At 40.8% G+C, this 127,802-nt stretch overlaps 2 protein-coding genes across 4 annotated transcripts; one reads left to right on the top strand and one right to left on the bottom strand.

Annotated features, from left to right (window-relative positions):
• The first annotated feature begins 10,210 nt into the window (after window positions 1-10,210).
• LOC109980963 (dystroglycan 1) lies at window positions 10,211-23,519 on the top strand. The gene is made up of 3 exons (XM_020629560.3): window positions 10,211-10,488; window positions 17,817-18,385; window positions 19,631-23,519. The coding sequence occupies exons 2-3, from the start codon at window positions 17,963-17,965 to the stop codon at window positions 21,938-21,940; spliced, it is 2,733 nt and encodes a 910-aa protein (XP_020485216.1). The 5' UTR covers window positions 10,211-10,488; window positions 17,817-17,962; the 3' UTR covers window positions 21,941-23,519.
• A 9,718-nt stretch (window positions 23,520-33,237) lies between these two features.
• Window positions 33,238-98,284, bottom strand: grm7 (glutamate metabotropic receptor 7). Of its 3 annotated transcripts, none has more exons than XM_029276569.2 (11): window positions 98,061-98,284; window positions 96,633-97,916; window positions 70,789-71,005; window positions 62,400-62,535; window positions 61,681-61,835; window positions 58,840-58,977; window positions 56,834-57,034; window positions 50,199-50,338; window positions 44,604-45,539; window positions 37,279-37,531; window positions 33,238-34,382 (listed from the first exon to the last, which is right to left on the bottom strand). In XM_029276569.2, the coding sequence occupies exons 2-11, from the start codon at window positions 97,134-97,136 to the stop codon at window positions 34,333-34,335; spliced, it is 2,730 nt and encodes a 909-aa protein (XP_029132402.1). In that variant the 5' UTR covers window positions 97,137-97,916; window positions 98,061-98,284; the 3' UTR covers window positions 33,238-34,332. The 3 variants fall into 3 exon arrangements, with proteins under 3 accessions (XP_029132402.1, XP_065817446.1, XP_065817447.1); XM_065961374.1 differs by having other exon boundaries at window positions 98,065-98,284; XM_065961375.1 differs by lacking the exon at window positions 96,633-97,916 and having other exon boundaries at window positions 98,061-98,279.
• Between the last annotated feature and the right edge of the window lie 29,518 nt (window positions 98,285-127,802).

Genomic DNA, 127,802 nt, shown 5'->3' with positions numbered 1-127,802 from the left:
TGATCCCCAGAGGGGAAATTCGGGCGTTACAGCAGCACAGACAAGAAAGCTCAAATACACAGTAAACAGAATAGATAAATAAAAATAAAAATAAAAATAAAAATAAAAATAAAAATACAAATACAAATACAAATACAAATACAAATACAAATACAAATACAAATAAAAACAGGGGGTATATACAGTACAAAATGAATGTTGAAGTTAACTGGGGGGAATTGAGAATTGAGACAGTATTTGCAGAGAATGACAAGATAAAGTGACAAGTGATTAAAGTGACTTGGTATGATCAATAGCAGCAAGTAATGTAAACAGCAGAGAAGAGAGGCAGTATTGTACCACAGTAATGCAGAGTGCAGTTATATAATATAATGTCAATATAATGTATATAATGTATAATTATAATGTAATATAATTATAATTATAATGTAATATAAAGTAATATATAGTATAATTGTCCTTAGATATATATCAGGAGGTGAACATTACACTATGACACCACTTCATTTCAAATGAGTCCTTAATTTGAACCTAGGAGAACTTCAAAATCAGCTTTTAAGATGTCTCACTGACTTCATAGCCTCCATAGATGTGATGGATCATTACTGCTTTACTCTTTAGATTAAAAATTCAAAAAGTCTCATTCACACTCACATAAATGAAGCTTTGTTAAACAGCATGAACATGCACGTTCCAGTTTTAATCAAATTCTATTTTCATGCAGGTCCTCTCCTCCATTCACAGTAAAACCATGTGTTAAATGTCTCACTAAACCACGGTCATAGCCTTGGGTTGAAAAGGCCTTGATTCAGTATCTGTTCAAAACAAAAGCAGGGGGTGAGATCATGGCAGATGTGAGAGAGGAAGTGCTCCTCCAGGCTATATATCCGACAGGCCAAAGGATACTGTGTCATTCACAGGTGCAAAAAAAAAAAAAAAATGCCATGCAGGCAATATTATGACGGCATGATGTCTTGTGTTGTGGTTGGAAACAGCCTGTAGGCAGGAACTCGATCTGATAAGTATGGTGCAGCGTGTGGGAAGTTCTGGTATTCAATTGAATGAGGTGCAAAATGGAAAGAGAGAGAGAGAGAGAGAGAGAGAGAGAGAGAGATAGAGAGAAACCCCATTTAAATCATCTAAATAAGGATGTGAGGAATAACTTTTTTTATCAGTTAATATATAAACTTTATTAAGTCTGGTTAAGATCGTCAATTGATCTGATTTAGAGTAGATTCAATTTTGTACTGCTTTGATCTTCACTTTGCATTTCAAACAGGACAGTGTAAAACTTTACTTCCTAATATCTTCATAACCCGGGACTTCTCAACTGTAACTTCAATGGTAGGGCTATCTGCATGGTCTCATGTTTCAGGTATGAAAATGACCCTCACAAAGCTTTTGATCTTGAATGTGCACTTAGGTGGGGGAGAGAGGGGGTAATGAGATCTCTGCTGGAGCACAGTTCCGTATACTTATACACAACACTGACTATTCTGACATTGTTTTGTAACTTTGGAAACCTTTGATGTTGGCAGTTGAACCATAAGAGAGCCTGGATAGTCTGGCGTTGTCAGAAGATACCAATATGAAATTATGAATACATTTGCCAAATCACTTAACAGAAGATCCACACTCCAGCTTCTGAATAATGAGCTCCTCATATTCTTGTTTGTGTCCCGTTTATTAAGAGTGAAGGACAAACGTTTTCCCACATCTGTGAGGATGATTGCAGTGAAAAACGTCTGACATAAAGGATAATGTTTGTTACTATGCCACTGACAAAAGGACAGACACAATTACAGAGAAACACTTTGTTAGAAAGCTGTTTAGCGAGCATGCTTGTGGTAGCATGTTGCTGTGCCCCTGCAGCTTTAATTATTGAAACCATTGTTTATTCATTGTTTTATTTACCCTTTACTGTCCTGTTCTGTGATTTGCATTCAAGCAGGAGCTGGCTAGCAGAGTCACAATAATCTGCTTTTGGCAACTGATCAGCTGAATGAGAGATTAGAATTTGGTAATTTACATCACTATAACGGCGGAGTCTTTGTTTTGAGTATCGCAAACTTGCAAGTGCTGTCAGGTTGTTAACCCTTTTTTCAGATAGTCCAGGGTTTTGAGAGAATTTTGCATTTGAGACTATTTTAGTAACATGACTTGTTAAACATTTGAGAACGTTTTTTTTGTAAATGTAAAAAAAAAAAAAAAAGAAGTATTTAAAAAATTCTACATTTCAAAGTTAGATGTTTAATAAGGTATCACTTATCAAAGGTAGGTATTGAATTGAAGTCCGAACCACACAGCATAAATTTGGGCTGCACTATGTTGGAAAAAAAGTACAGTGTGTCATCATATTCCAACAAGAAAATCTGAGCCGTTAGAAGTCTGTTATCTCTCGGGAGAATGCTCAGAAATAATAGTGAGAGTATCACACTATTTCCTGTGTGACATGGATTTACTCTATAATCTTGTCACTATAATTCTTTTGCTTGCTACTATGCTAGTTGAATAAAAAGGAAGCAAGGGCTGTAATTTACATAATAAAAACTATCCAGGCGGATAACTAGAAAAAATACATTGTGATTTACATTTTATGACACACATCTGAGCCTGGAGGAGACAAAAGACAAGATCCTCAATAAGGTTTTGTTTGTCTGCACATGCCTGTACACATTCCAGGAATGTAGAGAATGGCGAGCGAGCGACAAGAGGGGCCTTGTATTTGTGGCTCTGTATCTCCGGCCCACCCTGTAGATTAGCCTCTTATCTGTTAAATGAGACAGTGCAGACAGATTTGGATAACAGGACTTTGGCATGGGCACCACTCTCCCTGCTCTGAGAGATCTGTTGTATCACAGAGAGCCCCTGTGCCAGAGCTGAGAAGCAGAGACAGCCTTGGACCGAGCAGTGGGTGGATATGGGGGGCTACATAACAGACACCCCGAGATGCATGAACGCGGCTGAGTTTTTTCTCTCTCTCCTGGTCACCTCTTCTCATAAGTATGATTGTAACATAGGATTATGAGTGACACACATGAGTGTCTAGATTCAAGTCACACTTTCTCACCTGGATGGATGTGTGGCTGTGATTCCTGCAGCAGTTGACTCATTCCATCTCAGTCAGCGCTGTTGCCATGTGACCAGCCAGGCAATAAGGCGGGCTGAAATGCATCCCCCAGCTCTGACTCATTATATGATGTGGCTTGTGGTCTCCGTCACACTGGGCGGGAATTGATAGCCAGTGTAAAATGCACACCTGGGACATGAAAATTGGGGTTATATAACTTTTCTCCACCTTCCCTAAGCTCAGGGTATCAGACCGACATGAAGCAAGAGTTCTGTTCAATACACATGGCAGCCCAGCAGACTTACAGAGACAGAGCTGCCTGCCACGTTAGAGGTGAGTGCCAGTCACCGTTGGGTCCATTGTACAAAACTGGAGCACATTCCTGGGACCAAACATAAGGCATGCTGGTCAATAAATCTCTTTTCCCACCAAGAGCAGAAAAAAAACAAGAGGTGATGATTATCTTAAAGCAGAGAGGTAACAGGAGAGGACAGAGAGTCAAGTTACACTGAACAGGCCTATGCAGAGGTTTGACGCTCCCCCATACGTAGGCCACTTGTGTAGGTAAGTCTAACAAGCAAGGTTAACTACAAAAGTAGTAATACAGTATTTCAATTTTACTTCAGTGGGTAAGTTGAATCAGTGCCTATACTATTTGTTTTTTACTCTCTTAAAAAATTATCTGCTTTAATTAGGATTGTTTGTACTTTTGCTATCTTTTGTTAACTGGGAAGGCTGTAGGAAAAAATAAAATCAAAATCTACAGACATGCTAGCAGTTGTGTGGGACTGTATTGAGGCATTAGTGATGTTGGACACACAATCATAGGATTCTATTTGAATGGAAGAGTTAACTCCATCACCAATTACAAGTGAATCTGAAAAATACTTTATCTGCATTGATTGCATCGGAAGTTGTGAATACGAAAAGATTTACTTTCGACTTAAACAGTTCTACTGCAGGCTGAAAGAATGAGTGAAACACGCTGACAAGCAACAGACTGTTGTTCAGAGAGCTGCCCAGCATGAAACGTACACCTTCTGAGCTATAGAACAAGTTGTTCATGAGCAAACTGTCAACACACCGAGCAAAAGAGCCAAGGTCAAAAAACAGACTTTTGCACAACAAGCTTATCAGCACAAACCGATGGGGTCTGTGTTTTGGGGAAACCAAAATAAAGAAACAAAAGTGTTGTTCCTCAGAATGAAACAAACAAAGTTACCTAAAACAACCCTGGTTCACTGCAACAGCCACTCACCCACCACCTCTTATCCCAAATACTCTGACGATACACACAATTCTTGCTCTTCATGCAGATAACCAATCAGATCTGGACAATCACGACACAGAAAAACACTTAACCCACTGCTGTGAATGTAACCACTGTCATCTCAATGGCAGTAAGACATAGAAAAAGTATTTGTCACTCCAGCTTCCTGTCTTCCTCTACATGGTTGATGCATCAAATATCTTATCTTAAATGTCATACTAGACGCAAACTATGGCATTCTAAGTTTATTTAATAAAGGGGCAAGTCAAGCTAACACATAACGAACACTGCTGCCAAGATTAGGTATCCCAAACCTCTCAGAGCTCAATTGCATGGTCCTCACAGATACCATTTCACTGGAGCTAAATTGCCTCTTCGCTGTTTTGCCCTTTTTATGCAGGTTCAGGTCACTGAGGTGCAGATGGGCTTCCATTGTCTACAGCAGCTGACCGAACGCTGTCAGTCGCTTGAGTCTCTTGACATATCAAAGTCTCTTTCTCATGTTGTTTTGCCTGTTGTTGTTCTTTTAAGTGTTGCTGTGAAGAACTTCATGTATTTCTGTCTGCTGCTGTGTGATGGTGTGTGTAATTTAATGTGCAATGCTGTGACAAAGATTTCCCCCTGGGACAATTTAGTCTAACATACTAACTAATCACTATTAGGCACCATAGTGCTTTGAGCTAAAGTGCTAACATTGGCTTGCTAACATGCTCAAAATAGTATTATCAACCTTTAGCAAGCACTTAACACAAACTGCAGCTGCAGGCTGAATTACTTTGTTGTGTGTTCAATCAAATACTAAACTTCATGGTAGCCTGTTTTAAAGTTGGCGTGAGACATTTTACCGGATATCCTAACAATCTATAAATAGTGCTGGAAACATTCACCACAAGTCAAATGGTGCTACAGGAAAAGTCAGAAGATCACCAAAATCAGGGAGCTTCATCCTCTGGGGACCATGAATGCTTCACCAAATTCCATGGCAGTTATTTAGGTGGGTCGTTTGGCACCAAAGCAGTGAACAGACAGATAGTTTTTGGCTTCTTGCTCAGAATACAGATACATTTAATTCAGATGACATATTAGAAACACATCATTATAATTCTCAAATATTTCTGAGTCTTTAGTCATAAAAATAAAATGAACAGACATAACTTGATGGAAAAAGTATGTTTAAAAGGTCATTGCTTTTAGACAGACCCTTAGAATCTGGACTGGGTCAAATAATGTATTGATGAAAAAATGTTTGATGAATATGGTATCATAATTAAAATTGTCAGAGGGCTGAAACTAAGTACAGACTAGTCACATTACAGCACAGATGGATTGGGTTAAGAATATTCCAGATGACTGCTCAGAACAGAAGGAGTCACAGAACACAATAAGGGACTGTTGAGGGAGTTTTGATTTGATAACTGCTCCTCGTTGAGGTCATCCAGAGGTCATTCCATTTGCACATTTCTTTATTTGACGTCCTTTTTATGTGGTTCGGTCATTACGCCTGTTTGTCTCTGATAACAAAACTATTGCCCGGTCACAGGGCCTTTAGAGGCTTTTCCTCAGGAGCTGCATGTGTAAAAAGTAATGTAGTGTCTTGATATGTTACTGGTTTGACATAGAGACCGGCTAATGACCAATCCCCTGTAATTGCCTTTGGAGTCTCTTCGGGGTGGTGGATTAATTACGAAGTGCAATTTTCGAATCATCAGCGTACTTAGCTCAGCAAGCCTCGGATTGGATTAATTTAGGCTGAAATATATGTAAATATGACAAGATTAAACTACAAGTCCCAATTTTCATCTAAATAGGACATGTCATTTCGCAAATAATTTGTTTTTTTCCCAAGGAGGATGCTTTCATAGCGCTTTCACGGTGGCTCGCCCGTGAACAATTTGTGTAAACATGCAAAAGTGATGACGGCACCTCTTGCAGAACCTTATTTGTGCTGAGCAGCGACAACAGATAACTGGGGGCAGGCACTAACAGGAACACAGCTATGGGTCAGGCTCTGCGCTGAAAGGAAATCCTCCATCTTCCTGTTCTATTATCAGCTCAACATAACAAGTTACGGAGCAAGCCGACACCCATAGGCAGGCCACAAACCAAACGTTTAACAGGTAAACGTGTTCCAGACACATTCTTTAAAGGGTCCCAGTGTTGATCTAGATGAAATGTCCCCTCAAATTACTGAAGTGCTTTGCTTTTCTATTTAGGAAATGGAAAAAACACGACTAGAGTGGAGACATTTAAAAGGATGATTGTGACAAAAATTGGAGGGGAAAAATACGGATTTGAGAGCACAGCATATACAAAAGCAGAAAGGTTTTTTTGTTGTTGTTATTGAGTGGCAGCAAGAATGGTTGTCTGAAGTAATCTGCCACTGTGAGAGAAGGGGAGATTGGCTCCATTGAGGGTCTCACTACTCAGCCAATCCCCCCTCAGCAGTCCAACAGTCCTCTCAGAATAACCCTTCTAATAAGTCACTTGGAAGAAAATGTGGGGAGTCAGCTGATTCGTAATCCGCTCTCTTTCTCGCTCTGTGCTCACAAATCAAGAGCCAGATTGATATGTGCAATCACATGAAAGGCCCACCGCGGTGGGGCTATCATGGTCTAGTAGGCCTGCAGGTGTTTTTGTATGTGTGTTTAGGCAAAATGAGAGTCGTGTGATGCATGCGCGATGAAGATCCCACATCCATAATATGCCTCAAGTATAAACAACAGGATGAGGGAACAACGAGGAAATGCGTGTATTCTTCTCAGCTGACAGTGATACAATTTAGACATTCAGCCTGTGCTGATGGTGCGTTCAAGAGGTATAACACAATTATAATAACAATAGATTCTAATGGCTGTGAATGTGATGTGTGATTAGAAAGATTAATCCATGCAGCATCTTTGTCATAATTAATCCTCTGCTTGTATTAGGAAACACATTCTGGAGGAAAATCTCATCAGCTGTGCATGTTCCCTTTGAAAAGAAACTTAATTTAGACTCATTTTCCAGTCCGTTCACTCAAATCTACATGCGGAAAGTACATGCATGCTGTTTTTTCCGAGCTGTCGCCTAACAGGGGTGAACAAAGAGTCAGAGGGACCCAAATGACTGACAGGCTTGTGAACTATTACAGACAGGCTGCGATTCTCTTATCTTAAAATCCTAATCATGCTGGCCGAGGGATTTATTGGTACGTGAAGGCCGTTTCTCCGTTGCCATGAACACCGAGTTCATTTTAGCCCCAAGATATCCGCACGGTTTATAGTTTATGATAATGTGTGATGATGGCATTACATAAATGGCACGACATATTTCAACCCAAATATTTTCTCTCGAGTATAAGACATCAAATCATTTGTTTGCAAAACGAATCATAAGAATGCCCATTTCCACGGCTTGATGGCCTCCGTGAATGTTGTTTCATTTGGAGTTGTTTTCACTGGGCTGCTTTTCTCTTTTGCAACATTTCATGCCACGGCCTAGGAGATGGTTCCTCTCTTTTTGAGCTCTTCCTTCCTGTTTTAAGTATTGTTCCCAAAAGATCGCGCGACCTATTTAAAACCATAATGTTTAAGGCTAGAATAACCATCCATATCATTTTTCTGTTTGTGTCTGTTTAGGGGGAAGTGAGTCGTCCTCAAGTTGAAACAAAGTAGTCTTATTTTTAAAAGAAAATAGACTCAACATTGACTTAGTGTAATTTATGATTTCACCCAACATTATTTCATCCCTGAACCCCTAAAAAAAACAACACATGCTCGCATCTTGTGACTTATCTCAGAGTTCCCTTCACTAAGCAGTCAAGTGTTTCCGTGAGACTGAATGCATTGATGCAAATGCACAAATGCAAACTATGTGCAACACATTTCTGTGATAAGCCATCTGTACTAAGATACCTAAGACACCTTGTCAATAAAATCCCACAGTTTCCTAGATGTTCAGATGTTTGCTTCCTTTGAAGTTGGATTTTCCACTAGACACACAAAGCTGATACCAAAGTCAATATAGGACCTTTGTGTTAACAAGGACACTGAACATAGAAATGTCCAGAATTCAGGGGAGAAGTTAGCAATGTTTTGATGATAAGCTATATTTCTGAGAGAAAGGACTCTCCTTGTTAATCATTTCAGCACACTTCTTTGAACAAATATAGCCTTTAGAATGTGAAAAGTCCTCATCTAAGCCATGTGACTAAAGTTTTTGACTGAAAAAAACCTGAGCAACAGACTCCTGTTTAATTACAAACATTTCCTGAGATTCCCTACACATCTTGCTCAAAAACATCCGTTCATTGAGGATTATAGTGGGATTTTATTGACAAGGTTGGTAGGGCACAGAGGGCTTATCCTACAGGCATTTGCATCAGACACAGTCAGTCACAATAAACTGAATGGAAGACACAATGAAGCACAGCACAGTATCACAGGTCTCTTGAGGGGTATATTTTAACCCTGTTACTTTTAAGGAGACACATTTTTCTACAAACAGACCAGGCTCAGCAGACAGATATACTCCTCTTTAAGTCTGAAACTTTGTATTGCAAACAAAGCTACAAAGTAGGGCTTGGGGGTGAATATAGGCCGTTTGGGTCTTTTAATTTCTCTATTGCTTTGTGTAATTCCTTTTGTTGCACACTGCCCTGCACCATGTCATTCTGTGCTGATTTTATGTTAGATTAAAGTAAGCTCTTTCTTTGTAGTCATCTCTGATAAACTTGTGAAAAGGGGCTCAATGAAAGGAAAATACTTTTAAATCAGATACAATGTCTTGTATTAAAAATGTCCTTTGAGAGAGACTGCAGGTGCTTAAGAGATATCTAGCTTAACATCATCAAAAGTGATAAGCCATTATTTTTAGCTTTGTGAGTTTGAACTACATTACAAGCTACAAATAAGAAAACAACAATCCATGCAGTGTTTACTATATGCCTGGGTGGAGATGAGGCCATGAAGGTCCTGATACCTGTGCACAGGAGGAAGAAGCAAGAATAAGTTATTTTACATCCTCCTAATATGGTAAAAGGTCCAACAATATTCTATAAAGACATCAATGTATTGATCAAAACAGAGTTTTCTGTTAAGATTTTACAAATGAATAAAAAAAAAACAATTCTGTGATTTCATGTTGAAAAAAGTGTAAGCCCATAGCCCTCAAAAAGAGCTATTTATTTATTCTTTATTTATTCATAAGCACACATATAAGAATACGTCAAAATAGGATTAACAAAAACATAAAAGGTGTGTCAGGAGAGGTCAAGAAGCCAACAGGCTTATACAAGGGACCTCACCTCTTAAGAGACAAATAAATCAACTAAACAAATCGAATTACACAATTTCAAAACAAAATTAAATATAAACACATATACAGTAACCTATTCATGTATTCACACACACACACACACACACACTTGGACACATACATACAATAGAAAGACTGAGAATGTTAACCCTCTGTCAGCTAAATGAAACAGGCATTGATCTATTAACAATGGAGTGAATGAGTGAGTTGATGGAAAAAAAAAGAAAGAAGAAAAAATAAATATATTTTATAAATGCAAAAGTTTGACCTCACGGATTAAATGTGACGACAGCTAAGAAGCATGATTGAGATGGCACAGTGCTGAAAAGGAGGCTTATACTGATGCGTGATCATCATCATTATCAAGTGTACCTCTTTTATAAAACTGAGTTGAATCGACATAGCTATGAGTACAATGGCTTTAAAACACCAAATAATTATACTCAGCAGTTCAAAAGATTCTTTTTTTTTTTTTTTTTACCTGCATGTCTCCGAATAAAAGGGAGGCGGAGTCACAGTGGCACACACGATTGGCCTCAACCTGTAGACCTGTCTGCGAAGAGGACACAGAGGCAGCAAGGGAGGGGCTTTGCTACCCGACATAATTACAATATAGAGCGGTGAACTATCCGTAGACTTACCACAGCAGAGATTTATCTGTTCCCTTGACTGTGCTCAGATACCCCTACATATCTGTCCTCGGCGTGGAGGGAGAGAGAGAGAGAGAGAGAGAGAGAGAGGGGTGGGGGAAGAGGAAAGCGCATGTTTTTAATGGCATTTTATAAGTCTCCGCGGCGTTCTCCGGCTGCAAGAGGAGAGGAGACGAGGAGCTAAAAGCTAGCTCGCTAACAAGGTCAGTTTGAATGAATGGTTCTGTCGCTGTTTTTTTTTCATCAGCACTTTCCTCACAAAAGCCGCCATCGCCATCATCGGTAACTCGACTCATTTACATATCTAGCAACGGACTCTTGGGCATGTAACCGGTTATATTTGTCACCCAGCAGCATACTTTTCTTGTCGTTAGCTTGTAAGTTAGCTCGGTCGTGGAGGGGGGGGGGGGCTACCTATTTGCTCCAGCCTGTTTTTTTTTTTTTTTTCCTCCTCCTATTCGACTTTCGGTGCTCAGCGTTCAGAAAACGACGTAGCTGGCTCCTGTTAAACATGCTTTAAATAGCCAAGTCAAGAATGAAAGAAGATAGCTAATGTTATTATTATTTTTTTGCTGGTTAACACTGTGTTGGAGGATGCACCTCGCTTCTTGTGTCCGCCTCAGAATAAAGCAGGTGCATTTCTGCGCTAGCGACGCTTCAGTCCTGTGAGCGGATTTGAAGATTTGATTTATTTTTAGCAGGGGGTGGAGGTTTAAATTAACATTCCCGTAAACATAAAGAGTTCAATTGATTTGTGTCTTTAATAGGTTATCGATGCAGACATGCTGTAGATGGTGGTTAACACTTCACAAAAAAAAGGCCTCGTCAAACGACAGCAGTAGGAAAACGGGGCCGGGTAGCTTTTTTAGTTAGTTAGCTTTAGCTAGCTCAAACGTTAACTTGGTCACTGGGCCACTAATAATTAACAATCCTGTAACATTTTTTATTTATTTTTTTGCCATGACAGCACTGTTTCTGTTACATGCACCGCTTAAAACCATATCTGCTGCCGTCAACCAACCTCGGGGTCTTTTTTGGGGGTAAACGTAACTAGTTTTAATTTGTGTACGTAAAAGGCTGTTTTGGCCTTATTTAACATTTCTGTTGTAAACGTGAGTCTCCATTACAGTAGTGCCAGTCCCTGCACTGATGTTTTCATCCTATAACGAGGTGTTAAAAGTATCATCATTAACCTTAGCAACTTTGAAATAAGTTATTTAACATGAATTAGAAGTTGCCAAAGTGAATCACTGCAACATGACAACAGCTAATGGCTTCAGGGAGCAGAGATGGAGGTTTGCAGGGGTTCAGAGTTAAAACTGTGTTTATGCTTAAATGCTTCTGACATGTTTAAAATCATTTAAAAGTACACAAGAGTTGATTAGAAGACTTCCAACACTGGTTGTAGAGTACAGTTAAATAGTTTTCCTGTGTTTGATAAAGCTGCTGTCAGGGTCATCATGTCAGATTAGACTTTCACTCAGCTAAGGCTGTTTTCTATTTTTGTTTCCTTGCCGCATATTTCATTACTTTGTCGAACAGTGTAAGAGGGGGAAACACAAGGGAAACATCCAATTGCAAAGCAAGCTTGTCTTGTGGATATGTTTGTTATTCAGCTCATGAACTATCTGGAGGCTGCTGGATGTGGTACGTCAATTCAATTGGCCCTGAGTGCCACTGTGCATCAGAGCCCTAATTATTTTTTTGATGGTTTTCAAGTTTTAACTACTGTCGAACTGCAGACAGCATGGATACCAATGGTTGTAAATGCTTTAGTCCCCCCAAGTAGTGCAGGCCTCAGTGTGAAACAGGCAGCAATTCCCCACACTCAAGCCTGTGTCAATGCACTGTTTACCATAAAGGAGCTTCTCATAAAATCTGGGTGGTTTTTAATAAGTGTTTCGTGGAAAATAAACAAGTTGTGTTATACTCAACAAGTATTGAAAATAACACCTTTAGATAGCCTTTTTTTTTTTTTTTTTCAGCACTTCAGGATTTTTTTTTTTAACTGTGTCTCTATTTTAGCATGTCGGCCCCATAACTCAGTGCTTGTGCTGTTGTAAAGAAACAGTTGTGATGAAACAATAAGACTCAATTATCCCCCACATCTGCATTGTGAAATGATTGTTCTATCAAATGAATGTGAACGAGCGCCTTACTCTTGGACTACTTTATAGGCAGAAAGATATTGATGAAGTACACAATCTAAAATGTGTAACTGCAAGTTTAACCCAACGCTTTGAATGTCAATCCTCTCATCTACAGGCCCATGGCTGCAGGTCAATGCTTTTGTTAAGCCACATGTTGAAGGTTGGCCTTTTCCTGAAATAAACATCCTTGTTAATTCTGACATTAACAAATCTCAAACACAATTTTATTAAGTACATGTTTCATTTTAATGTTGAACAAGCACATTGATTTATTGTAACACTTTGGATCTTTCAATTGGATGCTGAATAACACACATGATCAAATCCAGGACACTTTGTGGAGAGCTTATTTTGATGCTAAGTTGAAGCTTTTTTTTACCCATGTGTGTGTGGCAACAGCTTGAGATGAGCCATACTGCTCACTCTGAATTGAATTAAGCTTATGGGGAAACCCTATTTTCATGTTAATGTTTGTGTTTTACATTTAGATACAAACTGACAGATCAATCGAGACGTATGTTTTGTCTTTATGCTCAGCTGGAACATTGTCAGTCAGTGAAGGATTAGCATTTGAGTAGTTTTGCATGACAATTTTTCTTAAAGAGACTACTTGATTTTTTTGTTCTAGTTTTCTTTGTTTGGAATCTCTTAAAGCAGAAGAGAGCTGTGCAGGGGGGAGAGGGGATTGGCAGTATCCCACTGAATCCCACTGAACTGAGTCAGTTGATGAAGATTCCAGATAATGTGCATGTCTCAACTTGGTTAAGGGGTTAGGTGAGACATGACTCAATACTGTCTTAAGGCTGGACATTAAAATGATGCCAGCAGGAGATTGTAAGGAAACTGCTTTGTTCATAGTTTTTTTACAACTAGAGAGCACAATGGAAGATGAACACTAATAATAATTTATTAACTGTAAAATACAACCCATATATTTTTTTAAAGCTTTCATTTTTAACTTGATCAGGGTACTCTTCAAAACAGGTAGCTTTTTTTTATGTATTTGTCACTAGGGTTAAGATATATTGAGAAAAAAGTAATGTCTTGATATATTTGGGGATTTTGACAATGTTTTGAATCCCTTAAGAATGAGTCAGTAGAAGTCTTGTATTGTACTAGCTCGCTTTTGTAAATTGTATATTAAATGTTGATGATATAAAAAAAAAAATTTAAGGAGATGTTCGGGAAATCCAACTATCTCATAAAGTAGGACGACAAACTTTCACTTGAAAATAAAAAATCCTGCACACGACTCTGCAAAGCATTACCAATTTATTAGAAAAACTTGTTTCGTCCCTCTGAACCTTTGTCAAGTGTCTACACACTAAATTAGTGATGCTTTGCAAGAATAGTGTGCAGGATTTTTTTCTTTTCAAGTAGATGATATTAATAAGAACAAACGTATAACAACAGGTCTTATTCATGAACTTAAAACTGAGTCATTCAGTAAATACATTTAAAAAAAAACACTGAAATCACCAGATTCAGTATCGAGAACAAACAGTGCAGGTATGAGTAAACATTACAAAGTGGACTTACAGGATTTATTTTGTCAAATATTGCTTAAGATTATTACGACAGCATGTTAAACTAGGCTAGGCAGGGTGTATCTCAGAATCAGCTTTGTTGGCCATGTGCGTACACGCACAGAAGGATTTGACTTTGGTGAACTGTACTCTCTTGTGTACAAAAGTATAATCATGTTACTTCAGCATCTTTTGCACTATTCACCACTGCACTGTTTCATATTTAGTCAATTTGTGTTTATTGTTGATATTTAATGTTGTACCTGTACATATGAGAGCACAGTTCACCGAAGTTAAATTCCTTGTGTGTGTAAGCATACCTGGCCAATAAATCTGATTCTGATTACATTAAATATCAACAATAACAAACAAAATAAACAAAGACTAATATGTACACGACTAGGATAGTTGTGCAAAGGATGCTGAAAAAAACACAATAAAAATGTAATTATGTGACAGATGGGTTAATATACATGAGTTTACAATATTTACATTAAGCAGTGTGCATAGATAGGGTCCAAAGTAGTAAAAAAGATAATTGGTGTCAGCATTGGCCATTTCTTTCTATCTGTTGCCCTTTTTCTCATGAGGCATTGTTGCTGAAAGACTGCGCCGTATCTGCTTGGTCATGGTCCTCTGCTCACGCCCAAAGTTTTTCATATTGTTCATATTCTGTGCTGTGGTAAATTTGTAGAGAATGAAACAAGTTAGTTGTCTCGCTGTCTGATCGTTGTCTTTAACAGCAACCCCTTTTCTACATAGTCTGCAGATTCATGTCTTTTAGGCAACATCTGACCACCTCCATGCAAGGGGTGGATGATCCACATCTAGCAGTTAACTCTAACCACGTTGATTCTGAGGCTGGTGGTGTTTGTGTATTGTCTCCTGGCTGGTTTGTTTACTCATTTTTAACTTCAGCCCTGCAGGCAGCTACCCTAGCTTAGCTTGTTGTGATGCTTGGAATCTGCATGTGTTCTCTTGGCGTATGCATCGTAGTTTGTCCTACTAGGCTTGATGATAGGCAGTGAATGTTTGTGGACTTTAGCAAAACGAGTGACATACTCAATATTGTAATTTTGCATATCTTTAAAAAAAAAGCAATATGGCACACTTCTAATTGTGACTGATATCAGTATAAAAAAATACCCCTTTGTAAGTGGCAAAATGTCAGATGAGCTAAACGGATGACTTTTTAAAATCCATCCAGTTATACTCTATATACTATATATGGATTAATTGTATGTATAGTTTTTATGTATAGCTGGCACTCGTCCTAATAGTCCACATCGCTGCAAGAAACCAAACCCTATATACCTGCATATAGATCTTCCTCATTTACTCTGAAAGTAAAATACATAGATTACACATTATGGCTTGAGTTGTTTTGTCTTGCATACATTAGCCTACAGTTTTTATTAGGCACTTAAGTGTAGATGATCTGACACAAGCATGTCTCTGCATCAAATAACTAACTGCCTCTAGTGTGCACATTTCTGTCTAGTGATGAATCGCATTATTTGCAAAAGAAGTGGGTTAGCTATCCTCCTTTGAGCTGCCTCAGCTGTACACCACTATAGAGAGACTTGTTCCTTGTAATAACATGATCAGATCAGAATAATATGGGTAGCTATTGGGGAAAGTGAGTGAAGGATGGGATTGCACTTGAGTCCACAGAAACTAACGTTGCAAATATAGCTGTCTGTGATAAACATGATTTATGTTAAACAGAAAGCTGTTTGACTCAACAGCTAATACTTATGTTATCTTTTGATTTAGTTAGCTTCCCCAAAGGGATGAGTTTTCCTTATTAAAATAAGAACAAAGAAACCAAACATAAAGTTGATCTGGGGCATTACTTGCATTGTTATGTCAACACAAAATTACTGATACAACATAATATGGGCTCTGACACTTTGGAAATTGCAGTTAATGACTTTTACCGTGGCTCAATCTGAGCTGCTTGATAGAGATCTAAATAGAAACGGCAGGATACCTGACCATTTCATCCGATTCCCACAGAGATTCTGATCACTCCCACCTTGAACAATGTTTTCCATTGAATATCTCTCTGCCCCATTCAGCAGGGAAAATACAGCCATCCAACTGTGTAATAAGCTACCTTTTGACTACATGAGTTGCAAATAAGCCTAATACAATTTGTTGTAAAAGTTAACAAAAAAAAAAAAAATCTTCTTATAGAGGGAACCTAAAGGATTTGGCCCTTGTTTTATTTTTGATCTGCCCATTCCTATAAGAACAGCACAAACCATATAGTATGATTGTGATACTAATGTTTTTTATGTTTATGATTGATAAAGTGAAGATCTAAGGAGAAAATATGAGAAAAGCATACTTAACCTGTGAAGTTTTGCACTGTCACCTTATGGAGTTCTTTTTTGTGTAACCCTAAATATAAGTATTGTTTTGTGATTGCAACATTTACGCTGGCTCTGGCAGATTTCTATCACATTGCTCTCAGAGGACACTGTCATTGGTAGTTTCTTGTTTGAGTTATCCAGATATAATGGTGTAGCTCAAACAGCATAAAACATTCTTTGAGGGATGGGTTTTGTGTGACATGGATGTGTACCAGTGAATGACAAGTGTTTTTCAAAGACCTGCTGTAAACGTTTTCCTCAATGACATGAAGCAGTTGAGAGCAGGGAGGAGTTTTTGTGAGTGTGTGGGTTGACGTCATAGCTCTCTGCCAGTCAGGCATTAGGATTCCAGGCAATCAGATGACCCTCCTCTGCCCATTTCTGAGTGCTACAGGATTGGGGTTGGCTGGGTCAGCACAATGGAGACTTTTATTCCAACCCCCAGGGCACATAATTAAAACTTACAACCAAGACAAACAACCTTTGACACTCGTGCAACGCGTGAGAATCGCTATTACTGAAAATGGCATGACAGGAAAGTGAGGATCAATAGATCAGTGCGTCCTGCTGACAAATTTTTTTATAAGTGTCAAAATAAACATGTATTATGTAAATGTCATGGAAATGAAGTCCACGATAGCTGCTCACCAACTCCTACAGTTTGTCTGAGGTAATATCAGAAGAATTTGATAATTATATTGGTCTTGTTTATGTTCTCGAAGATGTCAATCTGTTTAGGATCCCAGGGGGGTGGGGGGGGCTACAATTGCTACAGTCTTCAGTGCATCCTTCAAAGGGACTTGAAGAGCAGGCAAAGGAATGTCCTGCAAAACTATCCATTCCATTGATGCCAATAAGTCATAACTGAAGTCATGTTGACATTCATTCAACAGTTTTCTCATCTTTAGAAGATTAGGGAAATTCTTTTTCACTGTCCCTTTTTTGCGCCTTAGTTCTACTCTTTGTTTTCTTTGGCGAAAGTCATTTAATTACCTCCCTGGCATCTGAAACAATGCTTTGCAGTGGGAAGTGGATATGTACTCTGTCGTGTGCTAACCAGCTGTTGTTGCTACTAAAGAAAAAAAGACCCTGATTGTCAAGATAGTGGAGAGGGTGGCAGTCCATCTTATCATCAATCATCACAAGACTAACAAATAAAGGGCACAAGAATGGCAAATACAGGGATTTTCAACTGCATAAATGTGCTGTAGTAAGTTTTTAAAGAGAAGAAGAGCTATGCACCCAAGCTCTCTACTGTAGCACCATATTCATAACACTTATTATACTACTCCAGACTAGGTGGCAAATGAATGATATGCAGCCATTGCATGCATACATACAGTATGGTCATAGTATTGGGGATGGGAAGATTTGTTGAGGGGATCTCCTTACTATGTAAGCCAAAATACCAGTACCTTGTTTCTTTACACTGATGTTTTTTTTTTCTAATGTTGCACTTCTGTTTGTTTTCTCACAGAGCTGGCTATCATGGCAGTCTAACAGGTTGCCACAGACCTCTTCATGGATCACAGAAGAAAACAAAGAGAAATCACTGCATCTGTGAGCAAAGCCAATAACTAGGGGGTCTGAGCCACAAGCACATCATCAGACTGACTTCAGTGCATGCGGCCTCTTAAGTTGTTCACAGTCATCTGTTGGGCAGCCCAAAGGCCTCTTGCTATGCACTATAAAAGGAGAGACATGAGCTGCGGCAATGCTGGGAGGAGCAGGCTACTATCATGCAGGACTATCCCACTGGTAATATGGCTTCTGGTTACCATAGCCCAGGGGTCTGTTCCAGAACAGCAAGAGACAATGATGGAGATGATATCTGTGGAACTAGAGGCTTCTATGAAGTCCTCTGTGCTCTCTGAGCTTCAGGCTGCAGCATCTTCGGTTGGTGAAGGTCCGCCATCAGCTTCCCCTGATTCCTCTGTAAAGAACGGGGGAGTACACACTGGCATCCCTGACTCCTCTGCAATCGTGGGACAGGTTTTTCAGTTAAAGGTTCCTGCAGGGCCTGCAAATGCCACTTGTAATGTCCATGTAAGTGTAAATATAAATACTTTGAGATAATGCACTGTTTTATTATTAGATAAACATTTGGCATGTTGGTGAAGTTCTTCACAAGAGAGTTAGTGTTACTACAATTTCATGTAAATTATTTAACAATTCAATGAGAGCAGTATCAATCATCCATGAGAATAACATCTATGTTTAAAGGAAATGGGAGTAGGAAATATGGAGAGTATGAGAGGATTTATTTTTTGTACCAATGGACTCCAAGGTCCAAGGCTTTATCCATTCTTGGTATTTCAGAAGGTGCCTTATTTATTTGGTTCAATAGACCAAATCAAAAGGATCCATGCTGATGGTTGACATTGACTCTCTGTCTATGTATTCCTCTCTTATCTTAAATGATAGAAAAACCTGTAAGCCATGAGCTTTACTTCAGGGTTTCCTGGTACAAGGTTATGAACTACATTTTTGTATCCCTGAAAAGTAATTACAACTTCAAATTCATGCCTAATAACAAAGGTATAGGTCAACTCTATAGTAGTGGAAAAATGAATCACAGATGATGCATGCAGTATTCTAAATGTAACAAATGTGGAACTTTCTAGAATTGTAATTTGCCTCGTAGGGACGAGTACTTTTTTTGCCACAGTAGAAATACATAGTGCATAGTATTTATCCTTTCAGTTTTGATCACTGTATAACTGCTGATAGAAGCTGACTGGGGTGCAATTTGTTCCAGTTGGACTTATGAATGACATGAGATTATTATTGGCCCGAGTGGTGATGCGGAATGATATCCTGTCATACCTTAACAAGTCAAAATGAATAGTGATGACTCACATAGTGATCATGAATACATGCTTACTGTGCTTCCTGTTCATATTTGGAGAGATTTGAAAGACTGAATGTAATATGGAGGAGGTGGGGGTTGGATAGATCGTGCATGTTTGAAGGGTTTGCATTCCTCTTTATGTGTGTGTTTGTTTTTTGTAATTACTCTTTCACTGGCAAGTTGGTCAATATGAAATAGAGAATTATTAATCATGATACTTTCATGCAGTTTTTCAGGCTTTGTAAATACCAAACATTGTAAAAACAGTTGCCAATATTAAATAGCTTTCCTGTATTTATATGTATAACATAATTTAAAGTCCCAGTCTGAGCTATCTTAAAATATGTATTATGAATTTTCACTCTCCCTTCTCGGACTTATCAACATCTCAAGTATTCCTGTGGTATATTAAAGTTTTTCTCTTTTTATTTTTTTTGTAGCTCACCGAGATGGGAAAGGAGACTTTACCCTCCTGGCTATATTGGGACAAAGAAAGTTGCATTCTGAGAGGCATGGCCCTGGAGCAGGATAAAGGTGTATATCATATCATGGTGTCTGGAGAAAACCTAATTGAGGAGACTGCAGGCCAAGTGTTCCCCAGCACGGTCTTCTCCATTGAAGTATACCCAGAAGAACGTGCTGATACTGAGCCAGCCCTGCTCACTCTACAGTCTGATACAAGTGGCATCCAGCCTTTCACCTGTGGCTCTGAGGAGCCTGTCACTGTTCTCACTGTCATCTTGGATGCTGACCTGACAAAAATGGTTGCTGAGCAGAGGGTTAACTTACTTGGCATTATGAGAAAGTTTTCACATGTACCCCTGGAACACATGAGGGTGGTCCCTGTTGTCAACAACCGCTTATTTGACATGTCTGCTTTCATGGCTGGACCAGGCAATGCCAAGAAGGTAGTGGAGAATGGGGCCCTACTCTCATGGAAACTTGGCTGTGCTCTTGATCAGGGCAATATCCCTGACATTAGCAGTGTCCAATCCTCAGCAAAGGATGGGACCATGTCAGCAAGGCTGGGATATCCAGTGGTCGGCTGGCACATTGTCAACAAAAAACCACATGGAGTGAAACGTGTCAGACGGCAGTTGTACAACACCCCTACTCCAGTGCCCTCCCTGCTGCCGCCAACAACTCACCCAGAGCCCCCTGTACGTGTTGTGCCCACCCCAACTTCGCCCTCTATTGCCATAGCAACAGAGAGCTCTGTTCCCCCCGTACGAGGCCCTTTGCCTCTTCCAGTGAAGCCAACTATGAGGGTCAGAGATCAGATAGCACACACACCTGTGTTTGGACCTCCCCAACCAACAAGAGTTTTAGGAACCACGAGCACCATCCCAATTCAGCCTACCATGACCCGGCCTACAATCGTGGAGGCTACTGCTTTGCCGACACCACCAAGCACCACCAAAAGACCCAAACCCTCTGCCACAAGGAAACCCAAGAAGCCCAAATCCTCCACCCCTGCTCCCAGAGAACCGAAGTCCACTACAGCTAAACCGCCAAGGCGCACCACTACTCTGTCAATGACTCCTGACTTAAATCAAAACCCAGATATCCGCAACCCCATTGATCAGGTGAATGCATGGGTTGGCACTTACTTTGAGGTCAAAATTCCTCCCGATACGTTCTTTGACATGGAGGACGGTACCACTGATAAGCTGCGTTTGACTCTGAAGAAGACCCCCAAAGAAGCAGTGAGTGAAACATCCTGGATCCAATTCAACAGCACTATCCAGCTATTGTATGGCCTCCCTGAGGAGCAGCATGAGGGGAAACATGAGTACTTCATGTTAGCAACTGATAAGGGTGGGAAGAGCATCATGGATGCGTTTGAGGTTCAAGTAAACCGTTGGTCATCCAATGACAAACCCTCAGTTGTGTTTGCTGCTCGTTTCCATGGTGACCCAAGTACTTTAAGCAATGATGTACATAAGAAGATTCTTTTGACTAAAAGGTTGGCTTATGCCCTTGGTGATCGCAACACTAGCACAGTAACACTGAGGAGCATCAAGAGTGGCTCCATTGTGGTGGAATGGACCAACAACAGCCTCCAGCAGAGTCCTTGTCCAAAGGAGCAGATCACAGTTCTAAGTAATAGAATCTCTGATCACCAAGGGACACCTAAACTGGCTTTCATCAAAGCCATGGAGCCTGATTTCAAACCCATAAACATCTCTGTTCGTGGCACCAATAAATGTCAGAGTTACACATTCATCCCACCAGGAGAGGTACCAAGCCCCGTTCTTCCTACAGCTTCACCGTCACCTGGAACAGGTCGTAGGAGCACTGACGATGTTTACCTACACACTGTCATTCCTGCTGTAGTGGTAGCAGCCCTGCTCCTCATTGCCGGGATCATCGCTATGGTCTGCTACCGCAAGAAGCGCAAAGGGAAAATGACCATAGAGGAGCAAGCCACTTTCATCAAGAAAGGCGTTCCAATTATCTTTGCAGATGAGCTAGATGATTCCAAGTCGCCCCCGTCCTCCAGCATACCTCTTATTCTTCAGGAGGAGAAGCCCCCACTCCCCCCTCCAGAGTACCCTAACATGGCGGGCCCCCACAGCACCCTGCTGAACCAGGATCTGCTTGAGGAGTATTCTGTTTATCAGGATGATGATCCTAATGCCCCTCCTTACCAGCCCCCACCACCATTTACTGTCCCGATAGAGGGTAAAGGATCTCGCCCCAAGAACATGACCTCATACAGGTCACCACCTCCCTACGTGCCTCCCTAACGCACACTACAGCTTTCAGTTTGGAAAGCAGGTGCAATGTAGGGATGTTCTTGTTAAAAACTACAACATGAGTAATTTTACATGTGTTCAATGAAATGGCTTGGACTTTGTAGAGGAGCAGGCAACCATACCCATATATTTGACCATCAAGGATAAGACACTATAATGTACAATTCTACTACTGGCACAGGGCAAATGGATCGGGAACAGTTTATAATTCCTGCCCTTATGTTTTTTTTTTTCTCCTTCAGATCTGCTTTTGACTTCTTGCATATTCTTTTCTGTCTGTTTTTGCCAAGAAGAGTCAATTTTAACTTCAATGACGTACTATTTCTATTGTATAGAAAATAATAAAGAAGCAGGAAAGACTGAAGCCCACAGGGCCTTTGAACAGATGTCACCATGACAACAGACTTGAGGCTCTTCCTCACAATGTTAATCTTTATGAGTTCGATATCACTCTGATCTGTCCTTCGGCTAGGTTTACTAAGATTTTGCACCTGTTATTTCTAGAGGGAATGAAATACAAAATGCCAAACTTGAAAGCATGAAACACTTTTATTTACACAAAAATCTGTTTGTTTTAGTCAACTTTGATCTCTCCCTGCTCCCTTCTATGCTTTTCTCCCTCTTGACAATAACATGCAACCCTTGCACATATGCAAATTCTTGTTAAACCTTGCACTACGTGTCTTGCGCAGATTTGAACGCAGTAAGTGGTAGTCCAGTAAGGAGAAGAAAAATGTCTTTTTTTGTATCCTTCAGCTAACCACATGACTGAGATTCCTCTGGTACTTGATCATTAAGGACACTACACTGATCACGCCTGTTGTAGATGTAGCCTCATTCAAATCAAACAAGTAATGATTTTATTTTCTTAATGTGTGTGCCACTGAACCTGCCTGTGAGACGGATGGTTTTTACTGTTGCCAAGGTGATGTCTGTGGTCACAAGGCAAACCTTGTGCGGTTGCTACAACAATATTGTTGGAGCCAGTGGAATGCTGTGATTCACAGCGGGGTGAAAATTAGTGGATCCACTGTCTTATTTTAGGTTGGTTTTGGTAGTCTGAGGGGTGGGTGGGCTTAGAGTACTGTATTATCACTGCTCTGCCTCTAGGTGTTGCACTGTTATGTTTGGTGCACTTCCTGTTGTCAGTTCAGATGAGGCATGGGGACATGGGGATGTACATAATTGTGTGCCTGTGAAATTAAACAACTCCATAATGTTAGTGTTTTATCAGTAAACCTAGTCGGGGAAAGGGGGGGCAGAGTGGGAAATACTTTTATTTTTTAATTGTATGTCTAGATTTATGATCACAATCATGAGAAAAAATACTTTATAGTTTGTGGGGGAACAAAAGAACGTTAACCTGCACATCACAACAAAAATAATGCATTATCTGAATATGATGGGGAAACCACAACATGTGAATTATGTACATTTCATATCGGATATCACAATAAGAAAAAAAAAAGGTTAAAAATCTAATGTTTTTACTGAGTTTTTGATACAGTCTTAAACTTGTTTTATGAAAATATATTAATAAAATGTAATACTATTTGTAAAGCCTCAAAAATGGTGTATGGTCCCTTTTACTTTAGAGGAACAAGGTTCAACAGGGTTTTCAATGAATGTGTATAAAAAGGGCTGACTCGTCCAACCTGTAAGACACTTTCAGTAAATTCAACGTGTTACAACTAAACACCACATTGTCAGTTGTTGCATACAAAAGCTGGAGCAGAATTTGTTACAAGTGATTGAACACGGTACAAAGAAAGGTATATGCAGGGTAGGGTTGCAAATTTCAGTAATTTTTTTTGACTGACAGTTGAACACCTAAACAATCAATTATCAATTAATCATTATTGAGTTAAAAAATACGTCTTTTTCTCCATTTTGTTTTATTGAAACCATAGCAGCACAATAGTTACTTTAACATTAAATCATGAAATACAATTTAAACTAATAAAACATCAAGGCTCTCGCTTCAAAACTGTTCTCTTTTAAATGTATGACTGTTCTTATTTAACAGCGCTGCTAACAAAAAAAAGCCAAACGTGGCGCTACTGCCGTTTCTAGACTAACACGGCTGACCAAATGAAACTCCTTTTTTAAAATCAACAAAGTACTATATACAAGTGAAATAAAACCATTTGAGCCTCTTCACAGTGCAGTTAATTATTCTGCTTTGTAGGCTATTTGAGAAAATGAACACACCTACATGTTCAGGAGTGAGTTATGAGTGCATAAAATACTCTACTCACCATAATATATGGAAGGCCTTGTTGTTTTTATTTAGAAAGATGGACATATCTCTGTGACCAGGGGTGAGTGGTGTTCACCGTTTTTTCACACAAAGTCCAGCTGCAAGTCCCTCTACAGTTTCATTTTTGCCTCACTTTTCTCAGGACAGCTTCTTCCTTTAGTTGTAACAACAGTTTTTCTGACTTGCAAAGATGAAGGAACTCCTTTTCTGCTATAAAATGGTATTACACGTGACCGCTGGTAAAATTGTAAACAGATTGTCGGTTAATACATTTTTAATCGGTTTAATTCTTAACAGCGGTGAATGATTAATCATTAACATCCCTTATGCAGGGTTTGTCTTTTCTTTTAGTGAAAAGGTAAGTTTAAAATATCTTAACAGCTAAATTTAATTTCCAAAATTACTTTCCCATATGACCCTGCAGTAACGATGGGAAAAGAGCTGTGGCCTTGCTTTCTGGTATGTGAAATGTTTGGGCTATACACTCAGTTGTAGAATATTACACACCACAGCAGCAGGCCTGTGAGAGAAAATGTGATATTTTAAGAGAAGTACTCCCTTCCTATGGCGTTTAGGTGGGCAGTTTTTCTTTTTATGGCTCTGTGCTCCTACATCTCTGAGAGAAATATCAATAACAATGACTAAGTCTGCTCTCCGTTTCTTTTAGTATGGAGCTTGTGTAATGATGGCTTATTCAGGAGAGGCCAAAAACCGTTTCAAGGGTTAGTGACATGATGCCAACCTCCTGCTACCTAACAAAACTGACACGTCTGTGAAGGTACATTTTCACTCCAAACTGCAGCACAGTCCTTTTTTGATTTATTCTAGCATAGTCCTACAAAGAAATCATTCAAGTTCTTTGGATATAATGCGAAAAGCTTCTTTATGGAATATTGAAGACAATTCTCCGCATTGTGAACATTTTAAAGAGAACTCAATCTCTGACACAAATGTGTATTTCTTTTAAATGTTCCTCAAGCTCACAAAAAATGATTGTCTCCAAACTTTTCTAGACCCTTTATTCTACATTCTCAGTTGACGTATTCTATGTCATTATGAAACATGATACTATTGAGGTGGGTTTAATATTCAAGGTTTATAATGTTCAAATTAAATATTATGATCATGAATCAATTAGACAACATCCAAGGTACTGTAGGCGACTGACTCATAAGCGCTATGTTACACTGCAGTCAGACTGTTTTCTACAAACACATACTGAGTGTCTGAGCTTAGACTGTGATTAAATATTTGGTCTGAAACACTGGTATTTCAACCCTTGTTATGTAAATATTGAATCATTTTTTAAATTTACTGACAAGTTAGTTGGTGTGGAATACCTTAAAACATACAGTGCCTAACAATAATGCATCTAGCAGTAATGAATTGCATAATTGAGTTTTGAATTACCTTGCTTCAAAAAGAAAAACAACCAAACTAGATTTTATTGTTTTCCCGTGACTTACATAGTAGTTAAATATGTTTTTGGCTTGGCTTCAACTTGGCCTCATGGACATTTTTTTTTCTTCTGTTTTTGGATATCCATCGTCTGAACAATTAAATGGGACAATAGTTGCAGCCCTGATGCTTAGATTGAAATTTTAAATATTACTTTGGAAAGAACTTTTCTCTATGCCTACGTACTTACATTCAAAAATGCAGTGTCAGGCAGTTCCTCCCACAACTGACTGTGGGAATCATCGCCTCCGACTGTCTCTGTTTGACACCTGCAGCCTCTCACTATGCGGCTGTAGGACGCCATTTCATTCTGGAAGAACAGCGCTTAAGTTTCTGACCAATGACAGATGGGAGTCACATCCCCTGATGTTGCAATTCAGGCAACTGACAGCAACCTTATAGGGGTTGAGGTTTGTACAAGGCTGTGATAAAAAAACTTACTTTTTTCTTGCAGTGACCAACTATACGTTTACATAAGGGACTTCAAAGCACAATTCAGAGCAAAAATCACCAAATAAACTTTATTTTAATTGTAAGTTAGAATGTAATATAGGACTTGTTACAGTACACAATCAACTGTAGTTTTCTAAAGTATATGAAGGGCTATGCTTTCTATGAATACTCTGCATAAATCTGCCTGCTGCAGGAGAAGTTGAGTAGCTCAAATCTACAAATGGAGTTGAGCTAATCGATTGCAGCACAGTAGTAGGTAATGAGGCTGGATCAAAATGTGGAGTTGAGGCTATTTACTCTCAGTTCATCTACCTCCCCACAGCACTCCTTAATAATGCATTGGGAATGAAAGTTAATGTATGTGATGAAAAATGTATAACCTCATGAAAACCTATAGGAAGAACTGACCTTTCAGTTTTTGATGCATCTGACACACAGCACTTAATAACTGCTGTTGTGGATTCTTTTAAACTCTGCACACAAAAACCGCGACTCTCATCTATTTTTATGACTTGTAATGGCTGAAATAAGAGCTTGCCACATAAAAAATCAGATGAAAACAAATGTTTTGCTTTCTAATTTGCTTGAAACTACACCACATGCTCTCATCTAACAACATGCAGTGTTTATTAAACACCTGCTTTACCTATGCTAGTTCAGACACTGGCAGAACAGTAATCAAAACTAGTGTTTTGTGAGCGTGTTTATAATTCCGGGGGTCATAACTACTTCTAATTAGGCCTGAAGCAAAGCCAGGCCAGGCTCTCATTGCAAACAGGAGACTAATTATTTCCTCAGGGAACAAATCAAACGATGTTGAACCTTTTCATTTAACAATATTGGTAAAAAAAAAGTTTAAAAAAAAAAGGAAAAAAACATTTAAAATGCCTGCAGTCCTCAAAAATATATAAAAAGTAAATTTTTCAAATGCGGTCCAGATAGTTTTATTTTGTCACAAATAGCATCGCAGTAGGCTACTAGCCAACTGACTAATTCTAGTCAAGTGGTCTCAACTTTAAGGGAATACGAATTAAAACAACTGCAGAGTTTATTTTTGTTTTTACTACTACAACAACAACAACAACAACAACAACAACACAACTCTAACTCCAGCTGCGGTGTTAACGTGTGCCGAATTTAGGAAGCTAGTTTACTCATTTCTGTGGCTGCAAGTCAAGAAGTTAATGTTTGAGTGATGTGTTGGTCACCACAGTGTCACAGTGCTTTCATTACAGATGTGAACTGAAACGGTGAGTTTTAACACATCATTCTATTTATTAGTCATGATTTTATTTTGTTCACCACACTATTTGTGTTTTAGAAAGTGCACAAACAGGGCTCTGTAGTAGAGGTATTACTTTTTAACTACAGCTTACTTTATGTATTTATATCCATCACACTGTTCACTTAGAACAAAAAGCTGATACCTTTAAGAGTGATTAGGGCATTACGTCATTCAGAGTATTTTCCACTGAGGTAACAAAAAAAAAAAAACAATTGTCCGGATGATTAGTGTTTGTATTTTCTCTTACAGCATCGCGGATCATCACAATGATGTGAAGTACTCATGAAATCTCAAGAATGCAGCTTGTCCTCCCACCAACGATGACAGCAGCGCCACCTTGTGAATGAATGAGTGAGCCTAATTTGGATCCTTTGTGAGCGTGTTGTGAGCAGGATTGCCCCTGGAGCTGTACAGCAGGTCAGTTCACGAGTTTATCTTGTCGTCTGTCAGTACTGGTTGTTCAAGATCTTGTGTTTTTTACGACAGAGGGGTGATAATGCCTGGCTCTAAAAGCAGGGGGAAACAGAGATGCAGTGGAGATGTCTGCAGAATCAGTAGATGGCAGTAGCATCACACCATGGCAAAGGCACTGATTTAAAGCATTTTCCATGAAATTACAATCAATTTTGTAGACAAATAAGAGATAGCCTTAAGCTGCAGTAAACAAAATACAAAAGTGCAATTATCATTCATCAAGCACCACATGTATGGGTAACAAGAGCCTATTATAAGATAGTTAAATGTATTTAAATTCATTATCTTCCAGGAGAGTCACCATAACACTTCATGTGAATCACTGAGTGCATCACTGATATTCTCAGTTTATTTAACGTTGCATCAGCAAAGACCCCCATCCTCAGTTCATTCCGATTTGACATATAAAAAAATTAAAGAAAATATGTCTTCACCCTCCTAAGTCACACTCGTAATTAGAAAGTAAGATAAGTTATAACATCCGTGAGACTCCCATCATTCAGTCACAGATTTAGAAAGTGTAGTCTAATTGCATTTTGCTTCTTATCGCATGAATTGGACCCAATCCAGAGCTGGAATGGAAATCCCTGTGTTCAGTCACAGACGGAGCCGGTTGGTGGGGATGCTGTGGATTTTCAGCTGTATGGCAAACATAAGCAGTTGGGAAGGGTTTCATTACCAGCTAGGGAGAGAAAACATGACAGATTCTTTTTTGTACCGGCTGCTTCCGACTGGAGTTAATGGTGTGAGCAGCATTTTAAGCTAGGGCGTGCTGCAGGGGCCGAGGGAAAGGCAGGCACTTGACATATGAGAGGTTATTAGAATCATTTACGTGGCTGTGCATTTGAGTGTAGACGTGAAACAGCAGCACTGAGGTCAGGTTAAAAGCCTCTGCTCCGCCCGTGTCATGCTGAACCAACCGCGGTCTGAGTCGCAAAGATCACAGATGCATGCATTAACGTGTTGTGTTTGCTCTAAATTATAGACAACGGCAGCAGCAGGATCGCTGTCACTTTATGCACAATACAGCATGTTTTTCACTCAGTGGTTAGGGTTCAGTTGCAGACTCTTTGCACCCTTCTATCGTTATAAGCAGCCCAGGCAACACACAACATCTGAAAGTAAAACATGAGGGCTGCTCAGTATGTGGTGGCTGTACACAGTTCCTACCTTTTACAGGCTTGGTGTGATCTGCCAGTCTCATGTTAGCTCAGGATGTTTGTGCAAAGCTTTGGTCTCTGCATCCGGCCTGCTCCCTGCTGGCCTGATGACCAGATGGGTCAGTGAGTGTGCAGTTGGGGCTTGGCAGGCCCCTTCTGTTCTCGGCGAGGGTCCACTCATGGGATCCAAACCCCAGAGACGAGAATTACAGAAGCTGGATCACAAGGTAGACGGACTGCAAGCTGAGCTGAGAGATACGCACGTCACACATACAGTTTTTATTCAGTGCACTCACACACCTGCTTCGAGTGTACGCAGGATTATATATACACTTTGTCTTGCGTGGCAGAGTCCGTATCCTTACACGTGTGTGGCATTTTACACTCCCCCGCATAAGACAGATGTGTCGAGAGGCAACATGTTTTACAGGGTTATTAACTAAAGAAAATGTGATTTTAGTTAATAAGCTGGAATCTGATCTGGTGTTTTATCATTTTTCTGACAAGCTGTTCAGGAGGGCTACATTACTGAAGTGAGATTTTTCTTGCCATGTCATGTGGAAATTTAGTCAAGTCATCTTCAACTGTTATTGCAGTCCATTAACTCCATTGTGAAGATACATAATTGATGCAGCCTTTGGGTAGAGTTTAATCAAATGGAGAGTGCTCCACACTCCACCGCCAACTGAAAAATGAGACACGCAGTCTTCAGCGATGTAGTGTGTGCGCGCTAAGACCATAACTCACAATTTAAATTGATTTATAACCATTTGACTGAACCCTTTCTGCACTATGCCCAAAGCAAAAACGTGTAGCTTTTAAGCTCTTAAGGGTGGAGTCATGTGGAGGATTTATGTGCCTGAATTAGGATGAGTTTGAAGAAGAAAGATTCAATAAAGCAGAACACCACACAGCTCTTTTCTGCTAATCTACTCCCAAACAACCAAACAAGTGTGCAGGGTGATTCTTTTTTACTCTCTACCTTTTGGGGTTTTCGATTTCATTCCCTGTTTGTTTGATGTGGCTTTTTTTTTAATACTAACCCTTAACTATTCATTTCCATTTCAGTATTTTCTTGCTCTTAAAGGCGTATGCTTTCCTTTGAAATAACAGTGATCTGTGTGGGATGTGGAAATGCATTGTTTACGGCGTGCTCCTTGAAATCAAGGGCTTAGCTCTCTAGTTAAATTTCACAGCCAGCCAGCACTTATCTCTGTCAACTCCTGTTCTAGGCATAGATGATCTGCCTTGGTTAAAATGCTTGTGGCTTTTGTTTGAACCTGAGCTGTGAATCAATGTTAAAAATGTTCTGCCTTATTTGATGCAAGCCTATAAAAGTGAGCAGAATCTTTCAAGCAGCCAAAGCAGAACAAATATGCACCGTATTTACGAGATGTATGCCAGCAATGTGTACTCCTCTTTTCTTCATGAATGCATTTTTCTGACAGGGGAAATTTGGGGAACGCAGCAGATTAGTGCACCTACTCAGCTGCGAATTCTGAAGAGCATTCGTCTCACTCAGCCATCTTAATAACACAGCAGCAGTCAATTAAATCCATGAAGTCAGATATGTAATTTTCAAATAATCATTAACTGGGGGAAAGATGGAATTAGAAGTTTGGATTTCGAAGAGACGGCAGGGAGGGCGACAGTGAGGGAGGCGACATGTATCAAATCCCCCAGCCAGAGATAAGTGAGGATAAAGGAGGTGACTGAGCTAATTGTGTACTGTCAGAATCTATAGCTCGAACGACTGTCAAATGAGCAAATTTCAAATGTATCCCCCTCCCCCTCCCCTCCCTCCAGGAGTTTAACTGATGACAGAAGGAGGGAGGAAGAGAGAGAGGAGAATAAATACCAGGAGACACTAATGTGATGAGAATGATGCCTGGTCTCTTCTGCTGATTAAAAAAACAATAACACTGTGACAAACATACGTGTGCTCTCACACACACACACACACACACACACACACACACACACACACACACACACACACACACACACACACACACACACACACACACTGAGCAGCCCATGGAAATCAACAAGCAGGTCTAACACTCAGTGGCCCTTAACTAATTTATTCACTGTAAAAATGCACTGTATTTTTTTTCTTGGATCGCTAGTAGAAAAACAAACAGTAGCGTAGCCTGTTCATGAAAATTTACTTGTGATCTTCTTTTAGATGATAATTAGCGCCTTTGCCGAGATGCGGATGTTGTGATTCATGTCCAACCAATGGCTATCCTTCTGTACCACTAATTAAAAAGTCTCAGTGTTACTATGTGCTGGAAACAGTAGCTGTCCCTGGTTTGTACAGCTGAAAAAACACATGCTGGTAAACAAAGCACATCCTAAGGAGGTTTTGAGTACAAGAAGCAGCAGGGGGAAAAAATAAGAATGGTGAGGCTTGTCTTTATCCATCCCATGTAAGATCAGGCCTCAGCTGGTTACTGACGGGAAGCAGATAAGGTTTCACTCTGGCTGGAGTTGGATAATTGGACATTTATGGAGAGATAGAAGAGCCCAGAGCCCAGGAGCCATGAAACAGAGCTAATCTAGACCCAGCATCAGTAAATTGTCTGTGAAAGAGCGCATCAGGAGTTCTGACAAGATAAGGAAAGCTTTCTTCAAAGGCAGAGCCGGACAACTGTGACATGAAAACTCTGATAGAAGAGTTTGTTGTCCTTTTCGCGCTGGCACTTCCACGAGTCACATGAGCACTGAGATGTACTAGCAGTGTCACCTTGTCATCCAAATTTGGTCACACAGGCGCATGTAATTCTTTCACAGTTTTCAGGACAGTTTTGACAACTTTGTAACGAGGCAGGGCAAACTTGCACTAAGGACGGAGTGTGCGCACGTCTTAAAAAAAACCTATTGTTCTTCTTCAAGGGTTGCATCAAAATAACTTGTGATTGACAGTCCGAAGTGTTTTAAACATTTAAGTCTTCCTGAAGGACTCACAGTCCAGCTTGATCAGTTTCCCTCCCTTTGATGTATTCCCTGCTTGTGTCTTCCAGGAAACTGCTGCCTGCAGAACAGGTGCATGCCGAGCAGGTGGGCCCTTACGTAGGAGCCTTGGGAGTTTGGAGATGGAGTAAACCATTCTTTTACTCTATTTTAAGTAGGTGAAAAACATGCACAAACATGCAACTTTATGATTCATTTCTGTTTCTTGCAAATCAAATATCATGTATTTTAAGTTTTGGCGTCATATCAAGATCAAAAAGCTATTACTCAGGCTGTGTCTTTTCTTTTTGCTGAGCTGCACATCTAAACTCTGTACAGCCCCTACTGATTACTTGCACACAGACACTGACACAGGCAATTAATTTGGTGGGGAGAGGCTAGTCTTAATTGGACATAAGTGGGATTTTTCTTGGCTGTGTGCGACACAAAATGACAGACTGTGCGTATGAGAAGTAAAGACCATCTGGTCCCACAGGAGCCCAGAGAATTGCCAGACAAATGGATGGGGAAACAAGAGAAAACCTGTTTGGGTAAGAATTTCATTCCCTTTCTTTCCCCTCTGTTTCTCTCTGTGTCTGTCGCACACAAAAACACCAACACGCGCGCACACACACACACACACACACACACACACACACAGACAAAAAAAGAGGAATCAGCATCTCTCATTCATATATCATTTGCCCATGTAACAGCCTAGAGGGAGATGCTTACCGGGTTGAAGAAACAGAAGTCTCTCATGCGTGGCCTATTCATGTTTTATGTAATAATCAATATTGAAAATAGCAACATTATGCTTGCAGGCAGCCACAGGAATAAAGAGTGGTTAGCTTGTAAAGACTTGGTGACCAGCAGGACAAATTGATCTGACATGTAATAAGATTCATGCAGGGGAATGGTGGCGAGAACAGAAAAGAACAAGAGAAAGAAACAAGGGAAGAGACAGAAAGACCAAGGGGTGAGTGAAGGAGTCAGCTAGTGGACTTCCTCTCTGCTCTTCCACAGCGTTTCATCTCCTCTGCATGACAGCACTGCTCAACCAACTCGCTAATTTGCCTCGTCATAGGGGTGAGACCTTAGACAAGCACATGACATTTCCATCAGTGTACAGAAACCCAAAACAGCGGAGTGATTAATTGTACTTCACACGTCGATATAAACATGAAATACACACATGCCCAGTCACACATACAAACAGAAATAACTATGATATACCCTCTGGTTTAGTTGTATAAAAGATAACAAAATGATTTTATTACATGTTCATAATTTGACAGACATCACAACATACTTGCATGATTGCTCTGATATTTATGTTTCCCACACCATAATGAGGCATAATATACCCACGTACGAAACTCTATAAAACAAACATGCTTGCAGATACAGGAGGGGAGTGGGAGGTCAATTCAACAACAGATTAAAGCCATATTCTGTCTTTTAATGAAGTTCAGTTCTGCTTTAAAAAAAAAAAAAAAAACGTCAGAAAGATGCTGAAGCTCATATCCTTTTCAGAATTTATTTCTCTTTTTTTTTTTGTTTACATCAAATAGAACAGACATACATTGGCACATGCAAAGTGAACACTTTGTGGTGCTTTTCATTACCATTCAAAATCCAATTTTGAACAAAGACTTTATATCTAGTTTGTTGTACTCCAAACATGAAAATACTCTCAAATATTTACAAAAAAAATATACATACAATGCCCATCACTTCTTACATAATAATCATCTCGGACTGATTTCAGTAAAACAAAATACTGTATGTGGCAGAGCTCGTCATTCAAGGTTATGAAATCAACTGCAAGAAAAAGAGGCACAGAAGAAAAAAATCACTCAGAAACAATACAAACAGAAATCAGATAATGGGAACCCCAAGAGAATATGGCTTTAATGACATTTCAAAAGAAAATATCTTGAAAGCAGATCCACTTTCCTCTTTTTTTTTTTTTTCTTTCACGGATGTCCTCATTTGCAGTGACCCCTTTAAGCAGGCAAATTGTTCTCCATCAGAGAGAAAAGGGGCCACAACACATGTTTAAATTCTACTGTTTGGTTGGTGAGGCTCAACCAACCACGCTGGCCTACAGCTGTGCTAGTCTCTGCCAGGACTCATGGATCATGTCTTGGATGGAGGTTGGATGCCATCCACAGCCCTGGAGTGCATAGGTACTGCAGGTGGTGCTGGGATGCCTGCGCTCTCTCTTTTGTCCTCGTGTCTCTCTCTCTCTCTCTCTCTCTCTCTCTCGTTCTGTTTCTTTGGAGCCCGTCCTCTTCTCAATCATGGATTAAAACAGCATCCGTTTTCAAGCAGATCAGATCCTGAGGTTGTTGTAACTAACATATGTTTTCTTGGTTGCTTGACCTGAGAACAAAGTAAAAAACATCAAACAGAAAAGATTACAATTTAATTTGAGAATTTCGGAAAACAAAAAGGAATAAAAAAAAATCAAAAGAAAAAATCCTGCAGAAGGCAAATAAACATCCCCCTGTTTTCCGTGAACTTTCCCTTCCGTGCCGTGCATTCTCATCACCAGCTGTGTGCAATCTGTAGCAATATTTTCTGGTCTAGTGTATCATTTCAACTCACAATGCCCCTGTGTAAAGCCTTTCTTTCTATTTTCAGATGTTAACTAGTGATAAAAAAACCCAAACAGCATACAAGTGAGCACCGAACAAATGCTGGGGCATGCAATGTGATCCCAGTCTGGATTGCCATGGAAACATATCAGAATGTGGCTGAGTGCCTAGGTGACTCTTTGTGTGTGTGTGTGTGTCCTCCTATAAGTATAGTATTTCATTATAGGGACCAATATGAGCTTTGTGTTTAGAGTTGAGGCACATTCTTTTGTGAACAGAGGTTATTTTGGTTTGTTGTGATTTTATTTTTGTGATGAGGTTTTCTAAGGATTGGAATTGCATTCAGATGTAAGATTAGTCTTCAGGTTTATTTTTGCTGGTGAATCCAGATGTGGATGAGGGAATGTGAATGTACAGTAATGTATATCTGTGGGTGTGTTGTCCTTTCTGTTTGGTGGAGAAGGTTGATGTACAGTACATTTTCTTGATCAAAGACATTGCTATAAATTCTTATCCTACTGCTTGAATGTTGCTATGGCGACCAACTCCCATGGGCTATGCAATTAAAGAAGCACCATTTCTTTACAGCTGGATTTTGTAGTCTTGGCCAGAGAGTACGATGAATAAAACATTAGTACATGTACCACAGATTCTCGCTGCAAAACCATAAACAGTCTTAAGGAAAAGCCGTCTTTATTAAGCAAACAGTCTGTGTGCGTGTGTGTGTGTGTGTGTGTGTGTGCGCGCGCGTGTGTGTTATTTGCCTTGGATTTAAACCTCTACCTACGCTATCATTTGAATTTTAAATACCAATAGCTGATAATTCCTCTCCAGTGCACCACCATTGCTTTTCTTATCTTTTTTTTTTCTTTCCAGTTCTGTTTCCTTCCCACATAACTCGTGTTCATACAACACACACCTCTGGTTGATCTTTATCAGAGAAAAAACAAACAGTTCAGGCCAGTGAGGCATTTCAGCATCTCTCATTTGCAGTCTAAATACTCCTGTCTCTTAGAGTTGTAATCATGATCACATTACATTGTATCAATACCAATATAAATCTGCAGAGGTGCTAATGCTCTCGATCTTATAAATCACTCACAGTCGTCTCACACTGGGCTGATGGGGCCTGAAAGGAGGGATTTGGCGCTCTGATGGTTACAGGAATTGACGGACATCCTCTTGGGATGGCCAAGGCACAGTTCAGGTTTTTGGGGCGGTCATGCACATAAATTGTCCATTAATAAATGTCACTTTGCCTGCTGCTAAATAAGAGGGGTGGGAGGTGGAGAGAGTGTGCGGGAGGGGGAGACGAAGCGAGAAGATATTCGTGTAGGAGAGACAGAAGGTGAGATACACACAGAGCAGATGATATTGGGCACTTTTGGGAGGGCCTTCCAGGGACTGCATGCCCTGCTTGGGGACTTCAGATGAACTGCTGCGACAGATGTTGAGGTTTCACCCTCCATGCAGAGCATTTGCTCATTGAGCCACATATGTGACTGGCAAGGGTATGTTCCCCGTCCCTTGGCATACTTACATCAGCTCTCTATGTGTGTAACTCGCACATTCAGTCACACACACGGAAAAACTGCAGACTTATTCACCCTCATGGTTGTCTGCATACACACATACTCGAGCATATTTGGCTCATGACAGTAAAGTGTGACAACCGTTGGGTGTTTGGAGAAATTCCCAGGCAAAATCTGTCATCACATCGGCGTAATTCAAAAGGGGCGGTTGAGGGGCTGTTGCACCTGTGGGTGTCATGGTAGCTCTATGTGATTAGAAGCGTTGCGGGAGAGGAGGCCTTTGGAGCCAGTGATGTGTGATTTGCATGTGCTGTCAATCATCTATGTCTTCCTTCTGACAACTAGAGAAGAGCAAAATGCTTCCATGGCAACATTATTCTCAAATGAAGCTACTGCAGTTTCATTTAAAAAAAGAAGTGTTTTTTCTCTCTCATCAAAAACAAACACAATATCACCTACTGATGGAAGAAAGTAAGCTTCCCCAGCCACCAGCTAATACCCGGTATTATCTTTGCTAACAGGATCACGCTCACTGTTTCAGATGAAGGGTGGTATGAGTAACTCACAGCTACAGAGACAGATTATCTCCCTCCATTCCTGGCGACAAAGCCCTGCTCCTTCAAATCTCTTCAGAGAGCAAGTCTCCCATCTTCTTTCAAGCTTGCACTTGGACTAAAGGTCTAACCGTTTATCAAGGAAGGAGATAACTGGGTCCATTCTTTAGAATATTATACATATAGTCCAGAAATTAAACAGCTGTGATGGGACTTTTTCTAATGTAATACAGGGAATGTGAGAGAGATATCTCAATCACAGTTCATGAGAATATACCATTAAAACTCCTAGGTCTGATTGTTTGTGTTTTATATAAAATATAAAATATATGGATTCATGTATAATGAATATTTACTAAACCTACTATAAACTATATACTTGGTGATCATTGCACAACATAGTTAAAAATTTATGTCATACACATAACGCATTCATTTTGTGTTTAACAAACGAATGCATTCAGAGTTTTATTTAATTCTTTAAATATTCTTGTTACACATAAAATGAGGTCTAATGTAAAGTTAAACGTGGATGGTTCATGGTGCATGTCTTTGCTGCTCCGAGGCGTTATTTGTCTTTCTCCGGGTTACTTACTCATGGGGTCAGCAGCCGGGTTCTCACACAGCTCAGTCTTGGCCTCTCCGTTGGGCCTCTCGTTAGGCTTCTGGGACAAACGTGATGACATTGTGGCAGCTGTGACCACCGCCTTGAAGCTACGCTTCCTCTTCTGTACGTTGAGCTCAGGGTGGAAGATAATGATGTACACCTTGGGCATGTAGAGCATGCCCAGTGCGACTGAGGCACTGAGGTTCATGGAGATGGTCAAAGTGGTTGTCTGAATGTACAGCTGAAAAAAAAAAAGGAACAATAGAAAAGTTATTGCATGCAGACAGAAATAGCAGCAAACATAATGGAAATGGGCAGGTTCTGTCTATGTTGTATTAACTTTGATTTGGCAGCTTTATGAGGCAGAAAAATAAGTCAGGAGTGGCATCTAAACTCTTATCAAGAAAATGAGACACAAGACAGCTATAATGGCTAAACATCTGTGGCCAATTACTGAACAGTCACACTGTTGAGCACAGTGATGAGGCGAAGCCTAATAAAGACTCCAGCCCAATAACAACATACAAGCATAGTGGAAAAGGTTCATCGCTCATGTTCTCTTTTTCAAATCCTCATATTTCCTAACTCAGGGACCTGCATCATTGGACGATATATTTGTTTTCATAATAATTCTGTACAAAATCTCAGGATAATTCAGTACTGTGACAAAAGTGTAATTTAACATTATTAGATATGTGGGAAGTCTGGATATTTGTAATGTGTCGCTGTGGGGAAAGGAGCAGCCATGCGTGATGTAATATAATCCAGCAGCATTTATTAAAGCCTGACCTGCAGCTACTCATTCAAGTCAAAGACGATTCAAGCGAATTAATGACAATGGCAGAGGCATCACCACGGCTTTATCAAAATGTCCTCACATGGCCTCCTCTCCACCAGTCTGTCCAGCCGGACCCTCGACTGGATTGATAGACTAGACTGTCGTGCGAAGGATTTTGCCGTGACATGTTGCAGTCCCCTTTACTCTCCCTTCCTTCACATCACGTTTTATCTCATCCGTCAAGTAATCACCGGACCAAATTAAAACCCTCAGAGCTGCATCCTCTTAGACTTAACAATACATGTGGCCGTGCTCAGTTTAATGTAAATTCCTCCAAGAGAACAATTGGGCTGAGAACACTGGATCTGCAGTACAGAACAGATCTACATCTGTTTCCCTGCAGCTCGGCACACACTGGAGTGCAGCCTGTGAAAGGCTCTCACTGTGTTAAGTGGTATCATTCATAAGATTGTCATTCATGTGAGCCCTGCACAGGTACATTCCCTTTAATGCCTCCTTCCCTTTCAGAGCTTACATAACACTTTTCACACTGTCAAACTGTAATTTTGCCCTTACGCAACCCGGCTCATGCTACAATTTAGCTAAATACTATTTTCATATAGCGACTTCATATAAAGGTAGTGACTTCACTAAGAGGTAGGGAATCAGTAATTCTGCAGACATGGAAGAGGCTCTTGTTTCATTTAAGTCTCTTGGAGGGGGAAGAATCACCGCAAGCGGCTGTTTCGAGAGCACATCACTAGAGCCTCCCCACTAATCTACTACACTTGAAAGCATCAAATGTCACTTATATGCAGCCTTCCCGTCAGCCGTTGGTGATATGGACAGTGGAGAGATACAATTGTAAACACATTAGCCTGCACGGTGTATCTGCAGAGCAGTGAATTGCTTACAGATACAAGCAGAGAAAGAAATGTCACCATTTGCATAGTTTTTCTTGGTAAATAGCATGACTAATGGTAATTTATTTCATACACTATGGACTCATTTACATGCCAGTCATGCTTTCGTCTCCCAATCTATGCGAATTATCCAGATGCCTGATAACAGCAACATGCCAATGCACTCAACTGCTTCTTTTTCTCCATCCCCTCCTGTTTGTGCAACAGCATCAGAGTCAGTGATCTGGCTGATACACCATGCATTAATAACAATATGAATATCACAATGCTCTCTGTGCACTCTGTTCTGTGCCACTCCAAGCTGCGGAAGAGTGGAAACGCTGCATTTGTCTCTCGTTTCTCGAGCTGGGAATTTGCAGCGTTTACGATTAGATATTAGGGCAACCAATCAAAGCATTGCGAGAGGTTCACACAGCGTCGGAAGATAATCACCGGAGAATCTCAGCACTCTTCGGTGTTTCCATGTTTGGTGATTGGTAACCTGTCTGGTATCCATAGCAACACTACAGAGTTTGGTGCAAGCAACTAAACACGGCTGGAATAAGCTTTTAATGAGATTCTGATACCTTAGACTCTGCAATGCTGACCCTTTCAGAGCTGATTTATTGACCGTGCAGGAGAGTTGATTCAGGAGCAGGTGCCCAATAAGCGTTAGGTGCTTACTCACACCCATCACACTCAAATAAACACACACACGCACACAACATGTGTAGGTATGTAGTGTCTCACACCCTCTAACGCAGCTTCAAATGCGCACAACCACACACACATATATCCTTCTTTCTTTCTTTCTGTCTCTAATCACTGAGACAGAGATTTTTTGATTGTGCCTCTCTTATGAGCTTGACCCAAATTCTTAGTCCCTCTCACCTCCACTCGAATGTTTAGCTTGTCACAGAACATCCATAATTAATTCCAGTTGCTTTAACATAAATAAATACATGAAGTCATTTTCACAACTGCTTGGCAACTCTCTATTTTTAGCTACAGTAATGATTTATTAACGCGCTCATCAGGAATCAAACGGTTGCATCTAAATTTTACATCTCATTGACAAGCCAAACTCCAACATCAATCCCCAACAAACGACAAGTCTTCCATTTAGACAAATAAGCTGTTGAGGGTAATTCTCATAATTACACCCGCCAGGGATATACTTACTGCAAAGGCAATTTAGTTGGCAGTGGTTGAGTACTATAAATGCAGGCAGCGATAAAGACTTGATTCAGTAAGTGACAATTGGGATGCTCTCCGCCCCGTAAAAGAATGCCTTTAATGGATGAGGGGATTCACAGTCTCCTCTCAACTACCTGGATGTCTCTTGTTGTTCTAGGTGGCCTACTTTCTAGCCCAACTCATGTCAAGAATAACTCTCTCTGACTTTGTGCAGCAGAGTCCCTTTCCATTACCCAGACTCTGCTTTCTGTGTGGACGGTCCTCCCTTCATTTGGACTCAAAGTGGTCCCATGATAAGGACCTCAGATTGGGAGAAAAATAGGTTGTGACATATGTCCAAGCTCTGCTTTAAAAAAAAAAAAAAAAAAAGGTAATTCATAGCCAAAACTATGAGAGAAAGTCCTTTTGATGACTCTCCAACTGGATTTGCTGAACTATCTCCTCTCTAATGATGCTATGGTTGTTGCTCTCATCAGGGTCCTTATATACCAAGTGTCTTAAACCTTTAAAATCAATACTCACTGTCCAAAAGATCTTTGGAAAGAACATTTTTGATCATTTTTAGCATTGTGAAAAAAGTGTAATGTCCTTCGTAATGTTTAGTTAATGCTTATAGACAAAAGATTTTAAGCCATTGACAATTAATCTTTAACTTGTCTTACAGCAAGGATCAAATCCTGTGCCTGCAGAAACTCCAGTCTCCACAATTATTCACCTTTTTGCAATTACATGCAGCTTTGCAACAGGGATAATTCAGTCAAAAACACAATGTGAGCGCAATAAAGAAGACTCTGTTTGCTCAATCAAGCTTTGGCCGCTTTATCTTTATTGTTTTTTTTACTCGATTCCGTCTCCCTCCATTTCTTGATTGTCATTGTAGATATCTTAACTGAGCTGCTATATCTAATATTGGGACTTTGATGTTGTTTATTAGTCTTTTAGTTTTTTATTTTAAAACAGCGGCAATATTTGAAAGTGTGTTGATGTTGTTACGTTGTATTTAAAAATACGAGGTGACATTACAGAAATAAGTTTTCTTCCACCAATAGGGAACATTAAGTAGAAGATTTTAATTTCTCCATTGAGAGAAGTAATCAATGAAGGCAACATGATGCGATTTCTGAATCTATGAGGCCGGATAGGGCTTCTGTCATTTCAAGCAGCTTGTCCAGTTACCTTCTGCTTGAATATGTGTACTTTAACTTCAAGCCAGCAAAGTGGCTCTCCAGTGTTTACTTAAAGTCCACTGGTGTCTACAGGTAGTATTGGTCAGAATCATTATTTAATGCATACTTTGTTTTGGCTCACTTTATTTTGTATTTAACTGTTACCGTGGCAATCTATCCAGAGCCTGCCTTTTGGTTCTCCTCATCCTTTGTGGCTCTGAACGCTGTGAAACAATGATGTCACACTCTCAGAAAGCATGATAAATGCAGGCTGGGGTCATGTCACCTCTTCATCTTGGGGGATCTGTCAATGTAACAACGAAAACTTTTCCTTCTTGACAACCGGTTTCAAAACTTTTGCCTGCAGTCTGCCTCTGCTGCAGCCTAGACAAGGCTTCCCCCATGAAACAAATGATAGGCAGACAAATTTCATCTTCTATTTTTTAAAAAGGATCCACATGAAGTGTCAGGTCAGACTTGTGTCAAGTGAGGACAAGTGGATTAGAGGTTAAAATGTCTGTTTTGCCTGCTGAAAGCTGGAATGGGAACGTTTTGGCCGAGAATAGTTAGTCACTGCTAATGAAAGGTGGCAGCACGATCTCTCTCTCTCAAGTAGCTTGTGGGTTCAGGAGACAACTAACAATGGCCTAAGTGGTTACCAGACATGCAGTGAGAAATGTTTCGATGGCATCAAGTTATCCTAGCGTGACAGAGAAAGTTTCTGTATCTCTGGGAAATGTTTCATTTCACAATCCTCTAGTTCATCTGAACTGTGAAAAAGTTGTGTAATGCAGTCACAAAGGTCACTGAAAAAGAGAGTTCTCTTGTTCGGTGACAGCATCCCTTAAATCAACTGGCTTGTTCCCTTCCCTCAAAAGCAACATCTGCAGTCATAAAAAAATAGCTCTTGGGACTTTGTTATCACTATTTTGCACATTTCTCTGTTTTCTGTTAAAAATGTGTATGAAGGGAGCCCTGCAGGCCTGGAGTTTGTTTTAGACGTCTGTTGATCTCTAAGCCCGGTGACAGCTGGATGTGGATGCCAGTGACTCTCAGAGTAATTAACTTGAGAGTGCTGAGTTGTTGACTGAGCACATGCAGGTGCACAGGAGGGGCTCTGTGACCTTTGTTACGGTTTCTGTATGGCATCCTTCCACATGAGTGTGAATGGGGAAAGCAGAGGGAGCCACAGGTGTGGGAAAACAAGGGCGTCTAAATGATGTTTAGTTAACGAATATTCCACTCAGCGTTGACACAACTTTTGCTACCACACAGAACAACAAAACAACAACAAGGACAACAGGAGTCATAATACTTTATGGATTATCACCGGCAGCTGCGATCATATCAAGTGTTTTCATAAATCATTTGATATTAGACGAGCCCAGGTGAGAGACATTGTTCAAATCTGTGTGGGTGTGTGTGTGGTCAAATTTGCTGCTAAAAATCCAAGAGGACATGGTACTTAGAAAGTGAAGATTAAGTCCAATGCATCACAATGGATCACACTGCCTCCTCATTCACATACAGATCGACACACAAATGTGCACTTGTAGTAGTGTGATCACATTTTGAATATTCAACATTACAGAAGAGTTTTATGCGGCTGAAGCGTGGACTTGAAGCGTTGTAGAAATAATATTTTCTATGTTCATGTTGTATTTTCAGGCGGTTTTTTTAGGGTTTTTTTGAAAAGAAGAACTTTGCTTTTACTGTTAAGGTTAGACATCTTAAACACTTAAGATGTTGGGATCGTTGGGGGGCATTTATGGTGAGCTTTTATTAGCCTTACTTTATCTGTGAGGATTTCTTTCAGAGGTTGATCTTGCCAGAGGTGAGATAACAAATAGCTCAAGGACAGTCTGAAAATATGCTATTGTACTTTCTAACATATCACAACACAGAGTCAAACCAACTACACCCACAAAGCATCAACCTCAGCCATCAGCTGTTAACATTTTTCTTTGTATTTTGGACTGTTAGTGCCGGTAAGTACAGTTTCAATAGAAACATGTTGCTAGCTCACACAAATAATAGAGGTGTAAGCACGCTTAAATGATAGATAAGATAACTTCACTTCAACCTTACACTTTTGCAAAGGATGCTATCGAGACATGCAAAGACACTTCTCACCTAGCAGTGTCTAGGGGAAGAAGCATGAAATGTACCCACCAAAGCCATTACCAGGCCAGGATGTGGTGGTGTGAACTGGAGGTGAGTGTAAGGCAGGAGCGAGTGCGAAGAAAGAGTTAACTGCATAAAGGGGAAAGATAAACACATTACTGCCTCGCCAGTCGCCGCGAGTAGCATAATGAACTCCTAATCGCTGCTGAGGGTGTAATTCATCTATGAAATCAGCAGCAAATTGAGATGAGGAAAATCAGTTTCTGATCCATCTTATGCGCTAGCTTAGGAGGGAGGATATTGAACGGTGTGTCTCTCAAAAGGTTAGGAGTAACACTTTCCTGTCAGCATCGATATTCTGTCAGCGGAAAACTTCCCTTTCGCGCCGTCTCGTATGCATGCCATGCCGAACAACGCTGTGCAGCTCGTGAGATGAATGCATCTGTATTCTGCTTGGACCTGGCCAGATAAGCAATGACGAGCGCATCAGGTCAAAATGTCAGATTCTCAATCAACTCCAGGAGCAGCCAATGTCAAATGCTTTGTTGAGTCAAGCGCTGCCCGTCAAGAGATGGAATGTGTTGAATCAAACTTTTATTAACCCCCCCCCCCATCTTCTCCCTGCCTTCCTCCTCCTCCAGCTCCTCATCCTCCTCTTCCTCCACCTACTCAACCCCACTTGTCTCCCTCTGTAGAAAAAGGCACGATGGTATATGTTGAGCCCTAGGCGTCATAGCTAAGATAATGGCATTTGGGGCTGCCAGCACCCCCATCCTAACTCCATGTCAGACAATTCAGGATTCTGGTGCTTAACAACCCTTCTCCCTCTGTCTGTATATCACTTTCTGTCTGCAGTGGTCGAGTGTGGGCTCCCAAACACCACGAGAATATAAAATCAAAAGAAAATGAACCAATAACTTATACAGTCCGAAAATATGCGTGTTGGGTTGTGTGCTCGCTTTGTGCACTGTTTGTGTTTTCATTTTTTTGTCTAAGTACAAATATGCATGTGTGCATGTGTTTGGACAAGATAAAAACAGGGCTGAAGGAATGAAAGGGACATTTGTGAGAGGGGGAGAGAGGCAGACAAAGAGAGGGGTGGTGACAAAGACAGAGAGAGAGCAAAAGAGAGAAAAAATGACTCACCTTCTCTGCCGACTGGGCCGTGCCAAAGAAAATCGGGATGAAGGCCAGCCAGACTATGCAAGTGGTGTACATAGTGAAGCCAATGGGCTTTGCCTCATTGAAGTCTTCCGGTACATCCCTTGTCTTGATGGCATAGATGGTGCAGGTCACCATCAACAGGATGCTGTAGCCAAGCGAGCAGATTATCTGGAGGTCTGTGATGTCACACTTCAAGACGCCGCGGGCCAGCTTGGGGTTAATGGTTTTCTGCTCATCGTAATCAACGATGGTGTTTGGAGGGTCGACGGCGAACCACACCAGCACGCCCAGCAGCTGAACGCAGATCAGACTGGAAGTGATGGCAATCTGGGAGGTGGGGCTGATGAAGCGAGGGGCCGTGACCGTCTGCTTGCCTTGCTCAAAGATCCGGTAGATCCGGTTTGTTTTGGTGAGCAGTGCGGCGTAGCTGATGCACATTCCCAGGCCCAGGAAGATCCTCCTGAAGGCGCACACAGCTACGTCAGGCTTGGCGATCATGATGAAGGTAATGATGTAACACAGGAAGATGCCAGTGAGCAGCACGTAGCTCAGCTCTCGGCCCGATGCCCGCACGATGGGTGTGTCGTTGTAGCGTACGAAGGTCGCCATGACAAAGATGGTGGCGATAATGCCGAGCATGGCCAGGAAGACGGGGATGATCGCCCATGGAGAGTGCCACTCGAGCTTGACAATGGGGATGGGCTGGCAGGCGGTTCTGTTGGGGTTGGGCCTCATGTTGTATGCACACAGTCTGCAGGAAGTCTCGTCATACTGGTACTGGTAGCCATCACAGAGCTCGCAGTGCCAACAGCACGGCATGCCCTTTACCCTCTTCTTCCTCTCCCCAGTTTTGCAGGGCAGGCTGCACACAGAGATAGGCACCTCCTGCTCCCCATCTGGCCACTGAAGCTCCTCCAGCTGGGAGAGAGATGACACACAGTGAAGTAAGAGAGAGTAGGAAGACTGAAAAGGCCACTGCTTATGAGCAAGCATGCTAACAATGATGACCTGAACACTATGTCGTTCATTTATTTTCCACCTTATTAACCTGCCAATGATTACTAAATTCTTTGCGATCACAAAGTCGAATTCAATCTCTACAAACAAATTATTTTAATGCGTTACAAAAAAAAAACCAATTAACCTAATAAAGAAAAACACCTTTCTGCCAATTTCTTTGAGGATTGCCTTTCTAATACTTGAAAGTAATTGAAATCGCCATGGCAACAGAGACTACCTTTGTTCAGTGAAAGTATAAAGCAATGTGAAATGCAAAAGACATTATGTTTTAATACAGGAAGCAGTGAGGTATGAAATGTGGGATGATAAGGCAAGAGAATGGGATTTGGAATTGCAAAACGCCTCTGTTAGACTTTGCAGAACCATTTCTATTTATGATCTTGTCATCAAAATGAAAAGTGCGGTACACAGACGGACTGGAGAACTATCTGAAACTCTAATCCAGAAGGCCCTGTGGTGTTTCATAATTTAAGTTTAAACTATAGCGCAATTTACAAGCTTGCCTTGAAAACTCGATGAATAGATGGACATTTTGAGAGCTACTACATCGCTTTTTAGGGCATTAAAGAGGCTCTGTTAATTCTCTGAGCTGATCTTTTGATTTCTTTGGAAAGTGTACTGATCCATGGCTTAAAAAGCAAAAGAAGATTAAAGATGCAGCAACATGGTTTAGGCAGTTTCACAGCAGTAAAAGCCAGCTCACTAGAATAAATCAATTGGAGTCTAACAAACAAAAAGAAGAGAAAAACATTGAAAAATAACTGTTATTATGATTGTTAAAATTATTTTTCATTGTCTTCTCAAACTGCCTGAAAATGACTGACAAGGGTCATTTAAAGAGGCACTTTGAGAGACGCCATTGTGTAACAACCTACATCAAAGCAGAACAGAAACATTAAGTCTGTACTGAAAATAAACAGGCATTCATTTAAGAGATCATTATGCCTTAATGTGTTCTGTGTGCTGATCTGACTTGTGGACTGTCCGGTGAGGTGTCCTGTAAGTGTACAATTGTTTTTAGTTAGACTGAGTCTAGGACTGCGGATAAAATTTAACTTTTGTGCTAATTCCAGCATATTAACTAAGATGCATACTACTAATATGTTGAATAATTTACACTGTCCTAACACAATGACTACAATGAATAAATACATTTGATGGTCATTTATGACTCATAGTAGTATATGGAGTTTTCCACTTTCTTAATGGGTGCTGAATGTGTCCTTGTTTTGTTTGACATATGTTTTTTTACAATGTTGCAGATGCTCCTAGTTTAAAACTGATGAGAGGGCAGTTATGTGCCTAGAAACACAGCCATGTGGCATGGTCAAAGCCAGGAAGTAAACAGAGATCTAAAAAGCACCTTGAAAAAGGTTTTAATAAACTTAAAAAATGGCTTTGCAGAGATAGATTTGCATGTAATGTTTGTTACACCTTTTAAGGTATATAATTGAACATATTTGAAACAAAACTGAACTGTTTTCTTGCTGAGAGTTAGGTGACAATATTGATGCAACTTTCCTGTTGGGTCATTTAATATCAAGCTAGAGCCTGCTGCTAGTTCGCTTAGCCTATCATCAGAGTGTGGGTCGGATAAAACACCTGGCCTAACTATATTCAAAGCTAACGACCTCCTGCTACCAGGGCATCTATAACATACTATTTAAATCAAATTGCACCACTGGGATAATAAAGTTTACCTTGACCTTATTGTGCTAAATCTATTTTGTTTTCATATACACCAAAAACAACTACTATTCATACTTCAGTTTTTGTATGAAATAACGAAACACAATATTATATGCTGATTAGTGGGGCTACAGAGATGGTAGGTGGGTTTTTCTGTTAAATTAAGTTACGCTGTTTGTGTCTGTGGCTTTGAATGAAGTGTTCGGACATGACAGCTGTAAGAATATTCTAACTCTGGGCAGGAAAGCGAAATCAGCTTACTCCCAAGAAAGTCAAAAAATTACTTTTTGAATTTTTTCTTTTGCCTCATCTGTGCATTTCTGTGCAGTGAAATTGATTTTTTTAACTGATATGAGCAAAACCAATCTTAAAACATGAATACCAGCAGAAAAAACCTTCACCTGGTACAAATATGATCACATTCAAAATGACTCCAACCTAAGAATAGAAACAGCATCAACTACCAAAAATGTGACAACTGCTAGTAATTACACATACAGAGCAGCTGCATCTTTATAGAACACATACAGTACACACACACACACACACACACACACACACACACACACACACACACACACACACACACACACACACACACACACACACACACACACACACACACACACACACACACACACACACACGCAACCACACATACCTCCTTAGTGTATTTGGGTTGTGTGTACCTGTATGACAAATGTGTTGTTACCGTGGTGCCTGGGTAGATTATCATCTGCCATTTATCTGGGGGCATGAAGGTGCCATTTGTTATTTGGACAATGAATGGTGCTCTCTGGAAAACCTCCCGATTACACACAGTGTGGAAACAGTAATGAGACCAACAGCTCTGTTGCCATGGAGACCAGTGAGATTTTTGACACCGCGGACACGTGCGGCTGCCGTGGTTGGGTTTTTTGCCTTAGTCGTTAATTTTACAGTTAATCTAAGTTTCTGTGAGCTGGAACAACATTCTTCTTCTTTATCTATGATCACATTGTGTGAAAAAAAGGGACGTTTATATTCTAGGTTAACCTTTAATTTATGATGCCTTTACGTTTAACCAAACAAAGTGATAGCTGCTGCATTGGAGTATAATTGCATTGTTACAGCGTTTGGTTTGTAATCACACTAAAACAGAGTGAAGCACAAATCTTCAGCAGCAGACGTTGTTCCACCTGCGCTATCAAATCCATTGGGTTGAGTTTAATTCTTGTGATCCAGAGAGCCATTATGCAAATGTTAACTCATCTGTATGTAAATGTCATGTTTTTTTTTTTGTACAAATAAATACCCAGACATTTCAGCTCAGGTTTCATCCTATCATACAGTATGTGCATTTCAGACCACGTCCACCTTGGCATAGAATCAGTCTCTTTATTGTCTACATGATTCACACAGGCTCATTCTTGTGTGTTACAGAGCGATCTATAACAGCGTCTACAAACCATCACGTAACACTTACAAAAGCAGCTCAGCAGCCCTGCACAAACATGAAAAGTTAAACAGATTTGTTTTAGTTGAATTTAAGGGATTTAAGGCTCCCGTGAGATGAAAAAATGCCTTGATCATGTTTCTAAAACATAGGTTATTCTGTATTTTGGGTATGCAAAAAGGAAATTGCATTGTCACAAACTTTCTTATTAAAATCTTTCAGCTTTGCTGCGAGGAACCCCAGCATTTCATGTGATTTAGTTTCCACTCTCAAGTGTGCCTTAAATTACAAAAATCATGTACAGTAAAACTCTGCTCCAAAGCTACCGAGCAGCAGTAGCAACACTGGAGATGTGTATTCAGGTGTCAGTTTCCAACAACATCAACTTCTTCAGCAGCTCTCTGCTGCCAAACGCTGAACACACACACACACACACACACACACACACACACACAAACACACACACACACACACACACACACACACACACACACACACACACACACACACACACACACACACACACAGACACACACTCACACACACACACACAGCCTGACGCCCGGGTTAAAAACATGTTCTTCCTCCACCTCCCACACTCTTCCACTGTCAGTCCTCCAACCTGTGCCGTAGGAGAAGAGTCATTTCCTACAACGGAAATCATTGTCTGTTTTTCACTGCCTTCTTCTGTCTAATGTTGAACCCTCAAAAGAAGCCCTTATTCTTATTGAAGGCGTGTTTGAAGGGGGAAACATATCAAACTCCTTTTTAATAGTGAACACAAACTGACAGACTACAATTACCACATTTTATCCCCCTTGAAGCGCTGGTTTTAACATCCGCTGTCTGTTCAATTGTATGTTTTGATCTCCTCTTAAGGCAGAAAAGAGCTGCTCAGAGATGTGATAATCCTAACTAATGAAAAAACATTCAATTACAATTAAGTCTTATTTAATGAAGTCTTAGAGCAACTTTATTCAGGACTTTGTTTAACATTTGTCGAACATTAGTATGCAACACCTCGACTGAAATGTGTTGTTTGTGTTGAAAATGTTTCTCTATTTATTGCTGGAGGAAAAATATATTACACCTGAAGAATTTGGAGCATTTATCTTCTTGTTAAAGATAAGCACTTCCTTTTCCTTGCTAAATTGCACACAGGGATTCATTTTTTTGAGCCTAAAATACATCAATTAAACTGAAAGTAAAACACATCTGCACCTAAGCTCTCTGCATATTTGAGATGCAAATAATGCCCCCCCCCTCCCCCCGTCACAGTGGGGTTTCCAATTTTGCTAAACACAGTATTTATGCGTGTACATTTTTAGCATTGCATGCTGAGCCTACACTTCCTGTTTAAATACAAGCATTTTATCAACATTTGACAACCGGTTTGTGTCGCCTGTGTTGGCATTATGAGTAAATGTTCATACCCTGAGCTGCAGCGTCTCCACCCACTGTCCTACCACCTTGTACTCTGGGATGGAGGAGTTGGTCATCTGAAACTGGAACAGGTCGTAGCGTCCTGGAGCATCACCGTTCTTGTTAAACACAACAGAGGTGCCAGCGCTGCCTGTACAGAGTAAGAGAGGGAGAGAAAATGCAGCAAAAAAAAAAAAAAAAAGAAGAAAAGTAGAGAAGAAAAATGTTAGATGCTGGTTTGTCAGAGTACCGCACGGCTTTCTTAAAAGGAGAGCAACATGAACTTTTGACCCATTGCCTCTCCCTCTGCGGTGGCCTGAATGGACCACACAAATAAACTAAGCCTGCACCTTCCAGTTAAAAACCTCCAAACACAATGACCTATATGTTGAACCTTTATGATAAAAACAGACAGGGATGCTGGCCCCCTACTGACCAATAAAGCCGTCCCCCTCCTGCTTCCTATGCACTATCGCAGCTGCACACTGGCAACTGCAGGAATACAAATTTACAAATGCAAACCATGGTAAGCCACTCAGTGGTGCGGGCTAATATCTAAAATGGACTGCTATTTCAAATGCACACATCGTCGTGTTGGAAATGCATTTCAGTCACACAGTTGGCAACAAAGGGACATATAGTGAGGATACACAGGTCAGCCAAAGCATCATACGGTCCCCATCTGCTCTCAGTGTGGAGCAGCCCGTCTCAAGCAGAGCCCTGAAGATTCCACTAATTAGCTCAGAGAGGACGGACACCTGAAACATAAAATGTGTCTTTGTGTAGAGCCTGTCATTTGGTTGCACATTGCCTCAATTATACAAGCTCAGAGTCCACAGAGTGTGTTAATGCAATTGTCAGTCAACATCAGCTCCCCCCTGGCAGCAGAAAATGTTAACTGGCATTAATGGGAAAAACCTGTTGTGCTTTATTTTATACATGAGGATGGCTGCATTGTTGATGAGGTCATTTGTACCATCCCACAATGTTGAGAGAGAGAGAGAGAGAGAGAGAGAGAGAGAGAGAGAGAGAGAGAGAGAGAGAGAGAGAGAATGGAAACTGCTGCATTTACAAACTAGTCTGTTCACCTTGGCACTACATACTGTGAGCTCATAAGCACAAATGGAGAAACCATTTTTGAAATGGGACAGGGGGAGTCTGATGACACCTGGCATGGGAATTAAGTACTGTAATAGCTTTGGCTATAAAAAAGTGTAGAGGAAGGACCAAGAGCACATGTCCAAAACACTTTCGGGAACATGTTGGCTTTTGAATGTAGAACAGAGCTTGTGGCTTTCGGACTGAAGGCCACCACACCTTTTCCTTCGTTTTCAGCCAGAAGGGAATTTCATCTCCCTCCTGTATTTTTCCAAGGACATTTGTCATTGACCATTTTACAAAAGTTTCCAGCCAAGGGCCTCTAGTAAAACAAGAAAGGCAGAGGTAGCAAGAGAAAGAGCCAATTCCGGGCTACAGGATGGGGGGCGTTCAAATAAAAATACTGTTTACAAGCACCCACATTCCTGTTTTTGACTTTTTTACATCACTGTAAATTAGGATAGTCAGTATTTAAGATCTAAATAGGCTATTACCATGTTTATGCAGCTCTATTCCCTCCTTATCTGCTGAAACAGTACTTATATTCCACATTCACTCAGCAGAAATGGTGCATCTGGAGGCATTTGACCCATTGCCCTTTCTGTTTCTAAGTAAAACACTAATTCCTTTAATGTGTCAGCACAGAAAATGAAGCTCGACGGCTGTTCACATTGAATTCAAGCCTTCATGTGAAGCCCATAGTGAAAAGTCTCCCACTCTGAAAACCAGAATAAAGATCGGTGGGTGGCAGTCACCGTCCTGTCACTTCTGTTTCCACCAAACAGGCAGTAGACTTGTTGACACAGTGTATAAAGATGTTGACAGGGTATTGACTCCTGTGAGTGAATGCTGTGACAGGGTTACCATTCTTACCGCACCTCCCCAGCCAAAACAGGCACGAATAAACAAACACACAAAGTCATTCAGCAAAGTGACGTGAGTGATTGGGCACTTGGCGCTCTTCTGCTTTAGAGCAAATAATTAAGCAGCGTTTCTGTGTGTGCAGATAAAAAGACATTAGGAATTCCTTTGTATTTCCCATCGCCCTGATATTTTCAAGGGAGCAAAATGCTCTGTGTAGACTCCTTAGTGCAAGTGCTGTCTAAGATGAAAGATTTATGCATTTGCATGTGGCTCTGAACTAAGACATGACAAAAGTGCACTGCTGCTGTGCTGTGCAGAGCAGTGTGGGTGGACTGGGGATCCACTGCTGTGTTTCTCTCGCATCATTATTCTCTTTTTTTTTTTCCCCCCCTGCCTCTCACTCTTCAGCTCTGTGACTCCGGCGCAGTGGGGAGATCAACAAAGGAAGCTTACACTCCTCCACTCTCAAACATACATTAGCAGCGACACATACACTGGATAATGTGCGTGGCTCCAGTCTAAATGCAATAAGGGCAAGTGAGATAGGCCTGAGCCACAGCAGCATAAAGGTTTGAGAACATAATAGCAGGAATGAAAGAGGCAGAGGATGGAGAAGGTGTAGATTTCCATTTTGGGCTCAGGTGAAATGAGCCTCTTTCACTGTTGGTGTCACACTGAGGTAAATGTTTTTTGTGAGGCAGAACATCCCAAAAAAAAAAAGTGAGTACAGGCCCAGATGGCTTTTGAGATTGGACAGCAGATTGTCAATCCTATGCATGAATCTACACTTAGTTAAGGTCCCCTTGGACTCTCAGCACTACACAGACATTGCCTTTTCTTTAGAGCCACCTTAAAAACCAAGGGCTTCTTGTCTGCTGGAACTCTGCATTGCTGCCATAGCGACAGTGTACTGTAGATTAGTCAGGCAGCTTTGTAGCCTCTAAGTTCACTAACAGTTTATTTTTACACTTTTAAAGTATTGTAAAGAATAAACCTCCTGTTTAAAATGATTAATGTTATGCAAACACTGATAAACAAATCACTAACGGTTAGGGTACGAGTTACTCACTGGATGGATCAATATCATTTTCAAGTGCAGGGTTGCCTGTTGGATTTATAACACTGATGAAACATTCTATATTAGTTCTTGTTTTCATCAACTCCCGAGAAAAAGACCAAAACCAGCGAGAAATGAGGCGACGCCTGTGAGCGAGTTCAGGCAGACAACTCGAGCTGCACTGATTTTACACTTGACAAGCGTCATTATCCACAATCACCTGCCAACACCTCCTCCCAATTAGTCTATTTAGCTGCAATATTTCCAGTCTCTCACTCTGCCCTTTTATGCGAGCTCCGACCTGCAACAATAACTGCACTCTTGCTCAGCACCACCACCACCACCGCACCGTTGCCCTGTAGACTTAAGCTCATCCCATCACTCCTCAGATTCCTGTTTATAAAATAAAGCTGCGAGGAGTGTTGAGGTCGGAGCCGAGACGCCAAACACAAACTATGTTCTGCTGCTGCAATAAATATTATAAACATATACAAAAGGAGTTTTCTGACTAAAATATGTGTAGTGCTGCTGCTGAGGCCAAATCCTACAGCATATTTCTCTGTGCCACAGACAGACCTCCACTTTAGTAAACAAACTGTCAGAAACGCAGCAGTGATTTAAATGGATCTCTCTACAGTACATTACAAGCCCAGAAAATGAGTATTGTCACCACAGATTAAATCTGAAAACGTTCTAGGTTTTGGGAGACACGTTTTTTTTTTTTTACTGAGAATAATCTCGACAAGACGGATCTGTCCCTAACTAAAGATTTGATAAACAAAACAAATCAGCTGACATGACAAAATAAAGGCCAACATTTAAATCAAGTCTTTACATATGAGAAGAATATTGTAACTGTTGTTTTAACGATGTGCAAAATGACAATTTCCTGTATGTCATTCATTTAGCAAAAAAAAACAAAACAATTAAAACACGACTTTAGAATCAACAAAGATTCGCTGCATATGATCAAGACATGTAGGACAAATATCTGAGCATGTGCATTGAGAACACATCCAGTGTCCAAGCATCACAAAAAGCTAAGCTAGCGTAGCTGCCTGCACGGCACCAGCCTTAATCAATGTCTTTTGCAGACTATGTTGGAAAGCGGTTTCCATGAAAGACAGCTCGACAACTAACTTGCACCATCTGCGAATGAATCTGCTTTAGAAGTGAGCGGGCGACCATTACACAGCAGCTAAGGCACCGGAAAAACAAAAAACACTTTTGACTACTTTGGACAACCTGCCTAGCCTAGTTTGAAATGCTGTGGTAATAATGTTTGTTGATTTTTTACAAAGTAACTCCTGTAGGCAACATTGAAATGGTTTAGTCATGCCTGCACTGTTTGATTTCAATACTTGCTCTGGTGGTTTATACCTTTAAAAAAAAGTGTATTTACTTGAATGACTCATTTTTCAGTAAATGAATAAGACTGGTTTTTCTTAAATATATTATTTAATATAATTAACAATATCTCAGTTACAATAAACAAGAGCGAGCTAGTACAATACAAGACTTTTACTGACATGTTTTTGAGGGATGCTGAATATTGTCAAATATCATTATTGTCGGAATCCCCCAAAGATAACGAGATATTATTTTTAGTCACAGCCCTACTTATAGCACTAAAGATGTGCTGCAGGTGTCGGACATTAAGTATGATTTTAATTACCAACCTCATTTAAAAGGAAAATATTTTATAAGAAGTGTCAAATGTGGCTGCACAAATAAAACTCTTCAAGTCTGTATGTTGTGCATGGGATCACTGTAACTTCATAACACTGTGCTTTATATTTAGTATAAAACATACAGTGAGGTGATATTAAACATGAAATAAAGCGACAGGTTGTTAGTAAAATACAACAAACCCAGTAAGGAACATACAAGTACGTTCCCTTCCTTATGTATTATACATCAGAGTGGAGTGATTTTTTGTTAACACAATGAGCTGGATCCACGTCGAAAAGTAGGACACTTTTGTGAGCAGATTAGGATGATTCCTTTTTTTAAAGAGCTGAATCTTATCTGGAACATTTTGTGACGACTCAGTGTACATCAGAGGAGCGCCGAACGATCACTGGCTGAGATACGCGCCGGCACATTCGTAATGACAAAGGTTGTGCTTGATTTAAACTCTGCTCCCATTTGGCTGTCTCTCCCCCCCCCCCCTTATGCATTTCAGAGCAGCCGTCATTAATAGCTATTTGTCATTAATTGTTAAGTATCTCTGTAAAGGGCTGAATAATGTAGAGGTTCAAGTACTGGCCTACCCATAATATGTCATATTGGCTCAAAATATTTCTCAGAGCCTGAAAATGTTTTTTGAGCCGTGAATGAATTCATATTTATATCGTAGCTGGCCTGCAAGCGTGCATTGCAGGAAAATGTGACTTCATTTTACCTCGTAGTGTTCGTAGGGGGTTCTTCCATAAGTTCATAAATATATGTACACGAGTTTATTCCACACCTGAGTTAAATATTAAACTCTGATTGGACAGTTGTGGCATTCTTAGGTCTGCATATTCTCTAAAGAAGACTGCTGCTGTGAGCAGACCTTTGCTAGTGAGCCAGCGCTGATCACAGACAAACTTTAATCACATCAATCTGGGGAAGTAATACCTTTGAAATTGATCTCTTTAGAGACAGAAACAGAAGAGAACAATCAGGAGGTTAAAAGACACTAAAAGATGGACGACAGAGAAGTTGACAGAATTGAAGCCATCACATTAAAGAATCTGGTCCTTTTATCCTTAATTAGGCTCTGTGTCCACCTAGCATTTTTTTTCTCAGCGCCCGACATCTTTTCTTCCAAGCGCTGTGCCTTTTTTGTGCGGCCGCCCTGAGCGCTAAAGTTGAAAATCTTTCAACTTTTCAGAAAGGCACCGTTAACATTACCGCTGCACTTTTCCAAATGTATGATATGACCTGTTGTCATAGAGACAGCGTGGACGACCAGCACTTTCTGCCCGGAAAAAACACTAGGTGGACACGAGGCCCTATACTTGATTTGATTCAGACTGTTTTTTGATTAATCAGTAACATCACTATTTTAGATTTCTTTTTTTTTGGCTTCAATGTTAAACTTCCTGTTGTCTGTTCCTCGCTGTGGTTCATTTATTATTTATCGCTTTTGTTCAAGCTGTTCCAAACAAATAACCCCTACAGGGAGTAATACATTTGTTTGATTGATAGATTGACAAATAAACTCTACACTTTAAAACAAGTGAAGGGGAGGGGGGGAGTCAACAGGCTTTATTACAAGGCAGAGATTGTTAATGAGGTGCTGCTTGGATTTGTGCAGTCTATTTGAACCTGTCTCACTTCAACATCAGTAGACATGTTCTCATTGATGTGAGGTATAACTGTTAGGTATACTGGTTTTAAGGAGGCTTCAGAGTTAATATGGAAGCAGTTCCAGAACTATTGTCTTTTTTTAGCATAAGAAATAAAATCTGTTTTTCTAATTCAATCCTTTTCAAGAGAAAAACTACAAGCTCATCCGATCAGGCTTCACCTCCATTTCCATAAAAAAAAAGCCTGAAACTTTGAGGACAAAAAAGTGATACCTTTTCTTTAGGCATCTTTAGGCATCTGTTGTGCAGACCTTTGTGCTGCCTTACTCACCGTTAAAGCTGGTGTTGCGTATGTACTTCAGCAGAGTCTTCCCTTCAGCAGAATCCATCTGTGGACAAACGCCAGGGTGATCGGGACACAACTCCCTCTGCATGTTGTGGAGCGCGTGGGCCATGGCGTACACTGCGTCAATCACAAACTGCACCTTCCCTTCCTGCTCGTACTTGGAGTCGATCCCGATGCGCTCCTGGCCTGAAGGAAGGGGGGGAAACAAAATGCATGACACATTCGACTTTGCATCCTTTCAAAACTCCCAACCATCCCCAAAACTTCATTTTCAGTCCTCCATTTTACTATTTGCTGCTTGTTCTGATTTGGACAGATTTACACCCAGAGGGACCATGTGGTATAGAAAAATAAGAAGACACATTAAGTTCCCAAGTTTAAGTACCAAGCTGAGCTGTGTGACAAAGTGTTTTTGACAAACACAGAACATTCAGAATTACTGCCGTGTATCACAAAGTAATAGGCTGCTAAGAACAGACCTCACTTGTCCCATTTGCAAGGTGATGAAGATCACCATGAACTTTAGTAACATACTCTTCCACAGCAGCTCTCTGCTCTTTTATATCCTCCTCCTAGTGTACTGCCCTTTCACTATGGGCTGCCGTAAAGGTTTAGCCTCTACCGCTGATACACTGCATGAATACATAATGTACAAGCCCTGCTGGATTTCTCTTTCTGTAAAACAAAACGGAACTAGCAATTTTATACCCCTGGAAGATGAAACCTGCAATTCAAAGAGCAAATTAAAATCATAACAAAACACTACTATTGCTTGGAGTAATAATCATCATAATCCTCATGATCATTATCATTAGCATCATTATCTTAACATTCAAGCTCCCAGTAAACCAAAATGATAACTCTGAATACTGAAAGAAAATCTTCTCCTTAGTGATAGCTGCTTAGAGCTCAAATGTGGAGGATACACTGATGTTTAAATGGAAACATTTAAGAATGTGGGAGACTTGCGCACTGAAGGAGGTCAAAAGCAATCTGAGCTGACATTTCAGCCCATTCCTCATAACTTAACATACATTTCAGCCCACACATAACCTCTTTGCTTTTCAGAGTGCTCTGCATAGGGTGCTAAATGGACAGTCTTTGAATGCCGAGGGCTCCTCGAATGCCTCATGTTCAGAGATAGCAGCTTGAGGTATTAAAAAAACAAGAATAAAGAGACAGACATTTTTCGCTGGAGATGAAAGAAGAAGAAAACTCATTTATTGTCATCTAGTGGAGGGTTTGTGGGGTTCACTCGATGAATGAGCATCTTCTGTCTCTGACGCATGATAAAAGACGCCAAACTGGAGATTATAAATGAAAAGAAATCCCTCAGCAAACACTAATTTGTGTCACACTGCCTTCACCGTCATCACGTATGCAGGCAAGATTAATACAGCATCCCATATCACAGGCATCACCCTCATAGATAATACATGCAGTGCAATGCCTGTCATACTGTTAGAAGCCAGTGTTTAGGTAATACGAACATGCATCACTGTTCCAAACGCCTTCATCGATGCTTCCACAGAGATGGCATTTTTCTGTCATTGTCCCTGTAACTTTCCCGACTGAAATAAAGTGTACTCTGGCTCTGTTAGTACTCTCAGCACGGCTGAGCTGAGCTGAGCTGTCAAGGTGACTGGGTTAAGGCAAAATGGAGGGAATATGGGATTTGAGAGTTACAGGACATTAGCCACAGGAGAAGATAGTCTGCAACTGTAGTACGACTAAGACACGTGGTGCATTATTATTCTAATAATAAACTCAGCCTGTCCTGCACCCGCTGGGTGAAAACACCTGGTGTTGGACTCTCTGACTGCACCACAGACGAGAGGGGCTGCATTAAAAACCCCAACAGTCTCTCTGCAGCTTCTAACGGGAATAAAAGGTCAAGTTCACATCAACCTGACACGGACAGATAAAATATGCACCATCCATTAGTGTAGTACAGAAATGTTCAGACTATGTTTAAGTCAAAACTCGTGTACCTGTGCATTTACGACTGGTATCCTCTCTCTTGGAGGCGCTGAGGAGCCTGCAGTCAAAGTTTTCCTCCCAAAACTCAGCAAACCACACGTTCCTGCGATTGTTCTCCAGGGTGAGCGCAGTAAAGTATTCATCAAACCCTGGGAAAAAAGAGGAAAGAGAAAGAACGGCTCAGTTCCGGACCAATTATCAACCAATTCAAACCTGTAGGAAATGAAGCGCGACTTGTGAGTGTAGTAGTAGTGGTGGGGGTGGTGATGGTGTACTGGCCGCTAGGTGTTTGAAGCACACCAGCAAGCAACTACTTCATCAAAATTTGACCACATTGGTTCCTCTTCCTCTCAAGGCCCCATGGAACTTTAATCACTTCTTTCATCTAGGAAATTACATTAATTAAAAAACAGGATGCATAATAAATAACGCAGGGCTTGTATGGGGTGCCACAGCCTGGTGCCCGAGGCTCCGAGGTCCTGTAGGTGCAGAACAGGTTTTTCCTCACTTCAAAAAATCCATTACACTAACCATGGTTGAAGGCATGATGTATTAGCGTAACACTCGTTTCAAAAGGGCTTAGGTGCCTGTATCGAGCATTAGCCTGAAGAGAGATAAATTACTGCAACAAAGGAAAAAGGAAGTCTTTAATGCCAGAATTTTTTCTATTGTTTGTGCAACTTTTCCAGACAATGTGGGTCAGGAAACCCAGCTGGGACTAAACTTCACTGAATGATTTGTGGTTTATGGATTTTGTTTAAATATATATATACTTTAACTTTTGTCACAGATATAATTTTTTTGTCTTGAGAATAATGTGGATTTCTCTCTGTCTCTGTTATCCAGTCAAATCAGCTGAATCGTGGGTAGAGATGATAATGGCTAATCAGAGTTGAATGACTCAGCTGATTTTCTTTTCAAAAGACCATCAATGATGCATAGTGAATTAATAATATTCTCACTGCCTCCAGAGTGTACATGTGTCCTGGTTGGACCTCCTTAATTAATGAAAGCTTCATAAAACTTCCTCGATTTAATGATGAGTGGATATTAGGATTGTGACGCCAGAAAGGGCTTAAAATAGAAAGTAATAGCAGAGAATATTCTTCTTCTGTGGTGAATTTGTACATGTCGTGGCAGACGCAGCAATTTATTGTCCTGTTTTTTCTCCTTCTTGTTGTGGGTTAACTCATTTCAGCTTCAGCTTCAGGAGAAATGCACACCTAAGTTCTGGAAACAATTGATCATTTTCATTTCTTTTTTTGAATTTATGATAGAAATGTTAACAATCAGACAATCAGTCTTTAGTTTTAAGCAATTTAATTGCTTAAATTAAACTTTTTTTAAAGCAAATTATTTTTTCATCTTCTGCAGAGACCAATGAGATCAAAGATCCATTTGTCAAAACTCCCTTTATTCCAGTCATGTCTAACCCACGGCCAAATGCAACAATAAGGTCAGATTTGTTCTCTGAGGTTTGTTGAAAGTCGTTCTAAGGAATGTAAAAACTGTCAACTGAAGCAGAAAAAACAAGACAACCACCAGCAAAACAAAGCTAGAATGGCATTGAAATATGCTTTTTAAATGCATTGAAATCCACAGATAGTCTTTGAAGTGTTTTAAAGAGAGTGGTTTTCCATGATGCTTTTGTACAAAAAGTCACAACATTTTGTAAGCCTGTTTGATCATAGTTTCTGCTTCAATCAATATTTTAATATTAACAATGAATGAAAAGGCTACTGATCTGCTAAAGGTTGCTGCAGGTAATAAACCAACAGAGAACAATGATAATCTGCAGTTCCACTTACCTCTGTGACTTATTTTAGCATCTGTTAGCTTGTTGTTCTGGTTTTATGGCCTTGGCTGTTAGTAACTACCATCAGTGCTGTTTACAACTAACAAGTACTGATAATCCAACTGTCCATAGCAACGACAAACAGCAGTCATGGTTAGCAGGTAGCTTTAAAGCATACCTTGGTTAGGCATTTTAAATTAGCAGCTATAGCTAGCTATATCTATAGATATGTTAGTGGGGACAAAAAACAGAGCTATACAAGAATAAATAACCATAATTACCATAGTATGCTTTATAAGGTGTCTTTATGTCCACTTTGTGTTGAACTTGTTTCCTGTCTGGAAGCAGCCAATTACATCAAATACAAGGTGAACATTTTTTTTTACCACATTTTCAGGGGGTGCTTTTAAAAACCAATTGACTTTGTGTGACTTACTGTAACTTTTATCACATAGGGCCAGCGTATATGATTATTATGGTGTTTTTAGGGTCTCCAGCTTCTCAACGTAACAACTTTTTACATATTATCATTTCGGTTGAGCTTTTCGCTTTTTTCATCTCTTGTGATATTTGCATGTTTTTTTGTATCGTCTGCTCACTTTGCTTTTGCGTCCCTCATTTGAAACAAGATGCATTGTCAACCTTAAAAAAACTTTACTCTTTTCTCGCTTCCGCCAAATCTGTACGTCTGTCTTCTTCAGCTACTGCCGTCAAACAAGCCAAAAGCAGATAGAGCCCTCTGCTGATAGAAAACAAGTATTGCAACATATTTTGTGTCTCATCGATTTGAATTGTCCCTTTCTTACTCATCGATTTGAATTGTATTGAAAGGCAGCATTACATCCCTAACTTATTTAAATAAAAGTTACCTCAGTTTTCTTAAAGGAATATCATTTGTTATACAATTTCAGTTAATATTCTAAAACTTTAACTTAGTGATATGATTAAGATAAAAAAAACTATAGAAAACAATAACTCCCACCAGTACTCCCAAATAATACAGCCCTCAGTAAAGCAAGTTGTGTGTGTGTGTGTGTGTGTGCGTGTGTGTGTGTACCTTCAATGGATGAGCGTTTGGGTAGTATAGTGACCGCTCCCACTGCTACATCCTCGAGCTGGTGGATCGGGCTGCTCTTGGCCCCCCAGCTGTCAGATCCAATCCACAGGAAATGGCCCACCTGATTGGCCCTCTTGGTGGCATTGAGAACTCCCCTGCAAGGACATCCATGTGTGAATTAAGCGAGAGAACAAGAGGGTGTGTGCAGTCCAATATCTATTACACAAAGACACAGCTAGCTCAATGGATGTTAGAACTCTGTCATGTAATGCTTCTTCAATTTATCTTAATAAAGGTGAGAAGAAAAGGAAGGACACTGTTTTTATCTGTTCATGTTAGCTTGTGTATTTCTGTGTAATAGATGTTTTTCCAATGTTTTATTTAGAGGGAGTACAAGTCATCTTCTTTTACATTTCACAAGCATATCCACTGCTAGCGTCTTCATTTTGAATTTACAGGTACTAAATGTTTCATTCTGTGTTTCTTTACACCATGTCCCATGGGCTATAGTAAATGAAACAATACCTCTGTTACTTTGTTGAGATCTGTATTCCCTCTTCTCCTCTGAGGCACGCTCGTGTTTGTGTTGTTGGTGGTATGTTTGTGCAGCACGCATGATAAATCTGTGCCTTTAGCCTGTCTTCAGGAGCTGCTATTCAGAGATTAAAGACCTCAACATGGCAAGTCATCAGCGCTCGTCATTGTGCTCCCATCCTCACCGTATGTCTTCTTCGCTGGCGAAGATGACGACTGCTCGCGAATTCTGCGTTTCCAGCAGTTGTGCGATGGCTTTGTCGTAATCCTCCAACTTGGGGTTGTGAGGGATTTTCAGAGACTGGGCGATGCAGATTCCACCTTTTCAAATGGGGAAAGAAGTAAGAAATGATAAGGCCTCTGGGATGATCCCAACCCATTCACACACTCTCACAGTGGAACAGAAGCCGGGGGTCACAATAGCTGCTTTTCCCCCTATTGAAATAGAAAACATCAGAACACAATGGTAAGACTTTGTTGGTGCTGTCATGCTTGCTGCTATATAGTCTAAATGATAGTCTTTGGGTGTATACATTTGCACTTGGAAATGAGCTGAAAACCACAGCGGCATGCAATATAACTCTCAAATGGCGCCCTCCGACCGAGCACCAAAACCATTTAAAGTAAGACAGAAACAAATCTGCTATAACAAATTCAATGGTCCACTTCAAGAGGGACATAAAGCCTCAGATTTCATCTTATGGATACAGAAAATACAATAGCACACTATTGACTTTTCATTTAAAGTCATTATCAAACATCTCTCGTTGGACACTGAACCAATCAGATAGCAGAGCAGGCGATAAAAAACAAGGAGGATATTAATACTGAGAATAAATAATTCTCAGGCAGGTCACCACTAACAAGCTTGTACAGGATAAAGAGTTCTGATTGCTCTGTGCATTGCTAAACAGTTAATGGATATCTGGTACAGTGTTTGACTGCGATTGGCTTATAGCAGTTTGCTAGATACCACTGTCTTCAGGGTTATCTTAAACAGCTCATTATTGAGTAGAGAGGCTAAATTATCTTTTATAAAAAACCAAACAGAATAGTTCAACCTGAGGTGGTAATTAAACGTGCAGAGGACAAACTAACCTTTGAGGCACGCTGTATAAACAGATAATATGTTCACCTGCACTAGAGAACATCATTACTACTGTAGGCCTAGACTCCAGGCAGCAGCCTGTGTCCTGAGTCAACAGCAAAGCTCTACCCAAACCAATTAAAATTTCTCCCACTCAAGCATTTTAATAGCCTACCCAATAACCTTTCAGTTTGAGTTTCCCTGAGTAGACAGAGAAATGGAAGGATTCTCCTAATTGCCAGTCTCCTTGGGCTCATTACTTTGATATAAACAGCTTTTAGCTGGCAGAACACACATCTCCAGTCACGGTTTACTGTGGCATTTCTAAAGGCACAAACTAGCAAAATGACAACTGCCGAGCCTCCTCTTAACTATTCATTTTTCAAGTATTAGCAGGCAGACATAGAAACGTTTCTCCATTCAAGACAAAAGACCATTGGGATGACTGCTGTTATCTCCCCTAAGTGGACTAAACATAAAAATGGAGATCCCACAAATGGTCTCACTGTTGCTTGAGGGTTTGTGGTATCCTGTTAGAGTGAAACGTGCCTGGTGTTATTTGTGCAGAACAGCCAGCGTTGTGGGTCTCCAAGGGATGACACTAAAGCTCTTTCTCTGCACAGAGATTTTAGTTTATTTCAGCCAGAAATCCGACAGTATGACACTGCAAGTCTGGGTTTAGGTTTTAGGAATATATTCTTTCACTGGATAATATCTGAATCTGCTGTATTAATGGCATCTTTCAATTCCAGAGGGCAGGTACAGCACGTATCACACACATTAATTCCACAGAGGAATAGAAGAAAAACAGTCTCATGAAAATGCATTAACTCCATTATGACAAAAAAAACAACCCTGTGGGCTTGTGTGAAGAGGTTTAATGGTATAACAGTCTTGAACAGAGATTTATTATAGGTCACAACAGTCAATAATAGAGACAGAGACCACAAGAGCCACTGATGAAGATAAGAAGCACTTGGAGCAGATCCCATCTTCACAAAGACAGAGAGAGAGAGCGGCCGAGCTCAACGTGCTTTGGGCTTGTCTGTCCTAAGGGCTACCAACCAGCAGTGTAGTGGTGGTGGCTAAATTATTGAACGCCTGCGGAATACCTCATCTGTCAGTCAGCCAGACGTTCAGTCAGTCAGGGGGAGGGCAGGCATGATGGAAATGAGAGCATTGTATCTGTACTTCCACAGTATTCTGCTGTGGGTCGGACCGCCTTCACCTGTCACTGGAGAGCATCGCCTTGACTTGAAAGAGCTCTCGACTCAAATAGTGGATTTATAGAAGAGCCTTGTGTCTGTCTTGGCTGGTGATGGTGTGATGTGAGACGGATGGATTTCAGGCTCTGGAGGAGGGGAGGGGTGTTTTACTCCCAGCTCATTGAAGTCTTATCCAAGAAAGAGGATCGTATAGTAATAACGTAGTAAAGCAACTGCTAAATGCCTCCGGATATTTGGCTTGAGATAGATAAATGCATATGTGATTTTAAAGTTGAGCATGTCTTTAAGCCTCCACAAAAATCAGAGTGAAAATTAACACTCATATCTAATAGAAAAAAAAACAAGTAAAAAACAGCTTGATTCTCTGCAGACTTTCTCTACTAACTGTGTAGGCGTGGCAGATTACATTTGATTGACATCTCCCTCGGCTCCTGAACTAGCAATGGACAATAAGCCTCTTCCAGCACTGTATGTTTTTTCTGGCTGATTCAGAGTTGGGGGGCGGAAGCAGAAACCTTGCCAGTTCTAAAAAGCAATTTTTTATTGGTCAGTTTATGTGATTAAATGTGATATTACATATGTATATGTAATTTTTTTTGCATGATATTAGTGTTACATCTCCCAGCATTATGAAGACTGATTCCAAATACATTTCGAGAACATTTCAGAACAGCCTGCCCCTGAGATTTTGCCTCAGGTGGCAAGACATGATGTAAAAAGGACACAGGGAAAACCTGTTATGTTTACAACTTATCCAAGCTAACTAATGAAGCATCAGAGTCTGAGGCTGTGACCACAGGTTTTTGCTTTTATAACAAGGCTCTGTGTAGTTTGAAATGTTCACAGAATCAATGAAAGAGTGAAAAAGAACACGCAGGTGAGCAGAAAATGAAGCAGCAAAAAAAAGTAAGCAGCTATTAAAGGGTTTGTTTTTGTCAGTAAATGTCATCAGGACTGCATGTTAAGTGGTCTAGCATCGTTCTAAAGTCTACATTTTAAACACCTCTGTGAGGATGGAAAGAGGCTGTGTCAAAGACTTTATGTAACTTTCTGAAACAAACTGACACTCGCACACCATTTCACACAGCAATGTGCCATCTGTGAAGAAGTTAGAAAGAATGTAATAACAGTTCCCTTTTTTAAGTTTTCACAGCTTTTTTTTTAAAGTCATTTTTTCATGTGTATAATTGATTCAAACACTACGCATGCCTTCAAGGAGAGTGTTTCTGAAAAAGTGTGCTGTAATCCCCATGATCAAACGATTCTGTACAGCTGTGAGCATGTTTGCTCTTCTTTGAGGTTCGACAACATTTTCTTAGTTTGTCTTAAATTCAAAACACATTGCACTTTAGTTCTTAATATGTTCAGCTTGAAATGATCTTGGAAGTAAGATATGCTCGCTTGTGAAATTAAAAAGTTTGAGCTGCACTTCAGTCACTTACCCGTGATGTCAAAAAAATAAAATGAAAACTATATTCACCGTGAACTCCTACCCTCTGCTTCACATTTGGGTAATATATCAAAGACAGCGTAATGATCATGATGGCTAAATTCATCAGGCTCTTGGAAGTTCTCTGCTTATCTGTCTGAGTGCCATAGGTCATGCACTGCATTAACTGCTTCAATTATTCATCCTCAATGCCCTCGGTTCTGAAAATGCACTCCGGGGCGAGGAATCCTGCATCGCCATTTTGCTTTAGTGAAATACAAATCCCTTTAAATTAGAGGCTCTTGATGGATTCGACCCCCCGCCCGTCTACTCAACACCCTCCAAACCCAAGCCTCCAGGGGATCCATAATGCTGCAATTATATTTATCACCTCCACAGTCACAAGGCAGACCTGCTCCTTCCAGCTTCCCTGCATGAACACGTGGGAGCACATCAAACTGGGCTGACAGGCGGCTGACATTCATATTCTACATCTGTGCAACCTTCCATATCCTCTGTGCCTTTTCACTGCCAGTAAGGGGCTTGTCAATGTCGTAGGGTCATGCGCAGGAGTCGTCGTCGTCTATTTATTACGGTGTTTTTGAGATGCAGCAGGGTTTCTCTCCTACTGCTAAACATGAGCGCTGTTCTTCACTGGCAGGTTGTGTTTCCCTCACAGCTCAGATCTAACAAAATGCATCGTGTTGGCAACTCGCTGCAATCAATTCCACAGTGATACTTTGTGGGTGGTTTTCCTCAAATGCAAGTCTTTTTTATGAAATGGGAAAAACTGAGCTCCATCGCTCTGGCCTGAGTCCAGACAGACAGAGAAAAATACAAACAAGATTAATCTCTGCCAGCTTCACCTGGAGCCAGGATGAAGGTGCACAATGGAGCAGTGCCGAAACAGGGGGAGAGAAAGTGGAGCAAAAAAAAAAAAAAAAAAATAGAAGGGAAGAGAAAAGAGAAAACACAGACAAAATAGATCAATACAAGCTGACCATCACTCTCGTCTCAGCTTGGGGTAATGGGCAGCCATATTGCATTAGTCCGTTAGATGGTTTCTCCTTGAAGTGGTGAAGTTTGAATTCTACTAATGCATCTGACATTTTATTTCAACCAAACAGGGCTGCGCAAAAATAAAAAATCCCAAGGCCTCATGGATCACCTTGCAAGTATGCTGCAACAGCATCCAGCCAGTGAATGTTCTAGCTCCGCAGTTAAGCAGTTTGTTGAAAATGTTATGTTCTAAATATATCTCCTCACAACACATTTAAAGTGAGCACCAGATTTTTTTCTATATCCATCTTTCTTAAGAAGTCTGTTTTTTATTCAATTCAAACCGACTCCAGTCAGTGCTGGTGCAGAGCTGCTGCCTTTAGAGGAGTCGTGTCAATGCACAGTTATGCTATTACATAATTAATGTGTTTATTAAAGATAAAATGCCTTGGGTACTGGGAGCTTCTCTTTACAGGAAGTAATTTACCATTTGTATATGAATACAAAATATTGGAAAGTGACTGCGGCTCAGCAGCAACAGGATGAGTCAACAACAACAATGGCTTATAATTTCATTCTGCTTGTGTAGCTGTTCAAGTGTCATAATAATATCAGCGGGCTTACTGCTCTTTGCTTAAGAAGAGGAAAAAAAAGGAACATCTGTAGAAAATGCAGCTGAGGAAACCAGTTTGAAGAAAATGTGTTTATCACAGGATATGAGAGGAGCTGAAAGTTCTAAAGTAAGCCTGAAATCAGGGCTTTTCCTTCTCAATCCTACACTTTCCCTCTCGCTCTGTCGATGCAAATTACACAGCCACAAACAGCTTCTTAAAGTTTTAATGAGTGATCACACTGGACACGGATGCATACGGATGAAATATTCATGCACGCTGGACTTCTTATCGGTGCCTGTGGGATATCATTAGCTTTCCTCCTTCTAGAGGTTTCCGCACATTAGTCTGTTAGAAGAGACAGCGATCACTCCCACAGATGTACGAGAAACTGTTTGGGATTCACGTAGGTTGAGCTGAGCAGCAGCAAAATACCTGTTCAATAGCACACCTGTTGTTGTGGTATAATGGATATTGATGTCGAGGTTGGGTACAGGATTCTTATCCAGTATGTTTTCACAAAAGCAGCTAACCTCTCCCAAGTGGCAAAACAAATGTGCAATAGACATAGAAGCTTGTTAGCTAGCCACACAACATGAGTTAAAGCATCAATTTTACACTGCAACCATAAAACCTCCCTCCTCTTCGTCCTCGCTCACAAGAAACAAAGCTGGGACATGATAGGAATGCAACTGCTTACTTAAATTAAGGCGAAACTTTGATCAGGCAGCACATGCTCCAGATTCTGCAGTATGCTTTCCATGTATGCTGTTTAAGTTGAGTTCATGGAAATATGCTCAAAGTTTGATTGCTGTTGTGTTTGTTTGGTGTTTAGTGCAAAGATAAAAAAATGTAAACAACAAATATAAACATGCTATTTAAAGTACCACCAAATGGACTACACCTGGGCAATATAACAATAAAAATATTACAAATGTTTGATAAAAGTCAGATAGATTAAACCCTGTAGTTACACCAACCAAACACTGGGAAAAGGGGGGCGCTAATGCACCTTAAATGCTAGTTTCTACCTGACAGCAAAGCGAAGAAGAAAAAGACAATGAACAGCCAATCACGTCGCAGGGATATGGGTAGGCAGGCTTACAGTTTGGCGCGGAATGGAAACACAGCTGAAATGAATGATATCGTTCCTGAAGAAACCTCTGAGCCTATCAGCTCAAAGACGAGAGAAAACCTCGTCGACAAGATAGGCCGCTCAACTTCAGGATTTTGGAGATATTCTGGCAATTTGTACAGCCTGACAAAAAACAGAGTAATGTGCTCTGTAAACTGTGATGAAGACATATAACAGCTAAAAGGGATAACACCACAAACATTTTCCACCATTTGAAACAATGTCACTCGTAAGAACACACCGAAAGAAAGAAATTACAGTCCAAAACGAGTGTCAGTGTGGACCCTCAGCAAGCACTGGGCCAGTAAGTTATACTCCCCAACTCTCATATCAGCTTTTTCCAGCTCTCTGCACTGTGCTTATGATTGTGAAATGTTCCTCTGTTCAAGTATCATTTGTCATGTTCTGACAATGAAGAATGGTTAAAACACAATCAACCATCTGGTTTCTTCCGCTTACAGTCAGGAGCAAAAATCATCCTTTAAAATTGAAAGACATTTACCGTCATAAATATCAATATCGACTGCTATGAACATTTTTTCAGTGGATAACATTTTATTGTCATATCGCCCAGCCCTAGGTCAAATGATCATGATGTATCGGACATACCAATCAGATCCTGTCATTTCATATGGTTGTGGCAGTAGCAGTAGATGGTGAACCTCATGATTTTTTTGTGAATCAGAATATATTCATGTAATATTCCTGGTAAATCAGTATTTTCATTTTATGTGTGGCGGGATCCAGTAAAGAACAAGAAACAGTGACAGATTGTGTGTTTTGTAATGTAATTTTAATAATTTCACCATGGTAGACAGCATCAAGTTTTCTGATTGTGCTATTGTGGAGCCAAGGTATGATTTCTCTTACAGCGGTTCTTTCACAAAGATGAAAAAAAGGCTTGAGTCTTGAACATAATAATTCCCACCTCTTGGGCATTAAAGACATTGTTACAATCACTATCGCTCAGTAAACTGTATTTATCCTAAATGTATCCTTGTCATGTTCTTGCAGAAATCCTGCAGCAGCAACTTTGCAAAGTCCCTCCAGACTTTCAAAAGCACAGCACATGATTTGACAAAGATAGCCTGCTCAGTGAACTGTAAGGACTCTGAGTGTTTCCTGGCGACAGCAATGACTGCTGATTCACATGTACCACCAACACATGCCAGCAACAGCACCGCTGTGGAGAGCAGGTGATTCATGCACCACATTCAGCCCAGTTACAGGCAAAAGACACAACACCTTGTCTGCATGTGAATTCTGCTGTAAGTACTCTTTAGGAGCTGTGATCTAAACCCTAAATAACCTATTCAAATGTAAATCGTAAGAGAGGTTCATCACGACTTAAAATCATCATCATTGATGTTGAGTTAACAGGCAAAACAGACAAGAATGACTCTTAATAGCTTGCTTTCTCCAGCATTTAGTGGTTCTCTGTTTAATTGTAGTTTCTAGAGAAATGCCAAGAGACATTCACAAAAGAAGGCTTCTTTTCTACAAACACTAAAAGTCTTAAAAGCTCGCCGCTTTAAAAGCTCCAACCAGAGCAGGGTCACTAAACTGACTGACCGCAAATCTCACTGACCATCATTACCGTCCACAATGCCCTGCACTCTCACCCAGTAAGGATATAAAAAACGAGGTGAAACAGAAAAGCAAATGTGTGAAACTCAAATCACCCGAAAGAACACTCAGCTGGCACATTCTCTGATGGCTAAAGAGAACGCATGAGACTATTTCACACAATGTCTGTTCTGAGTTCAAAACACTGAAGTGGTTACATTTGAAAACAGTGACTATGTTAGAGGCTCATTATCGTGATGTGGCAAGCCGTTTCTCCATCTACATTTCCTCCAACACTCTTAAACTCACTGGGGGACGAAAGCAGAAGTTGCCAAACTGATCAATAATTCATTCACCGAAAGAGAGAGAAAAAAAAACAGATTCAAGGATGAGCTAGAAATAAAGGACGTTTCCTCTCCTGAAAAATGCAACTGTGTGATTAAATCTTACAAACACGTTTAATTTTTTTTTTTTTTTTTTTTTAAAGGCTTTAGTTCTCATCCCTGATCACTTTTCCTCACCTGCTTCTTTGGAGAGTTGTGTGAAGGCCTCCACTCCCTTCTCTCCGTAGCTGCCTTCCGAGGCAATGGTGGAGATGTAGGTCCAGCCCAAGGCTCGGATAATGTCCACCATGGCCTGAGCCTGGAACGAGTCTGGGGGAACCACACGCGAGAAGAAGTCATAGCGCCTGTCGTCACTCAACTCGGGGGCTGTTGACGCATAGCTGATCTGCGGGATCTGGGAAAAAATGGAGGGGGAAGGAGGACGTTTAGTCATGTGTGGATATTGTTCTGGTGCAGTGTTATAGGTGTTTGCTTTGGTGAAGACTCTGAAAAATCACATTTGTTTAATGTGCACATATCTGATATGGCTGCCTGTTTACTGTAAACAGAGCAGAACATCAAAGCTTATGTTGTACACCAAACATATTTGTCATAAATAGTCCCTTTAGGTCTGCCATGAAATTGTTAAATACAAAGTCTCAGGTTCAGGTTCAGGTTACTTGATCTGTACCTGTAGGTAGATTTGTTTGCAGCCAGCGAGATTGTAGGTAGATATGTTTCAGCGTAGCCCGTCTGTATAAAAAGATGGATTAACATCACAGATCCCTGAATGTGATGCAAAAACATTTGGTGCTCTCCCTCCTGACTGTATGTAGAATAAGTCAAAAGCTCTGCCTCCTCCAACAGATGGGACATGCATATGGGTCAAACTATAAAAACCAAATTCACTTTTCTCAAGCATGGTTTAGGATTTAAAAGTTAGTTCTCAATATACTGATAAATGTATTTCTATTTTTCAAAGAATGTTAGTTTCACTTATTTGATGCTATAAAAAAAAGGGGTAAAATTCTATGACTGACAGCTCTGTTGCTTGTGTGTGTGTGTGTGTGTGTGTGTGTGTGTGTGTGTGTGTGTGTGTGTGTGTGTATCGAGGATTTATGAGATTGAAGGATTTTCTTATACATCAGCTTTTTGTCACCAGGTTTTTTTAACATGGCAAAAAAAATAAAAAGGCCTTCAAGAGTCGTGACACTTTTTTAAAAATTGTCATGTGACCTTAGTGTAGAACTTTGTTCATGAGAGGATTCACTGTAAATATTTGAAAAACAGAAACAACTCCAATAGTCCATGTCACAATCTTCATCTGCTTTACACTCTTTTAAAGGTCACATATTATTCTCCTTTTCAACCAGTTTAAATACGTCGCTGAGCTCCCCAAAACTGTGAAGGTTGTAGTTATTAATCCACTCTGATCCTGTATTTGATCATGCCTATAAACCTCGCTATTTCAGCCCTGCTCAGAACAGATCGTTTCTGTGTCCGTAGCTTTTATTTTTTTACGGTGAGACCCAGAACAAGTTGCAGAACAAACACAAGCTGTGGCAATGTCCCCCACCTGGGGGAGGGGTTACTGCCCTTTGTGATGTCATGAAGATAAATCCTTGAAACGGCCTGTTTGAGCACACATTTTCTGAAAAGTGGAGCAGGCAAAAGACAGAGAGGATGGACTCTTCTCATAATTGGGTTTTCATGCAGGCTAGGGACAAATATTAGTCTTCGAAAAACAGTGTAAAGTGTATTTTGCATAATACTGTATGTGACCTTTAATAAAAGCTGAGTTTACAATGTTAAAAGAGTTTCCTACTTAATGATAGCTGAAATATTTCTATTACAGCTGAGAAAACTTGAGGATGACACTCTGATGTTTGGACGAGATAATCACTTTAATGTTTCTTTAAAAGTCTGCAGGTGTTCACAAAGCTCAGGTTTTTAAGCGAGCAAGCGTCATCACTAACAGCAGGTAAATGTCAATCTGTGAGTCAGTCTCTTTTTGTTTTCCTACTTTTCCTGCTCCAACATAAGTCTGACGATTGTGGCTTGAGGCCATGATGTCTACAACTATAGGATAAATCACTATAATACAGAGCCTATAATGAAGTCAAGTGGAAACGGGATCTAGTGCTATATTGTTCACATTTCTACCTGATAACGTCCTCAACATCTCATCAGCTGCTGTGTTTGACATTCTGAAACTACAATCACGTCTGGTGGCATGTCTGATCAATATGGCCTCTCATTAAATAGGTGGACGCACAAGCAGATACAGACATCATTTTCTCTTGAACCCCAGCACTGTATCTCATCACACAGTCTAATCAGAGCGCGCTATGAACGCCATCCATTTCCGTTAGAGTGATCAAAAGCAGCCGGACGCTGGGGAAACACTGGAATGAGGACACAGCAGCTGGCTGATGGGATCACTCCAACTCTCAGAGTGTGAGTTATAGCTTTGACCCACAACTCAAAGCGAGTCAAGCGCACAAAGCTGACAAATTGAGGAGCAGGAGGAGGAGGTCAAGCATAAGATGACTGTATTTCAAAAAGGCCCCAAAAAATACCAATCTACAAAATGAGTGAATTGCACCATCAGTGGTGCAATTAGACAAATGTACAGTTTGGAATGCTGCTATGGTGTCCCAGGTTAAATTCCATCAGGACTTCCTGAAGTGAGTGTACAGGGTGAGAATAAGAAGAATGAAAAAGGAACAACCACGGTGAATTGCATTCAAAAAAATACTATTCTTTCCAAAAAGTAAAGCATCAATTTGGAACATTTGATAGAAGGGGATGTAGCTGAACAGAGTTGCTGCAGAGTCAAAAGGTGTTATGGCTTTGTTGAATCTCGTCCTATCTTCGCCTCAGCTGGGACATAAAAGCCGCTTGAACATTTGTCTCTCTGGAGCTTTTCGCTGCAGGGAACCATTTAAGATGGCAATGTCTCTTTTTTTTTTTAAACTTTGTGCCAGGCTTGTTCCCTCTCAATACTCCTAAACTTCTTATTCCCAAGGATTCTGCACCAACATTCAGTACAAACAGCTTTTTTTAATTACCACTCTGACCTCCAGGTAACAAAAGTGATAAACCTTGATTGAGAAAGAGTCCAGGTGTGAGGATTAAACCTGCTTGAATACAAAAAGATGCTGACTAATACAGATAACAATCTGACGCCTTTGTATTCCCTTTTCCGAGCCTTCAAATTAAATAGAATGCAAGTTAATAATTTAACCTCCGTACAATAAGTGAATCAAAATCTCCTGCTCTGTCTTTCCCGGTAGATTACAAAGTTGAGTTTTTCCACTTGAGTTGGATGATTGATTCCTGGAATGGGTTCAACTAAATAAGCTCTTGTTGCAACAAATTGCAGCAGATGTGAATTTATTGGCTGAGGGTGATAATGCAGAGATAACAAGGCGGGGAGAATAGATATTTTATCGACATTTCCAAATCAATTTCTGTAAATAATTAGCTTGAAATGAGAACAGGATTACAGTCCTCTAATCTTCCAGCTACATTAGGAATTTGACTTGCACAGACGCATTTGAAACTCTTTGTGATTGTCTTTAATTTTATTACAACATTTTTTAATTTACAACATAGGAAACATCATTTATCACGGGGATGACAACATAGTTCTGTTTCATGAGGGTAAAAAGTTGTTGGCGACTCCTGCAAGAAGTCTGCATCCAAGAAACTTCAGTAACCATGATGGGCACATGAATTCAGGCGAAGAATGATTAATGACGCCCCCATTCAGAATCACAATTACCAAAAGCGGATGTCTAGCACCTGTCATCTGCAGTATAGATCAGTGTTCAGATTGCTGAGGGTAATCGCCTGGCTTGCTCTTGAATGTATCTGGGCTGACAGGATCGATGGGAGGAAAACACAGAGGTCTGTTATAGGGGACACTGTTTTATTGATTTACCAAAGCAAAGTGCTGCGGCCGCCCTGAATAAAAATCTGTTGCTGAAGTCTAAAGAAGGCAAAAAAAAAAAAAAAAAACAGAAAGAAGGTGTTCAGTCGGGGGAGGGTTGTTAATCTGCTTATTGACATTAAATGAGAATTTCAACCCGGGTGTTTAAGAGGAGAGAGGACGAAGCGAGGTTGTGTAAAGGTTAGACACGTTCACAGTAAGAGGGAATGCCAGGCAAAGTTAATTAGAGTGCCTTGGCCTTTCCGTTGTGTTTCCTCATGCAGCACCACCACCACCACCCTAACCATGGTCAGCTCTGAGAAGAGGTGAGAGACTGTAATGTTTGTGCTTTTACTGTCCGACCCGGCTCATTTAAAGGTGATGATTCCTAGAGGCTGAGAGCAATTCTTGCTGTGATTTTCTGCTTTGGTTTGATCGCACATGCTCGATGCAAAAAAGGCATTTTTGTTTGAAGAAAAACAGGCAGCATATGGCACAACACGACTCTCAGTTGGGGTAATGGCAGCGATCTATCCTTGCCATCTGAGAGGAGGAAAATCTGCAGATATAAGATGGGACACAGAAAACAGAGAGATATGACAAGCTATGGGTTCTTAGACAAAAATCAAAGGCCATCTTTCAAACGAAGAGTGTTTTCCTACAAAAGGCAATACTGTGGGAACACAATCTGTCAAAGAATTAGACAATGAAAACTTGAGTGTTGTACAGGCTGGGTTTGGTTTCCATTTATCTGATGGCTACGCTAAAAAGCATTGCTGCAAATGAAGCATGAGTGGCAGAGCTGAGATGTTTCCCATGAATGGCTCTAACTGGGGTGGGGAGTGCGGCCAGGGAGTTTGTGTTGCAGGAATCCCAGCGCCTCTATTTGCTGCATGATTAGCTCTTTAAGTATAGCTTGACAACAGTCAAGGATCCGCTCGGCTGTTTGCAACCATCTCCATGGTGACGGCGGATATGACAGCGGGTTCTGACAGACCCGAATTCATAACCCCGTGCTGCCTGTGGCTGGACGCCAATGCACAGATTGTCCTTATGACACCAGCACAATGACACGCACACACAAAATGTAAGTATGATCCAATAAACTGGCCAAGAAGCTATTTTGAAAGTCACTCAAAAACTGCACAGCCTGTCCCTAATGGAATAAATATTTGCTCACAGAAAACATCCCTAGTCAGAGGATTTATTTGTAGCTGCAAAGCCGGGTGTTGTAAACCAGCAACGGTCGATATCCTATAAACAAAATAATACAGTACAATAAACAGGCCTATAAAGACATGGAGCCGTTATCAAGTTTTACATCTTTCCTGCTAAATCAAGGCTCAGCAGCCATGTGACAAGGAGGGTGATCAGACAGCCATTGCTTTGTGTTTAGAAAGCAGTGCCATTTGTTAGCAGGGCGGAGGTAATGACTGTGTCCGTACATGTAACCTCAGGCTGGGCTTTGGTAATCTCTCCTCACCAGAGACGCCGCTGCCAACCCAGCCGAGGAGGGCGGTGGAAGCCGGCGGCTTCTCCTCCCTTTCTCTGTCACTCTCTCCCCCTCTCTTCCTGCCCATCTGTGTCTCTAACACTCACTCAAACTCTCCTTTTCGGGAAGGCTGCGTTCCCTTCGCAACCTGTGACTTTCAGCCCCTCTCCGCTCTCCTCTCCACCCTCCTCTCCACCCCTCTGTGTGTTTCAGCCCCTTCAACGGGAGAAAAAAAAAAGTGAGGCTCACCTCCCTGTGTGTCTCTCCCTCCCTCCCTATCATCTATCTGCATGCATACACGCCCACACAGATGATCAGCAGACACTTCCTGCCCACAGAGGTCCTCAGGCTGCCAGTTTCCCCCAAGTAGAGACAATCTGCCCTCAGTCATTTACTTCCCTCTGTCTATTGTCTTTCTATTTTCCCCCCACTTTTCTCCATGTTTCTTGATGAAACCATATCTCTAAAAATTAAGGTCAATTACAACGATGAGATTTTTTAATCAATCAATTATCTGCAAACTATATTAACTGCCAAAGCAGAATCATATTCAGAGAAGTGTATTAATAGATTTTCCTTCAGTATCTACCTGTGGCAGTTACAGCAAGGTTGTTTCTGTGTAAAAGAAATTCCACTAGCATGTAGAGGCGGGCGATATCACCTCAGAATCATATAAAGGTATTTCTTTAGCTTTTTGCATTAACTGTGTTATATCACGGTATTACAGTATTATAGGGATTTAATGCATATTATCCATGCACTACAACCCCCCGTTTCTCCCCTCAAACAAGCCTGTTTGAGGTGATGCTCAACTCATTCCTTTGCACGAGACCAGAGAAACATCTTTTAATGAGCCTCTGTTCAGTCCATCAGCTTAAATCTCTGTGATTTTAAGTTTTGTTTCTCTTCTGCAGAGTTGTGTAAATGCCCCTTCAGGTACTGTAGGATGCAGCGCACGCTGCTCTCAAACCCATTAATTGTCTAAGTGTTGCGCAAGAGTGTATCTGTGCCGCACCGAGCTTAGCGCAGTGCAAGGTCGCGCCAGTCGTTACTGCGTGCTATATGGACATTTTCAACTTGGGTGCAGCACTCAGTGACAACTTCTCAGCGCGCCCAATAGGAGGGGAGATCAGATCACTTTCCTGAGCTCTAGATTACCAGTTTAGAGAGCTACCAGGACATCGGCAGAAAAGCTTTTGTTTGGAAAGGTTTTGGTGCTATTTCAGCTTTATTCTGACTTTGTTTGTACTTTAATGTATTTGTACTTGGGTGTACCAGGTCTGTTAAAAAAAGTATCAGAAATGTGTGCTGTGGTTGTGAAGCAGTGGTGGATCTGCAGCTCCTGGATGAGACTAAACTCCTCCAAATCCTGTCGTGCCCTGAGGATTTAATGAACACACAACCTCTTCTTCTTTGCAGCTCGTTTCCACCTTCTCAGCAGAAGAAAGGCCAGGGCTTTCTTATTCTCATTACTGGACAGATACATTTTGCTGTAGCAGAAGCTATACTTTCCAGAGCTATTTTCTCCGTCTATCGTTTTGGTCACCTAGCAACTTGCGTCGTTGATTTGTACTTGCACACTCCCCTCCTGCTCTGCGCCTTACCCCACGGCACACACACTAAAGCTGCTGCTGAAACAACACATTTCCTGATGTGGTTCTGTCATAATAAAAATAATTCCAAGAACAGAACAACAGGGGGATTTTATTGTGAAGGATTTGTCAGAAATAGAATGTGTCTATCATCAAATAAGTCGAGCTTTAGCAGAGATTTCCAACAACACCGTATGGAGTTACAGTGTTTACAGCCACTCCGCCTGGAGGACCACAGCCTCCGTACATGGGGCAAGCACTCGGCTACTGGCACCCCATGGTCCACTTATCTTCATCTTGGAATTCGGACAGTTGAAACACAAGTTCAGCAGCAATGAAGATGCAATCCGAGCTGTTCACAGTATTTGTTAAAGCCCCAAACAGAAAGAAAGACACGATGGAAGCAAGTTGTTTGCTGAAACTTGGAGAGGGGATTACGCAATCTTACCTGATTGCTCTGCCACAATTTTTTCACTTTTTGTAAAAGCTTAGACGAGGAGGAGCCGTTTGATTAGTGAGCATGTGAGGAGGAAACATGCAGAGACAGGGGAACTTGAGCTAAACTGTTGTCTGTCACAAATAACCAATTAACTCTAATTTCATTTAGCTGCCACTGTGGCTGGTAGGTTAAGCATACTGTGTTGCCTTGAATGTGCACTACAAAACGGTGAAGACGGTATGACAAAAATCCTTGTCGTGTCAGAACATAATACCGGTGCTGGTATTGATATTGGTTTACCGCTAATAGCATGAATTGACTTTTGGGGCAAATGGAGATTGAAATATAATCTTGTAAGGTGGAAACGGCATACTTTTAAGGAACCAGTTGTTTAAATCTAGCGGGCAATGGGCTACATTAGCATTCAATCTGAGTAGTGATTGCAGTCAAGTTAGTTAAAAGGAGTTAGTTTTGTGTGTGCAGAATATACCAGTAGGCACCAGCTTGGGTAAGGAAAGGGCCAAAGAGAATGATGAGAATAACAAGCAGTAAAATAATTCATTTCAGTTTGTCACTGAACATTGAGTTATAAAATGATGTGATGATCTCTATGTTAGCTGAGATTTATTTTCTCAAAGCTATGAAAGCACTGCTTAATATAAGTGACAAATTGTTAGCCAGAGCTATCTTATGATTGAGCTAACCCCTCCTCCCCCACATGTTGTCAACAACCGCCTGCCAAAAACTGATCAACTATCACCTATCTGTGGTCAACACACCACACCTGCAGCCATCAATACTTCAGACTAGGACAATGTTGATGCTTTATGTAAATAAGCCAATAGCTGCTTTGACTTTTCCTTTGATTAGTTCCCATCATTACCAGTGAAAATTGTTCAATAAATGCCCAAGCATTATCAGTGAAGTATAGCAAAAGCACAGAAGACGTATGAACACAATCTGTTTTAATGAGTGAGCGAGTGTGTTACTATGGTCACCGCTCTGTGCGTCAAAGGACGTTGTCCGGACCCCTCTATGAATATAAAACATGATTACAGTTAAACTAAAATAAGTAATACTCACTTATTTACTGCATAACCACAGAATGTGTCACAGAATAATCTCATTCTGGATTTCTTTTTATTTGCTTATTTTGCCATCCTTACCGGTCTATAAACAAAACTAAAGGAAGTCCAGTTAGTTAATTCAAAATGACATGATATGAACATAGGCTTCTTGTATACAGCTACAGCTATAGCATAGGAATATATAACTGCATGAAAATGTGCCTAATGCACATGAAAATAGATTTTAAAAGACGCAGAAGAGGAGACAAGACTATATCAGATTACAAAGTGGTGAAGGAAATTCACCAAGTGGTGCATAAAAATTGATCAGAATGCAGGAAACTAAATGATTTGTGGTCCAAGGACACCTCAAGGCGCCTGAAGATGAACCTGAAGATGCCAACTATTGAAGGACAAATATTGAGCTGTTTCCTGCCTTGACCAACAGGCTGAAAATGATAAGCGGAAATAGGTTTGGTTGTTCTGGTCATGAGGAAGAATCATGATAAAATCGGGATCGTGAACTTGCCATAAAAAATGTGTGATTTTTTTTTCCATGTGACCCACCACTAGTCTGAACACATGGTCGCTTCTCAAGATGCTTATTGGGTTTTAAATAATGCAGTGCCCATAAAAGGATCTCTTTGCTAGAAGTAGTTTATGGCTAACTGCTGGCTACATCAGAAGTTAACTGTGCGGCATTTACAGACATCACTGCTAGCCGGGTTCTGTGATTGGACTGAATACAATTTTCAATACCTAAACATGTCTACTATAACATAGAGTATAAAGACCCTTAATAACATAGAAAGGGGCTATTTATTATTTTGGTTTCAGGGGTTTAAGTTAAAAATAATAATAGTTGCAGTCTAATTCTGAAAGTCACATGAAACATTTTCTCAAGTAAATATGTTTCTTATATGAGAATATAATGAAAACCTTTCAATGACCAAATGTTTAAGCTGCCTGAACTTTATATTAACATCATGAGGGCTACAGGATGTTAACTCCAGCCTTCAGTCTAAAAGATCTGTGCTTTTTACACCCACAATCCACTCCAGCCTGTCTGCTGTATGGACACATCACACTTAATGGATTGGAAAAAGCTTTTCTAGCCAACATTACACAGACAGAAATTCTGCTTCATTTAAACTGTGTTTGGCGAAAAGAAGACGAAGAAGAAGAAATTTAATGGTTGGGCTTTTTCTTTTAATTCCCTCTCTTCCACCTCCTCCTCACATTACACTCCTACTGCATCTTTCCACTCTTTCCCAGCCAGTTATTTTACATGGACCTCACCTGAGTTGTGTTCAACCAGTCTGGATGTTTACTGTGTTTTTCTGCAGCCCAAACACCTCACTTTCAGAGTTGCCCACACTGCTGAACTAGCCTCTGTGTTACATGACAGAAAGTTAGGCTTTCATAATCCTTTATCTAACACGACCTTCCATCGTCTCCTTCTTTCCGCCCACTTCCCCCTTTTCCCAGTCGATTCCCTCACCCTCTGTCTCTCCCGCTCGCTCAACATCAGTCCCCTGGGCAGCTCTGGCGCTTGGTGCCGGGCCTGAGCTCTAGCACGGCTGCCCTGCCAGTGTGTATTTTAAGACAACCAGCATGTTCCTCCATGGGTATAGAGGCTAGGTATGACTCACAAATCAGATATTTGACCAGAAGAGCCACACAGTAGAGTAGAGCTGAGGCGTGGGTGGAAAGTGTGGATAGCTCACAAAGAGAACCTGACCGACCTCCATCTCTCCATCTGGTAAACAGACTGCTATTTCAACTAAATTGGTTTTTCAAAAGAATAATCATTTCCAAACATCAAGTAGCCTAATCGGAGATTAGTCTGTACTCATGAAAGAGCTATGTTATGCAGTGTTAGAGTCTAAAGTTGCTTTTTGGAATACCTGTCTTTAAAGAAAGCCTTCTAAGAACACCTTAAAGAGTTTGCCTTTTAAAGCCTGCATGACAGTCGAGCTTTTATTCTGTCACTCATGACATTTACTTTCTACAGATCCCGTTTTTTCTTCAAGTCATTTTGTGCAGCTCCTCGTAGGCTTCACACAAAGCCAGGCCCTGCAGAGAACAATAGAGTTCAACAGAACAGCCTTGATAATGGCGGCTGTGCTGCACGCTCTCTCCAGGTGCGACGGGAAGCTCACAGAGTCTCGGCAAGAATAAAACACAGCCTGCAGGTTTATGACTAAGTGTTATCAAATGTATTCCTTTATATCCACGGGGTCTCACATTACAAAGGGCTGTATTGATTTTTCCAGACTGCAGAGTGCACTGGACGCGGCTTTGTTTTTCTCTGCTGTGTTCTTTCTCTGCAGCCTGCATCGTAACTTTAGTTTTTCAACATGAGATATGAGATATCAATAAAGCCATGCTGAAATATGCATTCTATTATGCTCTGGATAAGAGACAAAATACATGTCTATTCTTTCTGCAAATACAAAAGTCTGTGTTTTTGTGTTGGCAACATCTTTACATCTCTGGCTCATTGCATTTTCCAGCACTGGACTGTCTCTGGCATATTATTCACCACAGAGCGATCATAGGTACATCTTTTTTTCCCCCACCTACACCTGGAGCATACAGGGTCTGACACATTCATTGTTAGTCGTGCACCTGCAACACTCTGACCTGCATCCCAATGATTCCCTCTGTACTGCCCCCCCCCCCCCCCCCCATCTCTCTGTGTGCAGCTCTCTCCACAGACTCGACAGAGCATCATCGCTGGGCCCATTTCTCCCCTAATAGTGCAGACAGTGGTGGGTGAGCCTCCTCGATCTTATCTTCCCTCCTCTGTCTGCTCCTCCTCACAAAGAATTCTTTAGCAGGGCCATGTAATTACATAGTGATCACAGCAGGGGAAAAAATATCACAGATATCTCATATTCCTTCAGTTGGTGGGTCTGAGCTCATACTTGAATCCATGCACTTGAGATACATGTAATGGTTTAGATCAGAACAGGATGTTTCAACAGAGAGCTATCTGCTTGCTTTGGCATCGCCTGCAGTGCTGCCTTGAACCGCTCCCAGGGTTGAGATTTTAGAATCTTATCACAAACACCTGCATGCAGAAACACTCGCCAAATCCTCTGTCATCCCACGTGGATCTGTCTGACTGAGGGAGGGTTTGCAAATGTGAAGTAGAACGTGCACATGAATACAGTTTTCTGCAAAAGGGCCACACTTATACTTAAATAGCTAAAACTAACATGATTCCCAGTGTTGTGTTTTTATATTATGCTGTGCATTGCAGTAACTGCAACTAACGGAATGTATGCAGACTTGATGATTTTATTTTAAAGGGACAAGGCCGTGTGCCGCTTAAACTGCCATTCCCAGTATGATATTCACACTCATCTAACAGGGTTTTAAAATAGGTATAAAATACATTGAAAACTACTCAGGAAGGCAATAATAAACCAGAAGAGCATTCACATTCTTTCTTTAAAAAGAAAGAGAAAAATATAGAAAGGATTGAAACCCATCCAGAAACAGATAAAAACTTCTTTTTTTTAAATAGCAGTATAAAGCTTCAGGAAGACAAACCCCCAAACATGGAGGTTTAAAGGTGATAATAAAAAAGATTTAAGGCAACCTTGAGTATGGTAACAAAATAAAAACATCACGGTAGGGCACTTCACAGTGAACCTAAGGAGTTTGTTTCCCTGAGTTTGTCTGCACAGGCGGACCTTCCTCCAGGGCTTTATACAAATAACGTCTCCTTCGCTGGGACTTTAACCAGCCCTCACATCAACTATCTCTAACCTGAAGCTTCTGATTGTTGGAACTCGTTGGTGGGAGTTCAGAGCTGCAGCCTGGGAGGCTCAGTCCGGGGAAATAGAGTCCCTTCTCCTCTGAACTCACCTTTCTTCTTCTGTCAATACAGGGGACAGTCATAACAGCCTGAGGATGTCAAGCTGTGTGACTCATGAGGAAATATAATCCTCAGTCAGTCAGACCTCAGCCACAGTATGTTTATAAAGTGAGCAGGATGTGAGCTGCAGATTAACTTTAAATCTAGCAGCCAACAAGCCAAAGATAAAATCAAGAATGTATGGTCACTTAATGGTTACGACTCTGACTGTGACATTTTAATGACTTGTGGGTTTGAGGCAAGAATATATGAGGTGAAAAGATCTTTTAATATAGAAGTTAAATGTTTGAGAAGATATGGTCCTGGTAGGTTTCCAAAGTACAGGCTTCTTTTGCCACTTTAAGCAGTACTGGTGACACTGGGAGGGTGTGGGGGGGGGGGGGGGGGGGGCAATGCTAGGAGTTGGGCATCAGTCAACCATTTTGGTTTGGACAGAAATCGCTCAGAAATGGGTTAGATGGCAATGACATTTTGAACAGGCATAATTGATGACTAATTGATGAATCCAGACTTTAAATAGCCCATAATTTTTATAGTCTTTCAATTCTCAAATTGATATATCTCAAAATCTACAATTCATTTTTGGTGCAGTACTGTTTATTACCAAAAGGTAATCATAGGCATTCTTAACAAGGATTGTGACCTTCATAGAAATGTTAGCACTGTCAAAATGAGCACGTAAGCATGCCTACTTTTGCATTAAGCTTAAGTGAAGTGAAGTTTTTTTTTTTTTACCAATGGCTTGACGAAAAGGTAAACATTTAGTGGTTCATGTTGCTGTTTCATCTATTGTTTTCTCTGTATTTCTAAACCATTTGAAAGTAGATTAAAAGTACTCGTGACCATTTGAGATGTGAAATCCAACTGAGTGTACATCAAGTGTATCTCAGTCAGATTATATTTGCAGAGTCTCCAAATCAACCTTTGCCCTAACGACACTAACACATTAGGCAAACAAACTGGGAATGCCATTTAACCATAAAAGATTTAGTTACACTACCACCAACACAAATCTATAAGTCAAAGTTATACTGCTAAATGGCTATAAAAAGGTAGGTACAATGACAAACCATGGAGTAAAGTGTGTCTCTGTTTGTCTGCTACCTGCTACCCCTGTGGCTCTCTGTGATGAAAATCATACTGTGTCCAGTCGTGACCTGGCCACCCACTGGCTCACTGTTTGCTGGGTGCTGCTGATGTAGAGCATCTCTGAGGGCATCTGACCTTGTAGTCATGTCAGCAGCACATAGGCTCTGCTGCACAGCCAGAACAATGGACGATTGTCCACTCAGTGAGAGCAAGAAGCTTTTCCAGTGCCGTATTCAATAACCTGCCAACTCTGGAAGAACTGGACAAAATCTTTCAGATGGAGCTATTCTGTGTAAATAGACTCTCATTCTCACTGAGATTATGATTCATCACAGCAAGTGTCTCAACTAATGGACCGAGAAGATTTATGGGGAATGTGTTTTTGTGACATGCACATTTTGCATAACTTCCTCTCACAGTGAGACAAAGTGTCAGAAGGCTGCATACTGACATGTATTTCAGAGCCAGAATCAGAGATGCGAAACAGACGCCAGATCAGACAATTACCCTCAGACAAGTTAACCAGCCGAAACAGGAACGGGCACAGCTGAATACAATGCAACTGTCACAAGCCGCTTCTGAAGGGTTATCTTTATTTTGAAAAAGAAAACACTAACATGCATCCCCCTCAAAACAGCTCATGTGGCTCTCTAGTGTGCTAACAACACAATCTGTCAAATACTCTGAAGTAAGAGACAAGACAATGCTTTGCACATGTAATACAAAGATATGAAAGCTAGCCCTTTGGACATGTTGCCTCATTATTAATGAAAAAATAATAATATATACAATTTGTATCTCTTTAGCTAAGTATCTCATGTGGCAAACAGCGTTGTGTGTAGTCAATAACTTCTTGCCTTGCAAGTCAGAAATCTAATCCAAACACCAATATACATTTTTTTAGAGATAATAAAATATATTATCTAAGCCAAGCATATCAATACGGTAACAAAGGGTGTATTACTGTACATGCACTGGCTTTAACCAAATGTTAAAAATACAATTGTGCAGTAAAACAAACGTAGGTCTTATCTGTTAAAGCCACTTGTGCTCTGACCAGCACAGTGAGTGCCTTGAAGTGCCACGTATTTATCCATTTCTCTATTTTATATTCATTAGTGCACACACCTCTGTTTGCATGGTTTCCCTAAATAATAAGGTGTGATGTGTTTCCAACTGTGCACTGGAACTGGAAAATTGCTTGAGCACTGAGAGTGAAGGATTATTGCCACTCTAAAACACTCACACACATCCACACACACACACACACTCATGTCCACACTTTTAGTACTTAGGAGGACATTGCACTGACGTACACTCATACCCTGGAGGCTTAGGCCTGACCTAAACCCTTAAATCAAACTTAACTAATGTTAAGAATAGCATTTAAGACATGAGGAGGATTTTCAACCCCAAAAAATGTAAAAACGAAACAAAAGAAATCCCTTTCTATCAATTGACCCACTAGCAGTGTGTGGTGTTGTCTTGTAGCTGCAGACATCCTGCCCTTTGTCTGTTTTATGTATTTTTCTTCTTTTGGGGAACCTTTTGGTTTTTGTGTGTAGCCCACAGCCAATATCAAGGGGCAGGTTAGGGATCAAATAAACGAAGCTGATAGGTCACATGGCTGTCTACTCTTCATCTCTTGCCTCCCAAATAGGCCACACCAGGAATCTCGCATCTGGTTGTTTCTAGATTCAAATGAAATACAGTGCCGGCAGATTATTTTCAGATGTGTGGGCATGCTCAGTAATGCTTTCAAAAGTAACAACAGTTCAAAAAAAGAAAGAAAGAAAGAAAGAAAAAAACGTTGTCTTCTGATTTACTGCTTTGTCCTCAACTCCCTCTCTTAACTCACAAGCTAACAAGCACAACCATCTCACCATCATTGAGCCAGGGAGGTGTGGCCCACTTTTTATTGTGTTTTCACAAACAGAATGTGATTATTCCCACTCCTTCTGCCGACTCATTCTGGTTTCATGGGGAGACTTTCATTGTCTCTAGAGAAGCGAGTATTTATTAGTACTCATGCAGACACAGGTGATAGAGATACCTGCCAGTCAGATAGATTGTGTTTAGTCCGATAGGTTTTTTATATTTTTGCAGACTTTTGATTGGATGACGAAGCTGAAGAAGTTATAGAAAGACTCAGTATTAAGCAACCTCTCTTCTGCAAAGCTTGTTCTCACCACAACCCGTGTTCTCTACACCAATAAAAGAATGTAAACACGGTGAAGTCAGAGGGAGAAATCTGAAGCCCAGTGATTAGATAAGGTTAAATAGGCATTTAACCTGAATATAACTCAAGTTCTACTGTGTAAATATTTCTGTATAGCCTCCAGTCACTGCATTTAACAAAGAGGATGAAAGAATATAAACAACAGTTACTGTGGGAATACAGTGAAGACAATATACCGCCTGAACACATCTGACTGTCTTGGGCTGCTGCGGAGCCATCAACATTTGAAATATGACACTGAATCAATCACAATCTAAATAAATCACAACCTATACTGCAGGTGTCTATACCAGGGCCACCAGTACATCAACCAGTACGTCAAGTATAAATCATCATCAGGCTTGTCCTAACCTCAACTACAATCAACCGCACACCTTAACCAAACCCTACCTTTAGAATCAAACGTCTAGTGGTTAACTTGTAGTGAGGTCTTTCTTTATGACCTCTTAATGTGAATATTAAAGCAGACTTTTGTCCTAACAGCATGATTAATACAGATATACACATACGGTAAAACCTATATACACATACAGGAAAACCTTGAACAACAGCATGAAAAATGGAAAATCAGGGTGTAATATAGTATTCTTAAAATCTGATTTCACCCTCCTGAATATAAAATAGATTTTAGTTTTGAATCTTTTGGCAGGAGTACAGAGAGAAAAATCTTTGACTGGCTGACGCAGCACAGACAGTTTGGTATTTGAATTTTAACAAGCAAATACCACATTTGACTGGCCTTTGACCTCCAGGTAGCACATGACAGCTCAATGCATAATCCATTGATAAATAGCAGGCTATTGATCCACCCAGCTTCACTGTGGGCCACATGCGAGTGCTCCAACACTGATAAGGCTGTTGAAAAACACTATCTCCTGCCATCAATAGCTCCCGTGTGGCATTCAATTGGAGTTTAAGCAATCCTATTTGAAAGGAGAGAGCTTCCCTAATTTGCAAAATGTCAGTGGTGATTGAGGTCTTCCTTCAAATCAATGCATGTGTCAGATGCTGTTTTTCAGAAAGCACTAGAAATCCCATGGGATTTGCATCTGAAAACAGTCGTCCTGTCAACTGATTTTTTATGTATATATGCCTTAGATGTTGCAGCACTGTATACATTTCAAGCTCAAAAGAGCGGAGACACACAAAGTTGTTCAAACAGCACAAACACACCACTGCACAGCCAACCCGGGAAAAAATAAAAAATACATGCGCCACACTCGCAAAGCTTCATCCCAAGGGAAATAGACAAAATGAAACTGAAGCTAATGAAAGTTCCACTCTTTCATTTCCACATCAAAAATCAACAGGTGTTTTTAGCATAACTACCTGAGGCCCATGCTGCACTCTAATAATTTAGTCTCTCTATAAAGGTCCACATCGTGCTGCCTGATGTCATGGTTATATATTACTGTTAGTATCTTTTGTTAGCAACTGATGTACCCTCAGGCTCTGCTGTAATAACACAACACAAGGACAAGGAATGAATCCGGATGATGTTTATTATGCTCACTGGGAAAGCGCACACTGGACTTTGCCATCCCTGTGCACAAATGTTAAACACATAAACACATAAACACGGATGTTTAATGACCATATTTCAAATGGATGAGCTCACTGACCCAGAGCTTCAGGTTTTTGAATATCTGCAAAAGAAAATTGAACGTAGCTTAGTAGATTTATGAGAACTAATATATGAAACTGTCTGTGTTATACTAACTCAAATCATTTTGAGGTAAATAGTTCAGCTCAACTACATTCCGAGGGCAATTGTTGTACATGTTGCATCACTTAACTAATATTGGATGCATGAGAGTTTATATAAAACATGTTACCTGCATATAAGATTATTTTTCAAAGCTTATACCGCTCAGCAAAGTTAGCTCCACTTCCACTTGCCACAGTGTGAAATGCTGCTTAAATTATATACACAGCGATGCTTAAGTGCCACTCAAAACCTCTGCCTCCAACCAAAAGCGATAGAGTTGAAAATGATTTTCGTTGTGTTCCTGTTTACATTAACAATTACCTCTGTAAGGAAATAAAGAACAAATACCTCTCTCTAGAAACAATATTGGCACTTTCATGAAAAAGGTCTACCTGGCTTGCTGCCACTCGAGGTACCTGAGGAAAAAATGAGCACTATAGATAGAAGGACCATTTCGTTTTTCTCTTCCCTCTCTTGCAGCTCAAGCTGGCGTGCAGTGACTCCTCGTCTATTTCTTGCTGCTCTTCAGTGACATGCCTGTCTACATTAGAGCCCTCGCATGGGCATGCAGTCCAAACAGAGCCTCGTGCTGCCAGCCTCCAGGGACTGCCATGTGAGCGGTTCACCTCCTGTCACTTCTAACTTGTTGGCCCACTGCACAAAGTTGATTGAGTTTGAGAGTTGTGTTGCATTCATCATTTCTAGTAATGTCTCTTTGATTGATATGGAAAATTTGTCGTTACCAATAAGATATGTTCGTCTGGAACTTTGGGGAGATGTTCATGGTCAAAATCAGGTAAAACCCTCCTGTCTTTGTTGATTTTCTTACTACAATCTGTCCCCTTTTAAGTGAAACTCCTCAACAGCTAGCGGGTGTATTAGCGTGTAATTTAGAACATGTGTGTTCCACCAAGATTCTTTTAATTACTTCAATTACTCGGCGGTGATAAATACTTGATTCTGATTGGCCAATTAAGCAGAGCAACGCTCACTGTTGTTAAGAAATACTAACTATTAGAAAAGCAGATGATTGCAGGGGACTCGGCTCTTGTTGTGGACTCTGGAGGACTAACTGTCATCACATCAATCCGCGGAAAGAAGTCTGGTTTAATTTGGAGTCGGTCTGTTTACAGTGGGAAGAAGAGAAAGGAGAGGATAACAATGGAGGAAAGAGGTTAAAGGATTGAAGAACTGTACGCTATGACAGGGAAATCTACCAAACTAAAACACTAAGACTTCTGTATATAGACTTCTTAATGGAAAATGTCAACAGACTACGATGGTGGTGAGGCGGAAAAAATAAATCAGGTGCTGCCCTGATTAACCCTGGTCTGTTCACCTTGTGTTTCAATTCACCATCTGTGGTAATGTTCAGTGTAATGTGAGTAATAACAGCTAGTCTAACTCACTTTAACCAGGCTACAGACTTAACAGTTGCTATGGACCCAGCTCTAACTGTAGATTCAACTATTTGTTGATTAATTGATTAAAATAATAAAATAATTTTCAAATCAATATTGTTTCAAATTATTGATCTCCTTAGTAAGTAGCCGTTTAATAAGCGTGGCAGTGATTTGGCGGTCGAGGTCCTGTTCCATTCCACGACAACAACCTGCTCACTATACGTTATCCCTTATATGATTCTTTAACTTCTCTTCCAGGGTCATCATCAAGTGATAAATTATTTCAAGACACTGCTTTCTTTCCATCAGCCCCAGGTGTCCTTTGTTTTAAGCTAAAGTTTGCAAATATGTTAATGCTAACACACTAAGATTGGGGAGCTAAGAAAGTAAACTACTTCTTCTAAACATTGATGTACAAACCTTGTTTGGGCTAACCATTGTCAAAGGAGGTAAGGTAGGACATGTTAGCATGATAACATGCTGAACTGAGATAGCTTACTTAATGGTAAATAACAAAACTGAACAGCATTGTTAGCAGTTAGCATTGTCACTGTGAGAATGTTTGTTTGCAGTTTTTTAGCATTAAGCGAAAGCACTGCAGTGCGTTACAGTCCAAACCTCAGAGCCACTGTTTTACTTCCTATTTTCTTTAAAGTCCAACATCTTATATGTGTTGAGAGGGAATTCTCCCTGACAAGTAGATCCAAAGGAGTTAGTCTTAAGTGCAAAATAATTTCTAATGTGGTGTGTGAGTTCAGATTGTGATGAGGAAGGTGTTGAGAAAGCGATGAAACAGGGAACAAAGCACAGAGCCCAGGTCTGAGAGGACCCATAACAGATGCATCATTTGGAATCAGCAGACACTCTCACAGGCTGCACAAAGAGAAGCCTTTTTCACGAATTCACCTAACTCATTTAGCAGGATTTGAGGACCCGTGAGAAGACAGGAAAATGCCTGGAAAAACAGTCCACTTGATCCATGGAGACATTTTGTGCTCTTATGAGGTTTTCTGCCTTGAAAACAGAATCAGATCCTATTTAGTCATTCAGCGCTAGTATGGCTGAGTGACTTTGTAATGGAAGCTGTGTCAAAAATGCTCCATGGAAAACATATCACTGTGTTTAAACAAACTACAATGAGCCCTGTGATAATGCCTTTCAGCCCACACTGGACTTTTTCCTACACAAGTAGAAGGGACATTTTTCCTTTTTGGAGGGATAAGTGCGAGCCCGACCGGCAGCCAGCAGAGACCTCCTCATGCTTCTCCACTCATCCCCGTAAGAGGATCGGACGTAATGGGGTTTCCTCTTCTTTTGCTCCTTCTGCTCGCCAGATTAACTGCAGAAAACTTCCAACAAAGTCTAAGAGTGCTGTTCTAGTCACATTTCACAGTCATACTGCCAACACGTTTTTTGAGGAACACTGGTGTGACCCCATGTGAGAGCGGCGCTAAGCTTTAAAGCAGGTGCCCTCTTCCATCCTCCTATGCATGGGAGGTGTGGGTAATAGCCTGTCTCTGAGAGACAAGCTTAAAAGCATGTATAAAGGAGGGATGGCACCCAGTTACAGGGTCTGAATGAATATTTATCAGATGTAAGTGGAAACAAAATAGAAACAAACTGAAACATGTCTGGAAAAAAAATGAAGAATGAAGTCAGAATGCACTAGCTTTGTTTTCATTGGAAAACATTTAGTCACACAGTCTTGCACGCTATTATGGAGCCCAATAATAAAGTGGACCATCCCCCCCCCACGCCTGTGGGAATATCCAAGACATTAATATCAGGCGTGCATGGCTTCTCATATTCTCCCTGTGGCAGGCCACTGACCTAAAGACCTGGTGTCAGAAGCGATGACAACATGTCTAACACAGGGATGTGTTATTCAGTTTATTAATATTGCATCAGTTGTTCACAGAGAATCGTGTTTGTGTGTAAGTATACACCTGCTCCACTGAACATGAGTGCAACAGAACTCTGTCACAACGCTGTTCCTCCCAAAAATAGGGCCAAAGAAAGAGAGAGACATCTGATAGATCAGGTTCTCAGACGACATTTCACCGTGTAGCTAGTATCGTAATTGTTGCCATTGCGTGTCTGGAGTTTTCCTGGAGATCAGTTTGTGCTTTGGAAACCGTCACAAACACGACTTTGACATCATTCCAATTTAAAAATGTAAAAAAAATAAATGTTTGTTCTTTTTTTTTTTCTATCATCCAATTCCAACATTAGATCTATGCCTGCTGTTGCTCAGTCCTGGCACTCGTACTCAGAGCATGGCCGCTGTTATGTCCAGCAAAATAATTTCATTTGGATGCATTCATTTGCATTCCAGGTTTACTGCAGCCTTCAAATACTGGCTCCTCATAATTTACACACAACAGTCTTGTCACCACTTGATCTTGCACCGTTCGCTCTGATTGAACTCTGACCTGGGAAAATACCCTTTCACACTCGTGACCGGCTGAAGAGCATGGGATTGACCTCTCCTTAACTAAGTATTGATTGTTTATATCCTCGTTTGTTTAACTGAATAAAGAACAAGCAGACGATGGAGGTTCACATTATGTTGCTGGCAAGTAGTAAAATGATCGTGATAGCGGACAAAAAATAGACTACATGTATAAAGAAGCGTCTAGAATCTATTCTTAGGTTGTTAGCCATGCTAACACGTTGTGGAGTATGCTTGTTACCCCGCCCACGTTTTGTCCTGTCCCACCTGCTCTCGCCCCAGCGTGCAAGTAGATTTCACCTTGCCAATTCCGCTCGGACCAGGGCATAAGTCAGCATCACATTAAATGGCTGGAATGAAAACCAGCATGGTTTGGGTTAGGGGTCAGTTGTAAGACCACAAGGGAGTACCACTGGAGCCAGTGGTACAAACTATCTCCCGCAGGAAAAAACAATAAAACCATAGAGTTCGTCTTCTACCTGAGTGTAGGGGTTAAAGCTGAGTGGTAAAGAGAGACAGGGAACATTTGGACTTGTATTCAGTTCTTCTCTTGTAGTGTAAATGATTCAGGACTTTAAAGAAGGGTGGTGCATTGATCATTAAATTAAATTTAAATGTTATTCACATCATTTATATTGAAGTCTTAGATTTCCATCTTCACACAAATCCCTGTGAGACTTCCTCTAAATCTGAAATTCAAAGAATGTCTCTCTCATTTTTCTTTCTTTCCATCTTCTCTTACTCTTTTTGTTGCTTTTTTTTTTTTCTTTTACTTTTAGCTCAGCTGAGTTCTTTCATAACTTCATTCAGTAGTCATATTTGTTTCTACAATGTGAGTTATTTTATCTGTTATAGATCCTGCATGGATTGGTTGATGTCAAAATGGAGCTGGCCTCATCAACAAGGACCAGGACCCCCCAACGAAAAAAAACACATGTCTTAGTGTCACCACAGCAAACTCCAAGTCATGATTATATTGATTTACATTTTCTTTGTCCTTGGAATATTATGTTAATAATAACATACTCAACTGATTTATTTGTCGTCAATTCGGGCTCTTCGTGAGTTATGTTTCTCCTTTTGGAGAAAGGTGTCAACAAAGTAGAGAAAGTGGAATAATTTTTTGCATTATGGTTTCAGATGCTTGTTATAAAGATATAAGGCCTGAGAGGGGTCTCTGTGGCACACTCAGAAGACAGTTGTGTTTTCATTCCTTCAGCTAAGGGTGGGAGTTATTTGTGTGCATATGAAGTGTGTGTGTGTGTGTGTGTGTGTGTGTGTGTTTGTCTCTTCAAATGCTGCATCCTTGTCGTACCAGCACAGTCTTCTAGACAGGACGGAGACAGGACTGGATATGTGACTAATTGACCCAAGCTTCTGCATGCATCAATGTACAAATGGCAACCATGTTTAGGGAAAGAGACATAATTAACCTCTGCCATATTGTGTCACTTTGAGTGCTTGTTATGTAACTCACAAACACACACACACACACACACACACATACACACACACACACACACACACACACACACACACACACACACACACACACACACACACACACACACACACACACACACACACACACACACACACACACACACACAACACCTCATATTCCTCTGGTGTCCGTCTTTACCAGTGTCAGCTGAATAGATCACACTGCAAGGCTTCAATCTCCTTCAAATCAATCACAGTGATGATTCTTTGAAAAAAAGGAGAGATAAAAAGCCGAGCGGAGCCTGTCAGGGCTATGAAAGGCGAGGACGTCAATGCCTCACTTAGACAGCTCGTCTGAAGGGGCCGCTTCCCCAGACAGGAGGACAAGACCGAGTTCACCTGCATTCAATACAAAGTTTTTTGCCTCAGTCTATGGGAAAAAGAGATGCGACCCCTGAATAGCGTGCCTCACTCCCTGATTTTAAATGTCATCGAGGGAAAAATCAATTTCATGATTCATTCAAGAGGCCAGGACTTACAAATGGACAAAGTTACCTCGTGTTTTCAAGCACAGAATCCTCCTCCTCCTTGAGATTGACTCATAAGCAAAGAGTGAAGATTGGGTGATTCTTCAAAATGTGCACAACATCATGGCTCATGGTAACAATTCAAAAGTTTGGGTAATTGATTTTTCTTCTCCCTCCTGTGGCATTGTTGCTTCTCATTTCCAACACAGCATGAAAGGCAGCGAAATAAAAACATCTTAGCAGCAAATCGGCCTCACCATGGCAACAGTATTGATCACCCCTCCTGGGTCCTCAGAAAAATCTATCCCCCATGTCAATTTTCCGGCATTAACAGTTCAGCAGCTACTCATGTCCCGAATAGACGGCCATGATATTTAGCGTCTGGCAATAAAAGTCTACGATCACTATTTAGTTTTTCTGATGATTCATTTATCACAGGGGTGAGGCACGAAATGACCTGATGATGTTCAACGAGAACAAGGCAGAAAGTAGGCTAGGAGGACAGCTAAGTGAGAGGAAATCATACAACTTAAATCTGAAGGTTTAACTTTAAAGCCTGCATTAGATTGTGCACTTATTGAGCACATCCAACAATCAAATATGATTTAAATTAACTCAGACTTTCTTCTGGGAACCCTATCCCTTTGATTTAAGAAAAAAAAAATGCTTTTCTTCTTTAATTATACCTGAACAGGTCTTCTCTTTAACTTTTGGCTTGAATCATTTGATATTTGATGGATCAAAGTCAAAAACTATCTCAGAAACTTGGAATTGCTGCCACACTTTAATCAAATGCTGTAAAACTAATGAGGGCGAATGGGCTGGGAGTTCTCACTTCTGACATGTATTGATTATACAGTATCATGCGGCCTCACATTTAAGTCATCATCGTTTATTATCACCTCCATCATCACCACTGGAAGGGTGGAAAAAAACTGTGTGCTGAAGGGCAAATGGGATCTGAATTTATCTTGCGTGAAGATTTTTTTTTTTTTTACTGTGGTGATTAAATCCACCTGTCTGCCAAACAATTTGGGGAAATGAGAAGAAATGCAGAGTGACGGGTGGAGCTGCACGACAGCAGCTGTCAATCCACAGCGCTTGAACAGAGCATCACACATGGACTACGCCTCACACTCCCATCGCTTTACACTTTCAGAGCCGCTGGTGTGAGCTGCAAAGACGAGAGAAGGAATCGCCTCTTTCAACTTAAGTCTTGTAAATTTCACATATTCATACATGTTAAATTGTGCTCGCAAAAGGAAGTCTTACAATGTTCTTTAACAAATAACAAGTCTACTGGGGATGCTTCAAAGTATAACTGGGGGGTTTCACCAACTTAAAATGATAAAATTTTAATTTGTTAACTCAGCCTACAAAGAGAGAAGAAGAAAACAAAGTCAGGGTGTAGGTTGCACTGGGGACCACCGGCTAATTGTCCAGCCAGTGGAGCCATGAGACCACAGAGGATGACTAGCTGTGTAAAAAACAAAAGTGTTGCATGTGTAAGAGTGTGTGTGTGTGTGTGTGTGTGTGTGAAAAGGGTGATGAGAAGGAGGTTGGAGGAAGGAGGGAGGCTTAAAAGCATTTTAAGCACTTTGACTGTCTTCCAGTTGCAGTTAAACAGCTACTTACAGCCAGGCTGGTAGTTTGTTCTAATTGAACTGGGAGAAAACACAAAACGACAGGAGTGGGTTACAACGTGCGACCACAAATCATTAGCACCAACACTGCAGCCCAGAACATCCTTCCTGGGTGTAACGCCACTGTCCTCACACGAGAAAAAAACAAAAAAAAAGCTGCAAAGAAGTCTGCACATTTGCAAAAGCATCCAAGTAATTAGGTGTTTTGCTGTGAAGATGTGATTTAAATAATTCATCTGTTGTATTAGTGCCCTGCTGTGTTTCCTCATTCCACTGCAGCGCCAGCAGTGGGTCAGTTGTGTCTAGGACAGCAGGAACAGAAATGTATTCACATAGACACGCATGCTAACTCATTTTAAAATTAGTAGTGCAAATTAATTTTATTTACGCAATGCTATCGAGCTCAATTAGGGTGCGAAGAGTTTGAAACAAGCTCCTTTTTTAGGCCCAACCCTCGCTCCCCCCCCCCCCCCTCCCTGCTGCAGATAAAAGCAACTCAACCATAAATCTCAGCCTTCACGATCAAAACAATTCATAAAAAACGCCTGCAGTCTCTTTCTTGTACAAGAGGTTCATATAATCATGCGCAATCACATGAAGCGGGGCCAGTTATTCTCAGGAGGCGGTTGTTGAGTTTGGGTGTGATTGTGTCAGGCTGTCAGTGCCCACTCATCCAGACTCTGGAGTGAGACTGGAACAGACGGGAGCTGTTCTTTCAGCACCACCGGGGACAGGCAACAGCACACTCAGCTGTCTCATGCACAGCACAGTGAAGCGAAGGGGAAAAGTACCAAAACTCACACCACCTTACCTTTTTTTTTTTTTTTTTTTTTTTTTTTTTTTTAACATGGGAAGGGCTAACCTCATGATTAGTCTGGAGGAAAATTAGAACATGAGCAAGAGCAAAGTAAAAATCTCTGCCTGACAATAAAGGTATTTGTTTATAACAGGGTGGGTTTATTTTCTGTACAGGACCAGGTTTTGTTGTTTACTACTTATTACTTCCATCTGCTTCCCATCACAAGGTGGTATAAAACGGAACAGCCTTTCCCTAAAAAGCGGATTCTAACAGGAGTTACATCAAAAAACAGTTTTAAAAACTATCCCACACGCTCAAAGACTTGCCTGAAAGAGGCGTAGGATGTTGGCAACCATAATCGATACCGAACTCGCCGAGGCTCCGATGACTCCCACCACTTTTTCCGGCTTGACAAACACCGGTGGCTCCCCGTTGGTGCACCTCACGTCGGAGGTGTCCTTCGTGATGAGGGCTTGCACGAAAGTTAACGATTGCTCCAGCGCGTAGGTATCCCTCGAGCAAGTGTCCAGCACGCGCGCGCCTAAGGTGATGTTGGGTAGGAGTTGCTCGTCCTGGTTGATCTGGTCCAACGCGTACATCATGGCCTCCAGTCTCTGGATGCCGTTCTCTTTTTTCAGGTCTCCGCATGGCGTGCCGTCGGACCCCCGCGCGTGCACCGGGAAGAGTCCACCGAGAGTCAGGTGGCCATCAGTCCGTATCGAGTGGGGGGCATAAGTCTCCTGGGTTAGCGCGAAATCCACCACAGTCCTCATGAGCCAAAACACTCTGAAAATAAAGCCCAGCTTCACGCGCACAGAGGCACGAGCCATGATCAACTTTTAAGGGGAAGGATTGAGCGTAATCAGGCTGAGGAAGTTTGTTAAAATAAAGCCATTCTTTCTCTATGTCACCAGGGAGGAGATTCAACAAGCTGGGCTGAAAAAGCAAGACGCAGAGGATGGCTCAGACAAACTGCGCCCATCGCTTTGCTGCCTGGAGTGAGCGCTGCAGCTTGTTGAATAGTGAAGCCCTAATTCGGTTCCCTTTGAGAAAGCGAGGCTACATCCATATGTCGGAAAATCTCAGCGGGGGGAAAAAAATGAACACCCTCCGCAGATAAACTGGCCTAATTTTGTCCATTTATGCTAAATCCAAAGGCGCGTGAACAAAACCCGAAAAACCCGCAGCGCAGAACACACACAGAGAGAACGATTCTACTTCAAACGCAAACGAATTCAGGAAATGATCTCGCAAAAATCAATACTCAGATGTCAGGACCAGCAGAAGTGGGTGACATTCTTTCTTGCTCAAACCAACTCCATGGGAGCGCAGGAAAGGCTCGGTCGGCTGTCTGTCTCCCACGGGTGCATACCATCTCCACAGTCTCCATAAAAGGAAAAAGAAAGGAAAGAAAGAAAAGCGACGACCAGTGCGAGCTTAAATGCGTCCTCCGAGCAGAGGACTAAGAAAATCCAGCTAATTAAAGCCCCTGCTCTTTCTCCGGCTCTGCAACCGGTCGCATTTATACAAAATGAATGAGTCACAGCGAGGGATTCACTGTGTGCGCCGAGTTTTCAGCCCCCTTAGCTTGCGAGACGTCATTCAGCAGGCTGAGAGAAAAAGAGAGAGAGCGAGAGAGAGCAAGAGAAAAAGAGAAGCATCACTTCATGGAATGGTTTTCAGGAAGTTGGCGTTCAGCGTCTTAAGGCATCAACTCAACGAGAAGGTAAACATGCCGAGCAAAATGCACTTACTGACTTTAATAGTACGACAATTGTTCCTCTGAGTGCCTCTCCGCGCGCAGCGTCTCCGCACTCATTATCGCTTCTCTCTTCTTCTTCTTCTTCTTCCCTCCTTTATCACCTCACACAAACACAGAAGAAGTGTTTCCCCTTCTCTTTGCTTTTGATGTAGAAGGAGGCTGGCATGAAACAGAGATCTGTGGCATTATGAAAAGGAAGAGCTGCAGGTATGAGCCCGCCGACTGAAAAAAAAGTGGCTTTCCTGAAATAGTTTTGGATTCATTACTGATGCACCTTTAAAACGGAGGCGGAGGGATGAGGAGGAGGAGGGGAGAACAGACACGTTTGGAGGGGTCCAGGCTGGTCTCCCAGGCAACCCTTCTTCAGAAGACACTCCTGATTCATCCTGTGCGCGCACACACACACACACACACATACACACACACACATAAAGCTGGCACGCACACTGGCACACAGGCTGGTGAGAATTAACCACACCTCCAGGAGCAAAAGGAGCCCTCTCATATTCCTAACAAAACACTATCATCATCACCAAACTATTTAATTGCACAGATGGTGCGTTTACAAACAAGCAGATTATGATAATTTGCGTTCATGGGCAGGCATTAGTAGGGGACTCACTTGGCACTTTTGTGGCATTAATTTTAAACAAGGTGAGGAAAATCGTATTTAAAAAAAAAAAGCATGTTAAAGGCTCCGCTGGAGTCAATCATTGGGTTAGAAGTTGATAAAAGGTGCCAACTGAGCACACAGAAAATACATAATTCATGCAAAGGCTTCCTTTTCAAGTTAGCTTAGAAAATGACCACCTCTAAAACCAGCCGTCACACGTCCAACAAAAGCATCCACAGGGGCTGCTGCTAGGAGAAATACACCAGCAGTCTCTAAAGCAAATGGATTATGGGATAAATCAGTTCCGTTTTCTGATCTTTGAGTAATAAACAGACCCTAAGAGTTGTTACAGTACATGGTGAAAATGATTGTGAGGCATAAAATACCAATTCATGAACTTGTTCGTTCCGTTCAATTCTGTTCAATTAAAAGATTAGAAAAGGCGATGTAGCTCTAATTGCAACATGTCCTATTGACACTACAGGCTGGAATGGACACATTGCTAATTAATTAAGTTGAATAGAGATTAATTCAAGCCTAATCCGGCCATGTAGTGTGTTTATCTCCATTAGCTGCTTTGATTGCATGAATACTTTTCAATAGGAGAATCCTCCATGTCCAAGTCTGAGGGTGTTGATGTGGGCACTGGGAGCACAAACTGCACTCTGGGGCCAAAATTCATGAGATGCACCAAAAATACATTTCAGGAAAGTGTGTGGGAAACTGCCGGGAAGAGACTGCTGTGGAAAGAAATGAGGGCTGAGAGAGGATAGGGAGGCAGATGGTCTCCTCCACACTGAGCGAACTCAGACAGGCAGAAAAAAAAAAACCTACAAACAGCCCCTACAAATGACACCCTGAGAGACTGGTGTCGCCTCACAAGACACTAATTCCACAGCTCGGACCAGGGTGAGAGCCTGACTCCCACTTACACTGTCAACGGAAAGGTTACTTTTGAAAAATGGGGCCCTCACTGTGATTTAATTCACTGACTAACCCCAGGAAGAGGGGCCTTTCCCCATGGGAAGTCCGTGTGATTTAGACCGTGATTACACTTCGGTTTGGATCTTCTCTGTGTTCTACTTCCTCACGTCCACAGTTTCATGTGTGCTCAAATACACACAGTACAAACTCCATTTCAATTTCATCATGTGATAAAGAAAGAAGCAACAAGCAGGAAGGAGCGAGGACGTATCCTGGGAGAGGTTTTGCTTTTCAACATGCAGCTAAACTAACCAATAAATGCAGCCACATGCCAGGGATGAGGGACCAAACCTTTGTTTCAGGAATTCAATAACACGTCTGCTGGATGCAGTCTTCTTCAAGTCAATTACACGCCAAGCAGTGTGCGCTTCTTTAAAGAATGAGGAATCAAAGCACAATAAGAAGTCAACCTGCAGGACAAGAGGCAATAAGGTTTCCTTTTGGGCTGACACCAGGCACAATGGGCTCTGTCTGTCAAATTAATTAACCTGGAAACCTGCTTAATTCCTGGACTCAAATTAAAGGGCCCGTCGCATCCACAGGAAAGAAATAACTCCGGAGCAGGAGGTAATTGCATGTCTAGGTGATTTGTTCGAAATAACGCCGGGCCACCAGCCTGTTTGGAGTCATGCATACTCTGTGAGAGGTGAGGAGTTAATGTTAGATCAATGTCAGGGCGATGTTAGATTAGCAACATGAAGGTCACTGAGCTGCTAGGGCCCCGTGTCTCATTTTGCACCATCTGCTTTGGAATAATAAAATCAGGCTATGTATGGTTTTCTTCTTTATTGTATGCAGAATCCGCGCCTGTGTGGAGAACAAAATAAAGGTATTGTGATTCTGCAGGCATACAGTATGAAAAAAGGCATATACCTCCTCTTCTGTTTGTTTCAAAGACAAAGCAGGTGCACCGTGACAAGGACGTTAGACTCTCCACGCTCTCAGTTATGATTGTAATCCATCTGTCATACCTGCTCCTTTCTAATTATGTCTTTGTCGAAGCTGTGAGCTCAGTGCCCATTCACTCTGAAATGTGAAAGATAGACAGATAATGCAAGAGTGACCACTAGAATACAAAACCGCAGCAGGCAGAGCTTTTTTCTCCACAGGCCATCTGAGGGTTATATGACAAAGAACCCGTGTAAATGGTTGTACAGAAATGTGGCCTTGTAGACGAACAATAAGTTCAAGTGTGAATAGAATTGTCAAAGAATATCAGCCGACACTACTGAAGCCGTTCTTTCCCACAGATATGACAAGTACCTGCTCCTGATTGGGAGCCTGCCTGGTTTCGATAATGATCAGGATTTATTTTATGTGGCAGTAGGGGGGCCAAAAGGTGCTGACCTTCCACCCACACCATCCTGGAATCATCCTGCGGCCCTATTAGTGTGTGACTGGGCCTTTGTTTTGATGGCTAACCTCATGCTTCACTGGACTCTCGTGATAAGTGGGAGCAGCTGTGTTAGTTAGCCAGGAGGACTTTCGCCACAAATTTGATTGTGATGGCAAATGTCTCCCGCCTTGTGTCGGTTAATTAGCCGACCTTCTGAGCGGCTCTAGACCTCATCGAATTATTCTATTACAAGTGTCTTCATAGAATATCATGATGGTGGGAGAAGATGTTATCCACAGTCTTCGTGAATGACTCATAACAACCCCTCTTCACTGTATGTGGGTGTGCAGGGGGGGGGGGGGGGGGGGGGGTGACGTACATGTCTGTATGAGAACTACAAACGACAAGAGTATCTTTAACATCTGTTTGTCAAGAGAAAAAGAAACCAATTAGAGGGGGGAACAAGTAGTCGGCTTCTGATGAAAGGTAACATCATCCGTAGAGGTGGGACCAATCCGATCTAATATCGGTATCGGGTCCGATACTGACATCATTTACACATCAGATATCAGACTGACGGCACCGATCTACATTACTGAGCAAGAAATATGGTCTGGAACGTTAAACATTGTCAGTCTCGCTTTGAAGACGTTCAGACTGAACTGTAGCAAGAGCCCACAAATTGTCTCCATGGCGACAAGATGGAATAGCTCTTTCTACTACTTTAAATATGTTAAAAAGTACAATTGTTGCACTACAATTTAAAAGATTTAATTTGTAAAACCTGACAGCTGTTGCTGCTGCCGGTTTGTATTTGAAGCCAGCACAATGCAATGTCGGGTTTACTTCAGCTTTGTGTAACCTCATACATAATACCAACAAGAACAATAGCATTATTAGGTATGATATAAAAATAGTTGTCATGAACAGTTGGAAAACAAGGAGAGGTGGATCCAAGTGCAGAAACAAACAAAAACTTACTTCCAAAAGTTCAACAAATAACACAGAGATCAAAAAACAGGGAGCCACACAGGAGCACAAGCAAAAACTGACACTGCAAAATACAACAATCAACTCAGACTACTTACAACATACAGGAGGTCAAGGAACACAGAGACTAAATAGACATGGGGTAATCAGACACAGGTGAGACTGACGACACAGGTGAAGACAATGAGGGTAATCAAGGCAGGGAGAAACACAAGACCAGAAACACTGAGGACAATACAAAGTAAATCATGAAACACTAAAGACACACAGAACTCAAGATTCTAACAAAACACACTAGAACACAGAGATACACGAGGATAATAAATGACAAAATAAAACAGAAAACACTGAAGACAAAAGACAGTATAAAAGTTAAATCTCATTAAGCATCTAGAATTGGGTAATGATGGATATCTGAACCATAAATTCCCAAAAGTAGCCCTGACCAATCCCAATCAATATCGTAAAAAGTCAATAATAACTTGACAATATTTGAAAACACATTTTAAAGATTCACAATTACTGTTATTGATCCATGTGATACGGCCACATTCAAAAGTTCAAGAGGCATCATGCCATTCCCCAAATCCTTAACCATGACGAACTATTGGCCTCGTCAGAGGTCTTATGTTCAAACCAACTATTTGCTCTGTTTAAAAAAGGCTGCTAGCTTTGTGTTATTTCAATGTAGTAGCATTTCTTTTTTTAAAGTGTGAACCTTAAACTCAGAGAAAGAAATAGTAAGCAGCCAAACATGTATGTGTGTGCTCAAGTCAATGTCCCAGTTGGGCCAACCGTGTCAAGAAAATCTTAACCATGCAATATGTGTACTACTTTTTTTAAACCATTAGGGAAACATTGAAAAAACAGTCATTGAATGTTTACATTTTGTTCTACAGTATGTGCTCCAATCAATAAAATATAACCAAGAGCATATTAACAGTATCAAATGTCATTTAGCAACCTTTCCCCATTAACATTCACTTTTCAGGAAGAGACATAAAACAATCAAAGCAGACATTCCTTCCAAGTGTTTTCCAAGCCTTAACACAGCATAACGTTAACTCTTATCTCCACTACAAGCAATAATGTCCATCAACCCTGAATTATATATTAAGCAGGCGGTTGTAGAATTTGGTTCCCTGGGGTTTATTTTCTCTTCTTTTTTTAACAAGCTTTAGAAAAAAGGTTGGTTTTATTGGGGTTATGACCATTTCTTACTTCCTGGTTTTATTTATTTCTTGTCATAAATGTGAGGTTGCTCGGCGACCATAAGAGACTATCTAAACCCTTGGCAAGCTAGAAATTTCAAATATGTGCTCCAGTTGCAATCTTTTCCTTCAGAGGTGGAAAACTCTGAGATTTCAGACTACTGGTGTCAGTGTTGCGTCATTTTTAAAAACAAACGAGAGGCATTCAAATTTTGTTTTTACAAATCTTTACTTCTATCTTTCAGCAACCAAGTTAATGTTTTTCTAATTTGTAAGCAAAATTTGAACAATAAATGACACTTCTTCATTAATTTATTTTTGTTTTATTATTACGTTTTTTCCACCGGATATTTATCAGATTTTCATTCTTAATATAATATCATTATTGATATTACTGGTTTTAATTACTATTATTGTTTTTTTTTGTTTCAGCAATATTGTTCCATTCATGCCAATCAAATTGAATTAACCTTGTGTAGTAGGTTATGTGAATCATAATGCTGACTGCTCTCCTCAAAAAGAAAAGTCCCTGATCACTCTATATGTATTTATTGACTTGTCTTGCAATAACAATACTTGCGTCTCCTCTAGTGAAAAAGCTAGAGCCTCCTTCTTGTAATATAGACTTTACAGTTAAATCTATCCAAACAAAGCAGAGACAGAAAAAAGAAGATTTAAAAAAAGATAAACAAAAGGATTTGGTAAACATCAAGACATTATTTGCAGTGTGAAGCTGAACAGTTTTGATCTATGATTACCATAGTAATGCTGCAGTAGCTTGCTCTGGTTTTGAATTGATTTCTGTCTCCATGGTAAACATTTCCCTGAAATATAGGCATTTTTGTGAAGTACACAGTGTGGTTCCAAATATATAGAAGATCGGTGCTTGAGACGGGACATGAATAAGAGCTGCACTGAACTCAAATGCAAAAACGTTGCAATGTTTAAAAAAGACCAATGAATTCATGTGTTTTAAAATCCTAATGTAAACCTTAAGACATGCACTACAGATGGGCATCATAAAGTAATTCTTTCACTTTGGCAGGCATGCCTCCTAGTTTGTTTTTCGTGTCAATTTATGTTCAGGCAGCTGGTAACAGAACCACCACAGTACACACTTTGCGTGTGACTTATTTGCATTGCGCAAGCCTTTAAACCTCTTTTTTATATCACTGTATCACAGGGGAGCTCCTTCTTTTTCACCTTACCATGATTTTTAGGGAAAATGTTGTTGAAACTGTGTGAATGGATTAATCCTCTGCTGTCTGAATTAACTGCTGTGCTGTTTGTGCTGCAAAATAACATATTTTCTTCATCTCATACAGCTCATTACCATATGGAGCTGCTGTGTGAGGACTGTGGTGGAGGGCAGGCCTACTTATTTAAGATTAGTGCCCCTGCAGTCTGTACTAGAGTTTGGGACGCATTCATAAAGGTACACACACACACACACACACACAACACACACACATTTGGGGAAAGTATTTGCTTTTCCTGTCTGCCTGCTGCGGTGCAATTCATCATGCACATGAGTTAATCTTTCTCACTCATTAGGTGGAAATTAACTCTTTAAAGAATTACCGCACATAGCTATCACATGAGGTGGAACAATAAATCACTACTTTTCTGTATAAATACAGTCACTTTAAACCAACAGTCGTTGTGGCTGACTCATCCTCAGTACTTCCCCTCCTTCAGCTGGAGGCCGTACTCAATTAAAAGAGGTTCAAGTTAAACCGCTCCCCATTTTGACCATGTGCGAGCCTGAGGAGCGTACAGTTTGACAGTAATCCCCTGGGGCTTATCTCTTACGTGAGCTCAGTGCTTCCTACGGTCCCCCAGTATCCCCCCTGTGTCTCTTTCAGCCATGGTCTGTCTCCCTTTGGACTCTCTTGTGTCTCTCAGGACCACTGTGGCTGGAACTGTGGGTCACAAAAGCTGCTCCCCCCCCCCCCGGGACATCTCCCTGTTTTCCCACTGGGTGCCTTTTTTGAGGCAACCCAGCTGATCTCTCATACAGAGGGTGAGTCAAGGTGAGGGAATGCATTTATTCATACCTCTGAGGTTACAATATTATGGTTTGTTTTGGATGCACTATGGAGATGAGGGAAGTCAAGTCAGGGTGCCTGTAAGTGACACCTGCTGCTGAGGACTCGCAGCGCAAAGTAAAGGAAAGAAAAGGGGAACACAATGTGCTTATAGAGTCTGGAAAGAGGAATGATTGTGTATTGTAGCGTTTAATGGGTGCCCGCCAGTGTCAAGTGAAAGTGAGTCCTGTCGACACAGGGCACGGCACAATACAGACAGAGCAGAATGAGACTTCTTATGGCTGCTGTGGGATTGAATAAAGCCCAGTTCATTTGCTGCATATCACGTTTTGTTACATGGTTTCCGACAATTCCTCATATTTCATCCGTGGCGCCAGCAATGGGAGTTTTATATCCTTCCTATTTCCTCCACCTTTCAGCTCGCTTTAAGCTCCAACATGTCATGATGGTGTATTTTCCCCGCTTTTGGAATTTCTCCCTTTTCGCTTTCAAGCTGAAAATCAAATCTATAAATCAAAGGCAATGGGAGAAAGACACGAGGACTGAAGGGCATTTAAATCCTTTCAGGGTTCCCAAAGCTTCAGAGAGCGAAATAAACAGGAAATTAAAATAGAGCTGGAAATGGCAGCAATCCCTCTTTTCAGGGGATTGAAACCAGGTGCATTTCTTAACGCGTCCTCCTGTTTTATATTCTATTCTGTTGGGAATGGATCCTCATCTCCCTTATTACTTTCCTTGAAAGGGGAAAGAATTGTTGTCTTTGAGAAATGATGAAATGACAAAAAAATTAAAATCACTGATTCTTTTTCACATTTTTAGGCCTTAGAATTAAACACATGGCATACATAGTTTACAAATGTACTTACAGGGATCTTACATTGTGTCCCATATGGACTCAGCTATTAGGCTCAACATTGGCTGCAAATGTGTCTGCTCACCTGGCGCCAGTTGTTGGCTGACCTTCACACTGAACTTAATTTCCATAAAAGCATATGATTAGACATGGCGCCGCCACCACTGAGAAAACTAATTTGTACATACTTGACACGAACAGACCCTGTCCATGAATGGGTGAGTGACCACAATTTCCCACCAATAGGTCAAACCTTTGGTAACAGAGTTCTTCAGCTACTAGCAGCTCTGTGAGTCTATACTGATATGAAGTAGAAATGTTCCTAAGAGACTCATTTCAAAGTCCATTTAGCAAATGTAAATTCAGACGAGTTGGCTAGTTCAAAGTTTAGAAAACATTCTGACAACAGTCAAAATTGAGCACAATTTCACCAAGGATGACAACAGGTGTTACAGTTTGAGGATTGACCATGTAAACCGGCTGCATGAGTTTCTGCTGCATGAAAATAGCAAGAGTACTCACAGATGCCGCTTTGTTTAATTTTCATTATTAATCAAAAATGTACTCATCAGATGTAGCAAATGAAAACTAAACAAAGAAACGTTCACGAAGACATTTCTGTTTTCAGCAGCAATAAAATCATAGGCCTTCGTCGCCAGTCGGCAAGACGCCAGCTAACAAGGTCACACGTTAAACCTTAATACCAGCAGGGTGTTGAAAGCCGCTCTCATTTATGCGATAATTCACAAGTTTGTTAAATTCTGTATTTGTGTGAGTGGTGGTGGCAAACATTTGACAGCCCTGAGTAGGTGTGTGCTTTGGCCTGCAGTTTGAACATAAAAAGAACCTTGGAGAAATGCAACAATATTTCATTTTATCATCTGAATGAGAGCAAATCGAACAAGCTTCAGGAGAACCAAGCTGCAACCTCCGGTGTTAGCATTAATCTACTTACTAACTAAGTGTTGCAGACAAGGTCCAAATGAGCTTTATGGTCTATCTACCAATGGCTGGTGGGCCAAAACAATTACCTAACCAATTATATTTTGGCTGGCAATAAGACTTTCTTAGATACGATGTTGTTATAATAAGCTTCTGTACTAGTATTTTTCTTTTTGAATATAATTAAGAGACAGGCCTGAAGGCTTCTTTAAGTTATGGTAAAGTATGAATATTTTACTTTTGGTTGTAACAGACAATTTCTACTCTTTTGGCTCATTAATCTGCAGCTTAATTCAACTTGCAATAGTTCTGATCAAACACTTGTCTTTGTCTTTGCATTAAGTTGACAGTCATCTAGTTACTCAGTTCTGCTAGTAATTGTCTGTAACTATAGAGACAGCCTTAATCTTTCCTTTCCATCGGGGACACATGGCCACAGTGTCAATGTGTTGAGACGTTGACTAAAACCACAAATACCAACCCCACATTGCTGCTGAAGGAAATTCAGGAAATCACTTGAGTCAATAGGGCACATTGGATACTGGGAAGCGTGACTGTCAGAATGAAATTTCATGACAATCCATCAAAAAGTTGTTGAGATATTAAAGCCATGGACTGACATTTTGACTGACTGTTATTGCCATCCCTAGAGCAACAAGGCTAAAAATGACACAGCACACAGAAATCCACTTGCCTTTAGACTTTGCACTAATATCCAAGCAGCTGATCCTGAGTCCAGAGTTTTATGGGTTATACTTTCCTCTTAGAAAGGCATCACATTAAAAAAAAAACACGTGGACATTAAGTTGTATGAAGGATCCAAATGAAACACATGGCTCTAAGTCCTTCATCTGTGTTGAGAAGCTTTCATCCTCAGAAGCGAACAAACGAGACATGTACAGTAATTATTTCGAGCCTCTTTGCTGAATTTTAATGAAAGCCTAATTCCTTCACATACATCACACCTTCTTTGTGCATTGTATTGATGAACATCTTAACGACTTTCTCACGTAATGTCAAAACTGCTGTTGATATTGACTACTAATTTCGAGCAAAACATTTTTAATCAAAGATGATCCAGCAGCCATAGATTTACTGCCTGCGTTGCACAGATCAATAGTTTTTTCTTTGTCTTTAGCGGATGTATGAATGAGAAATTCGAAACTCAAACATAATCACATCACACGGACTGTTGTATGAAAAATGATACGTCTGGTTCTTTTCTTCTAAAGAGTCTCATACAATAAACTGCACACTATCAAACTGAAGTTATCAATCACGGCACTCCGAGGCAAAGGCAGGCATGAGAGGCATGCTTTCTTTTTAAGTGGAGGCTTACAATTGAACCTCAGGCACTGGAGTCCATAAATCGCAGCATCAATTATTAACCCAAATCTGTTTTAATGTGCCAAAAGAAACCCCAGCGGGCGAGCTAATGCAACTGGCAGGAAATGAGGAGAACAGATAAAATGACCAGCATGGCCATGTGTCGGCCCCTTTTTACGTCGGAGCTGCTCTAGAGTGCAGGAAGGCATCAAACAAGAGCCCATCCTGTCAGACTTTAGGGGCCATCAGGAGCAGTATTAGCAGCTAAATAATAGAGAATTCCCTTCATTTGAGAGTGGAAACATGCTACTGGTTGAACCTTGAGGCCATAATTGATGACGGCCTCAGAGACACTGCAGTGCACAAGGGATGGACAGGCTGCAGAAAAGCAACAACATCCCACTGTTTGCTCTCAGGAAGCTTTTAGAAAGCATGTGCATTTGTGCTAGCAGCAGTTCACAAGGTGATACAAGTGATTGGAAAGTGCAGTGAAAGTAAATAGCGAACCATTTGGAGACGACCTCGGCAATCACAACGTAGCTGCAGGGATGTGGGTATATCATGATCACAGGCTGAGACCAAAAGCAAATAGAAAATCATTCCCTTCAGGGTCAGTCATTTTCTGTGCAGTTCATTCTGCAGTAAATGTTTTTCAGTGTTTCATTAACGTGTTTAAGGCTCACATGGTCGGTCAGCTGCAGTTCAATGAATGGAAACATCTTGAGGACACTCAAAAAAAGGCTGGAGAAAATCATCCTTTTATAGATTTCACTTGTAGTCCAATCACAAATGACAGAAGAAGATAAAAAGGAGCAGGAATTTAAGCTTCAGAAAGAATAAATTGAACAAGCTGGGGAGATGTTTTTACCCTTAACACCTCAGGAAAAATATGTGTGAATCAAGTTGAGGCACATGGTGACATTTTCCTTGCTTCCACTATTTATTTATTTTTAATAATTCATCATGTTTTCTGGGGAGAGAAAGCATGCTGATACTGGAGCAAGTCCTAATTTTGAAATGTGGAAGCTTGCCAGAAAACAGCAGCAACCCAATTGCCTCCGCTCTGTTTACACGCTGCAAAACCTGTAACTAGGCTTTTTTTTTTACACATTAAAACAATGATGGGTGTAAAATATACCCCCGCAACACATCTAGCCATGCAGCCAGTTGTTGTTGTTCTTTCCTTAGTTAAGGGATCGGCTTTATTTCAGACCAGTGATCGCTGGGGAGGCTCTCCAGGACGCGCTCAGATCTCTTCCTTCATCTGACAGAGGAGAGCGGGGGGAGTGTGCGAGATGAACACTGAAGCTGTCTTATTAGTGCTTAACTCCCCTGCTTAAGAGTTAAGATTGACAAGAAAAAAAAAGAAAAGAAAACGCGCCCATGCAGGCTGCGCCATAAACAGTGGCAGTGATAAATATCTGCTGTCACTTCCGACATGACTCACTTGTCTGAGTCTCAGCTTTACTGCACACAAAGGAGGCCGAAGCAGAGCAAGCAAACACTGCTGCTAAATCATTATCAGATTACACATAATAGATACCGACTATAAAATAGCTGAAATTACATGAGAGTGAGCTGAAGTAGAATGTGCGTCTGCAGCAAATAGTGAGTAATGAGCTTGATTCTATAAAAGCACACACAAGCATTGATACAGGTAAAAAGCCGTACAGGCCCTCATTTCTCTTCAAATGCTTGGCCCATTTGTGTCATTTAATGTTGGCTTCAGTTGGTCACTCCTGTCCTTGTCTTCAAAATGGACTCTCCAAACCACATAGTCACAACTGACCTGCCTGTGAGTCACGAGGAGAGTGATTTTTTTTTCCTGCAATGAGGAGGGTGTCAGCCCTGCAGAGAATAGACTACAGGAGAGTGAAGTCTAAGTACATTTTTATGGGGCCTTAAACTACTTTACATACCCCCATAGACTCACAGGCGTGAATTCTACCTTTGTTACCCCACTATAGTATTTTACAGGAGAGAGGGAAGTATTCAGATCTTTCACTTAAGTAAAAGTAATTCTGGTAACTAGATCTCTTTGCAAGTAAAAGCCCCTCATTGGAAATGTCACTTAAAGGAAGTTAAAGTCAGATTGCAGAATAGTAAGCTAAATAGCCTTTGCTTGGTATGCAATTACCGGTAGTTATAATAGAATTGGTTGTGTGGCTATTATTTACTGTTGTAGTTGGTAGAAGTGAAGCTAATTTGTACTTTTTTTACTTCTGGGCAGTGTAATCTATAACAATGCTTCCCTTTATATAAACTCACTACATGCGCATTATGTATAAACAGAATCTATTAGAGAGGGACACTTTATTGCTGTGGGGAGCGTTCATGTTTCTGTATTTGATCTGAAAAGTATTGACTATATGTGTTTCTGCAGGAATTGCAAGTATGCAAAAAAAGAAAAATCTGTCCGTTAATATCCAGGTATTGGAAAATGTTGCTAAGAAGCTTAGCCTAATTTTCCACAAACAGTAATGCTAAAGCCAACATAGTTGTTGTAGCTTATTGTTTCTTCTGTTTTTTCAAAGAGGACAGCTTTACAGGATACGGGCGAGAAGCCTCCCTCAGTCACACATTGGTACAGAGAAACATTTTATATTTTTTCCTATGTAATGCCTCAGTGCTATATGAAGGATCACAACAAACCTTTTTTTTAATTTTCGGCAAGCCTTCTTAGATCGTCTTCCCAGTGAGTTTGTCAGCTTACTGCAGAAGGAGCGCCCACAATGTAGTTAATTGATATGTAATTAAGGGGATACTTCCCCCGTTGAAACATGAATCTGTATATATTGATATCAACAGAAAACAGACTCTATGTCTGTGTCCATAGGCAAACAGTGAGAGCACTGACACTACCAGTCCGCCCGAGCTCGAGCCGGCCCCGGCTCCTCGTCTTCACCGCCGCCGACAGGCAGGCCTTATGTCTCTGCTGCTGAGCTGGCAGCGGCTGGCGGCATCCAGCAATTTATCAATATAGCCACAAGACGGCTGCTGCCGACAGGCCGGTCTTGTGTCGCGGCGGCCAACAGCCGCAGCAGCCAAAACACAAGACCTCGCAGCCATCTCGAAGCTATATTTAGACTTTTTCACCATTATCAGCTTTCTCCATAGAGCCTGTTAGCATAGCTTCCAAGCAATATGGCGGACGTTAAGTTTCAATTCTGGGAGTGAGTTCCCACCCACTGATCTGTGATTGGTCTGTAGCTTCAGTGGTCGAAAATATGAGGAAATAGCGTTGTAGTTTCACCCCGCTAACCGCAACAGCTTCCAGTGACGCAAAAATCGTCATTTTGCGTCACTGGAAGCTCCTTTTCAGACTTAGAAATACAAAGATTTCCCATCTAAGGGGAAAATGAGGGTGGGATGCACGACCATTCAAAAATACTACCAGGTTTCTAATGATACAAAGCTTAATGCAAATGGATGAAGTATCCCTTTAATGTCAATAAGATTGTATTTGATTTGATCATAGACTGTAAATATGTGATCCATATATTTGTTATTGTGACAGATGTATGCTTTTTGTTTTTCCTTCTGTTTTTTGGCTGTGCTGTCTTATTCTGTTTGTTTTGTAATTAAATATGTTAATGACAATCCACCACTGCAATGTAAAAAACATGTTGCTGTTGGATTAACACACATCAGTTTTAATCATACATCTATCCTGTGCATGTTCATGAGGCTTTTCTAAACACATGCAAATCAACGACTCTTAATTACCAACAGGTTGACATGTGAATTATTATGTGCATCTTTGATTTCACTGTGGCTAACTAGCTGTCTGTTCAGGCTGTTTTGCTACAAAAGCAGTGTGAGATGTGAAGGACTCCTCCAGCTCATGAATGAATGTTTTGTGTGTCTAGTTTCCATTAATGTAGCGGGGGAATAAAAGCCAGAATTCTTATTGTTGCAAATGAGCGCCAAGCTTAGGACAGCACAGCACATAATGATGACGTCTGTTTTATATAACATTACATTAGCTTGCATTTATGAAGCAGATTTAAGCTCTAATTGAACAAAAGCTGTTTTTTGATTGAAATGTCCCTCGCCATTAAAAAGACTGAAAGGACTGAACTACTTGCACTCATAAATAGGACACTAATGCTGGTTTTAGCTTTATTGTGAAATATGAATTAGTGCTGTATGGTTATGTAACAGGCCATGTATAATAAAAACAATGATAAGAGCACTTGCTCTGCTATCAGGCTGTGAAGACATCCCACTGGCTGCTGCTCATCTCACTTGCTTTCGCTCGCTTTAAATTAATTCTGGGCTTTAACCCTTTGATGGGCCGTCTGACCAATTACCTTCTGGAAAATGTTCTACCTAATTTAAAATCAATTTAAGAACAAATTGTCAACGTTAATAACGCCTCACTTAAGGTCTTATAGACACTGAGCTAAAGATGTCTTGTGATTTAAAAAGTGGAAAACCCATCATCATCATGTACAGTGAAATGACTTCTTCCCTCTTTAGGCAGCTAAAAGGTCTGCAGAGAGATTGATCTACCTGGATGATAAAAAGTGAGGGTTTAGAAAAACATGCCGAGAAGCCATAATTCGTCTTTATCTTGGCAGCAGTTAAATGGAGGATAAGAAATAGCTTTTTGGCAATATAAGAAACAAAATTAAAATAAATGTGCCTTAATCAAATTTTGTATACTCACAGCCATAAGTATGATTTATCTATATTTTGTTTCGAAAAAGATGCAGGGTGTTTTTTTTCCACAAGACATGACAGCTAAAGTTTACCTGTGAGTAATTTAGACTAACTATTGCTCGTAAATGTCAGACATAACAGGATTGTGGCACAATTGGCAGCCCTCTCGAATTCCTCCATCTTTATTTCCCAGTACAGTGATAGCATGCAGAGCACATATGCTGCCAAACAGCCATTCCAATGAAAAACGCAAAAAATCTGCCAACCTGCAAACAAATGCTCTCTGTTATGTGAATGAATTGAGCAGTGGTAAAAAAAAAAGCAACAACAGCACAATAGTCTAACAATATTGCAGCTTTTTAAAAAGCTAATGTTTGAGCGTGCTCCCCTGTATGCAATAAGCCACTTTGTTTGTTGAAAACTCACCAAGTGGCAAGAAAAGCATCTGCTATCTCTGCAGTCTCAAGGGGCTAGTTAATTTTAGAAAGATAATCTCCTGCAATATGCTGAGGGATTAAGACGTTAAAAGTCTCAGCATGGGAAGATGATAAGGCTGCATAGTCACGGACTGCGAGAAGCATCCGCTGCATTTTAGGAACAAAGAAGTATGTAGCTGCTCATGCTAATCAGCATGCAGATCAGGAAAAGCAAACACCAGTTGTTCAATGACACGTCTGTGTAATTTGCCACTTCTCCTCTGTCTGTGAGCGCCAAATGATGATGATCATGATGATGGCAGTTCATCTTCGGCTATTAACATTGTCTCCCAAGGCTGCATATTGCAGTAGTTTCTCCAGAGATTACCTGCAGGAGAGGAATGCCACACCGAAGCAAGGAAGTACTGTCTCTGGCTTAATCAATGTCATTTGCATACGAGGGATAAAACTAATCCTCATCAGAGGGAGGTTCTCCACCCGAGGCCCTTTCTTGTCCTTTCTAAGCAATTCTTTTCTTATTAAATGTTCCCTTGACGATATTCACCTTGCCAGAGAGAACAAAGCAAGCTATCACACTGTGTGTCAAGGGAGGGGAATTCTACAGGGATGATTGGACTCGGTATGAAAGTGCAAAGTGAACCAGAGTATAAAAAAAGGCGAGAAGTGTGAACAGAGTGAACCTGTTATGATGCTGTTTGGGTCTAGAAGTCAACCAAACAGCAAGTTCCAGGTGAACAACAATGTGTGAATTTGCAGGTTTCAGGTTCAAAGTCTTCCAGAGCGCAGCAAGCATGGCCTGGCCACCCGCGTGCTTCCTGAGCTGTTGCCAAGGTTTTGAAACACCCAGCCAGGGGTAACAGCCGGGGTTTCCCTGCTGTGTCTCCACTGCGCTGGAACGCAACACATAACATACAGGGTAGAAAAAATACAACCAATATACCTGAAGCAAGCTGCGGATGCAGAAGCCATTCCCCCTATTGAAGAGATTTGTGTCACATTAGAGGGATGCTGAGCAGAAAAGAACTGGCTTTCAAAAGATCCCCAAAGGCCCAGTTCTAAAGAGACAACCACCTCCCTCTTAGTGGCTCCTTTCTGTATACGATAAGCAAATTTAAACTGGCATACAAATGTGACATTTTCCTCGTGCAGGAGCTGCATCAGAGGACTCCTCGTAGGTGGGCAAGGCTGATAAGTCGACAGCCAGGGTTTGGTGGGAACTGGAGAAGCAGCATGAAAAGATGACAGAAATTAACAAGAGTGGGAGAAACACCACCTTTTTATTTTCAAAAGTCTCTTATGTAAAGATAGAAAAACAAGATTGAAGTTCCAGCTGACCCGCATGTACTAAACTGGTACTCCTCTTCATGCTTGTTTTTATGGCTACCTCAGGGTGCTGTTTGGCTCTCTTTCCTGGCTAGGGCTCATAAGAATCTCACCCTGTTTATAGGCTATCAAATGGATTACAGACTCATTATCAACAGTGCTGTGTGTGTGGCCACTGAGGCCTTACGCCACGTTTCTACTGTGTCAGCCACCAACACCAAGTTCCATGGAAAGAGCGTGTGGAGTTGTGTGCGAGTATTTTCTGTGTGCGCGAGTGGGTTCGTGTGTGCGTGTGTGTGTGTCGGTGAGAAAAAACAGAGAGAAAAGTGGCTGCACTAAAGGCATGGCTGATCCAGTTTGGCACGGTGTCTCAATTCTGAAGTTGGAGCAATGTGATTGGCCGTTGAGTTTACCGACAGACTTAAAACTTCATGACCATGGCGAGGAATTACTCTCAAATACAGAGCAGCCGTAAATAAAGAATAAAAAGCTATTCCTACTTTAGTTTTCTGCTCTATTTTTCTTTTAGTAGCATGAAAGCCAGAGATCCATGGCGGCTGAAGAGGACCAGGTGTGGCTTGTTGGTGTGGTGTGATGTAATGTGATGTGAAGGTCTGGGCTTGGCGACGCCATACATGAGACAGTTTAACATCTCTAGCCATTAAGAATTTACCTGCAAAAGGTGACGGCAGAAAAAAAAGAAGAAAAAAAAAGGTGTTATTCTGCTTGGAAATGATAGCATTGGCCAGAGTCTCTCTAAATCAGATTGATGATCCATTTTCCCTGCCCCGGGGCCACAGTAATGTAAGGGCCGGGGATCCACCGAGGCTGCACGGAGACAGATGGGACCTTGTCTGCTGTGACCTTGCTGAGCTAATATTTCTCCCAGGCCTTGTGTGTTGCCTCATCATTAAAGGTGCCATGGCTATTAACATTGGGGGAATACTTCAAAGACACTGTTTACTTGGACAGAAGACAATCCTAGAGAAGACAAATCGCAGCGGCAGAGAAACGAGGCAAAGAGTGATCGTTTGGCAAAGGGTGAGGGTGTCATGTGTGTGTAGTGTGTGTCAGAGATGCCTGTTTGGCAAGCTTTGTACAAATCTTGTTAAAGCCCTGCAGAGCTGGGACCATGAAATACACTGTACAAGTGACCAGACAAACTACTACTATTACTAAACAAGTTCTACACAACACAGTATTCAGGGATGTCATGCATGCCAAAATTCGCGGGGGGGGGAGATAGGTTGGAGTGAAGTCATGGGGGTCCTTCTCAGAAAAATCAGGTCACTTCCATAATGTGAATACAAAAGTACTTAATCCAACACAGTTTATAATTAAAACAACTACTTTTGTTTGTTCTAATCCTTAGCATCATTATCATCATCATTAGTCAGCACCTTAACCTTCCTGATGAACATTATCACATCCTCCCTCATAGGTCTGATAAGGTCAAATAAAACAGGTACCACAGCTTTTTAAAGTGAGTATGCATGTGTCTATATGAAAGGTGATGAAGTTATTTTGAAACGGTAAGATAGTCAATAACATGGAGTCAATAGAGCAAATAAAAAATAGGAGCATTGCCGATAGCAGTGCCATTGTAAATATGATTATTCAAATATGGAAGCAACATCATGGATAGAAAAGTCTGGGCCCAGCAGCCGCTGAACGAATCAAGCAGACACGATTGCCTCCCCACCCTGCACCAACAACTGGAAAATAATCTGACAGATTAGTTTGTTTTCAGTTAGCCTACTTTGCTTGTTGGAGATTCAATTCAGATGTTAACAATACTACTATGCACATATCTCAGTGTAAGATATTTTAACATCAGATCACATGGAATGCCCATGATTTGTCTGCGCAGGACTTTCCATCCAGATGAACTATGTGTCTAATCTTGTTGCACAAACACACAGGGTTATTAGGTGACACAAAAAATTATATGTCAAGAGGGATGATTTCCTCATGGAAGGAGTGAGACCAATGGCTGAGGACCACGCGTCAGTCCCTCCATCAATTTACATCTTTTACCTACAATGTATGTATGTTATGTATGTGTTTGCGGTAAAAGTTAGAAATGTATAAATGCAGTATTGGAGATAATCTAGATTGCATGGTACTGTAGTGTACTTTAAAACCAATACACACTTATCAACAGTGCTGTAAACATGTTTACCTGTCAATATCAATATTTTCTATCCATACATAAATGCCACAGTTAATTCATTTCCTGAATGTCATAATTGTCAATATGAGACAAAAGCTTATACTTTATATTTCTGCCGATGTATGGACATGTAATGATTTCACCTACTGGCTCAGTGGTCAGGCTGTGAGGGTCATCATTTCAACTTGGTCCTGCATGCTTATATGTCAGGAAGTATTTGTGAAAACACTGTTAAAGGCGCTGATACTTACTCTCTTTTTCTCTCTAAGACATGACATCAGCCATATACAGTATACAAGTAGGAGCAAGAGACGAAGAGGCAGTGTGCTTCAGAGCTCAATCGGTTTATTATCAATATTTTGAGAAAGAAACTTGTAAAATTGTTTGTATAAATCTGTATAATAGAAAACCTGAAAACAAAACATCGATAAGACATTTTAGAAAAATAAAAGTTAACTTTTTTTTTAAAGAAGTGAAGTGAATTTTATAGCAGCATGCACACATTTAAGATAAAGTACACACAGGAGCATTACTCACTGTGCAGACTTTGTTTTCATGTTTTTGAGGTACTGATGAATATTTAATCAAATCTAAAAGGGGCTTCTTTGTACCTAACATAGTTTTGGAAAGGGTCAGGGTATTCATTCGCTCTCATTCGCTAGACACAGCTGCTTGGAATCCTTATTTGGTTTCTAGTTGACTCTGCAGTTATGGCAGGTGCACCGTGCAGGCTGACCCGCTTGGTACAGTCGGTCCTGGTGTAAATTGCCAGAAGTCCATTACATCCAGAAAAATCCCTGGCAGATGAGTAACCACCATCTGAAGCACTTCATCCCAGGAGGAGGATAAATATATACAGCATATATACATTATATATATATACCTTCATATATGCTGTCCTCGCAGCTGTCAGTTGAGCTACCCTCTTTCCATCTTCTTCACTTACAGATCCAGCTCCTGCTCTTCCTTTGCCTCTTTAGTGTTACAGCGTCTAAAGCCAAAGCTAGCTATAACTACAGGTGTATCAGAAACAGCTGAAGTAGATGGATTATCCTCAACAGCCCAAGAGATTCTACCTTAATTAATAATAATGTATTTGTTATATTTAGGATTTACCATGTGTATCTGAAAAGTAACTTATTTGGATGTGGAAAATCTGAATTATAAACTAGCAGTAACTTTTACCTAAATGTACCTTTATTTATTGCTTTAAAAAGCTTTGTTCCCTATTTTATTTGACCATATCGGACCTATCAGGGAGGATGTGATGATTATGTTCATCAGGAAGCTGAAGGTGCTAATCGCTGGGAGGCAGGTAAACATGAAAGCCTACTAATGATGACAACAACATAATAGAGATGATTAAAACAGCGGTTGTTTGAATTATAATTTGTCTCTACGTTAGATTTAGTTAGGGTTTTGTAATCCACATTATGGAAGTGATCTAAAATGAAAGTGAACCATTGGTTGGCTTTCACCTGCAGAGGCGGAGTTGGACAGGCAGGTGCAAAGCACAGGGGGTTAGTCTGTGCTAGCGTACGGTAGCTTGCAGTGTAGGTACAAGCAGTAAACATACACATTACATCCTGCAGAGAGTGTGCGCTTCTGGGGGCGATGAGCCCGGGAGGAGGGGCCCGGATTGAATTTTGGGTTTACAAGCTGCAATTAACAATGCTACTGACTCTATATTCAAACTGTTGAAGGGGGGGGGGGGGGTGGCAAAGTGGGAGATATTGAAATCCTAAACACGATTACTTCAATAATTTTTGGCTGGTTTCAAAAAGATAATCAAAACTTTCTGAGTGTTATGCCAAACTTCACAATTATCTTAATTTATTCTACTGCAAGTACAACACTTTGAAATAAAGACTGACTGATTTTGATCCTTTAATGAAACATATACTTATATTTAACATGTAAATGAAAGTCTGTAACATTCAAGCCTATGGGAAAAATTTCTTTATAGTGCTGATTAAGCATATCGCTGCCACCTTAATATCTTAAAGACTCTGCAGTAAATTAGAATATACATTTGGTATATACATTCCTGAGCTAGTGCAACCTTAATGATGCATTTTATGCAAGGGAGAAAAGACTGGTTTGTCAGAATTGAAGGGGGGATGCAACCATAGATACAGCTGTTATCTTGTACACTGTAATCATTTATGACGTTACAGGGTTATCATTTTTTTCTATAAAAACTAAACTGTGATGACTGCACACTTTGTGCTCTTTTTTATTTCTGTCCTTTTTACTGTTCTTGAGATGGAGTCTATAGCTGCCTCAACTCACTAATATCATGACCCAAACACATTGAAGGCATATGATTGGTGTAACGTAACTAGTAACGATAAAGGGGTAGGTATAGCAAAACATTTCTAGCGCTAAATTGTGAAGTTAGCTTTGTTTATTTTGGGTTGGAATATTAGTTGCATAGAAATAAGCAAACAAACAATTGAAACATTTTTCAGGCTTTTGGAAATAAAGAGCAACTTTGCAGTGACGTGTGTGCCAAGTGTAATACCAGCACTGAGTCTGCTAATGTTAGCAATGCTAGCATTTGTGGTGCAACAGAAGGCATCAGCCAGCTTAAGCGATTAAGTCCAGCAAACAATCCAATATCTCAGATATCCCCACCAGTGACTGTCTCCCAAGCCCAAAAGACTCAGATACTTTTCCCACACAGCAGCAAACATCCACAGTATGTGCTACTTCGGCCTCCCCAGGTGACATCGACTTTATTACTGCTGATGAGATAAAAAAAAAAGCATCTGAATCTGTCAAACCAGATATCTTGCCATCCAGATTGAAGTTCAATACCGACTTTGACTTTTTGTTGCTCTGCGATAGCTGTCATGGTATAAAATACTGCAGTACATTGCTTCAAATATTTAGCTTGTGGTTGATGTTAATGTTGTATAGGTAGCAGTAGTGTACTGACTTTCTCTCTCTCTTGCTTACTCAGTCATTGTGATTGCTTATGTGTGCTTGGGAACCTGGAAGATGAAGGTGTCCAACAGCTGGTATGGTTCTTGTATGTACTATGAAATTCTCTTCTGCTGGCGCCACTTGGCTTCAGCAACATAAGTATAACTGACCCCCATAGTGGATAAAAACCTAAGAAGAAAGGTTGTCTTTCAAGAAGTTTCCAAAGGTCCAAGAGCAAAAATTAAGCTCAGTATTCAGGGAGGGATTACATAAACAAAAAAGCAGTGACAAACACCGACAATCTCTGTCATAACTTCTCCTCATTGGGGAGGCCATGTTATGAAAGGAAAAATCATTAGCATGCACCGACAGTTGTGTAATTATTCTCCCTGCCAGAAGGGGGAAACAGAAGTTATGTGCTGCAGGTTTATGCAAAGAACATGAGCCACTGTGCACCAGGCCTCATGAAGCATGCAACATGTTCTCTTATAATTAATGACAACCAGCGTTCCCATGGTAACAATTGACAATACCTGCTTACTGGTGGAAAAATGGAGAGGTCAACATGTTTCATTGTTAGAGGTTTGTAAAATATGGTTCAGGAGTTACGAGAAGTTTTGAAAACTGCAGTAACTGTGTGGAAATGAACAGAAGTCAGAGCATTGTTTGTTGTTTTTGTTTGGGAACTATCTGGAGTCTGATGAGTAAGCAGAGGCACTGAGAATTACCACATTACGAAACCTCAGTGTCTGTGCTCTGCTACCGGCCTCCACTGCAGAAAGATTTTATGCTGCTAGATGTTTTTTTTTTTTTTTGGGGGGGGGGGGGATTGTTACATTCTTTGCTGAATTTTCCCTGTAGAACGTCTTTGTAATTGTTGAATTCTTCCAGAAGGCAAACATTTTCTGCTGGAGTAAATCGCGATGAGACAGTTGCGTGACACAGTTGCTCAGTCAGCCATGTCGCCATGTTTTTCTATGAGGAAGTCTTAAATTACCCAGAATCCATGTCAGATAAATCCTGCTCTAGATAGTTAGATTTTAAGCTTTTTGCAATAGAGGATTGTAGACCTCTATCTGAAATCTTACTCTAAGTGAGATTAAAGCCTGAGTCAAAGTGTATCTTTGTAGAAAGCCCCAGGTGTCAAGTATTTTGTCTTGTGCAGGAATTTTTTTTACTGTTGGATGGAAGCAGATAAAGTGATTTAAGACAGAACATTGGACATTAAACATCTCAACCCTTTCAGATTTATCCTTGTCCCGGCTTCATGTTAGCTCCATGTTCAACACAGCAGTTTATTTTATCCCGTTTTCTTTATTGTTAAGTCATTCTCCTTCTGCGTTGTGTGATTTTAAGGCCTCACAATAAATCCACCGTCATTAGGAATGGATTGTGATGCCAGAGTCGGACCAGGAAATATGGTCTAGGAAGCAATCCAGTGGGTCACTGTTACTCACCGCCCGCCAGTAAGAGAGAGATAAGGAAATAATCAAATAGAGAGGAAAGGGCCAACTTCAGCCAGACTGCACTGACAGATTGGTTCCCACTTTTATTCTTTAGTACCCCACCTCTCTTATTTTATCCAATCCAACCAACGCTTTCTCTGTTAATATTCGCCGGCTTACAGAGTCTTCTATAACCTTTCGGCTATTCCGCTCTTAGTAAACAATCAAGCAAAAGAAAACCCTGCAAGCCTAAATTCCCTTATCTCCAGTCTGTTATCTCTCATTAGCGTTGGCCTGTGATGAGGGTTGGGGGAAAAATAATCTATTGAAATATGGTTTCATTTTGGATAGACTTTATCAGCAAACTCATTTAAATTTTGATAACACAGAACACAGTAAATCCCTCCATGTGCCCTTGTTTCGCGGCGTACACATCGCACAACAGTACACGGCAGGTGGTAATCATTGTGTAATCACTCAAACAACAGTGCACATCCGAGCCCTGAGCCCGCAGCCTCTCCACAGGCAGCCCCGGCCCCCGATGCTCACTGGGCTTCTGATTTGTTCTGGGATCTAAGCAATAAGGAAAGCCTCCTCGTGGCCTTGTAGCCAGATTGAATTGCAAAAAACATGTTGCACCTGGTGCTGCAGGAGCGGGTTGGAGAAGCAGCAGCAACAATGTCTGCATTCACTATCTGATGGCTGCAACCTTATTGAAAATCTGATAATGATATTTGGTGAGCTTAATGGTCGCCCTCTGCAGGCTACAATCAGTCTCACTCAATCCTGTTTTTTTGTAGCCCCCCACCCCCCATCCTCTTTTTCATCTTCTGCTTCACTTTCACAGCATGCGGCTGACAAACAGCGGGATGATATACGGCTGCCTCGCTCTGTTGTAGAACCGGCGGCACAGCATCATTTTTCCTTTGCATTTTGTTTTCAAGTAGAATTAGTGTCTGCGTTAGTGAATAATCAATGAGAATCACTGCAGGTTATCAACAGAAGCCTGTCTGCTTGTTGTGTTTATACAACGGCTCCATTTTCCTTACAGCAGCTCTGGTGCTGGTATGGATTCCTGCTCGAGGACACTTCAGCAGAGAAGATGCCAATGCAACAGAGGCTTGAACCTGGATTTCATTAAACAAAGGGTTTCTTCTTTCTCTCATTACAACTCCTGCTACTTAAAAGTATAATGCCAACACATGCTATATGTTCAGAGCTGGCCTCTAAAAAGAAGGTGCAAGGACCCATTTTGCCGACAGTGAACATTCAGGTTGGATGAAATGTGATATAAAGAAGTCATATAGACTTATCTGAAAGACAGCATGCGATGACCTATGCCATATCTATCTGCTGTAGCGGCTGCCTTTAACAGCAGACATTTTATTGGGTGATCTTCCTGCAGCCTGAACAATACATCACTTCCACTTAAATACCTGCAGGCTTTCAAGCCACATTGGCTTTTCCATTGTAACACATTAGCAATAATTAACAGAGCTAACTTTTTTATTGTGATTAATAATGGAGTAGAAGATAGCATTATTGAGCCACCCATTAAATTACACTCATTAAACGGACTTTCTCAAATGCAACTCATAGACTACTAAGCAGGACCGTTGAAGGTCAATGTGATCGTTAGATAATTTAGCGGGAGAACAATTATGAAACGGTCTAAAAAGAGTGATTTCCAATGCGAGGTATGAGAGTGACACCTCCTTCCCTGTGGAGCTAATTGTCTAAACTGGGGATCCATTTCAGAGCTTTTATGCATTCGAAATAATTTACCTCATCTGTTTTTGGATACGAGAGAGCAATGCTGTATTTTTCAGGTAGCCCTACATTCATTTTGACAGATTTTGTTATACAAGACTTCTATTTCAATATATCTTGGAGGGAAGTGTGCTTTTTATAGGCAGTTCAATATTTACTGTTTTGCTGTCCAAAAAAACCCCCAAAAAAACAGGAGTGCCTGTCAAATACGATAAAAAAATATAATTTTGAGTTTTTCGGTGTCACTTTATTTCATCAGTCAAATCTCTGCTTTTCATCTCTTTTCTGACCCTCTGCTGTACCTGCATGTCTAGTGTTCTATAAAGAAACGTCTTTCCTGCTTCTTTTTTTTATCTGTCTTACATAGTACAAAATGTGAATTTTTGCAGAGAAAGGCAAATTAAGGTTCTTAAGTCAGCATGCCATAGATCACCCATAGTGGGAATCTGAGCTGATTACAGTGGTGACAGGTGTTAAAATAACTATATAGAAACACAGTGTTGCTACTTGGAATGAACTCTTCAGTTTGGCTCACATAAGATGCTCTTTTTTAAAAATATCTTTTTAAGAAAGGTATCTAATTTTCATGTGTCGAGTATTAAATGTCATTAAATAAATGTATTTGAAAGGCTTTGGCACGCTGTAAATTACGTCCAAATAAAGTGTTTTCCCTCCTGTGCCTGAAGAGTTGGGAATGGTTCCAGAAGAGCAACTCTCCATTTTGCTAGCTTCAGCACTCAATAGCTCCATGATTAAAGCCAGTCTATTCTATTGATTGAAAAGGAAGGAGAGAAAACCCAGAACCTTTCTACTCTTCTCCGTCTGTAAAAAGTGGTGGAAAAGCCTCCCTTGACCATGTCGAGGCAATTTGAGTGGAACGAGCCTCTACTGTTGCACTGGGTGACTGCGGCCATGCTCTGTTACCTCATCTCATCAGCTGGGAAAGTATTTGTGCTTGTAGCTTCAGAGAAAGCAGCCACGAGTTAAATTGAGTTACCTGTTCAGAGATGGTTTCATTTTCCATGGATGGCCCCGGAGATCCATGATGGAACTGCTAACTGCTCATCACACCCCATGTCCCCGGGTGTCTTTCTGAGTCGGGGGGGGGGGGGGGGGGGGGGGAGCAGTCACACTGCAACAGCAGCGTGGCTCAGGTGTCGAAGACAGCTGGCTGCAGGATCCATCAAACTATTTCAACTGTGAAGTGCAGTCAGACAAACCTGCGCTGTATTGCACACTGCTGTTTTCCTGTCTCATCTTTGTCTGTTGCTCTACTTGCCTTTTCTTTTTTTAACACATGTACGGATCATAAACTTAAACAAACTCCTTCTCTCTGGAGCTGATTCTAAACTTAACCCATTCTTCACAGAATAGTGCAGCCAAGGTAGATTCAAATGTCTGCATTGACGGCCATGCACAAGGACAGGCACACATCCAATCTGGTGATAAATGGGCAAAAGAGTCTGCTAGTAATGAGATTATGATTAATTTTCTGGCTTTGATTTATGTCAAATCTCTATATTATTTCCATTAATGCTTATTGATTGGAACATAGTGGATTTTGAAGATATGCCAATCAAGCATACGTGTTTGGAAGGGGGGAGGCTTCGCTTCATGTCCCTTCAGTCTCTGTTGATAACCACAGGGGCTGGGGATGAAAGTCAGAGAGATGTGTAAAAGAAAAAAGTGATTTGGGAAATAAGAATTGAGAGGATAAATGAAAGGAGATGATGAGCACAGGGATGAAGAGGACAGAAGCAAAGGAAAGGAGCGAGGAAGAGGTTTAGTGTAGAAGAGAAGATATGAGGGCAGAGGAGAGAAACAAGACATGACAGAAAACGTGGTAAAAAGAAGAGAAAGGAGATGAGACGACGAAAGATAAAAAAGAGCAGACAGGCTGCCACCCCACAGTCACGTCACACAATTTACTACGTTCTGGCCCATAATGTTTTATAGCACAATCACTGATAGCACAGTAGTCAGTAGTGATCTCATTTCACAACCCATATCCTTCAGTAATGTGAACACAAAGGGAGAAGCAGGGCCATTAGCAGCGTCCAGTACTCATCTACTGCTACTCGTGCATAATTGGCTTCCATGGATGAAAGCAAAAAAAAGTGTAAACAGCAAGCAATCATATTAACTCCTGTGAGTCCTAATTGAAATCCGTTAACAATCAGCGCAGATGACAGAGGCTGAGGAGACGTGGGGCTTTTCATACCCCGAGCCATCTCTCCTGCACACTGCTCCCTGTGTATCGACACGTTTGAAGACGTGGCTTTGCATTATAATCACGAGTTATGTCTGATTACTGTGCTCATAGGTAGCCAAACTGCAGCACATAAACATCAGCACATATGAGCTTCTGGCTGAGAATTCACCACACTCAGGAGATTAATTTATTTTTTGAAATTAAAATTAGTTCAGCCCCCTTTACGCAGTGTTAATCAAGCGGATTTGAAATGGGGAAAAATTACAGTCCTTTTATCATAAATGCACTCAATGAAATAATCAAGGAATAAATCTTAAAGGAATAGTTTAGCACTTAAGGAAACATTACATTCGACATCTGGCTGAGAGTAAGATGAATAATTGATATCTCTTATATTTGTATGTTTAATATAAAGCTACAGTCAGCGAGCGGTTAGCTTGGCTTGGCTGAAAGACTGGTAGTAGAAACTGGAGTAAGGCGGGTAAATCTGCAGCTCCTGCCTCATTGCATATGTATACTGTATATATGACAACTGATACAAGAGAAAATGCTAACAGTATGATTTGAAGTGATTTAGAAATAGTACCTTCATGGCATAAATCTGTTCACTGGGGTGCAGTAACATGTTGGGTTATTCATGCAAATGTAAATATCCCAATCAGCTTGTAAATTTATATCAGAGACAATTATGCAAAAATGAATTTCAGAGATCTAATAACATTATAGCCTCAGGTACACTGTTCCTTTAAGATTGTGCAATCATTACACAATAATTTAGTTGTTTTTTCTGTGCAATCTTTTAAAATTGTGTGTAGCTGTAAGTTTTTTTTTCTATTTATCCACATTTCTTTAAGAAGGATTGGTGATAAAGCTGCAGATAGTGAAAGACAATTCATCATTCCAGCTGAGTAACCACTAGATGGAGTGCTGTCTCTTCATGCTCACACCTCAACATATCCACCAGATGGATTGAATGCAGAAATCTCCTACAGGAAAAGATAGAGTCGGATTGTTTTGGAGCATACTGTGTGTGTGTGTGTGTGTGTGTGTCTGTGGCTCACATTATGTAACATACAAAAACACCATCTCACCAGTTTTCGGGGGGGGGGGGGGGTTTGATTAAGACATTCTTAAATAATGCACTGCAAACCCTGTGAATACAGAGCGTATGGAGCCGCTGTTCTGCTCCTTGTGACGAGCAAACAGTCTGAAACTCCTTTTCAACAGAGAGCTCATCTCCACAGCAAATTCACCCAGGGAGGGAAAGAAATAAAACCCAATCCTCCGAATCTCCATGCAGGCACTGGCTCATGCATATTTGAGAGTCTGGATGTCAGGCGTCCTAACAAAAAGCTGTTGAAAGGCTGAATAAATACTGAACAAGGGTGTGTATATGTTCAGGTTCAAGGGTTCATAATTGACAGACAGAAGCACTCCATGCTGCAGGGTTTTCAGAGTTGCTTTTGGAAATGGTGGATGTTTCCGTGTATGACTTTAGCTCTTGTGTCTCCTGCCGGATGTTTATTCAATAATTAACATAGCGCTTGAAAATTGTTTGTTTCATTTTCTTTCTTCTCACAGTAGAGTATGTTATTAAAAGGAACAAATAAGGCAGCGACTTGGTATTAAACCAATCTGGATACTCTCAACATAATTTCAAGACTACTTCTTGAGCCTTCCGTGAATTTTAAGCATTAAAATGAGAATAAAAGCAGACAGAGTTTGAAAAGTATGTCTGCATTTTTTTTTTTACATTCTAGCACTTTAATGTTCAAACATTTTCTTCCTACATCTGAGAAAGTAAAGCTTTATGTTATTGACTCTTAGTGAGCTTCACTGCTCCTCAAGGGCAAGATAAGAGCAGACATTTCCCTGTGCTGTTGTGTGCTTCTTTTTTTTTCTATTTCTTCTCTCCTGCAGCAGATGGTGAAGGGAAAATCACTTTCTGCTAAGGGCAGGATGCATCAGGGTCAGGGTTTAAGCTTTGAGGTCCACTCTGAACCTGGCTGATTTGACAGCGCTGATTTGCATACACTCAGTCCAATCAAATATATGCGGGAGAGGAAGGCAGGATTTGCAAAGCAGCTTGATAGAAAGATACTGATCAGATTAGGGATTGTACGGAGCAGTAGGACTGAGTAGCACAAATTCCGGTCTGACAACAGATACGGACAGGAACATGCAGGAACACATATGGATTAACAGAAAGATTTTCAATCGACAGAGTGGGAAAAGAAGGAAGACAGGGTAATCATTCCAGAGAACCTAATTTTGCTGAAATTACTCAGTTAATACGGTAAGATGAGAGGCAATTTGCAGAAAGAGTCACAAAGAATTGGTTTACAAGTTAAGTGAATACATCTGAATAGAAACACCACTTTCTCTCCGTTCTGTTTACCTGTTCATGCACTGGTTGAATAGCTCTCCATGGACAATGACTAATGATTGCGCTCGAAAACACGGATCCTTTACACAATG

Source organism: Labrus bergylta, chromosome 12 (genome assembly GCF_963930695.1).
Source record: "Labrus bergylta chromosome 12, fLabBer1.1, whole genome shotgun sequence".
In the NCBI taxonomy this organism is placed as follows: Eukaryota; Metazoa; Chordata; class Actinopteri; order Labriformes; family Labridae; genus Labrus; species Labrus bergylta.
The sequence above is the reverse complement of the archived record's forward strand: the minus strand, read 5'-3'. Positions and strand labels throughout refer to the sequence as shown.

Excerpts from the sequence above, each read along its gene's own strand:
- LOC109980963 (XM_020629560.3), top strand. The coding sequence starts at position 17,963 with ATGCGGCCTCTTAAGTTGTTCACAGTCATCTGTTGGGCAGCCCAAAGG. Across the intron at positions 18,386-19,630 it reads ATGCCACTTGTAATGTCCAT|CTCACCGAGATGGGAAAGGA; the intron begins GTAAGTGTAAAT and ends TTTTTTTTGTAG.
- grm7 (XM_029276569.2), bottom strand. The coding sequence starts at position 97,136 with ATGGCTCGTGCCTCTGTGCGCGTGAAGCTGGGCTTTATTTTCAGAGTG. Across the intron at positions 62,536-70,788 it reads ACAACTCTCCAAAGAAGCAG|GTGGAATCTGCATCGCCCAG; the intron begins GTGAGGAAAAGT and ends CCATTTGAAAAG. Across the intron at positions 57,035-58,839 it reads TACCAGTCGTAAATGCACAG|GCCAGGAGCGCATCGGGATC; the intron begins GTACACGAGTTT and ends CCCTTCCTTCAG.